The sequence below is a fragment of the Castanea sativa genome, chromosome 11, assembly GCF_040712315.1.
Source record: "Castanea sativa cultivar Marrone di Chiusa Pesio chromosome 11, ASM4071231v1".
NCBI lineage: Eukaryota > Viridiplantae > Streptophyta > Magnoliopsida > Fagales > Fagaceae > Castanea > Castanea sativa.
In genome coordinates, this window is record NC_134023.1 from 14,478,574 (window position 1) to 14,622,752 (window position 144,179).

Here is a 144,179-nt window from a genome sequence, read left to right on the forward strand (position 1 = left end):
TTAAGGTAAACCAAAAGTTTTTGAACCAAAGATCTTGGACTCGAAAATTTGGTTACATGTGGGAAAGTGTTAAGCACTCTACAACGCCTATCTAAAGATAGTACTTTATTTTAATTTATTTCAAACGTTAACTTTTTATGAAAAAAATATAATACTTGGCATTTTGATTTTTTTTTTTTTTTAAAAAGGTTTTTGCAAACACACACACACACACACACACGTGAGTAAATATTTATATATAACTATCATGTGCATAATAACTCCTACGAATTATATACAATCAAGACAGCTGAGATATATACATAAGTAACATGTGACAAAGCACACAAGTATACTTTACAATAGCATGTGAGTATTTATTTATTATATAGCTAGCATGTAAGTACTAAATACTATACACAAACAAGTCTCAACATTTAAAAAAAAAAAAAAATAGAGAGGGTTGGAAGAGTAGCACCTTGTTGTCATTCACCATATTATCATTTTAATCATGCAAAAAGATGACAAAGAAAATTCATTAGTGCAAGAAATGTTAGGGACAATATAAACTTATAGGGTGTCCAAAGACTCAAGAGAATGAACCTTAAAACACAAATCCTTAAACTACTACTATTCTAATGAAAGGCTAGAAAATAATAAGTTACAACCTTAACTTTTATTATTTTAGAAAAGCACACATTTTTTTAGAAGAGACTTTTTTTGAAAAAGTTGTGGGAAAAGCATGCGTCTTTTTTTAAAGAACTTTGAAAACATAGATTTTTATATAGAAAAACACTTTTGAAAACATTTTATTTTTGAAAAAAAACTTTGAAAAAATTTATTTTATGTTTTAGGTTTTGGGTTTCCCCTCTTTGAAAAACAGATTTTTTTTTATATATATTTTGAAAAAGTTTTTATAAGCAGATTTTTTTTTTTTTTTGTTGCTTTGAAAACAGGTTTTTTATTTTGGAAAACAGTTATATATTTTTTGAATTTTGTTTTTTAGAAAACAGATTTCTTATATTGAAAACAGTTTTTTAGAAAAACAGATTTTTATTTTGAGAACAGTTTTTATGAAAACAGTATATTTAGAAAACAGTTTTTGAAGAAGCAGATTTTTTTTTCTCGAAAACAAAAAAGACAGTTTTATATTTTTTGAAAAGAAAAACAGTTTTGTAAAACAGATTTTTTTTATATTTAAGTTTCAGGTTCTCCCCTTTAAAAAGAAAACATTTTTTAAAATTTTTTTTTGAAAGCCCTTTTTTTAAGGAGAGGAAAAAGCATTAAAAAAAGGTTTTTGTTTTGAAAATTTTTAAGAAGAACAAAGGAAAACATTTTAAAAAGACCTTTTTTTTTTTTTTTTGAAAATGACTTCATTTTTAAAGAAAAGAGGTGGGAAAAGATGTTTGGAGAAAAGCATTTTCTTAGAATAGTGTGTAGGGGAAATGTTTACCCAAGCATATTTATTTTATGGCAACTTAGTAATGAGAAATGTTAAAGAACAACAATAATAAAGTGCAAAAAATAATTTTCAAGGAAAATAAAGTGTAAAAATTTTAAATGACATAAAAGTAAAGTGCAGAAAATTAAATGACAAGAAAGTAAAGTGCTGAAATATTGTAAAGGTTGATTAAAAAAATGTTTTTTTTTCTTTCTCTTAAATAGATTTTAATCTCTTTTGAGCCTTATGGATTCTTCATCATAAAGAAATCGGAGTTCTAAGCTATCACATTTTTATGAGACATACCCATCTTGTGCTCTAATGGAAGTTTAAAAACCATTTAAAAAAGAGAGTAGAAAATCTTTTATTATTATTTAGGTGTCTAGATATAGTGTGTATATATAAGTGTGTGTGTGTGTGTGTGTGTGCGTGCGTGTATGCGCACACGCAATAAAATAAAGGGGGAGAGGGGACGTGCAAGAAATTAAATGGGATGACATAAAATAAAAGGGAATGGGGATTGCTTGAAGGTAAATGGGATGACATAAAATAAAAGGAGATGAGGATTGCTTGAAAGTAAATGGGTTGAAAGTAAATGGAACAACATAAAATAAAAGAGGATGATGATTTTTTGAAAGTAAATGGGACAACATAAAATAAAAGAGGATGGGGGTTGCTTGAAAGTAAATGAGATGACATAAAATAAAAGTATTAATAATAAAATCCCTAGATGCCTAGGTGGGATGTGATTTCTTCCCCCTAAGGGTACTTCCCATATATAGCCTAAGAGATGGTCTAATATCCATCTAGGAAAACAGACACAACAATATAAACCAACAACAATAATATGAACATTGAAATAAAAAATAGATATATACACAATATATACCAGAGCATAGAAAATAAAACTAATATGAACAACAAGCAAGATAAAAGAAAGATTTTATACATATGGCGAATGATGATTAGAATGTAATAAAAAGGGTGGGATGGGTATAGCTATTAAGAAACTATCCCATCCCTATAGCTTTACCCACAAAAATTACAACAAAAATGGATGGAGAATTTTTTGTGTGGGTTTCCTAGAGAGAGAGAGAGAGAAACTTTTTTTTTTTAATTTCTAAAGGTATTTTTCCATAATTTTCTTACTATTTTATGATTTTCCTCACTTTTTTCTCTTTATTTCACTATTTTCTCTACCTATTTCTTCCTATTTTTCTCCATCATTTTTCTAAAAAATTGGAGAGGGGGGGGGGGGGGGGGTTATTTATAGGGAATGAGGAAAATGGGAGGCTAACATTAGTGTATCAGGATACACTAATGCTAGCTGCCCATGGCAAGGGACACTGTTCTCTACACATTGCCTGGCCAATGTATTTCTGCGAGTTCACGCACACAACTGTGAGGCATGGAAAATGCTTCTAATAAGGGTCTCAACAAATTCTAGTTGATAAGATAGACATCCAAGAGAGGCCATAGCAATGGTAAGAATAGAGAGAACTTTTGCTTTGAGCAAAAACACACACTATCATTTCTTTTCCATCTCTTGCAATCTTTGATTGAGATTTTGCATTCCCTCATCTCACCCATACACACAAACCTTTTGAGTGAGTGAAGGTTTATGAAAACTTGAGTAGCCACATTCAAATCCAATTCATTTTGGTGGTGTTTCCATTGGTACTTCAATGGAGGTTCTCCAATAAGCTAGAAAGAAAAGGGACTCAGAGCAGTCGATTGCTAGTTGGAGCTTGGAGAGCTTAAGTACTATAAGCTTTTGGGCTTGGAGGGTTTATAGTATCCTTATGTACTGCAATTATCTTGCCTAGTGGAGATTTTCAACGTGTGGTCAGGAGAGAGATTTTTCTGCTGGTATTACAAGTTTTCCTCTTCCTAAACACTTCTTGGCGTTTGGTTTGCTTGCTTGCTTTTCGCTTTATTTCCATTTTATTTCTATTTTGTTATGCATTGCATACTAATGCACAATGTAGCTTTAGTTTTATCGAAATTGGTTAAATCACTTACACTTGGACTAATATCATTTGTTTTGTTTAAAAGTGATTAAGCCATAAAAAACATGGTTTAGGGTTCTAAATACTTGCTAGGGTTGCTATAGCATCTCTTATAAGTTTAATCATTTTATAAAATACTATGGACTATTGTGACTTTACAATATCACACATTATCATGATTTTAGGGATATTCCTTAGGCTTTCCTTTATGTACATATGCCATAAGACCTAACCATTTTAACTTTGTTTCCTATTTTTCTCTCCTCCACTCTCAAATCTCAATCCCAACATCAACACTACCGCACACCCTTAGTGCGGTGGTCACTCCACAAGTATAAGTACTTGTGGGGTGTGGGGTAAGTGTTTTACATACATATATACTTAAATTATGCTAGAGTAAAATTTCTACTTTGTATAAAAAAAAAAAAAAATCCCAACATCAACAAGAATTCTATATGGATAAGGTAATAGAGCAAGACCCTTTTCTAATTCCCCAAAAGTCGCCAACTCACTCACATGCCTCCTATCAATCTCTTTCTATTCTTGTGAAACTTTGCTCTCAATTATCTTCCAGTCAACAATGTAGCTCTCCTATGGTGGTCGGTGTCAACATCTTCAAACCAATATTTGTTGTTAACTTTTGTTACTACTGGCATATATTTGTCTTGTGTATACCTATCCCCTCTAGTCATTATTTCTTTGTCGATGTCCTCCGACTACTGGCGTAGCCATTGTTCAGCCGTAGTAGTCATCCTTTGGCCACTAATGCAATCATCCTCTAGCCATAGTAGGCATTATGGTCTCCATCCATCGCCAATTAACCATTGTCATTCCCTGTCACTAGCAATAGTCTCCTACATTCTAGTTCCTATTGAGCTTGGTCATTACACATCCAAATCAGTCAGCCATGCCATAGTTTCCTTTACAATCTTAAATTCCAAATTCATGGTCTTATCAAATTTCCACCTAGAGTTTTGAAAGCACGGGTGCGGCTCTAGGGCCACCGCACCCACACCCACACCCGAAGCGGTGTGTAGTGCGTGACGCTGCTGACTGTGCATCTGTGCTACATCGTTTTTTTTTTGGATTTGCGCCGATTCACACCAATTTTGATCGAAACGAGCGCTGAAACGGCTAATAGGGCTCGATTCCAACCAAAAAGGGCCGCCACCATGTCGCCAGCCTCCATTCTTTTGCTTCATGTGGCCTCGTGAGAGAAGAAAAAAAAAAGACAGAGAGAAGGAAGAAGAGACAAGGACGACACTGCTTCATGTGCACTTACTGGTGAAGGCAGTAAACTAAGCTCCTGAAACTGTGACAAAGAGAGCAAGGGAGAAAGTTGTGAACTGTGGATAGGTTTTAAATAGGTGTATTGGTATAAGAGATAAGGACTTGAAAAGTCAAAAAGATAGAAAATGTTAGAACTTGTGAAAACAGTAAATATACAGGTTTTGATTCTTTGATTTTATCACCTTTACCCACCAATTTCATTATTTTTTAATACTTTGATTTTGTGAACTCATTACTTTTTTTTAAGGAAAATAATTTAATATTATAAATATGTTATTGGGCTAAAATTGGGGTTGTGTAAACATTATAATAATATGTATATATATATATATATATTTTTTTTAGAATACTAAGTATTTTAAAATAATTTAATATTATAAATATGTTATTGGGCTAAAATTGGGGTTGTGTAAACATTATAATAATATGTATATATATATATATATAAATATATATTTTTAGAATACTAAGTATTTTAACACACACGCACAAGGGGAGAGGGAATAAAGTTTTAAATAAACTAATAGTGGTTTATATCCAAAAGGACCTAATATGTGTGTGTGTGTGTATGCTTTTAAATTTATTAATATATGTTTACCATTACTCTTAAATTGGTATATGTTTAATCACCGCACCCTGCTGCACCCGCACCCTACTTTTTTTAAAAATTGCCAAGTTCCACACCCGCACTTGAATCTGAATCCACACTCGTGCTTCATAGCCTAGAGTTACTCAAAACACACATACACCAAAAAATAAAAGAAAAAGAAAAACCAAACAAACAACCTCCCACCTTGGATTTAAGTGGTTGTATGAACTCAATATAGGCTATATCATGATTTTGTAAAATAACATGAGTTATTATGGTTTTTCAATACTACCAAGTTAGAAGTATTAGGTGTTGACAACATTGTTTTGGAAGGTGACTCTAGTATTGTGATGACTGCACTTCAAGGGGATGGATCACTCACTTTCAGCTTTGGGACTTTTGATTGAGGATGTTAAGTTACTTTCGGGCTCTTTTTCTAAATTACTCTACTCTTGTTAAATTATTAATTGTCCCAAAAGTTTAAATTATTAGGAAATTGTGAATTTAATCACTTAACCATAAGTCAAACACTCCCCCTCACTTGTGGGCCTAAACTTTCCCTTTATAAGTGGGGGCTCAACAAGTGGGAATTTAACATTTTAAATGGGAGGTAGAGTAAAACTAGGGATTGAACTCAAGATCTCCTGCTCTGATGCCATGTTAAATTACCGATTGTCTTAAAAGCTTAAACTATTAGGAAATGGTGAATTTAATCACTTAACCATAAGTCTAACAACTCTCATACTAGGAGGGATGGTAATAAGTTAGCTCATAGTTTAGCTAGGTTTGCAGTTAATACTAATGTTTGCAGTTTTCTTGTGTGGATGGAGTTTGTTCCGCCTCACTTTAATGATATTTTTCAGGCTGATTTAGCTGGCATTTCTTAATAAGATGAATTCCAAGTTTCTTTCTCAAAAAAAAAAAAAAAAAAAAAGTTAGAAATAATAAGAGGTGTTTGAATTACAAAACTCTTGACTTAGTATATCTGTTATCAAAGTATACATATATGCAACTGCGATATAAAGACATTTTGTTATAAACTTAGACTATTAGGCCCAACTATAATAGTTCCATCCTACCGTTCTACTTTATCTTTCTCTGTATTAATCTCTATCAGCATCAATCACATAATAATTTAAACAGGTAATATGTTAAATTTATTTGTTTTTTGAGAAAATAATCTCCAACAAACACGGAAACCAAACAATTCCATAAGAAATCGAGTCAGCGAATCCTGCGGTGAGATCATGGGGATTTAGTCTCTTCTCTCGTTGCTTTTGTCTTTTCATCTTAGTTCTGTGAAGGAAAGTGACAGTGATTTAAAATCTATAAACAAGGTCGAACCCTTTAATTGTTTTCTTCTGTTTGGCACTACGTGACAAGCCAAATGCCTTAAATGTATATTTAATTTTTAACAAAAAAAATTAAAGAATAAAAATCAAAGTAAGAGGAAAATGTTCCAAATGTCACTTCATTCCCATTCCAACATTTTCTTTCTATTATCACACATTGTGTTATATTATAAAAATACACACACTCACACATATATTTATAAAAATATAAACTAAAATATTTACAAAATGTTTGTCATGTGGTTGGGTAGAACCTGCAACTGTGAGCCACTGGTGATGACTAAGTACCGACGCATAAAGACAATAATATTATAGATAAATAAAACCCATTTATGTGCTTATTAAATTCATTTGATAATAAGCCAAAACAATTAGATTGAAGCAAATCAAAGTTTTGTTTCTGGATTTAATTTTATCCTATTGAAGATTATAGGGTAAGGTTGGTAACACCTCTACTAGTTCATACTAATTCCTTGGCTTGGCGACACTATCTTATATGTCATGCATGAAGCCTCCAAGTCATACATGCATCACTTGTCTAACGTATTTTTTACTATAATTCCTTCTAATTTTCACCCATCACCCTTTTGTGTGGATTTATATATTAGGCACTGATCAAATTAATAAACTATACTTTTCATGAATTACCATGTTTGTTTGTGAAGTTTATTATTGCCTCAATGTAATATCAATGTTGCTGAAAAATAACAGAGATAACAAAGATTGAAGGAGAACTAAATTCTTATTGACTGAAAATGAATGTTACAAAATGAACTAACTAATAAAATTAGCTACCAACACTATTTATATACAATCATAGAGCTGAGCTCTGTACAAGGCGGGAAGCAAGCACAATAACTGAATTTCAACTAACAAACTAATGTCCACGTGACAGCTGTAAGCTGATGATGCCGAAAATCGTCAATAACTCACACAATCCTCATGTGCTCTCGATTGAGAACCTACACAATACAAAAGCTGAAAACCTTAAAAGGAGTACCGATGTGGTACCGGCCAAATACTTTCCGACAGTTAAGTTAGAAAAATCTCTTGTTCGCAACTCTAGAATGCCAGAGTTAGGGTGAATAATGCGTACCTTGATTTATGAGGGCTTTGGGGTATTTATAGTAGTATAGGGTTGACATCCGTGCCTTAGTCAAGAAGTTCTTTCCTAGGAAAGAACCTCTTGGATTCTGCGTATCTCCTAGAGTTCTTTTCCTTGTAGGAGTCTTCTTGATTAGGGTTAAGCGTGTAGCGCAAGATGTCTCATTGTACACGTATGCGTGGAGATCAAGTAAGGCCGTGTCAGACCCGACGGAGGTTCATACATTCCCTTCAGCTTATCCTCTTCAGCTTACTGTCTTCAACTTACTATTTTCAGTTTACTATCTTCAACTTGGGTAAGGCTTCTGTCCAGTGGAAATTTCCACTGGACACGTCCGGATTCGGACACGTGTCCAAGAGTAGACATGTGTCCATCATCCAACGTGTCCAGTGGAAACTTCCACTAGACGCAAGCCACACCCCTTCAGCTTACCGTTTTCAACTTGCTGCCTTCAGCTTGTCATTTCGTTGCTCAAAGTACAGTCGTCAGCTACGAGATAAAGCTGTAGACCTTACACTGTCGTCTGTCATGAATAGTGCCAATGGCCTTGTTACGTCCATCGCCCTTTTGTTACGTTACAAAATTACCCTTATCATAATCCATAACAGAATTCGTAGTCTTGTTGCACGTGTGACTCATGTGTCTGTATAAATCAAAACTCCCCGTTTCATTAATCCTTCTTTCCTCTGTTTCTTTCCTTTGCCATTTTGCCTTTTATTCTTTCTGCACTTCTGTCATTTTTAGCTTGGGAGTCATCTTTGTTTCAGTTGTCTTTGATCTGTGAGCTTCAAGCCTTATTGTTTGCCGTGTCATTGACCTGGAAATAATCATATATAATTCATCAAGCAGATGCCGACATAATTTCATTTATACTATCCCTATAGATAGACTTTGGATATTACTAAAAACTTAAAATAATCAAGAATTAATCCTTTTTTTAATGAACCAATTAAACAATTAGGAAATCCTTGATGGGTTAAAGCCGAAATTTCTATCTTTCTAAGGAGGAGAAGTACCACTAAATTATAAGGTTGTTGATTTTGGAAGAATCCTTAATTCAATAGTTACCGCAAGAAATTCATATTTTTATGTAAAAAAATTAGTGCATGAGGAAAAAATTCTTTCTTGATTAGATGGAAGTGAACTACAAATTACTCTTATGATTAAAAATAAACAAATGGACTTCTAGGAAGAGATGGAGGAGATGGAAAGTGTATCCCAAACCTTACAAGATGCAACTCAGGTTGCAAGGATGAAAATAAACTTAGATATAACAAGTTCCATGTTTGTATCAGAACTTTGGTTCTTCCTAGCTACGGTTTGAGTATATAGGAGAAGGTCACCTTCTCCAATCTTCTATATTGCACTATGCATTACAAATCAGCTTCCTCAAACCCTTGGCCCTTATTTATGGCTTAATGAACCATGAAATTTCACAATTTACAGTTAACCCAATTGAGTTAAAATTGATGCCATCAAGAAGTCAATTAATTGACAGAAGGAGATATGTGATGATACATAGTAACCTACACATGTATTTAATCACATGATTCATTAAATCATTTAAACAAATCACATAATTATTTAATAAATCATGTGACTACAAAAGCACACATAGGTGCTTGTTTGAGTTGGCACATGTAGTGGATTAGTGGGTTAGAGAAACACTCCTCCAAACCAGTTTACAAAACCGTTAAAGAGAAAAATACTGTCCATATATATAGTTGCATGATGCTAACAATGGAAAACTTACATATATATTAATACTCACTACAATCTCTCTACAATAATGCTGGAAGCCAAAAATCAGTAATGGCTCCAAATGTTGGGCATGCCCACTTCAGATAAGTAGCTCTCAGAACTTCCTTCTCCTAAGCTTGGTGACCCTTTCATGTTAGGATTGCTATCCATGTTGCTGAGTTGACTCAGAACAGCCTTTAGTACTTTCGCATCACAAGGGAAAGGGTCTAAACAAGTACCAATATTGTTTGGTATTCCCTTAAAAGTGGTTTCAGTGTTAAACTTGGTGGTGGGTAGGTTTGGTTCCATGTTGGTCATGTGTGTGAAAAATGGGCTGGTTTGGTTTTGGTTAAAAATGGAGAAGCAGGGCACCTGCTCATACTCATCTGCATGGGTTTGAGGTCGGTCAAAATTGATATAAGAGTCCATTAATGCTGGGAGAGTTGAAGAGCCCGTGTCATCATAGCAATTTCCCATGCTAGGTTTGGCAGCAACTTCTCTATTTTTGTAGAACACCTTACACAACACCCAATCCTCCTGTGCATACCAATAAAAAATGTCTCACATTAATATGCTGATGCCTTTAGACTGATGAAAGAAGAGACCAAAATTTAGGAATATAGTTTTATCTTCTTCATTTTTAAAAACATATCAATTCAATTTTGTGATTCATTGGTGGATGCAAATACATAGTTGAATTTAATTAAAAAAAACTTATAGATTAAGATACAAGATGTACTTAGATTTTGTCCCAAACCAAAACAAAACAAAACAAAAATTGACCCAATTAAATGAAGTTTAAAGCAAAAGTAGATGATGATGCATGTTATAATTAATAGTATACCACAATACATTGTCTTATATGGAATGAATGAAGCAGAGAAATGAGGAAGAATTGTGTTTGTATATACAATGAGTAGTTGGTTGGCCTATATCCCCCATTTGATTTGTAAAGTCAATTTTATATATTCTTGGACTTGGATTTCATAATCGTCATCTAACTTGTTATATTTATCTCCACTAGCCATTGATTGAAAAATCAAAGTTAAATGCACTAGACCAAGAACAATAAACTAGGGTATAGACTTACATCATATGCTTAAGTATAATACTAAGAAGGATCTTCTTAGGTCAGCCACCCATTATGATTTTAATATTTACATACTAATTAATCGGTGCAAATAAGACAAACAAGGTTTCGGTATGGACACAAATTTTTCTAATAAAGTCAAGGATTTCAATATTTCATACTAAGAAAAAATGTTTGTAAACTACAACTTGCCCCGTGACTTCTGCAAAAACTAGAAAAAAATTATGTACGAAAGAAGGGTAAACATGTCATTCAGAAGTGATAGTTTGTCAAAAAGTTGACCTACAAGTTTTTGCAATTAGACTATATTTTCTTTATGAGAAAATATTTTTCCTTAAAATGATTTTTCGTCCGGAATTGATTTACCGTCGAATCAAACGCAGCCTAAAAACGGAAAGTGTTAAGGGCACTATCAATTTATTTTGTTATAAATTATTTGTAAATAGACATAATAACAGTTTATGTGATTAGTGTCACACATAATATGTAAAAATCGACATCTTAGTTTTTTAAATTTTATGTAATAAAATTTGTAATTTTATAACATCATTTTTGAAAATCATACTATCATATACATAAACTATTATGACAAAGATTCATTTACCCTATTATTTTTCTTCGAGTGTGAGGCTGATATATAGTAAACAAAATATATAATATTAAACACAAATACATTCATAATTAATATGTCTAAAATTAAACTACTCAAGTTTTTTAATAGTGGCCATATATATACATTATTTTTCTTTTTCTTTTTTTATTTTTTGGCAAATAAAATAGAGAAAATCAACAAGAGGGAGAACATATTGAATGGTACCTTGGGAGATGAAATCTTAGGAGGGCCAAGTGGTCCTTCAAGCCTGAATTCATGCATGACCCAGTCAGATTTTCTTCCTTTGGGTGCTCTTCCTTGATAGAACACCAAAGTTTTTCTCATCCCAACAAGGGAACCCCTGCGAAGGACTGTCCTGTCCTTCCCTGTGGCTTTCCAGTAGCCTGAGGCAGTAGCTCTGTTTGTTCTCAACCCAGTTGCATATTTTCTATCACGCTGAGTGTAGAAGTACCAGTCTTTTCCTCCCACACAAGCCGTTTCTACCAAACATCATCCATAAAATTATATGGTGAGACATTATTAATAGACTTGTCATGATACAATCAATTTTCTTTATGACCAAAAACAACAAGATTATAATCAGTCACTTCCAGCAAGAACAGAAAAATCAGTAGATTTCTTTTTCTTTTTTCTTTTTTAAACTCTCTAGTAAACCGTAGCTTTCATGTCTCCACCTATTTACCTTAGTGCTGAAAATTATATATTAATTTCCTTTCAATTCCTAATTTTATATCTCCAGCCCGTTTGAGATAACTTAAATTTATAGGCTTATTAATTTACTTAAATAAAAGACTTTGTTGCTATTATTGTTGTATTTGACTTATACATTAAGTTAGGTAAAAGGGGACTATTCTACTCTCTTTTTTTTTTTTTTAAAGTTGTACATAAGTTATATCCCTTTAAAAAGTTGATTTTGAAGGCATGCAACACTACAACATTATTATTATATATAATCATTGTTTGAAGTTATATTTATTATATTCATGTATTAAATTGGCCTGGACCGAAAATTCAAATTAATCTGGAGGTGTTACTGTCAAATGTTCCATCACATAGAAATTAAAAAGCATTACAAAAATTAGCACGTTGCAAGGCACAATATGGCATCAACAGTATCATCTGTGGCAATTAGCTAACAATTATCCAATTATTATGCTGTTGAGTAGTCATTATCTACCCCATAAATAGAGAATTATGAACGTAATACTGGTAAGAAGCCAGGTCAAAGAAGAGTTGCTTTTCTTACACGCATATGGCATATGTGAGTGATTAAGTTTAATTAATATTACTGTATAGCTGAAAACATTTGTCACACTGTGACTTTGAAAAAGAATTAAATGTTTGAAAACTAAGGAGACTCCAATAGTTGAAAGATGATAGTGACAAGCCTTATTGGATTTGGTAAGAGCAAGAAAGAAAAATCCACTTCCTTCCAATTCCAATTACAAGTATCTACACGCGTATGGTTGCAATGTATTGTAAAAACAATAAGGGATTTGATGACTTTGTGCTTGTATTATTGTTTCAATCAGTGTCACCACTTTTAGTTGAGACAGTTCCAAGAGTGTCAACTTCTTCCAAAAGCTACGAATGGGAATTTTTTTGGTTTATTTTGGGAAAACTAGATAGGGAATTGATAATGATGATGAGTGAGTGAGTTTGCTCTAGAGATATTTGAGATTCTATTGGCCTTCAAAGGACTTGGCTCACATCTACCTAGGAGATGGTGGAAAAAGACTCTGTTTTGAATGACTTTTCTTTGTGCCATGGTAAACTAAACTTAAAGTACTTAGTTAATTCTCTAATTAATCTATTGGCCTTCAAAGGACTTGGCTCACATCTACCTAGGAGATGGTGGAAAAAGACTCTGTTTTGAATGACTTTTCTTTGTGCCATGGTAAACTAAACTTAAAGTACTTAGTTAATTCTCTAATTAAATCTGACCGTGTAGTTGTATAATTGTATACATGGTTAAAATTCATTGTCCTTAAAAAAGATAATATTGTTTTTATTGTATTAGTTAATATAACAATATAATTAAATTCAACACGAGAACCTAAGTTACAACCCTTAAAGGGTTGTACCTAAATCTTAGGTTTTTATTTATATTAAAATTCCCAAGCAAAAATAGACTAATAGATTAATATATAGGAAAAATGCAAAAATGAATTATTAGAGACATATAATAAAAAAATAATCATGTCAAAAAATTAAACATTTTTATAATTGATCAGAAATTTGTAAATTCACTTGTATGTAAAAATGTATTTACAATTCTGTAATTTTGAAACCAAAAAAAATAAAAAAGGAGTGGTATGTTTTAGGAGAGATATTTACAAAGTATTCTTTGTTTTTTATGACAATTTTGTCAACTTGACAAAGATCCTTGAGCAGCAAAATCTCTTATATTACTTCTTAAGTGAATAAGGTGATCAATATGTCAATATACTTAGAAGAAGTAACTAGCCTAATTTGGAAAATAAAACTCTTGAGTTTGAAAAAGGGTACACCAAATAAATGAAGCACAAGCTGTCAGTTTGACCTAGCAAAAACTTAAATGAAAGCTTAAACTATGCAACAGCAAAAAGGAAAAAATAAAACCAACTGAGTAATGTTTAAGGCATAATAAACTGGTTTATCAAATTCTAAACATAAGACAAAAGAGTACATAAGAAATTTATTTGGTACTAACTTTTGAGCACACATTCATGCGCTTGCTTAAAAACTCTTCTATTTTTTTGAGTAAAGGTTAATAATTTATATCTATTCTAATTTGGAAATATATATCTTTTTTATGTTTTAAACAAATAAAAAGAATAAACTTTAGAGCTAAGCTTTAATTGTGATTTCTTTTTTGAACGTGGAGGAAAAAAATCTTAAATTATAGAATTTTCTTTTTTAATTTAAAATGAATTTGTTATTTAATATTTATGACCTTATTTCTAAATGAACTTTTATGTGGTCTAATCAGTCATGTAGCTAGGTACATGACTGATTAGACCAAATATGGGTCCTATGGATCATTTGAAAGCCACGTGCTCTTAAACTATCAAATTACACCAATTTATTCATCTCCCTGATGAAAATATTAGGATTTCTCATTTTCTCCATGATAGCACAATGTTGTGACATTTTCTACAGGTCGCAACATAACTGGTCCTGTGGTCTAATCAGTCATGTAGCTAGTGGTTCTCATGTTGGCTTTGACAATCCATGCAAACGAGATTCCCTAGAAAACACTATTCAGACGGCTGTATGACTTATACATATAAGAGAACATTGTTCATTTACCATCAATCTTTGTTAAAAGAAAATCTCAACGAGTGCTAGCCTGCTAGCTAGCCAATTAGTCGTGGTTTGCTACAATCTTTTTCGACCACGTATATGGAGCAAATAGACCTCCATATAATGGTGCCTATTTGTGGCCAGTCCGGTTGCTATCAAACTCACCCACAACCAAAGGAGGAAAAATTCCCATCACATTTTCAAGCAAACAAAAGAGAGCTGGAATTAACAATACCATTTTTCTTTCCTTCCCCAGCTAAACGACAAAATATAAAAATACGCTCTCTCTCCCATATATATATTAAGCGTATATATGCTTATGGTGTATATTCTTAGTATATACAGGAATATCCTTTTTAAAAAAAATATATGCATGGTATTGGATAAGAACAATAATATATTTTCACATATGACAATGATATGACTTTGCAAAACAAAGTAACAGGCAAATCAGACTAAGAAGATGATGACCATGACCATGGTGATAGATATGACGATGATGATGAATAAAAGTTGAAGATGGTGTTTATAGGACTCACCAGGAATATCCCAAGGTTCACACTTGTTGAGGTCAACTTCAATCATAAGAGAGGGGTCACAGTTAGTCACCTTCTTCATCAAGTAATCACATACGAGTTCTTCATCTCTTGGATGGAACCTAAATCCTGGAGGCAACTTTGCCTCTACCATGCTTATGTTGCTCATTTTGTCAAACAGAGAAAGGTAGACAAAGAGGAGAGAGAGCCAATATGTGATGGAGCTCAAGGTGTAGGAGTTTTTCTGAGTTGTGAGATCCTAATAAACAAGGGGGGCTAGTTGGGGTATATATAAAGTATCAAAATTTGGGGTGAGTCAACTGGTAATTCCGTGTAAATTTGATGGGTCTAAATGGCATCACAAATATGAAATATCAGACATGGCATGAATATATGAGAGAGAGAGAGAAAGAGAGAGTTATGGAACTTGCCTACGTGACACGATGATGTGGATCCAATGTGGATCCAATTAATCACTGCCAGCCTATTAAAATGTACAGTCTAATATATTATTAAAAAATTATCTTATGATACAGTTGATGTTTCGTAATATTTATTATTTTATGTAACGGTTAGACGCAGAACTACGTCTCTCATATCAATATGAACCTCACAAATATATGGCTCCTCTTTATAAAAGATAGGTGCTCCGTGAGAGGGTCTCATGAGATATTTTCTATTAGAGTACGAATTTTGTAAAGACGATGTGTAAAATCTATATTTTACACCATCTAATATGTTTTACACAATTTAATAAAAAATTATAATATTAACATTTTACTTGAAATTTAATATATCTTATCACACTTATCAACATTTCAATAAACTCTCAATTTAGTTAAATTTATATATGAATATTAGAATTGATTAGGTGTGGTTATTAAATATATAATATGTTTATGTAGCATGTTCAAATTAGAGCGGTAAAATATAAGTTTTACTTCATATCCTTACAGAATTTATTTTCTATTTCTCTTAATAACGAGCTAAGTGACTATAAATCTGAAATTACAATATTTTTCATGAATTGTTTCACAATTATTAACGTGATCTGTTATGTATGTGTACGATCAAAATAGGTAAAAATAATATTATTTCAATCGTATCAAATCATATCAGCAATTAATCCTAACATTACACGTGTGGGAGGGGCCTGGAGGAGGGTCATGAGGTCCTTTGCTTCTTTGTCTTTTTCTTCAAACTTCTCTGTGAAATTCAACGAGTTTAGTTTAGATTAGAAAGATTAAGAGTTGGAACCTGAACCAGCCAATCTGAAATCTCAAATTCAAGTGGGTCCCACTGTGTGATGACATTCTCTTTGAATTTGTCCATTTCTACCGGACCTTGAGCTAAAGTTACGGGTCTCACTTCCTGTTTGGTTCAAAAAATCATAATTAATGCGTTTTGGGAATTAGTTGTAGATAAGCTGGTTTCTACTAAGGACTTTTAAAGTTACCATAGGTAAGTAATTGGAAGTCAGGTTGAAAAACGTTATATAATAATGATTAAAGAAAGTGTAGTCATAATTTTTTTTTTTTTTACTCATTTTTAAGAGATAGTAAAGAGGATAAAACAAGTTGTATTACACTATTATAAAATAATAAAATATAAAATGGTGAAAAAGATTGATGTTAGGTTAAATTCAGTTTATCCAACCAGAAAATAAGAATGAAAATATAAAGTTTAGCTTAATTATTTAATTATTTCATGGTTTAAATAATTTGTTTGAGTACTATATGGCTATTGCTTCGAAACTTCATACCCTATATTTATAAGAATATAACAATTGCAAAAGTAGTGACCTTTTCAACCTCGTTCCCAGTTAGTCAAGATTGTCAAATGAGAGCATGTGCTCTTTGGGCCTTTTCAATTTTCACTTGGAAATGTCATGAATTTTACATTCCAATGTAATAATATATTAAGTATGGTAAAATAAATAAATAAAAGTCAGATATTTCTTAATTAATTACATTCTTAAAAATGTGTAAGAGGAAAAAAAAAGGAGAAATATCATTTCATAATTTGGTATGCAGCTTCAATCATACTCGGTCACACTCACCACTCAAAAATAAAATAGATATCCATACAACCAACTACTTGTTGAATATTAAAACCATGTGGCTGTGAAATTGATGTGCCGAAATTTATTAGCATGAGACGAGGTCTTGAGTTTCTTGACCAACGATGAGATGAGAGAGAAATATATATTGTCAATATGGGGCCACAAAGGATATAAATATTACTCTAGAGGCCACCTTAGTAAAGACCTTAAATTATATGCAAATAAACCATAAAAAATATTATGTGAAAATAATAATGTGGTGGTGCATAAACCTTGATGCTAAATAACTCTAGGTTTTGTGAATCAGCTATTGGTTTTCCTCCATCTGATCATTATGGCTTCAGGAATATGCAAATAATTTGTTCTATATACATGATTATGCTAATATTGAAAGGTTAAATTTAATCATTGAATTATTACTTTTATAACAATAACAACCAAATCTTAGTCCCAAAATTGTGAAGTCGATTATAGATTCTCAATAGACTAATCATGGTCAAACACATTTATCCTTTTACTTTATCATATTTTATCCAAAGTCATACTCTTAGTTACTTCATTAATTGACATGTCTTTTTTTTTTTTTTTACTAATATATTAATATTATTTTTCATCTTCCCTTTATTATTTATTTTTCCTTTAACTTGAATCATCTTACTCTTTGCCACTGGTGCATTAAACGCTCTTTTACCAAAACATTTTTTACGACTCTTTCTCATCTTTTCATCAATAGAGGCTACCCTATCTTCAAGCGAATTCCCTTATTTCAAATTCTATTTTTCCTTTAATTCTCATTTAACCTATTCTTCTTTTATGAATTAATATTCCGTACCATGTAGTATTAATGGTCTTTAGCAGTCTTATAAATTTATTTTTATAACTTAAAAGTTATTATAAGATCATAAAATAATCCTAATGCGCTTCTCCACTTCATCCACATGCTCTTTTCCTATGATTCACTTCATTTTTAATCTCTTCATTGAAAGCTCTCACTTTTTGGTATGTCTTGACCAACAAGTCGAATAGCTTCGTCCAGTGGTGAAGCCAGACTATTTTCTTAGGGGGGCACTGTGTAAAAACTAATATATAATTTTATTTTTCATAGAAGTTATAAGGAGGAGGAGGGCCTCTTTCAAAACCCAGGCCCCCCCCCCCCCCTCCCACGCTGTCCCTCCAACAATAGCTCCATCTTTGTTTCTACTTTTATTAAATTTACATTCCATAGATGCTCTGTTTTAGTCCTACTTGACTTAAAGTTTTAGATTTTGAATCATCTCACCAAATTTCTAACTTGATATTAAATTCATGTCTAATTTCATTCACTAAAACTAAATCATCTACAAAAAAACATACACCAAGGACTTCCTCTTGAATTTACTTAATGAGCTCATTATACATGCTTAAAGCTAACCCTTGATGTAAACCTAGTTACAAGAAACCTATGTGTAATGCATCCACTTATTTTTACATTAGTTATAATTCTATCATACGTATCCTTAATCAATATAATATATTTTAGAGGAAACAATTTCTTTTCCAAAACTCACCACATAACTTCTCTACAAATCCTATCATATATTTTTTCTAAGTCAATAAAAACCATATAAAGATCTCGATGGGTCTCCCTATATTTTTCCATTAGGTGTCTAAGTAAGAAAATAGCTTACATGGTAGATTGCTTAAAAATAAAACCAAATTAATTGTTCAATTATTTTGCATCTTAACCTACGTTCAATTACTCTCTCTCATAGTTTCGTAATGTACTCATAAATTTAATTACATAATAATTTGTACAATTTTGAATATCTCATTTTCTTAAAAAAATTTAAAAATAGCAGAGTGCTTCTTCTCCAAACACTAAGCAGGTTTTTGGTAACCCTTAAGATTTTATTGAACACAACATATTTCGGATGATATGCATGATAAGCTATAAACCATGATATAAGTTGGTTTCTAAAAAAATTTAGGAAATTTTAGGAATCAGTAAGATTCTCTAGAATATGAATATTAGGAGCCTTCTGTAGATATTGAATTAAATGACATTTGGCGAGATACTAGTGTGCCGAAAAGTTGCATGAAACAAGGTCCCGACCAACAGTGATAAAAGATAATATAATAACAATATTTTTTTTACTGGCCTATATCATAACAGTTTGGGCCATAGAAGATTTATATATATATATATATAAATGTCATTTTGAGGCCACCTTAAGAAAGACCTTTTGTGGAGATCCAAAAAAAAAAAAAAAGACCTTTTGTTAGTTTGTGTATGCTAAACCTCTTTAGGTTTGTCAATCAGCTAGTCCATCTGTGTTAGGAATGCTATAAGCATATAGATAATAATTGTTGTATTGAGATTTAATTAGTTAGTTAGTTACAATTGCAAGCATGTTAATCACATTTAGCACATGTTGAAATTATTAATACACATGGGGAATAATAGAACCAATGCTAATCACATTTAGAACATGTTGGAATTATTAATGCACATGAGGAATGATAGTTACAATAGGATAAGGCCATGTGGGCCAATGAGATTAGAGCTAGTCTCCTATAAATACATAATTGTAATCCAATATGAGATATCAATTGAAGAATAAACCAACTTCTTAGTGCATTAGTGCATCTCTCTCTCTCTTAATCTCTCTCTTTCTCTATGGAGGGTGACTACCTCTAATTAAGTCAATTTCCCTACAATTCCCATCAATCCCCCTACAATTCATACCCATCCACATTAGGAACCTCTAGGTTCCTAACATTTGGTATCAGAGCCGTCAATCTTGAGACAGATGAATATGACCGGCAAGAAATCTTGAAAGATTTACGACAAATGGTGAATGAAGTTTCAGAGAAGGTAAAGGCCTTGACAGAATCTAGCGAGACTATTTCAAAGAAATTCAAGACCTTGGTTGAATCTAACAAGGCCATGAATGAAGAGCTTTCAAAATTGCAAGAGGTTTTTGAGAATTTGACGGAAGAGGAGCTACAATCTCTTGATTCGACCGACCAAAAATCCACAATACATGAACCTGTTGCTATTGGTGTGGAGCAAGAACACACTGTTGATGTGAATACAAGTGATCCAATGGGGTTTGATGTTGGCCAAACTCATGCTTCAACAAATGGGGCTGCTCATATAATCATGAATGAAGGCGTGGACTTAACAGTCATGCATGTTGGTGGCAATTCCATTGAATTTAGACTTTGCTATGGGGGCCACATTTTTCTCATTAGTGGCTGTCACAAAGCCAAGGAATTAGATGCTTCTTTTCTTGGTGGTAGTTGTGGGATAAATGATGGATTCTATAGCTGAGATGATCACAATTTTTATAAGAAATTGAGTTCTATATTGCTGAAGGTTAAGTTCAATACGACTGCTTTGCGTTATGCTCCTATGTCATGGGCTGTGATTAATTGCTTTGGAGCTATTCGTGTAATCAACGGTCAAGATGCTTTGGCGTATTGGGTTAGTGGCTGGTTTCCCCTAATGAATGTGTCATTTTACAACAACACCTTGTGGGCAAGGTGTTTTCAAGGGGAGGGAAATGTTAGGAATGCTATAAGCATATAGCTAATAATTGTTGTATTGAGATTTAGTTAGTTAGTTAGTTACAATTGCAAGCATATTAATCACATTTAGCACATGTTGAAATTATTAATACACATGGGAATAATAGAACCAATGTTAATCACATTTAGCACATGTTGGAATTATTAATGCACATGGGGAATAATAGTTACAATAGGATAAAGCCATGTGGGCCAATGAGATTAGAGCTAGTGTCCTATAAATACATGATTGTAATCCAATATGAGATATCAATTGAAGAGTAAACCAACTTCTTAATGCATTAGTGCATCTCTCTCTCTTAATCTCTCTCTTTCTCTATGGAGGGTGGCTACTTCGAATTAGGTCAATTTCCCTACAATTCCCATCAATCCCCCTACAATTCATCATCATCCCCATTAAGAACCTCTAGGTTCCTAACAATCTGACCAATGTGATTTCAGTAATAATGTGCATAAACAAATCAATGTGATTTTTTTTTCTTACATTTAGCTATGTTTCTTTCTATTAAAAAAATTAGAAAGAAAGAAAAGAAAAGGAGTAATGTGAAAATAATTCTTAAACTATTTGTAAAAAAAAAAAAATTCTCTCTTTTTAGGACACGATATGATTTAAAACTTATGAAATTCACTATATGTTAATTTCCTTATGATTACATTAAGACACCAATAACATTTTTGTTTTGATATAGACATGAATAGAATCGAAATTCTTTATTTAAATACAAAAGATTTTATCAATTTTTTTTCTTTTTTAGAATCGAAACTTTACCAACTAAATTACCTAGAACCACAAACCATTTCTAAAATTGATACTTTCCTACATATCATATATGTGCATTCTATAATTAATCCAAGAAAATAGTGTATCATAATAAAATAAAAAGAAGGCTCAAAGAAGGATCCCATCTCTCTTTAGTGAGGGCTATCTCTCTTAGTGCTAGTAAGGGAATCAATAATACTTTCTAAGTTTAAGGAGTTTAACTATTCTGCCAAAGAAAGAACAAGCTTTTTAATGAATTTGATGGAGTACTTATGTACCCTTTTTGTGTGTGTCTCGAGCTTGCATGGAAGGACATAGCAAAGGTGTCAAAATAGTGACGAGTGGGACTAAATAGAATAACATAGGCTTTATCACCATTGATATGGTATGTATTTGGTGTTTAAAGTGTTAAGAATAGTTTTTTTTTAGTGGTTTTAGTACCCTTGATGTGAATACTCTAAAATAATGTTCATTACAGAATTTAGAGTGAAACAAATCTTAGATTTGTAAAAACAAGCCAAATGGCCAAAGGACAAAACAATTTGGCGGGGAAATGTTTGTACTATCCTAAATCGATCAAAATTTAGGATAACAAAAGGAAGCCTTGAGCTGGTTGATAACAAAAGTTGTGTCTAGGGGTTATTTGAACAGTTTTTCAATGATAATTCGAGGGGTGAAACAATGGTAATATCCCATCCTCTTTTTTGTTGACGACACAACATCTTTTGTAAGGTAAACACTACACATCTTCACTATTCGGGCAAGGTCAAGAGACCATAGATTGTGGGATTATGGAAGCATTCTAGAAAAGGATGGAACTTCGCATTTTATCAGCTATGATATTGGTGATAACTCTAAAATTTGTTTTTAGCATAATTTGTGGAATTGTGAGACTACTTAAATAGTTAAATGAGACATATCCTAATCTTTTTTTCTAATTGCAAGAGGTAGAGATGCTAGTGGTAGATTATAAGGAGTTCATAAATGGCTGCTTTTAAAGGGATCATATATTCATTCAAGAGGTGCATGATTGGGAAGTAGAATCTATAGCACAATTATTGAAAGATACATACACAATAAAATTTAAATGTGGATAGGTAGATAAATTGGTATGGTCCCCTTGGAAAAAGCAAGGCCTCCAACTAAAAAGCTATTACAAAGCATTGAGAGGAGGAGAAGGTAAAGTCTTTCTCTGACATAGCATTTGAAAAGTAAGTGCATTGTCAAGGATGGCTTTTTGCTCGTGGTGTGTGGCATTAAGAACGACTTTGACAATGGATAATCTAAGGAAGTTAGGGATTATTATTATGGATTTGTGTTTTATGTGTAAAATACATGAAGAGAATGTGTCTCATCTTTTCTAATATTATGTGGTGGCTCCAAAGTCATGGTTAATAATTTTTTGCATATTTGGTGTCTTCTGGTTAAGACCTAATCCGTGATGAAGGTGTTATCTAGTTAGAATGAACGTTTTGACTAGAGGAGTAATGAGAGGATTCAAAAGGTAGCTTCTTTGTATTTGATGTGGTGCCTTTGAAGAGAAGGGAATGTTTGTTACTTTGAGGGTAGAGGGTTAAGCTTGGTGAAGCTGAAGTTCTTATTTTTGAAGGGAGAATTCTTAATTAATCCTTGAGCATAGTGAAATAGTGTTTTCTACTCCCACATTCATGGTAGACCCCATCTTGATTTAATGAGTGAATCCCACCAAGATTGTGAAAGAAATAAGCATCATTCTCTGTATTCCAAAAGTACCTAAAAATTACTCTTTTTAAAAACCGTATATGAATCAACTTTAATGTCTTATACTTTTCTTACCGTAAACTTTTTAGAATCTGCAAAGTTTTTAGAATTCCTAGATATATAAATTCTTTTGTTGCTTCTCTATCGTATTTTAATGTTGTCTTTTTCTTTTATATTCCATCTCTACTTGGATAGCACCCTTTTACATTTTTCAGATATTAATTCTATACTTCAGGCTAATTTGAACGGTCTAACTTAATAATATACAACGAATTTTCTTCTCAAAAGAAGAAGAAGAAAATTTTTATTTTTGAGAAGAAAAATTCAAACATTAAAATTTAGAACCTTAGGTATACATAATAGAGACGTCCAGGATTTAAATTCCTCCTTTATCAACGGTCAAATTATATATAAAAAAAAAAATGAAAAAGAAGGTCACTCTTAAAAAACGAAAGCAGAAGACTATGTTATCTTATTGGGATTAGAAGACTCTTCCACAGGGACGGGCCTACCCAGCCTCTTCTTATCTGTCCATACATCTATTCAAGGAAGCGTACGTACCATTGCTTTCCTTTATTGTTTATTCTTTTTCTTTTTTTTTACAAATATGGAGCTATATGGTTTTGTATAGCAGTAAGAATGAAACCCCTCCTTACAGATAACTACTCGCTAATCCGTAAGATGCACGGAAAATTATTGATTCTGAAAAAAAATTTAACAATGAGTAAATTGACATTCTAAAAAAAATAATAATAATTAATTGACATTAATCCAAACAAATAATTAAGCAACCAAAATATACCTTTTAATAAGAAAACAAAAAATCACATGAACCTAAGTAAAAACATTTAAGGTGAAGAATTAAAATCAACCTACTAAGACACAAATACCAAAAATCTCAAGACTTAAAACTTCAAAATTTATAAAATCCCAAAATTTTATTTCAGAACCAAACCAAATTCAACAAATTTATATATAGCATATTTAATAAAAATTTATCGTTTCCTAGGCTGGAAGACATAGGTTGCATCTTTATTTGCTATGTACAATATAAAAAAATAATTAGTAAAAACTCAAATTCAAACCCACGATTATTAATGTGAGTCTCTTTTTTTTCAACGTTAGTCTCTTTTCTTTTTCTTTTTTTTGAGTCTTATCATAATTTTTGTTTTTATATAGATTATCAACCTTTGAGTTTGAGTTTGAGTTTAAGTTAAACTTGTTAGAGAGATAGACTTTTACTCCTTATTAAGTTTTGATTAAACAAAAATAATTATATTTAAAAAAATGATAATGATAAGTTTGAGTTTAAGTTGGACTTATTAGAGAGATAAAGTTTCACTCCTGGTTAAGTTTGAACTAAAAATAATAATTTTATTTAAATATAGTGTTGACGTGAAAAATTGAGAAAGTTTTAGAGGCTTTGGTTATATATATATATATATATAGGCTAAGATAACATGATCTTACAATGTAAAATTCATAAGATGGTCTTCCTACAAATACCCAACCTCTTCTTATTTCTCAAGTTTGTTCTCCCTTCAAGCTTGACTAGGCTTTAATGTGCCATTTGCTATGCATGAATTCAAATTATGGTAAAAATTCTTTCATTTAGACATTGGGTCCATTTGGTTAGGCATTTTGAGTGTTTAAAATAACGTTTTAAAAGCTTAAAACTCTGTTTTACAACCATAACTCCTCGTAACATTTTTTCAAACTGTCATTGTAAACGTATAACACCATTTTTGAACATATTTCCAAACTGTCATTGTAAACGCAAAACACCGTTTTGGAACGACTTATACAAACGCACGTATTCTCTTCAAATATACAACAAAATTGGAATGATATAGACATCACATTGGTTAGTAGCAGCCGAATACTGGTGATATGAGAGGAGAACAATAAAGTCAGTGATAAAGATCGAGCAGTCGGCAGGTTTTGCAGCTATAAGGAATAAGAGACATGATAATAACATTAAAGAAATTAAAGGGCTGAAGGCTTAATTAGTGGCTTGACATACTGAACTGGCAAAGTAGAAACCGGTGTGAAACTATTCAACACAAATACAAAGGAAGGATGGCCCTGTGGTCCAGAATTTGTTAGCCAACTAGTCAGCAATAATTGGTGTTGAAAAGGAAAGAATTTCAATCCCAAAGGAACGCATCCCTTATCTGCAACTCATACAGAATCCAGGTCCTTAACTGAAAAACCATCCTAGGTCCCAATAATTTTGATAGAGATAAGAACATCATCTAGTGTCATATTGGAAAGGAAATGTACTCATGATGTCCTTTACTGAAACGAAAAGGAAAGCTCAAGAAATACCAAAATACATAGTATTTAACAAAAATAGTTAACATTCCAATACAGCTAATTTCAACATAAATGATCAACCTTTGACCAACCCCACGAGGACAAGTGTCATTTTATTTTCTCAAACTACTTTTTTAAGTGGAGAAGTTTTCTCATTTCTGTTGGACCTTAGTTTGAAACCCCTTTATAGTGATGGAGATATTTTATAATGTCGTATTGCTCAAAACAAAGTAGATGTATCTGAAAATTACATGGGTGTCAGTATTCAGTGGAAGGACCATAAAACTAGCTAGGTGTCCAAGACGACAAGAATTCATTCAAACATGCACACGTGTTATGAGGACTTCTTTAAGGTTTGGCATTTGCTATTACGGCAACCATTCCAGGAACGACAATGCAGGCTTGTTTCATACTTTCATTTGATGTCAAGCCGTGTAAACTTTGTGCTGAGGTCACAATCCACATGGCTTAACCTACACCTCCAAATTGTAGTAAACTTTGCCACCAGAATTTCTCCACCAAAGATTGTTTCTTTCACTAAAAAGCCCCTTAATCATTTCTCACAGCAGTAGGTATAACTTGTAATATTGATGCATAATAAATGTGATGTTAATAATAGGTCCAAGTGAAAGTGATGTTTGCTATCTGTTTGTTTTGAAAAACATTTTCAAACATTAAATATTTTACATATAAAACATTTTCAGTAAAATATTTTCAGGAGTTTGGTATGACAAGTAAAAATTTTCAAGTAAATTACCAAAACCAATGGCTCAACACTAAAGCTGCTGGTGCCAAAGGTTCGGTGACCAGACCGCTGAAACTGGCAATCAGAGCGGTGGCTCTAGTTACTGGATTGCAGATGATCACCGTCGAAGAGGTATCTCCAGTGACTGGACTGCCAACAACGGTTGACAAATCATCGTCTTTGATTACCAAACCTCTGGCAATGGTTGCTGAATGGCATCTCCGGCCATCAAACCTCCAACACCAATTGCCAAAGCAGAGTTTCCAGACATTAGGCAGAGCGAAGGGAGAGGAAGCCACTATATGATTTTGGAAAATGTTTTACCAAATTTTCAAAAGTAAAACATTTTACAACTTATATAAAATATTTTACAATAAACGGAAAATATTTTACAAGTTTGACTATATTTTACTTGCAGAAAAACCCCCTGAAAATGAGAAAACATTTTTCGGAATATATTTTACTTCAAACAAACAGAGCATACCATCATAGGTGCAATATCATTAGTGTTCATAAACTGCCCACAAGCTCCCATCTCTACCATTATTTTTGAAAAATCAAGAAGTATTAATGTGACTCATTTTTTAGGATGAGTGAAGATGGAGTTAATCTAAATGGTTTGAACAAAATGTTTGTGATTATAGCATTATCAACTGTTATCTAAGGTATCAATTGGAATATGCACTTGAAATATTTTAAATCCATTAAATCTTTCAAGAGTAATAATACTTCTGGAAATGATACAATCATACAAGATATGTATAACAACTGAATGCAAACGAATCTGTCTTTTTCATCCCAGCGTGCTAACAGAGACTTCTTAGGAAGACTGCTTTGTGGGTATAACTGTTGCCAAATGGATAAAGTTCACAGATGCTTCAACCTTTGACATTTCCAATTACTAAATTCCTAGAATTAATTATTGCATATACAACACCAAACATTGTAGAGGTTATGATATCTGGTATTCTCCAGTCAACATATTCAACCACATCAAAAGAGAATATACTGTTATACCCGTCCTTCATAGTAGACAATACCACCACTATTCTATGTCTACCACTTCAAAGTTACGTACTGGGAAATTATCTCAACTCATAAAATTCATGATTGCATAGCCATATATCATGACAGCCATTACATTGTTCATTAATCTTGCCTTAGAGTCTTAAAATTGGGGAATTATAATTTTTGTTGCCAACTTGCTATTGTTATAGTTGGTTGACAACTGACAAGTCATTAATGACAAAGACAAAAATTCCTATAGAGTGAATTTTAAGTATGTGATTTCAGTTGGTGTATAGAAAAAATCCTATTGTATTGATTGAGTTTCTGAGCAGAACAAACAAGTAAGAGGAGTCGTATATCAAAAAACAAGTCAGAGGTGTATTGACTCTTTTTTAAACGCACAAGCAACACATATTTGGTTTAAAATGCAATGCCAAGAAAAATATAGCAGCAGCCCTATATAGATCATAGTGAGAATGCACAGATTATACTGAAAATGTAACAAATACAAATTTCACTTCTACACCACATTAGAAATGTGTATATAATGCACACTCACAAGTAGATATACCCATGGCCGCACATACACTGCTATACATGTATGCATTGATATTTTGAAACCAGAAAGAAGCTCTGATATCTAATGCTCTTTCTAGGCTCCTCACAAATAGCATTAACTGTTTGTAATTTTTAGAAATCTTTCTGACAAAAGAATTAAACTGATTCAAATTTTACAAATAATGAAATACTGGGGCTTTACAAATTACATACAAGATGCTATAATCTGCATGCAAGTTAACTGTTCTCTAAAAGGATTAAGAATCCTTTTTTTTTATAAGCAACAAAAAAATTTATTAGAAAAAAACAATGATCAAACAAGTGCAAGAGAGAAAAACAAGGGGGAGAGAAAGAAGCAGCACTCCAATCCAACAAAGTACGGAAGAAAAAGGCATTAATGTCTAGGATATTCCATTCACATCCCTCAAAAATTTTGGAATTCCATTCTTGCCAAAGACACCACATAATGCAATGTCGCACAGCCTTCCAATAAGCAATGTTTCTATGCTTTACAAAAGACCCCTGCCAAGTTGCAAACATATTGATGGCTGCCATTGGCATTACCCAATGGAGGCCAACTAAAAGCCTTAAGAATCCTTCTTAACAACTATTTAGGACTACATTTTCAAGAGCACAGTGAGTTAGTGTTTATATTTACTAGGTAGGAAAAAGCATGTATGGATTTAGTCTGTTTCATAAAAGCACATTCTGAACAACAATAGTTAGATGAGCATTCCACTACCGATCATAATCGCATCAGAATTCTGAAATCAATCCTACAGCAATCACAATTCAGAAGAGGTAAAAACCCCAATAATCCCCATTCTTTGGACCATATGTATTGGCTTTTCAGTACCAGAGTAAAAGGAATTAATTCACGCATTCATGTTAACTGAACCTCACATTTCACGGTTTTTGAGATCCACTTTTCTTTTGCTAATTTACTGTTAGGAAAGCACTAATAAAGATGGGATCATGGATGATCATTTTTCTTTTAGATTGCAGAGGAGTGGGAGCCAAAAAAAAATTTCAATAGCAGAAAATAATACACATGCCCGACCTTAATTAGTCCGTTGAGAATCTATAATCGATCACAAAAATCTGGGAGTAGGACTTGGTTGTTGTTGTAAATGACCAAAAATTAGTAAATGGAGACCAAGTAAATGATTGTTGACAGTGTGTGCATGCGTGCATGTGTGTTCTGATTTATTATTTCCATTTCCATATCCAACCCTTTTTCAATCAGCAATATCAATGTGTATGCACTCCCCATCCTTTTTGTATCTGTGAATAAATCACTGCAAACTGTAATCTTTAAATGCTACTATATGTCCTCACAATGAGCACTGTATAATTGCAGTGTCCACAAGTACGTTGGTATCTATTGTAAATACCCTTTTGTGATGACAATACATATTGTTTAAAATTTAATAGAATAGATTGTAATACGTAAAAGAATGAATATCAATATCACTATTAATATTCAGGATTCTGATGTACACTAGAAAACAACTTGAACTTGGATTCTGAACTAGATCTGGACAATCTATAATTCATTGTACTTCAAATATTATGAACAAGTTGAGAGGAAACTGCTGAAGAATAAAGCATACAAAAGGAGGACAAAAGCATTGATCAGATGATATTAACATGTAATTGATTAAAGCTCATAGAGAACTATTGAGGCCATAACACAAGACTCATGTCTATTTAGAGGACAAATCAAAGAACAAACAAACATACACAGACAAACAGGGGAAAGTGGGGGTGTTGGGCACATTGCATAATCTTTTTTCTTGATCTCCCTTGCCTAAGGAGTCATAATTGTGTCAAAATCTTTTTTGCAATTATGGCCACATTCCTTGGGGATACCTCTGGATCAAAAATAGGCAACATGATCACTTCCAATGAACTGCCTTGCTCCTGGAGGAATAGTAATCTATCAAGCAGAAGAAAAGTTTCCAAAAGAGGCCCCAAAGCAGCTCGAAGAGACCAGTAAGGTCCTATGAGTTCCTGTATGATATTCATAAGGTATACAAATCAGTACTTGTCCAGAGTTGCTTCGACATACATTTTCACCACAGGAAAAGTATTGCAACCTTTTTAAGGGATATCCTAATGACTGTTAGTGCAACCTGTCATTTTATACATGTATCCTACAATTCAAGTAATCAAAGCCCCAATAATTTCAAATTTTCAAATAAAGTCCTATGCAAAGGATTCTGCGTTTTACAAGAGGATATTTGTGATTTGTAACTACAATCAAACATCCTATTATGAGAGTTTACATCAATTTCAGGCAAACATGCAGTTTTCATGAAGATGGTAAATCATTGACAGGAAGCTGAGAGAGCAATTAAAAATTTAGCACCTACATGTAATTAGAGCAAAGCTCAATTTTATGGACCCACAGGTAGTTAATCATATTTCATTATTCTGTTAAGGGATTAAGCAGAAAATCTAACATAAGACGTAGGCTCTTTCAATTATAACAAATTTATTATTTTTTCTGCAGATTCTTTTTCTTTCCTCCCTTTTCTTTCATCCTTTTGCACAAGCACCCAAATGGTTTTGAACTGACAACTTCACTCTCCACTCATTCTTATGTGAGAAGGAAGTGTCATTAGAGCCAGAGTCCTTTTTCTCCATATTAAGTAAATATGTAGTAGAAAAAGTGTAAAAGGGAGCAGAACCACATGGATGGTATACAAGAGCATACAAAAGAAAGATTAATATTTAAGACTTCAAGAAAATTATAGGAAGAAAAACAATTAGCAACAGCTGTCCAATCATAAAGAAATGTAGAGAGGTTGCCTTAGAAGCAGAAGCAGCAGCCAGATATTAAAAGACGAAGGTACAAAGTGGATTTCTCATGGCCCTCCCAATGAATTATTCTTATGCTATGCATACTCAAACATCAATGCAGGTAACTCATGACCACCAATAGTTTGAGCATTCCTCTCTCCACATGCCCCCCATAATGCATAAAGGAACAGCCTTTTACATCTCTTGAGCAGAAGCAGCAGCAAGATATTGAAGGATGAAGGTACAATGTGGATTCTGATGGCCCTCCCAATGAATTATTTTTATGCCATGCATACTCAAACTTTTATGCAGGTAACTCATGACCACCAATAGTTTGAGCATTCCTCTCTTCAAATGCACCCCATAATGCATAAACAGCCTTTTACATCTTTTTTTTTTTTTTTGATAGATAACGAAAGATTTTATTAATAAACAAATAGCCAACCGGAGTACATTGGGGATGTAAGAACCAAAATTACAATGATCAAGCAAAACAGGAAGGGAAAAACAAGAAAAATGTGACAAAGCTATACTCCAATCAAGGAGAGTATGTAAGAAAAAAGACTTAATCTCTAGCAATGACCATTCACATCCCTCAAAGCATCTAGCATTCCTTTCACTTCAAATACACCACATCAAACAATGTGGCACGAGTCTCCAAAAATCTATATTGCGATTTCGCCTGAATTTACCTTGCCAAGACTCAAACAATGATTTCCAAAGTGCTACAACCAATGATTCCCAAGTGCTCCTTCCAACAAGCCAACAGTTCAGACACCATTATAGGCATTGCCCACATCACCCCAACCAAACAAAGCACAAGATGAGTGTGGCATAAAATGACTTAAAGCCTCATTTCTAGTCATGGGCATCCAGTGTGGATACCAATACACATTTGAAAAATAATATGCCAACTTATTTTATTAACGCAGACTACATATATTAGCAAGCATTATGAGCAAGACACAAATGGTATAATTTTCAATTAAAGATGACACTCATTATCTTTATAAGCAATAATCACAGAAACTATTTATTCTAAACACAACACAAACTACCATGGGATTAGAGTAACGTACTGCAAATGGCTCTGCTTCCTTCCATATTTCATGGAACTTTATATCCTCGGAAGGTTTGAGGCCAAGACGACACAATCCAGACTGGCTGAACTTCTCAAAAAGTGCATATTTGTCAACAGATTTAGTCCCTTCACATCTTGTACTCTTAGTGGAAGAATGTCCATGAAATAAGACATCTGTGTCTAATGCCAAGCCTGAGTTTTTATCTGCAGCATATTTCAAATTAGTGAACAGGTCCCCATCTGCACAGCAGTAAGCCTAGCTATAAACTTTCAAGCTGACACCCCAGAAAATGCAGCCAAACTGTTTCAATGTCAATTGCTTATACAACTCTTCTGCTAATATTATTTGTGTTAGGTTAATTAATTGACCATCTTGTCTTATGATCTCATTATTTTTTATTATTTTCTTTGTTATTTCCCCCTTTGATGTTCAGGTGAGACTAAGTGTGAGGAAGACAGTGTGATCTATCTCAACTGGAATTCTGGTAGACCTTCAAAATCTACATGGAACCATTATTTACCTGTTTCCAGTTCTGTAGGTTCTATGTTACAGCAACTTCCTTTCGTGTTTGAATGCAAGGATGGACACACAATTTCTTTATGATTCAATGGATGCTCCACTTTCCTATGCTGTCGGCGACGCAAAGTCTTTCCTTGACGACCAATAGAAGGATTTGTTATCATGACTTCTGGATAATATTTACAAAGAACCTTCAGGAGAAAAGAACAAGAAAATGTTATTTGCAACAGAGAGGATGCCAAAAGGAGGGGGGGGGGGGGAATAAAGAAGGAAAAAAAAAAAAGGCTAACCTACAAATATACCATTCATAAGAAACTCTGTCTTCAGAAACTAGAAAAATAATGGAACAGAGATTCACAAAATAAAGAAGCTGTGAAGCTTTTTTTTTATTCTTTTTCAAGGGATGCTTTTAGTACCATGTTGGAAATATCTTCATATAAAAAGAGTTCAAAGATAGAATGCATCCAGCACAAATTTGGTGTTCGCATAAATGCCAAACACTATTATATGGCTCATCAAAAATCAAGACTGCTATAAGTTTCCTGGTGTAACACAGGTAGAGGTACAGACAGAAACATTAAGTTAAATGGAGAGTACTCCAAATAAACAACAAAAGAAAGACAAAGACAGGCAATTGAGACTAAAAGCAAACATTTTTTAAATCAATTGAAACAAATTTCAAGTGTTTAAATTTCTTCTTTTTTTTTTTGATACTTAATCATTAAAACTACTTTTTTTTTCTCTAGATGAGATCATCCACTTGCAAGAATGTTGGACGCAATTACTTGCTTTACCGCAAGAAATTTCACATTCAAATAACATGAGAAAGTTATCATTATCCCTCCTACAAGACATTTAGCAAGTGTAAGAGTGTGTACAAGAAGAGGAGACATTTAGCAAGTGTAAGAGTGTGTGTTACGCGTGTGTGTGTTAATAAATGTGTATGCATGGGCATGCCCAAATTTGAGGAAAACAATACGTCTTTTTTTTTATAGGTAATCCGAATGCTTTTATAAATGATAGAAAGAAAGTCATACAAGAAGTACATGATGATGAACAATAAGAAAAAAACTACTAGGAAACTAATTTAAGGGAGGACAAAAACTCAGAGAGAGAAGAGCAATTAGTAAACCCCCAACAACGAGACCACTCTAAGAGACTACGCTGGCATAAAAGATTTAACTCAACCAAGGTCTTCTCTTTGTCCTCAAAGGAACAACGATTTCGTTCCAACCACACAATCCACATTAAGCACCCTGGAACCAAGTTCCAAATGTCCGACTTATCCTTTCCATGCCACTGATGCCAGCAAGATATCAAATCCGCCACCGATCCTGGCATAACCCAAAGAATCCCAAAGGCCTAAAGCATACAAGACCATAGGGAATGGGTAACAGGACAATGCAGAAGAAGATGGTTAACCGACTCCCCATCCTTGCAACACAAACAACAAAGGTTGTCCAAGGTGAGGATCCGACCATGAGCAGCAGACCACAAAAAGAACGCCACGTACTTAGGGATCCTAGGTTTCCAAACCCCCTTCTAAGGAAGCCAAGAATTCCAAGCACCCCGGATCACGAGGTAGTAAGACCGAGTGTCAAACATACCATCCCCTTTAAGCCGCCAGTAAAGGGTATCTCTCCTACTACCCTGTGGAATACGAGATTGGATAAGCCGGAGAAGAGAATACGAAGCAGCCAACTCCCAATCTTCAAAAGTTCTATAAAACGTTAAATTCCACACTCTAACAGTACCCCCTTCTGGAATCCACAAAACCTCAGAGATACAGGCATCCTTGACCGCTGAACACACATAAAGCTCAGGATAGAGAACTTTTAGAGTAACGTCACCAATCCACCTGTCATGCCAAAAACGGAAACGAGTGCCTTCCCCCACTACAAAAGAAAGATGCTTAGAAAAGTTCTCCCAACCTTCGTTAATGCTTCTCCAAAGGCCGCACCTATGGGACCTCCTGCAATCCCTAGTCCTCCACCCCCCTTGATCCTCGCCATATTTTGTAGAGATAACACGATGCCACAGGTGGGTATCTTCATGGCCATATCTCCACAGCCACTTCCCTAATAAAGCCTGATTAAACGGCACCACCTTTCTTAACCCCAATCCACCCATCTCAAAGGGTAAACACACCTTATCCCATGCCACCAAAGGATATTTGAAACTCCCCTCAGAAGACCCCCAAAGGAAATTCCTCTGAATACTTTCCAATCTAGTCGTCACTGCTTTAGGAATAGTAAAGAGAGATAGAAAGTATGTCGGGAGACTTGAGAGAGTACTCTTTAGTAACATGAGCCTACCACTCTTAGATAAATAGAGACGCTTCCACCCAGAGAGCCTCTTCTCCATCTTTTCCAAAATAGGATTCCAGATCAAGGGAGACTTAAAAGAAGATCCCAACGGCATCCCTAAATATTTCATAGGCAAACTGCCTACTCTACAATGAAGCACATTAGCCAAAGCATCTAGATTATTCACCTCCCCAACGGAGACAATCTCGCTTTTCCCAACATTGACCTTCAAACCCGTAAACGCCTGAAAACAAGACAACACCAACCTTATTGACAGTAGCTGCTCCCTAGAGGCCTCACAAAATATGATGGTGTCATCTGCAAATAACAGATGGGAAATACTCACCCCAGCAGAGTTCACAGCTCCCACCTGAAATCCCCGAATAAGATTACACTCCTCTGTCTTCTTCAAAAGTCTACTTAAAACCTCCATTATCAATAGAAACAACAACGGAGATAGGGGATCCCCTTGTCTCAACCCACAGGAGCTACCAAAAAAACCTTTAGGGGAACCATTTACTAGGACAGACGAAACGGACAGACGAAACGCAAGCCTTAATCCACCCCCTCCATTTCACCCCAAAACCCATCCGGCCCAACAAATAAAACAGGGCCTCCCAGTTCACATGATCATAAGCTTTCTCAATATCCAGCTTGCAAACCACACCCGGAACTCTGCTCTTCAACCTACTATCCAAGCATCATTTGCAACAAGCGCTGAATCCAGAATCTGCCTTCCGCCAACAAACGAATTTTGAGTCTCAGAGATGAGATTATCCAAAACCCTCCTCATCCTATTAGCCAACACCTTGGACAACAGCTTATAAACACTACACACCAAACTAATGGGGCGAAAGTCTTTAATGTTAACGGCACTACACTTCTTAGGAATTAAAGTGAGGAACGAAGCATTCAAAGACCGTTCAAACGTAGAGTGTCGATGGAAATCTTCAAAAAAGTCCATTACATCCCTTTCCACGACACTCCAACATTTCTGAAAGAAGGCCATGGTGAAGCCGTTAGGACCAGGGGCTTTATCCCCCTCCATCTCCTTTAGTACCTGGAAGACTTCCTCCTTCGTAAACTCCTTCTCTAAGAATACCCGATCATCCTCTTCAATACTAGCAAACTCTAACCCATCCATAGAAGGACGCCCCACCTCAGTTTCCTTACACAACTCTTGGTAAAAGAGGACTATTTGAGAGCGTACATCAAGCTCATCCTCATAAAGAATACCATTCACCTCCATCCTTTTAATTTGATTAGCATTTCTATGGGAGTTTGCTAATCTATGAAAAAACCGAGTATTATTATCTCCCTCTTTCACAAATAAGGCTCTAGACTTTTGCCTCCAGGAAGTCTCCTCAAGAGAAGCCAATTGCTCTATGTCTCCTTTGAGTTGAAGGCGCCGAATCTAATCCTCATTTGAGAGACCCACTAGCTCCTCTCTCACATCTAACCCCATCAGCTCAGTCAGCTTGTTCTTCTTTCTAAAAGCCAAATCACCAAACTCCTCCCTGTTCCACTTTTTTAAGTCTGCTTTTAGAGCCTTCAATTTTTGAGCCAAGATGAAACTTGGAGAGCCCTCAAAACTGTAGCCATCCCACCACTGCTTAACTCTATCCACGAAGCCCTCATCCTTTAACCACATGTTCTCAAATTTAAAGGCACTTCGACCACGCCGAACAACACCAACTTCCAGCAAAAGAGGGCAGTGGTCTGAAAGAACACGAGGAAGCACCCATTGGGATACATTCTCAAAGTGCTCCTCCCAATCAAGAGAAACCAAGGCCCTGTCAATTCTTGACATAGAGGGAAGACCGGAATCTCTAAACCAAGTGAAAGAAGCCCCCTCTAAAGGTAAATCAACTAAAGAATTATTCTCTATGAAATCTGAGAATGCGAGCATAGCAGGGCTGAAAGTCTCACAGCCAAGTCTCTCACTTGGGTATCTGATAATATTAAAATCACCTACTAGACACCATGCCACGGGCCACCTAGCGCGCACCTGAGACAACTCCCCCCACAAATTAGGCCGTTGACCATTGTCATTAGGGCCATACACACCTGTACAAGCCCAAACAAAATCATCCACCACTCCTCTCAATAATACACTGACAGAAAACTAACCCGCAATAACATCAAACTTCTCAAAAACCCTCTTATCCCAAATCAGCAAGACCCCACCTGAAGACTGCACAGCATCCAAAACAGCCCAATCAGTGAACGGACTACCCCATAAACTCCGAACAAATGCCCTATCAATAGACGAAACTTTCGTTTCTTGAATACACACAAAATCGCACTTCCACTCTTTTAGAAGGTTCTTACACACCTCTCTCTTTCGAGGATTATTAAGCCCCCTTACATTCCAAGAAAGTAGTCATAGTGTCATTTAAAACTACTAGCAACCCCCAAGTCAGTCAAAGAAGCTCTGCTCTTACTCCTAGCAGTGGCACCCTCATAATTGACATAAGAAATCAGCCCCTTAAGCTCCCTAAGGCCTCGTGTCCCTGAATTAGCAGGTCTCTTAGACACCTCTTCGTCATTCACCTTGAGACACTCTTGTTCCAGGATGCGAAAAAGGGCCAAACATTGAGCTTCATGTCTCACAATAGGGAAACCCACCATTTTACAGAATTTTTTCATCAACTTGGATACCCAATCCGAGGGTGGACTAGACTCAGTCATCTGTGCACCCTCTACAGAATCCTGAGTCAACGAACCCACGTTGAGATCATTAGGAACCCAATGAGACAAAGGTTCACATTCCAACACACAATTATCGTTCTCTCCATTGCCACAACCACTGTCCACCACCCCACTGGACTCCCGAGGAAGAATAATGAGCCCAGATTCTGACTGAATAGCCCCAACTAAATCCACCTCTTCTACATGTGTTTCCCCTTCCCCAAACTCAACCTCCAACACTTTACCCAAGTCTACACTAGGAACCAGTCCATTTCTCATCACCGGCCCATTCCTTACCAAATCCGAGCCAACCATCAAGTCCCCGGTGACACCCAAATCCCAAATCCCAAGCCGATGAGGCATCTTGGTATCGGGGCTCCAAAACCCAGCTGGATCCTTGCCGGCGTCGATAATAGCTTTATCGGCGCTGCAAGAAGCCTCTCCATCTTTTCCGGTCACTGGGTCATCACCGCGAGCAATCACCGACCTCACCTCTTCATCCCTTGAACTCGAGCCCACTTGTCCCACTCTCGGAACCTGGACCTCCATCGGCATCTGAAGTTTGGATCCCAGAGCGTGGGCTACGAGAATAGGATTAGAGCTCTGGCAGTGGGCTGTGTTTAACGTTATTGGAGTTTGGCGTGGCCTCCACACTCTTCTGGGCTTGGCTCAGACCACACAATAGCCCAATTCCCATCTAGCCCACGTTCCAAGCACATAAATAGGTCCAAGGATACCTCTGATTTCATCCCATCACTTTCAATTACCTTTACCGTTGACAAAACCTTCGCCCTGAGAAGCTCCCTCTGACCGAGAGTACTTGCCTTGCAGGAATCACGGTAAGCACAACTTGGATCTGACACAAGCTTCTCTCCAACCTGCTCCCTCTGTCCTAGGACACTTTTCTTGCTGAAATTGCGACTGCTTTCTGACAAAATCTTCACCCCTCCCAAAGCAGATTTCTTCTTCCCTTCAACCCCTCTGCCGGTGGTATTTTTCCGATACCCCACCACCACCGACGCATAGGAAGATGAGACATCTCTAATGGGAAATCCTGTGTTTGGTTTCCCTATGTTTTTTGCACCGCCTTGGAGATGAGGGCTGTCACCCACCACCGCCGCATCCACCTCTGTAGCACCCTGAGTTCTTTGAGAAGATCCCTAGCTGAAGAGAGAGGCTGGTTTCAATATTTTCCTCAGGTTTATGCCAAAATAGTGCCAGCCACATCCCAACCTTCCTTCAGGTATCACGATAGTACCCTTCCATCGACCATGAAGAAGTTCAGATACCATTAAAAACTTACCATGTGCGTTTGACCCTAGTTGAAGGATGAACACCATGTTACCTTCTCTAAACGTTCTTGCATATTGACCAAGTGATTTCTTTGAATGTAAATCCTCCAAGTGGAGCAAGAATCAGTTTGCACTCTCCTTCCCCAGAAAAACAGAGCGCATTGAAGAATGTCCTCTCTCAAAGATCCGTAAAGAGAAAAAAGAACCCCCCTCCACTGAGAGATTCTAAAATTATAATGCTTTTACCCAACAAAGTAAAATCAAGTACAAGACTTCAGCGAAATGCTATTAGGAGAATAGTGAATCAATGAATCAAAGTTATGCATTAAGCATTTGGAGTGTATAGGGTAAATTAATTTACCCTAGCACACACCCATATTATTTTTAGGAGAGTAATTACAATGATATTACAATTTTTCCTCTCACTCACACATATAAGATTATGCAACAAGCAGAACTCATGATATAGGACCAAGTTAGAAAAGCTTTAAAATAGATTTCAACAAAGTGGCAATAGTGCGTAGATATGAGTTGACTTCAAATATGTTTATTTTAGTAATGGAGAAAAAAAATATGTTGGAAGAGGTTCTTCTTGTATATGAGTTCAACTTCTAATGGTTAAAAATCTGTGGTTTGAGCTTGAGAAGTCCAGCAATCAAACAAAATTTTCCAATGTCCACATTCTCATAAAATAAGCCTATATAACTTCCCAAAAAGAGATGTCAAGTTATCAAATTCTGCACATGAAAAGCTGCCTTTTCATTCAAATGAGAGACATGTTATTTGAAGTTCAAAGATCTACTAAAAGTGATCCGGTTCTATTTACCAACAGTTTAATCCTTCTGCATAGTTTTTTATTAAATTAAAAATTTTAAAAAAAAAATCTGACTCTAATTTTAAGGATCAACTTTGAGACTTGAGTTGTTAAGTTACACTCCTAGATTTTCTTTTTTCCATTATTGATAATTACACACACACACACACACCGGGGTGGGTCTTGAACCCACATCTAACCCTCCACATTGCTCTTATAAGGAGAGAAGAGAGGTGCGATTTGTAATAGAGCTCATTGGCAAGTTTCACTCCTAGACTAACCATTGATTGATCATTTATGTTCATTAAGGTTGCTCAATTACATGAAATAATGTTTTGTGTATGATACTCACTGCTCATCAATGGTCCCAAAATTATAGATAAATCATGCAAATTGGATTAAAAGTCTCTCTCATAATATTGACTTTCCCTGGCCGACTGAAGTCAACACCAACTAAGTCTAATAATAATAACTAAACAAAACCTAGGGCCTGAGCCATTCTAATTAGGGTTGGTATATGAACCTTTCATTTCTGTTTTACATGCAAGATTGTAAAACAAGGAAACCAAGGACCTCACCCACACCTAAGCTCTGATACTATGCGAACAAACCATCATGGCATCAGTCCACAAACTTTTTCTTTTTGATTGGTAAAGTTACACATACACCCAATGGGTCTTCAACCCATGATCTCACCCTCCACCGAGAACTTATAAGGGGAGGAAATGCTAGTTAAGCTGGAGCTCATTGGCGCATCAGTCCTCAAACTCTGACCTGTTAAGAAGTGGACCATGAAATGTATAACAAGCTCATAAACATACCAAGTCCAACAATTCATAAAGATCCACACAAGAATTTGCACTAAGAGGCTCCTTTACTTAAGATACAACATATAGATAAGGCCCTGAACACAACATACACCATAGAAAGACAATACCAAACAAAAAAACATGATACAATGGTAAGATATCATCTAAAATGTCATAGTGAAGGCCTTGGCTGTCTTACCAGTTATATTTTACTAAACTTTGGTCCAAAATGTTTCTAATCTTTTAACAAAAACCATAATGACAAATATTCTAAATGCCATTTTAATATACCAATATTAGATTCAGGTTTTAAGAAGTTAGATTAATGAAAAAATTTGTAATCACCACATAAAAAGAGGCATAAAATTGCAAGAAATACAAAAGCCAAAATGCACTAAAATCTCATGTCTGATTAGAATACACCATGAGTAGATAAACCATGACCAAATATCTGGTTGTAATCAATTTTGAAGATCTTGCTCAGGTTCTTTGACGCAAGGAGCACCAAAATCATTTAAGATTTATTTTTGAATTTGAAATTATTTTTTCTTTTGAATTTGGTTTTTAATGTTGAGGGTTTTATGGGATTTAATTAGATATTTTCCCTATTGGTGTAATCCCTAAAACCTTATTATACTAGTGCTCTTTGATTGGTGGTGATGCCTAGGGTTTCAGGCAGATTCTAGGGGGTGAAGCCTAGGGTCTATTTTGTTTATCTTTTTGATCCTATTTTAACTTATTCTCCAACACTATACTGCATCATTGTTCCATTCAATTATTCTTGGTATGTTTTCACAAGAAATATTTCAAACAACTTATCCAGTAAACTGGAAAGAAACAACAAAAATATTCTGGATTTGATAAGAGACATCATTATACATTACAAACACATAAAAATGCTGCAAGCACAAGCAGAATTTAAAATACATCCTACATGTTCTCGAAAACACAAAGATTTTGACACAATCAGATGAAAAAACATGTCACAATCCACTAAGATTTTCACATGTAAACACACACATAGAGAAAGATGCCAGGAAGTAAAGCAATTGCACAGGCTAATAATAACAATAATAATCTGACAACCAAACAAAATTGTAAATATTGAATACCATCTGGAAAGCAGCACGAAAAGAATGCAACTCAAAATTGTGAAGGCCGGCATCTTTTTCCATACCTCTCCATCTCTCTGCACTCTAATAAGATAAAGTGAGGTCATGATTTTATCTTTACAAGGCCAAAACAAAATATTTACAGGAGCATCTGTGAATGTAATTTTACAGTGAAAAGAAAAATATATGAGTTCTGCCAATACAAACCTTAACAGACAGAAAAAAATACAACCGGGTCTATGACATAATAAATGTAAGTACACCCTGTAGGGGCAAACATACTGCAAGAAAATTGGAAGTGTTTAGGAGAATATCATGAGGAAGGCATCGTATCATTTTAAATTGATTCAAGGGCTAACATAGAGGAAGAGGCACCATGCAATTCTCAAACCACATTCCTTGAAAAGCACACTAATGCAAACAAGGGCTGCAGGTTAAATATAATTCAAGGGCTAATAAGGCAATTCACAAAGTTCTCAGCCAGTATTGTTTTTAAACAGACTCGAGGGCTAACACAGAGGAAGATGACTCCATATCTATTGTATTTATTCAAACCTCAAAGGGGCATGTAACTTTTACATGTGTTTAGGGGGAGTGTCATTTAGATAAACCTCAATGGAGGTGGGTGTAATTTACCCTCTTTTTTTCTTCAGAAAGTTGCTGGTTCAGTAGTTATAAAGTTTAACAACACTAGGGGTAGTTTAGTCATTTTTCTATTTGATTTGGAAATTCTTGAGTATTCCTAGTCTTTCTAGGAGAAGGTTATTTCGGAGTCCTAGTCCTAGGATTAGTATTGGCAATAGCCTATAAAAGAGTCTTCATGTATTCAATTTAACTAAACTAGAGGTAGTTTGGAATTTTCTATATTTTCTGGAATGGGCTGTAATTGGCAACCCATGATTCTTATTTTATATTCTGAGTCATTTTTCTATTTGATTTAGAAGTTCTTACGTACTTTCTTTGTTATTAGGAATATTATTCTTTCTAGGAAAAGGTTATTAGGAGTCCTAGTCCTAGGATTAGTAATGGCAATAGCCTATTCAAGAGTCTTTGTGTATTCAATATAGGAGAGATAATGAGACAGTTTTAATAAAATTCCAACTTTTTTTTTTTTTGGATAAGTAATAGAGAACAAAGAGAAATAGAATTTATCCAGATCTGCAAGTATATGAAAAGAGAGTAGAAAGAGTCTCTTTTTACTGTGTAGATTTATGCAGATATGGACCAACTATTGGCATCAGCTCATACTCAATGCCCACTGATATGAGCGCAGGTAATCAGTATAACGACGCCGCACTTTTGTTTCGGAATTACTTAGTTGAAACTTAAAAGCCCTAGAGGCTGAGGCAGAGAAGCAGGAAAAGACATTTGAGAGAGCTTTAAGAATGATTTCCGACATCTTGTTTTAAGCTTTGAGGTGTGATTGCCTCCTCCTACATTAGTGTTATAACTTAGAAAATCCTAGGTGTGATTGCCTAATGTTTATCTTTCTTTATATCTCATTCTATTCACTGTTTTAACACCAAATCACCATCAAACATATTCAAAATCCAAACTTTTTATGATCTAAACCTACCAAAACCTTTACACATCAAACCTTATTCAAGTACCCTTTGAAATTTCATCAAGAAATCTAATTTAGTTCTTAATTCCTGAAGATCCTACATCAAAATAGATATTCAAGTCCATTAAGGCATCTATCCTGACTCACTACCACTATAGCTTACATGTTGCAGAAGCCAAACAACCAGATATTTGAGGTCACTGAGCTTCCACAGCATAGGGTTAAGATGGTATTTTCCCTATCAGTCTTCAGTTGGATGTCCGCGCCAAGCAGCTATTATTTTTTCAATTTAACAAATTATTTAGATTTTAGAAGCTAGCTAATGCTTTCAATTTAACATCCGTACATAGATTTTGCTCCTTTGCACTTAAAACTCATATATATATCAAACACAACTCATGGTAAAGCCTTCCTATACGCCACCCATAACTTTGCAAACTTGATCTAAGCCACAATATCATAAATATAGCTGATTGTCTCTTTTGAGATAAACTTGTACCTCTTGTAATCTAATTAGGACTGGATCAATAACCCAAATCATGACAAGAGGAGCTCAAACTTCTGGTACTAGGCTTGGGTCAACTCATTTAGATCCATCTCATTTATGTCATCTCTTCACAGGAGCATCCCACATTCACAATACTTAATACATGTGAAATGAAAAGATTTGAGCCTAGCAAACTGACATAGAGCATTTGGAAGTTTAACAGGTTCACATAATCCCTTTGAAATTTTAACACGTTCACACAAATGATTATGATGTCAGAAATACTGGTCTGTAATCCAACATGTATTATTTTTCAGATTTTCTTAGAAGTCTGGTTTTAGAAATCTAAAAAAGCAGCAGTCATCAATTGGTGATGAAATTCAGGTACAATGGATAATTTTTTTTCTTTTGATAAGTAATGAAAAATTTTATTAAAATATCAAAAAAAGAGTCACCCAAGTATACAAGAAGTATACACTAGGGACAAGAACAATAAAAATAAATAAAAAACAAATTACAAGCATCCATCAAAGAAAAACCGAAATAAAATAGAATGGCTGCCTACTACAGACAACCAATCTGATAAAGTTTTGAAGAAGAGAAGTTTAATGTCAGGAATTGTCCTTTTAGAATCCTCAAAGCTCCAGTTATTTTTTCCCCACCAAATGCACCACATCAAGCAATGAGGAACAGCTCCAATGTCGCCCAAAGGTGCAACAGAATAATATGAAAACAGTTACCAAGGCACAATAACAAACTGACTCTACATCATCTTATAGCCTCTCTCTAGAATGCTGAAAACATGTGACTGGACAGGTCTAATCAAGTTACAATGTCCCAGGGACAACCTGATTTCATACTGCTTTTTGCTTATTTTCTTCCAATGTAAAAGCCCTCAATAAAATTGTTACATCTCTGCTTCATTTTATTTTAATCTTCCTCAATTTGGTGAGAGGCTTTGTTGCTGTTGTTGCGATTTAAGGTAGTTTATCTTTTTTTTTTCTTTTTTTACCACAAAAAACAAACCCACATATACAACAATGCATATGATATTGCTCTAGTCAATGAAAGAAAATAAGAGAAGCAAGATATGCATATACCTGGCAAGCAAGATCACGCGAATTTTTTCCAAGTGAAAAGCCAGCAGACTTAACACCAGCACTCATTGGAAATCCACATTGAGTTTCAGTTTTGTCGATACCCTCTTCCGACAATAAGTTGTAACAACAGCCAATGCTAACAATAGCTTTAACTTCTTTGCAGGCCAAAAAGGTCCTGATCCAAAAAAGAAAAACATTCTTTCTTTCATAGACACTAAGAAGTAACAAGATACACTCAAATATGACCATGAAAATAGGGGATCAAGGGAAAATTTTTATACAGCATAGAGCTCTGTGAATGAAGTAGAGAAGTGGGTCTGAGGTATAATGTGGTAGTAAAAGGAAATTTTGTTGGGCTGCTCTAAGGGTAGCTATGATTTATGGCACAAAATGTTGTAATTACAAATCAACATGTCCATAAAATGAGAACAATTGAGATGAAGATGATAAGATGAATGAAAGATATAGAATAAGGAATCAAGACACCCCTTATGATGTTTATTCAGGTGCAACAAAGACCTATAAGAGAACCAGTGCAAAAGAATTAATTGCAACAAGTTAAAGGCTAGGAAGCACGGACGCGGCGCCGGAGGTGCCGCACCCGCGTCCGACGCGGCGCGACGCGGCAACGCGCGAGGGACACCGCTGCTCGCGCGTCGGTGCCGCGTCGGGCCGCGTCGGCCACGTGTTTTCGTTTTTTTTCCAGCCGACTCGCGCCGACGCGGCTTGAATCGCGCTGACGCGGCGCCGATTCGAGCAGATTCGGGCTGATTCGGCCAGAATCGGTCTGTTTCGGCTGTTTCGGCCGTATCGGCCGGCGACCGAAACGGCCGAAACATGCCCGAAACAGGCCGAAATTCATGCTTCAACAGCCGAAATCGGCTCTAAATGAGACCCAAAAACCCAAAATCTATCCTTCCTTAATCTTATTTTGAATATTTGTTGCTTCTTTTGTGTTTTCTTTTTGGTTTTGTGTTATGTTTTGTGTTTCTTGCTTTTTTTCTTTCTTTGTTTTGTAAATCAAGGCATAATAAATTAGTAATATGTTTTTTAAGAATATTTTAATAGTAAAAATATATAGAAAATATAAATAAAAATATTTTTAATAATTTTTTAATTGCCGAGTCCCGCCGCACCCGCACCCACCTTTTTCAAAAATTGCCGAGTCCCGCACCCGTACCCGCTCCCGCACCCGCACCCGCACCCGCACCCGCACCCGTACCCGCACCCACACCCGCACCCGTGCTTCATAGGTTAAAGGAATCAAAATAGTTGAGGGGAGGCTAAGAAAAGAAAACAAAATATAATTAGACACACCGAAAGACTACAAAGGATTTATTTATCCACCCATACAGTAGATATTAATCTAAGAAGCACAGGTGCATTTCGGGACTCGTGTGCACCGCGGTTGCGGGACTCGGCAATTTTTGAAAAAATAGAGTGCGGGTGCAATGGAGTGCGGCAATTAAAAAATTATTAAAAATATTTTTATTTATATTTATTTATATATTTTTACTATTAAAATATTCTTAAAAAACACATTACTATGGCCTTGGTTCACAAAACAAAGAAAGAAGAAGGCAAGAAACACAAAACCAAACACAAAACAAAAAAGAAAACACAAAAGAAGCAACAAATATTTAAAATAAAATTGAGGAATGACAGATTTAAGATGTTTGGGCCTCATTCAGAGCCGATTTCGGCTGTTCCGGCATGATTCAAGGTCGATTTTGGCCTTTTCGGCCATTGGCCAAAACGATCCGATTCGGCCGATACGACCCGATTCTGGCCGAACACCAGAAAAATGAAAAGGATGATGACTTGATCTGGGTTCTCAGAATCATACAAATATGGTCAGTTATCTGTCCTCTCCATGGATAGATTTTACCACAGGACCCATACTTTTTTTTTGATAAGTTACCACAGGACCCATACTATTAAGTCGAACAGTAGCACTGGCAGGGGCATCAACTTATGAAGTGACCTTGAGTAAAATCAAAATAAAATACTAGGCCGTGATATTGCCCCCATCAATTGAGAAATATGAAAGTTCCTTGCGACCCCACCTCCCTCTCTCCTCCCAAGACCTTTATCTAATCAAAACTGTAAGTTTGGACAAGCATGGAAAATTATCAAAGCAGTTCTCCCATAATTTCCTCTCCAAAATCTGGTTTTCATCACTAAAGTGCTCGCAAAAGAGTGCCAATGAGCTCTAGCTCAACTAGCACCTCCTCCCCTTATAAGTTCTAGGGGGAGGGTTAGGTCATGGGTTCAAGATGCGTGTAACTTACCTATAAATAAAAAATGTGCTCCCAAAGAGTTTGCTTTGAATATAGCATACCAGAATTCCCCTTATTTTCAAACTAAGATTTAGAGTTATAGCACATTTAACAGTCATTAAATCTTATATTTGAATCCCCAAATTCATTTAGGGCAGCTTTGTCCACCTCTAGGAATATGGTGCAAATCAGATATGCATTGAACTTAGAATGTGAAAGGATAGGTTTTAAAACATGTTTTGGCACTCACTTTAGCATCGTCACTGAAAGATCTCCACAAGCATGAAGTCCAGCAAGGACCAAAGAAGTATCATTGTTTGCATTGCATAAAGATCTATATTTTTCTCCTCCAAGTTTTGCATTATCTTCTTCTAACGGTCTAAGTTGCTCAGCATCATCTTTATGAAGAGACATGCCAGTCAAGGCTTTCAACATGTCAATAGACATTACCTGGCATGTGATTGTCTTAGGCACATTCAAACTCCAGTTTCCAGTTCTGACAACCCATTAAAAAAATGCTGGTCATCAAGAAGTACAAGGCATGCAAATAACATTGCAATTATGATATCTATGGCAGGAACTAGGTTATCTTCAAATAAGAACTATCTAGAGCTCAATAGACTATTTGCCAACATAAACCAGGTAGCAGCACCAAGGTAGCCATCATAATCACTTCCACAAATGATAGACAATTTCTAGAGTATAAACTACTTTTATGGTCAAAGAGATAGTAAGAACACTTGAATTCGTCTAGGCTACAGAAAATATATTCATGCTTGCTTGATTTTTAACAAGATCTGATGATGCACAAATCATATCATACTGTTAATGATAGAAACTCTTCCTTATTTTGCGTTGAGAAAAAGCCACAATTATATATAGAGTTATACATTTTTAAGTATTAGTCATTAAACCAAATTTCTAGTTCATCAAGGTACAAATTTCCAGCAGTGCATGTTAACTGAAGGTTCAAATTCCTAGCATGTAACATGCACACCCCTTTACCACCTGGAAGGAGCCATAGACTTCCCAATGTCAAGGGGGGGGGGAAGCAAATAAGAAAACAGAAGTGTATAACAAATAGCATAAACAAAAAGCAAAAAATAAAGGGAATTAAAAGAAGAAAAAGTTTATTCCCATACTCAGATTTACGCATCTGAGCTGCATAATGCTTCTTAATTCGTTCTGCACGTGCATCTGTGATGCTTCCATGATGAGAACATGCATCAATTGCGACTACAGAGTGTTGGTACTGAAAGGAAAGAACTTGTGCAAGATAACCCTAAAAGAACAATATAATCAGAGATGCCGAAACACGGGAAGTAATGAAAAAAATTCAAGTTTTAATCAAATGCAACATAAATAGGATCAATTTTGATCTTTATAGTATAAGAAGGTACTTCCATAACAATATGATGATGCCTTTTTTAAAATTAGCAACTTTAATATTAAGAAAGTAACTCAACAGCCCCAGGTTCTCAATGCTGAAAGTAATGTGATCATTGATTGGTATTATATGTGCAAGAATAGTGGGGAGTCAATTGATCATCTTTTACTTCAATGTTCAGTGGCATATGGGACATAAGTTCATTTGTGTTTGCCTTATTTGGGGTATCTTGGGGTATGCTGAAGCCTGTGCAGCAGATGCTAAATTGTTGGGAAGGAAAATTTCATCGTCTTAGCAGAGCCAAGATTTGGAAAGCGGTTCTGTTGTGTGTATTATGGACAATTTGGTAAATGACAGTAGAACTTTTGATAGTTGTCGTAGTATAGATTTTTAGGAAATCTTTCTACATGTGCTAGTGTTGAGTTTAGGGTTAGGAGAATTTGTGGATCTAGAGTTTAAAATTGTAGAAGATAGAGTTGGAGATTTAAAGGATATTTTGATGAGTTATTTGATGGCTGTTTGGTAGAGAAATTACGTGGGGTTTTATGGTTTTGATAGGTAATACGAACAATACCCGTTAACAGTACCACAAGAAAGAGAAGAAAGGAGAAAAGAAGGAAAAATATCACAGTAGGGAACACATGCCTTTCACAACCAAAATAATCACTTTTATAATTCAACCTAATCTATTCTTTGAGTATAGATTATAAATCTTAATAAACAAAACCCAAGGCCAGAACTATGACCCACCAACAAATGACAATTACAGAATTACGAGAATACATTTAAGTCCAGAACCAATCAAATAAAACATAAAATGGAACACCACTAAACCTAATGAAGTACCCCATAAACTTATTCTTGGACTTCGCATTAATCTTAGGCTTCCAAAAAGGATTATTTCTCTCTAACCAAGCAATGATTGCACCATTAATAGTGTCACATGCCCTAATTGTATTATAAAAAAATCTTTTTTAAGATCCTTGTACAATTGGATAACTACCTATGGTAGCATTCCTTCATCTACTTTTTTAGAGTTCTTACTTCTTAGATCTCTTGAAACTCGTACTATAATAATTTAGAAGTGGTTCAGTGCACACATCGTGTATTTGAACTATCTCCTTTTTTGAGTAAAAATACTTCTACCTATCAAAAAAATAATACTATCTTCAACATAGTTTCATGACCAAAATGTCACCCACATTGATTAGCTTTTCAATGAACACGGTTTGATTAAGTTTCTTTTTGTTGCAATGAGCTTGAGGATTAGTTTCGTTTTTTGTAGTTTTCTGCTTCGCCCAACCACCCACAGGGCGAGGGCAGGGAATGGGATTCCCATAAAAAAACCTGTCCCATTTCCATCCCTAAAAAATTTATTCAGTGCATCTAAAATGTTCAAGGTTGGGATTGTCAGAGTAAAACAAGAACGACTTGATCTTATTGTTAGCAACGCAATATATGTATGCATTAGCATTCTTTTCTTTTCTTTGAATAAGTTATGCATTACCATTCTATGTAAAACAAACAATGACTATAAATATACATATTTACACACACTTATTGACAAGCAGTTGCCCATACTTTTCACATGTTTTATCTGTTAATACTTTCTTATATAAAGTAACAATTCATTGAAAAGTGAAAAAGGCATGAAACACCAGTTCATGGGACATATATAAGAGAGACATCAAAATAAAAACGTGCTTATGATGCTCACAATATCTACAAATTCAATCGAAGATATAATATTAAATCCACTCATTGCTGCCATCATCAAACAAAGATGTTAAGAACAAAAGTTCAATATCATCCCTAAAGATTCGCAATCCTCAAAAGTACATGCATTCCTCTCTCTCCATACACACCACAATAGCAGTGTCAATTAGTCATCTATTTCTTCATGAAATGATTATAACCATCATTGTCTTTTCTTTTTCATTTTTTCATTTCATCTACTGAGGTAAAACCACTATCATCAATGCATTTACCATAATATTTGCCTACTCCCAAGGTCTCGATTAGTCAGACGGAAATACAGTCATTGCATCTGCAGTCCATAACTTAGATTTGTAAGCGTAATATTTTAGTATGCTTCCAATCCTGAGTAGTGTAAAAACCCATACTTATCTAAAAATATGCAAAATCAATTAAGCGGCAAAGAAGTCCTTTGTAAACAGAAGAGATGATGTACCAATGGCAATTAACCAGACAAAACATTAAATAGTCAAATCTTCTCAAAAATATCCACAGAGGTACACAACATACTTATATGCATACATTTTTTTTTTTATAAGTAAATTTTTTTTTTTTAATTCAACATTTACAATGGGGGAGGGGGGATTTGAACCTTGGATGCCATGAACACACTAGGAGTTGCCAACCAATGCATACATATACATGATTTTATCAGAAGAAACTACTTTCAACATTCAGGATCAACATATAAAAGGCAAACGAATAATGACCAACCACTTGCAAGGAAATTTGTCTTTATGTCTATGTTAACTAAGATGCAAGGGAACATTCAAAATACAAGTGAGGGCACACCTGGCCAGCACCAACATCAACAATGGTATGACCTCTTGCACTGTCAGCAATCGAATTAACAACAGCAGAAAGAACTTCAACCTATTCAAATAAAATAACAAAGTTATATATCAATAATGTAACGAGGACTCGGCTTCATGGCCCACAAATGAGAACAACTGTGAAGGCATAAAAAATGCAATTAAGAAACTGAAAAACTCAGTAACCTACTTCATGTTTTTTCTTCATATTCATGCCTTGAGCAAGAACGCTATTAAGTGAAAATACATGCAGACCAGGTAATACCTGCAAGAAATCATAAGCTTATTAATGTTGACTGTCTTATTGTCCACCACCATCCCCCCTCCCCTCACCCCCTCTCAAAAGAAAATACAAGAAAAGCAATAAAATCGCTTTAAAACATAATGCGAAAATGGCAAAAGGAATAACCAAATAAGCAAACTTTTATATATAAGTAAAATAATGTATTGAAAATACGCAAAATAAAAGGGCGCAACTGTAGTACACACCAAGTATACAAGAGAAACACTAAATGAATCTAACCTCTAAAATATAGGAGGACAATAAACTCCAACAAATGAGGAAATGAGAACTACGAAGTAGCAGCCATCCAATCATACAAAGACCCTTGAAAACAAAAGCTTCAATTCCACAGTAGAAGCTACACATCCATCAAAGTTCCAAACATTTCACTCTATCCAAATACACCACATTTTTTAGCAAAGGAAGTGGACTTCATATGACACTACTACAATCCTTTCCATAACATATTTTCCAACATGCCAACAATCAACCATTGTTCTAGACGTAAGCCACAAAACTCCAAATAAGGGAAAAGTAAAGTCCACAACTCTTAGGCAACATCGAAACGAAGTAGAAAATGATTTGTTGTTTCCCTACTCAACTTACACTTGTAACACCAATCATGTGGTTCTCACCATCTATTACTAAAGAATTTGTCAATCTTGAAAATAAGAAACAATGGATTGCTAGAGCGATTAGCAACTCTTAAATTTTTTTTTTGTTAAGTGATTAGCAACTCTTAAATTGTCTTATGCAATGAGTTTCCAAAGGGGACCATATTTTGGGACATCACAAAATGGAATAGAGATCAACATTAAGAGGCAAAGCGATTAGCAGCTCTTACATGGTCTTATGCAATGACAAAAATAGAAAGAATTGGTTTTCATGTCCATCAAATCCTTTGCGTACCATTTTATCATTGGTGTCACTTAGATTAGATTTTGCACATAAGACTCTTTGCACTCTATCGATTATAAGTATGTCAATAACACAATAAAATTATAGCAGAAACCATTTATATAGGTAAATAAGATTCATACAGTTTTGAGCCCATGACCTTATCCTCCACTTTCTTTTTACCAGGGAAGAGTACAAAGAAAATTGGCAATCAACAACCATTTGAAAAGTCCAAATTAATAAAATCACTCGTGAATGTTATACTGTTCTCTCAAAGAACATCTAGAACCAACACTCCCTGTTCAATGCAAATTGTAGTGATCATTGCCCAATTGTGATATTTGCATCAAGCTGCACATATCTTAAGATAAATTCTTGATCCTTTGTAACACAACACTGCACCCTAATAATCTGCATAAAAAGTGCAACGGACAGAAAGCTAAAGCCACCATACCGTATGTAAGTCCACCTGCTCTCTTGGAAACACAAGAGACCTCAAAGTCACTATAAAATCCTTCAGAGAAGCAGGCCAGTGATCCTACCATAAAAAACAAACACAATCATTCAACCATCAGACCAAAATAGAGTTATTAATCGGACCCATAAAGACAAACAATGACCACCACCATGGCAATGCACTATTCCCCACCCCACCATCAAAGACAAACAAAATAATCCACGCAAAACACATGAGGCTCATACAAAATTATTAATTCCAACCAACACCATAGACAATGAAGTAAATTTCCAAACTAAATTACACTTTTGATCCTTTAAAGTTTGCAGCATTCATTTAGGTCCCTTAAGTTTGGGATTTTTCAATGTGATCCCCAAGTTTGAATTCTGTTTCCCAAATGATCAACAAGACAACATTGTTTCTCTCTCTCAACGACAAGATTAGCTACAACCATGGACATAAATACTATTTTTGAAAACAATTCTTCTAGGACCACACCATTAGCCACAACTTCCTAAATAGTCAACTGTAAGTGGTAACCACTTTTTTCTACGCCACTCATTAAAGTTGTGTACTAGACTTGCTCTCTAGAAAATGAAAATCAAAATTCTCAAAACTTTAGGGACCCACATGAAAAAAACCCAAACTTTAAGGGTAAAAGTGTAAATTAAACTAATTTCCTTTAGAAAAGAATGGAAAACCTGGACTACTCCAGAGGGAATGAGGAGAAGATTTTCAATAGGTTCATCGCGCAGACAATCCATCCATTCTTTATCAACAGATTCCCATAGTCTATCCTGTCACAACAACAGCAACATTAGCATTAATAAAAATACATATACTGAAATGGGTTTTGTTTGTTTGTATGTTTGGTTGGCGAGAAAGTAAGAAGGAAAATATTTTGTGGGGTGGTGGGAAAAAGTAAAACCTTGAAGAAATTGACGACGTGGGCGTGCATGAAGAAAGTGAAGGGTTTAAGGAAGCGGATGATGGCGTTGATCCAGTGGAGAGTATGTGTAGCTGAGTCGCATGAATACTTGCAATTGCTTGTTGTCCTGAATTCCATTGTCAGGGAGGATAAGGTCTACTCGACAGTCGATACAGCTATCTCTCTCTCTCTCTCTCTCTCTCTCTCTCTCTCTCTCTCTCACTTTTTTAGCTTTGAATTCTGACTGGCAGTGTTAAATTAAATTACGAAGAGAATTAGTACATGGTTGTCCTGAATTCCACTGCACCGATCGACCCACCCACGGCACCCAACCACACCGAAAATCACCACACAGGCCTGGGCGAAGGGGAGAGAGAGGGCTGGGCTGGGGCGGAGAGAGGCTGGAGGGAGAGAGGGCAGCGGGAGCTGTTGTGGGTTGTCTGCGTGTGAGAGTGAGATAGCGCACGCGTGTGTGGGAATAAAAAATTGTTTTTTGCTTTAACATCAAACTACTTTGATGTAGATGTGTTTTTAGGGCGTTCATATATGTCTCCTCTATGCCATATGGTGATACATTTTAACATTAAGGTACAAAAATGGCCCATTATACGGTCATGTAAAATTTTGGAATTGCAAAAAGAATTGCTTGATGTAGTGTCATCCTAAATGTAGGATCGCCCTATAGCTTAATTGTAAAACCAAAAAATTATATTTTATTCTTTTTCATTTTTTGTTTTCTCTCACTCTCAGTTATGCTTCTCATTCACTCTCTCTCTCACAGAGCTCCTCCATCCTCAATCCTCATTCTTTCTCTCATCTCACATCTCTCTTTCTTGTTCAAAGCTTGCACCGGAGTTCGGTTGGGTTCATGGTCACAGCATGGCGATCGGCGTGGATTTTGGATTTTGGATCGGCGGAGATCGGGTGGGTTGTGTTTGGCTTGGTAAGCTGTATGGGTCGTGGGTCAGGTGGTGGGTTTGGAGTCGTGGGTTAGGTGATGGGTTTGGATAGGTGGATCGGTGTATCATGGGTCAGGTGGTGGCATGGGTTTAGATCGGTGGAGATTGGTGGGTTTTTCAGTGGTGTGGGTTCTTCTAAGTTTGGGTGCTGGGTGTGGGTTCTTATGGGTTTGAACTGATGGCTTGATGGCTTTTTTATTTTTTAATGTGGTTTTGGTTTTGGTTTGATGGCCCGGTAGGTGGTGCTAGGATATGTGGGGTGGTAGTGTATTGGTGGGTGGCATGGTGGCTACATTTTTTTTTTTTTTGATGTGGCCAGTGCTAGGGGTAGAGGGAGAAAGAGAGGAAAAGGAAGAGAGAGTGAAATAGTAAAAAAATAAAAATAAACTGGGAAAAAAAATAGAGTTTGGGCAATGGGATTTTGGTGGGTAGTGGGCAATGGTGGTGTGGTGGGCATGGTGGTGATTGGGTTGTTTGGTTGTTGAGAAAGGGACAGAGAAGCAGGGACAGAAATGAGAGAAAGGGGAGTAATAGATAATTTGTTTATTATTTTATTGTATAATTTATTATATTTTAATGTGTAGTATTGTAAAATAAAAGTTAGGATGTTGGTAGTATTGTAAAATGGTTTGGTATAATAGATAAAATAGATTTTGAGATTGTAGAATAGAATAGTTTGAAAATATGGAATGTGAATGCTTTAATTAGTGTCTTGCTGCCAATGCTCTAAGAAATTAAACCCTATATACTTTAAATTTTAAAAATACGTGTGGTGGGCTTTTGTGTTGTTGGGCTTTGATCTTTTCTACTGTACTGCGGCCCGTGATTCTAAGGTAGGAGAGTTGGGACTGGCTTAAGTAAAACACACCTTAAACCAGTTTATGCACAAGTTAGGCCACCCCAGTATAGACGCGCCTTAGCAGGAGTTCAAGTGTACGGCGTACCCATAATAGGAGTAACTGTTATAGACATTACAACAGGAAATACAATATGAAAGAATGACTATAACGTTTTAAAAATAATACTAACACCTAAATAAAAGGACAAAAAAAATCTAACAAGGTTACGGTAAAATAATACAACCACAAATAAACAAAGTTACAACAAGCAGTTCAGTAATAATGTAACAAGCTAATCATTCATTAATCAAAAAAAGTAAAACTCGTCGGTCAAAGAGATAAGCTTAGCTTCTCATCAAACACAAGTTCAAAAAGGGAGCTGATTCCCAATGAGAGTAACCTCAGAGAAGGTTTCTGCCATAGAGATTACGCACTTTGGAAAAAGTACCTAATTGGATTAAACTCTAACTCTTAACTTCTCAGAGAGTGGGCCTGTCAAGAGGGAGAGAAATTGGTAGCCTATTAATGCATGCCTCAATTCCTATCACTCATGCTTTTTTCTTTGATTTCTGTGTTTTTCTTTTCTTTCTTTCTCCTTGCCTTCCTTGTTCTACCTCTATTTATTTCTATGGTTGTAGATTCTCTTCACTGTTCATAGTTATTACCTTTTATACTATCTGCCATGATAGGATTTACCATTTTTACCCCCCAACCGCTTTTGGCTCGTTGCGAGTGTTCTTCCAAGACTGCCCACTGGCCTTCCAGCTACTCAACCACTACCATTACATTGTGTTGACCGCAACACGCCTCATTCCTAGACAAAAATGACTTGTCTTGTCTCTTACCTCTCTTTGTTTTCACTACTTTCATCTGGATAAGGGTTAAACCTCTCCCTCACCTACCTCTATGGCATGCATCTAGTGGTTCAAACTCATACTTACTTACTTCTTTGGGGAGAAATTCTTTTAGGTGTGATGCCATCCCAATAGGACATTTCTCCCTAAAGAAGTTTAAGAGAGAACCCTAAAATAGACTTCCTCTTTCTCTTCACCGCCAAACCACACCCTCTGATACCCTTAACCCATGACCCACCTCTCATGTGTTGGCTGGGTATAAGTAGGCGGTGTCTGGGCCCTGTGCGTATGCTTCACTTTCGTCTGAATCCATTACTTTTCTAGCCTTCACATCTTTGTTGTATTCTCCATGTTTGTCTAATTCTGCTGTAAGTTTTGGTGGGTATTTAACTCTTGCGGCGTGAAAGACATATGGGCATTTAGGCTTATGTTCTCTCCCTTCATTTCTTCTTTAGACTGGGCATTGCTTTGGTGAAAGCCCTCTTCTTTTTGCCTTACCCATGTTTTCTTCTTTCCTGTGTCCATGGGCCTCTTGGCTAGGGATCCTACCATGCCACTTCATTGTTCATGCTTACGGTCTGATGCTCATGCCGTGCCAATCCACTTTCCACATCTTTACCTTTTTTGGGTTTTATTGGCCAACATTCCTGCTCTATCGACTCATTTTCCACATCTTTTCCCCTTTTAGGCTTCATTGGCCAACGTTCCTGTTGTGCCAACCCATTTCATTCCTCGGCTCATTTACTTCTTCTTTACCTCTTTTACTCCTATGGGCTTTTTTCTAAATCCTATGGGCTTTTTGCTAAATCCTTTAGGCTTCCTCGGCCCAATTACCACATCTTTACCTCTTTTGGGCTTCATTGGCCAACATTCCTGCTGTGCCAACCCATTTTATTCCTCGGGTTTCCTTAGCCCATTTATTTCTTCTTTACTTCTTTTACTCACATGGGTTTACTACTTCATTCCTTAGGTTTACTCGGTCAATTTACTTCATCTTTACCTCTTATTATTCTTGTGGACTTGCTAACCATTATTCTTGCCATTCCGGTTTGCTGGGCTTGCTTTACTATTTTCTCTTCTCATTTTCTTCATATTGTTGGGGGCTTCTTTTGCTATCGGGCCTTTTGTCAAAAAGGGCATCAACAAAAGAAAACAACGAATCAAAATTCAAAAAAAACATAAATTTAGAGTTAGGTTCATCTTCAACAAGAACACAAACCCAGATTTAAAATATAAGAACACACCTAAATTTTCTAGCATTTTCTTGCCATTTCTTGTCAACCAAACACAAAAACACACAAAACCCAACAATTGATCTTTCTTGTCAACCAAACATAAAAAAACAAACACAAACCCAAACTCCAACAAGAATAAAAACACAAACCCTAAAAAACCCAAATGTAAACACAGCAACCAAACACAAACCCAAATCCAACCAAGTCAAGTCCCTCCCCCTTCAAATCTCTTCTCTTTGTAACATAAATCTGATCCCACCTACCACCTGAGCCAGTCAACCCCCGCGACTACCAAATACAAACCCAAAAAGTAATATTTTTCTCTTACCCACAATTTTCTTCACTAGCTCCATCCAAACTCACCCATGGAATCTCAAAGACCAAAACTCAAAGCCCCAACACAAAGACCAAAACTCAAGAATCTCAGCTACACAAATTCACCCAAATACTCAAACAAATTCGTCCAAGCCCTTTTTTTTCCACCCTCAAACAAACCCCCTTGGAACTCAACAGAGAGAAATGTCAGCTTCAACCATAGTTACCCTCAAGAATCTTAGCTACACAAATTCACCCAAATACTCAAATAGATTCGTCCAAGCCCTTTTTTTCCACCCTCAAACAAACCCCCTTGGAACTCAAAGAGAGAAATTCCAGCTTCAACCACAGTTGTCTACGCTGCACCTAAATCCACATAACCTGCACCTCAAGAAATCAGTGAGAGAGAGAGAGAGAGATCTTGGCAGCATGATACGGCTTCGATAGCGAGCTACACCTTGAGTGGCGACGCTCCTTGTAGTGGTGCTCGATTAATATAGGGAGAGAACCTAAATGGGTAAGAGGAAATAAAGAGAGTGAGAGTGATCTTTCTCTTGAAGGAAATAGAAAATGGGTGGAAGAGCTATGTGTGTTCATGGGTAGGGGTTGGTTTTAAAGGAATTTATGTGTGTTTCAGTGGGTTTGTGTTCTTGTGATTTATTTTTCTGGGTTTGTGCTGATATTAAGATCTAAATTCATGTGTATTTTGGGTTCTAATTATGTTTTTTTTAATTTATTTTTCTTCAAAATTGATAAATAAAATTTTTAGAATTAAAGGTTTTTATGGATGCTGATTTGTCTTTTTTAATTATTATTTTATGCTAAAGTGGCATTTATTAAATAACAACTAAAATTTTTATTATTATTTTAATCGCCACGTTAGAACAACCACATCAACTCGTGAAAAAGATTCTGTATATTTTACACAAAAAACCTACTTTTTCTATTTTACACCATCACTTTTACAAAACACCCGCATCAATTTATCTATTTTACAAGACTTTTCAATAAAATATTCATTCTTCATCAATTTTTTATTATTTTCCCTAATGGTCGTGCTTTTTTAATTCAAACTTATATTTTAAGTAAACTACCAACACTAGTGGCTCGGCCAATAGAGCCGCTTGTGGTGAAGGTCCGATAGCCGAACCGCCAAAATAGTGGCTCCGGCGAACGCCAACGGATTGGTCTCGCCACCCACTGTACCGTCGAATAGTGACCCACTGGTGGGTGGATTGTTAAAATAGGGACTTCGACAAATGCCGTTGATGCCCAAACTACCAAAATAGTGGCTTTGGTGACCGCCCATCAGATTGGTGTCTCCGACCATTGTACTGCCATCACCGGTAGGCCAATTGTTGTAATAGTGGCTCCGACGACCATTGCTGAATCGATGTCTCCGACCGCTGTATTGCTAGAATCGGTGACCGAACCGATGCTGCCAAATCGATGTCTCCGACCAACGGTCATTTTTTTTTTACCCAATGGTCATAATTTTTATTGTTATATCCACTAAATTCAAACGGTAAATTCAAACCTAACTTTAAACCTAATGGTAAATACAAACCTAAAGGTCATATTTTTTTAACTTTAAACCCAATGGCAAATTCAAACCTAAAGGTCATATCTTTTTTAACTTTAAACCCAATGGTAAATTCAAACCTAAAGGTCATATTTTTTAAATTCAAACTCAAGTCACATTTTTGCTCTATAAATATGACCATTTTCTCTCTAATTTCCATCCACTACTACAAAATTATCTCTTCCATTTGGTTTTTGTTCTCTCTTAATGGATTTCCATTATGACATTGATTTTATTTTTCCAAATGATGAGCCTCTATTTGACTCATCTTTTGATGATGATGAGTTGGAACTTACTCTAGCTATTGCCATAGAAGAATTAAACAATGAAGGAGTATCAACATCACGTCGTCATTCGGTTCAACCTCGCAGGTTTATCTAGCGTAATCCTTTGCAAGGTCATGACAGGCTTTTCCATGATTATTTTGCGGAAACACCAGTGTATCCTCCTAATGTATTTCGAAGGAGGTTTTGAATGAGTCATTCTCTTTTTCTATGTATCCATTCAAGAGTTGAAGCTACTGAACCATACTTTGTTCAAAAAAGAAATGCAGCTTACACACTCGGGTTGTCTTCCCTTCAAAAGATGACCGCCGCAATCAGAATGCTTGCTTATGGAGTGTCGGCTAATTTCATGGATGAATACTTGAGGATTGGAGAAACCACTGCAATAAAAAGCTTAAAAAATTTTGTTAAAGCGGTAGTTTCAATCTATTCTGAAGAGTACTTGAGGTCACCAAACAACAATGACATTGCAAGGTTGTTAGCGGTTGGCCAACACCGTGGATTTCCAGGAATGCTAGGGAGCATCAACTGCATACATTGGAAATGGAAGAATTGTCCAAGTAAGTGGAAAGGTCAATATATTGGTCATACACGTGATCCAATGATAATTTTGGAAATTGTGGCGTCATATGACCTTTGGATATGGAATGCATTTTTTGGGTTACCAGGAGCGGTCTTCTGTATTTTCTAAGCTTGCTGAAGGGCGTGCTCCTCCGGTTAATTACTCGATAAATGGTAATGACTATTCAACGGGGTACTATCTTGCAGATGGTATATATCCATCATGGGCAACATTTGTCAAAACAATTCCAGCACCACAAGACCCTAAAAGACAACATTTTGCTTCCGCACAAGAGGCGGCTAGGAAGGATGTCAAACATGCATTTGGAGTACTTCAAGTGCGATTTGTAATTGTGCGTTGGCCTGCATGTTTTTTCCACCTTGAAACGCTTAAGGACATTATGATGGCATGTATAATATTGCATAATATGATTGTTGAAGATGAGCGACATACTTACCTTGGAGCAATGACTACGATTATGATCAAATCGACGATAATGGATCCGAACCGGTATCACATAATCCCACTTGTAACCTTATGCAGTTCATTGAACGTCATAATTCCATTAGAGATAAAGGAATTCATTCTCAACTTCAATCGGATCTTGTCGAGCATCTATGGCAACTCCAAGGCCAGTTGTAGGAATTTGAAATTTACTAAATTTAATGTGAACCTTCATTGGAATTTGAAATTTACTAAGTTTAATATTACTAAGTTTCCAAAAAGGACATTGTAAATTTTGTTCTAATATTAAACTTCATTGTCATGAATTTGAAATTTACTAAGTTTTTTTTTTTTGAGATAAAAGATTGAAATTTTATTTGATAAAATTTGCAAAGAGTACATAAGAACCATGCAATTACAAAAAAGTGCCGAACCACAATTACAACCATTATAACAAATTATTTTGCAGAAAAATAACACTATACAGATACACAAAACAGTTTCTGCAGAAAAATAACACTATGCAGAAACACAAAACAATTTCTGCAGAAACAAATAATTATGCAGAAAAATAACACTATGCAGAAACACATCAGATATGCAGAAACTATCAACAAATACAACCACCTTCATACATCAGATATGTAGAAACTATCAGCAAGTACATCAGATATGCAGAAACTATCAACTGTTGAGAAAGTGCTTTTTACATTCAAATAGCATATACAAACAATAAAATCAGCGAGTACAACCACCTTCAAGAGAGACATTGCTTCACCCAAAACAGAATGACAAGAATAGGATCACAAATTAAATTGAATAATCAAGTGTTATTGTCCGTGCCCAATACAAAATTTACAACATTGCATCTGTTTCCTTACACAAGTGAAGACTACAAAAATGTATCTAACATGATTAGAGATTGAATAATCATGTTCCCTGTACAAGTAAATACTACAAAAGAGATGTCTAACATCAAATCATCTATGTCAACCATGTGCTAGTATCTTTGCACTATACAAAAAATTACTTAATTCGATATTGTCAATAATAATATCCAAATTATGATGGAAATTTAGACCTTAACCTCTCCAAGATTTCCAAACGACGTAGATGAATATATTCTTTTTGCTTAGGATCCATGATTCTTGCATCTTTCATCATAATTTCATCTTCCATTTTTTTCTTTTCTACTTCATTCTTCTCTTCCTTGATACAAATCAACTCTTCATTCTTCTCTTCATTGATACAAATCAACTCTCTTCGTTCTTCAGATGCAATGCGCATTAACTCTCTTCGTTCTTCTAATGCAATGTGCATACTTTCCTTCTCCTCCTCATGCATTCTTCTCTTTTCTTCCTTGATTTCGTCCAATTGGGAGGAAAGTATTGGGACCACGTCATCACAATTCTTTCTTTTCTTTAATTTCTCCTTTTCGGCCTTCTTGCCTATGGGTCTCTCCAAGGTTTCACCAGAGTTCATCTCATCATTATCTTCATCTAGATTTATTGAGCTTGCAAAAGTATGACAAGATTGTGTGGCTGGCTTTCTTGTGCGGACCTTCAAATTATCTCTTAGAATCAACCACTTAGCTTCATTCCTCAATATTCTCCAACAATGTTCCAATTGAAATGCATTTTTGTTATTATTTAGATAAATAGCTTTTGCATCTTCAATCTACAAAAGTAAAAAATTGAAAATAATGAGAATCATAAAACTAAAAGTGTATTGATGTACAATACATATTAGAGGTTGAGTCGAAATACCTTGTCATGCTCAGTTTTACCACTTTGATTCCAGTTCTCAATTTGGGCCAAGCATCCACAAAACTTGTTGGTCTCCTTTTGAATAACAGACCACCGACTATTTAAAGAATCCTTGCTGCGGTTAAATTTCTTGTCATTGTGGAAGGTGGGCCAAATTCTATCCCAAAATGTTGTGTATTTTTGGTTCATCAATGTCACAGCATCTAAGCTAATATTGAGCCACATCAACACTAGCTTAATGTCTTCATCTACGGTGAAGTTGATTCCCCATTGACCTCTCTTAGTAGTTGATTTTTTTGCAATGGAGGGTACAGATTGTCCCATTTCAACTTGGGGTGGAGATTGATGGACATTCACGTCTGAATGTGGAGTGGACATCAAAATACTATTGTCAAAAGACTCAAAACCTTGTTCATTGTCTTGTAAAATGTCAAGGAAGAAGGGATTTTGTGAGTCCATCACCTAACAAACACCAAAGTAATTCAGCACAGGGAAAACAGTCCTTTAGCTTTAAGATAAAACACAAAAAAGAAAACACAATCCTTCAGCTTTAAGATAAAACTCACATGGAATAAGACTCCACCAAATCAGCACAGGGAAACAGTCCAAAAACTAAGTATATAAACAAGGGTGTTGATTTAATAGCTTAGTTCCAAGTTTGCACAAGGAGGAAAAAATTATGCATGCATTTCATTTTCATTACTTGGCGTAAATGTTATTCAACAAAGTATCATTTCTTGTTAAAAACATGCAGTGCAAAAACCATTAAAAATTCAAAAAGGTACTTCAGTTCAAGAATCAAACAAGAAGTTGTAACATCCAACTTTCTAAAAATGTACATCACACGGATAATTAAGCCGTAAAATCTTTAATAATAGTGTTATAATCAAAGCCAATTACACCTTAATGAAAAATTTACAATTTAAGAGACAATCTCATATTTGCTATTATATCTACTGCATTTATTAATCAAAGCCATTAAATACGCTCAGCCAAACTTGCACAAGTATTCCGCATCCATTTAATCCTGTAAATTTGATGATTCCCACAACTTGCAACACAAACTCCTAAATTTCATATGTACTTAAAACAATAACAAAGCACCATTCAATAATTTTTACAAAAAAAATTATCTATTCACATAGCTCACAGATCAAACGGAATTATGGAAAATCTAAAACATCAACCAATTAAAAAAATTTATTCTTTTCATCCGTAGCAAAAGCTCAAGTAATTCCACAACCAAGCTCATTCAATCAGATCACGCTTTCATTTTATGTATAAGTAGTTTATAACTAAGTATATACCTATTCAATCAGTCCAAAAACAGGAGAGAAACAGGGTGTGCTCCGAAGAATCCCTAAAAAAACCCCCAAACCAGAAAAAATTTGAAACAAGAAACCCTTAAAAAAATTAGTTTAGAGAAACTCCCAAGAATCTTGCTTGAAACCAAAAGGCAAAAAAACCCTAAAATCTCAATGAGAAAAACCCATACCTTTTTAGAGAAATTTCCCCCAAAGTCTGTCAATAGAGAAAATGGGTCTGTGAATTGATCCACCCTCCTCACGGGGTTGCAAAACCCCCAAACTGATCACATTATTTCCCATGGTGATGAGAATGAGCAAAAGTAAGAAGCAGACGAAGAGAGAAGATGAAAGGAAGAGCTTAGGAATGAAACAGGGAGAGAGAGAAGCTGAGACCTGAGAGAGGCGTTGGTGTTGCTCAGTGAGAGGAGAGAGAAAAAAAAAAGCCAAAAAGGAGTTTTATACTGTACACAGAAAATATTAAAATACTGAATAAATGAGCTACAGTAACCGTGTAAATATACACGGTTACTGTAACTCATGGATAGGTTTGCACAATTTTACACATTTTTACACCCACTGATATGAGTGTTTTTTTGCTCAAAATGTGTAAAATTTGTACTTTCTTCTATTTTAGAAAACTTTAAAGGAACTGGTGTAGATGCTCTTAGCATTTAGTGTGTCAGCACTATACTCTGTTTGCCACGTAAGATATTTCCTTTAAGTGAGGAACAATAAAGACTAAAATGGAACCCTTTTTTCATTTAGGGACTAAAAGCGGTAAAATAAAAAAGGTTGGGATCAAAATAGAAACAGGGTCAAAGTGTAGGGACCAAAAGTGCATTTATGCCTTTTAAAAATTGACATCTCATTTTGTTTGTTTTGACACTATTTTCTAAAAAACGAGTCATTTTTCAAAAAGTATTTTCAATAAAACTATCTCATTTTCTTATGTTTAGTAGTAACCTTAAATGAGTTGGAAAAACAATTTCTTAACTTTCCTTATTTAGTTTGCTGTGAGAGAGAGATTGTTTTCCAAAAAAATTATTTGGAAAACAACTTATAGTAAATATGCCTTATTTTTATTAGAGTTTTCCGTTGACTAAAAATTGTTTTCCATTGACTAGTTTTTTTGTGCTACCAAATATTAGAAAATGTGGAAAACTATCTTTACAGAAGGTTTTCCAACGAAACAAACAGAGTGTAAGATAAGAAAAACGTAAGCTTAATATAGCATGACTGGATGGATGAGTGCCAATTTTTTTTTTTTTTTTGGGAAAAAACATTTTCCTCCTTCCTTTTATGTTTTGTGTACTTTGGAGTAGTTTATAAAATTATAATTCTCATTTTATATTTGAAACCAGCCAATTTTTTTTAATATTTGAAAAATGAACAAATATCCTCCATTCGTTACTTTTTTTTTTTTTTTTTTAAAATCTAATGGAATCATAAGTGATTAAAAATGAAATCTAAGAAAATGACAATGCAATTCTCAACTTTTTGTCTTCCTTGTGGTGAATGACTAATAACTTTTTGAAAAGATTTCGTTAGATTTAATTGAAAATGTAATGAATTGGGAGTATTTATTCATTTTTCTGAATATAGAAGAAGAAATTTGTTGGTTTCCTAGATAAATGAGAGAATTAAAAATTATCCCAAACATAAAGGAGAGAAAGAACATTTTACCCAAGGTTTTCTACTTTTTAAAACCATGGGTTTAATTTGTTATTTTTAAAATTATCTTTTTAGTCTTATTTTCAATTTAGCTCTCAAGTTTCTTCATTTTCGAACTTATATTTTTTATCTTTTTACTATCATTTTGGTTCTATTGTCACTCACTAAAACACCCATGTAGTTTTTTTTGCTAAACAAAACACTCATGTAGTTAATAGACTGCATTGTAGTTTAAAAATAGTTTTTTATGTATGTGAGATAATGACATAACCAAAATCAAATTAAATTGACTACACCTCACTTTCGGTTTAATGGCAGGCAGGAAAGGCAAGCAAAATTTTATTTTAATTTCTTTTTGTTCATCAATTCTATTTTTCCTTTATAAGTACAAGTATTTAATCCGGTGTATTAGTATTTTTTATTTTAAAATCTATGGTATTTTTGTCATCCAATAAGTAGGTTTTTTGGTGCCAAATAGAATTAGGGTTTTGTATTCTTATATAAACAACTCCTAGCAGTGTTTCCTCGCTTAATGCTGGATCCTAAGTTCCTATCCTTAATTTTTCTTGTTGCAAAATTTCTTGATTTGGGCTTGGAGCATACTCAGTTCCCTCAAAGGAAGTAAATTCTAAACCTATATCACTGGAAGTCTCAAGATGCTTATGAAAAAGTCTTATGAAGATTACACATGACTTGTTGAGGATTGGGGCAGCAACAACCGCAGGATCATTACTTTGGTTTCGCAGCACATTAGAGCAATCGTTTGGCATGGAATCCAAGAGTCATGAGACAGGCAAGAAACTCTAGAATGTACTCACCTTTTGATACCCTTAAGTTTTTTGAGAAATACACACACACATATATATATATATATATATAGGGGAAGGGAGATAAGATAAGGGAATTCACCTTTTGATACCCTAAGTTAGGAGAAGATATTTGGTATCAAATGATACCATGTTAGTCGTATTAAAATCTAATAAATGAAAGATACGTGCCTAAAATAACCAGTCTCAAGCAATAACCCAGACAACTCATTAATGAGTTTTATGCTAGTATGAAGTTTCTCTAGGATCAACTAGCATTCTCTAACCCCTCATGGGTTTATCCATCTGAGACCTAGAAATTATATGCTCAACAAAATTAACATTGCCTTTACCAATTCGTAATGGATCTATATGAAGATTTTACGTTCGTTCACAGTCAACTTCCTCACCGTATCACTCTTCTTCCCTCCCTCATTCACGGATTGGGGGTTGTTAATAGGGATGATGTAGTTGAGCTCTGTTCTTGCCAAATTGGTGACACCTTAGCTTGGTTGGTCCTAGTGTTGATCGTAGGGTCAAGCATGATGCCTGGTTTGATGTGAGGTACCAATGCCTAAGCCAAAATTCTTTGGGTTTAATGCCTATGTTCATGTCTAGATTTATTAGAAAAATTGCATTGAACTCACATGTGATTTTTCGTTATTGCACTCACCTTCCTTCTAGTTTGAAATAAGGCATCCGTCTTACTTAAAATGCAAACTATTTAAATTGACCTTCCATCATTGAAAAAATGCTTTAAAAAATATTGAATTTCCTATTTTACACTTCACACATTTATGCCCCTTTTAATAGGAAATTTGGGATTTTTTTGAAAAAAAAATCTTCAGGATTTTTTATAAAATATTTTTTTCAACCATTCAAGGGAGGTCAGTGCAAATAATTTATATTTTAGAGAAGGTGAATGTAATAATAGAAAATCTTAGGGAACATTAGTGCAGTTTTTCTCGAATCTATATTGGGTTCATGAACATCGGATTCCTTTTACAGTTAGGGTTTGATATAAAATATTTTTTGGGTTTGATTTATATGTTTATCCCTTTGAAGTTAAACATTTTATTATTGAATTTTGGGTGGGTTTGATTTGGATTTGTAGTAGATAGTGGGTTTTGACCAAGGGTGATATGGTTTTTTTTTTTTTTTTTTTGTGGGATGTTGTTAAGTTTGTGATATGGGGTTTTGTTTTTAATCTTGATTTTTATTTTTGATTTAAAAGATAATTTAATAATTTATTTTTTATTTTTAATGGTTGATGGAAATTCAAAGATGAAAGGACTAAATTGACAACAAATGTGAATTTTAAGGGTGAAGTTGAGCCCAAAAAGTAAACTTTAAATACAAAAATGACAATGGATTCAAACTTAAATGATGTAAGTCAGATTTTAGCCTAAATAACAAGAAATAAATCCAACACCGCATATTCATCTTAGTCTTAGTTTTAGGTTCAACATCAACAAACCACATGCCTCCTTTTTTAGGCTTTGGAGTTTGGAGCCATGTTATACAGAACACAAAGCACTATTTCTTCCCAAAGCTCTGTCCGCCCTTGAACATAAATACATAATAATGCAACAAATGACATATAAATCCGCAAAATATTTTACCATAAAGAAGGAGAAGAAAAGGATAGCCAACAGAAATAAATTATTTTTTCCTAAATACACCAAGAAATCAATTCCTCATAACAATGAACCTGTAATTCAATTTTCCAAAATTCTGAATAAAAAGCCAAGCTAAGAACATACACAAAATTTGTGCAACATGCATGTAACTTTCTAACACCAAATTTTCAGCACTAAAAACTTATTTAGCTTTCTTTACAGGTTACAGCCTTGGAATACATATCATTAAGGATGATCTAATCAGGGACTCCGGTAATGCAATCCAGGCTCTACTTGTCAAACTCCCATATGACACCTCCATCCTCTGCAATAGAAGAGCAAAGGTACATTGCCATTAAGCACCATCCCGGAGCACAAAACTATGATAAGATAATCATAAAGACTTTCAACAATATATATATTGGTCACATCAGCACAACAGTGATTAGATATCTGTAATATTTCCAAAAATGTCCTATGTTATGTTTAAGAAACAAAAAACTGTAACAGTTTCACAACCACGACCACGAGAGGGAATAGTTTCCACTGTTTTTTGAAGAAAGCTACTGTCCAAATTGTATGTCAGCTACACATGCCCGTCAATTTAGTATTAGGCATTATGAATGTTGCAGATCATCATCATCATCATTCTAATAGTTGGAATCTGTGTCTCATTATTTGTTACAATTCAAAAGAATAGACCGTATTCTTTTATCAAAACAATGTGACAGGATCACACTTTCTGGCATTTTCTTCTTTTTTTCCCTACTTCCTTTACTTCTCAATATTTTAAGCTGAGAGTTATGAGCTACCAAGTGCAGCAATACCATTTTACAAGTCTTCAGTAGATGAGTGTCTACTGCTAGAAATGCAGAAAATAAGTTGTTATGACCTGAAAGTAAATGCGAACAGAACTGGAAGACAAGATGGGTTCAATCAAACATTAAAATGCAGGAAATAAGAATATAAAGTCGAGACCATACCTTTAACTTTCTTTTTTATCCAGATCTCCAGCAGCATCCCAGCACCAATTCCACCAGCAATACATGACCCATAGAAGGCAATGGCAGATGGTAGGGATCTTCGAGGAAGGAAGTAGAACTCTGGAATCTGTCTAATCCTTTTTGGGAGCCGCTTCTTTATAACAGGCTTAGCACCAGGGTCCTTCTGCATGTCACCACCAACAGCTTTCCAGTCAACCCCCTTGAATGGGTCTTTTGTCTCCTCGGTTCCCATAACTAGTTTCCTTTACCACTAGTCTGCAAAACCAAAGCCATAAAGTGTATATTAAGTCAAGAAACTGGGACGAGTCAGAAACTCAATAGAAAGAACCAGATATTATGACGGTGACAAAGTAACACACAAATGGCTAGGTGCTAGGTAGCACAAATGGCTAGATTGTATATGTTGAGTAATTTATAATCAAATTTACTTTTTTTTTTAAAAATTGAAGAATGAAAATATAATTTGATTTTCTTTTTTCCTTTTTACCATAAGAAGCTACCCCATAAAATTAATCTCCCAAAAACTTGAATCACAATAAAAACATAACATGCCAACCCTCAAAATCAGTCAAGCCAAATTAATACAGAATAAACACTTGCTCATGGAATGCAAAAGATAGACTGCCGATTTGAAATGTACAAAGGCTCGTGCTTGAAAACAGAGAGACACCCCTCAAGAATAGAGGATAAGAAGGAGAAAAGGAGAGGAAAAAAGAGAAGGGGTTGAGGGGGAGGAATAAACATCTGATAAAAAACATTGTTCAGATAAAACTGCCATTAATTTTGCTGACTTAAGATGTGGAAGACAAAACCAATTTTGCTAATAGACATAACATTTCATCACTAATTACCCTAAACTGATTTAGATAAGCAGACAAACAAAAATATCAAAAACCACATAGCAATTGATTGGAGGCTTTGTAATTAGATATCCCAGTTAGGACACCTCCAGTCCAATACATACCACCGTGGCCCCGTTTAGGGGCTGTTTTAAAGATTTGTCTTCCATATGTGTACAAAAATAATTTTCTATAAACTTTAAAGTTATTTAATGGGATGGGACTAGGGAGTGACTGTTTGTCGATATACTATACTGCCACTACACTGAAAAAGGCAAGCTTGGCGTGAGGTCTTTGTGCAATTATATTTGGCTTTTGAAAGATTGTAGGCTAATGGCCCCAAGATACCAAAAGGAAACTTAACATGAAGAAACAGTTTGACAGAATTGATGCAGGGAGTACAACCCAAATTATTTCATATACTTTTCCACATTTCATTATTGGAATTTGAAAAATGAAATTTGAACAAGATTTCTATTTTCAATTTGGAATTTTGGCTTTAATGTTGTTCAAGACTTGATGAGATGATTTTAAGGGATGTAATTGTGGCTTAATGAAATCATTGAAGCCTTTTAAAAAGAGGCTCTAGGAATGGTTTGAGGCAGTACAATTTGAATAAAGTTTTATAAGAGATGTTTCTATAAGCTTGGTGGCGATTTCAAGCACTCTTAGGTGGTGATGCCTAGGGTTTTAGACAAATTCTAGGTGGTTAAACCTAAGGTTATGTTTGGTAACAGTTTTTGTTTTCTATTTTCAAAAACTTGTTTTTGGGAAAATAAAGAAAAATAATTTTCTTGTATTTTTGAAATTAAAAACATGTTTGGTTAGTTGAAATTTAAAAATAGTTTTTTGAAGAAAAAAAAAAGAAAATACTAAAATATATTGTTACTAGGATTTGAACTCTAATGCTAACTCATTAAATGAGACAGATTTATTAAATCAAATGCATATTTTCATTGACCTTTAAAAGCTAGAAACTAAAAACAGTTTTTTGCATGTTTTCAGTTTCTTTTACAAATTGAGTTTTGAGAATAGTTTTTATTTTCTGTCCATTTTGGGTTGCCAAACAAGTTTTTTTAGTCTCAAAAATAGAAAATTGTTTTTGAAAACAGAAAATAAGGGGAAAAAAACAGTTACAAAATAGACCCTAAAATTTTTCTTCTTGTTCTTTCTTCCCATATTTTTTCTATTCTCTACCTATTCGGTCCTGCGACAACTTTGAATCAGAGCATACTCCAATCCCTTATTGCTGCTGCTGCTGCCTCCGACCAAACACTAAAAGCCACTACCAAGCTTATAACCACTCCTCAAGCAAGACTCTAAGCCACAAAGCTCCTTCACAAAACCCATCCCAGGCAAGGCTTTGAACCCACATCAACCCTAACCAAGCTGAAATCAATCACAATGCCACCATGCAAGGCATAGCAATACCCAATCACCATCACAATCCAACAAACAACAGTCCATGCCGTACCCAATTGGGCTCCCCCCAACTGAGCCTATGACTCTGCCCACACCCAAGCCACCACCGCCATTATAAGTTCTTGCAAATGCAAAACCAAACCATGCACGAACTCCACTAAATTTAGAAATTGTTTAAATAGCCTGATGTTTTCAACTCATAAAGCTAAAAAGTAAGGCTTGATTGGATATGCTCTAAAAAAAAAATGTTTTTCAGAATGAGGAAAAAAGAAACTTTATTTATTTATTAATAAATGCATTTGGAAAGCTGTAATTAAAAATTAAATAAAGTTTCAGGAAACAAAGAACAAAAAATGTGTTTGGATTGATAGCTAAAAACAATGTTGAAAACAAGAAAGCTGTTAGATTAGATGTTAATTCTTGCTTTTTATTATCTTCCAATACAGAACTTGTGCTCAATTGAAAAAACTAATACCATCTCCAAACCTTGGGTCCATTGAGATATTACTAAGAACATTATAACCAATTAAAATATAGAACGAATATTACCCAAGGCATAACCTTTTTTAGCAAATATGTTCAACTCTTTTTTCTTTTTCTTTTTGGGATAAGTAGCATATATCGGGTCCATTGAGATATTACTAAGAAGTAAGAACATTATAACCAATTAAACTATAGTACGAATATTACCCTAAGGCAATATACCTTTTTTCTGCAAATATGTTCAACTCTTTTTTTTTTGGGGGATAAGTAGCATATATGTTCAACCATTAAAATGACAAAATTCATACAATTAAAAGTTCCTTCGTGGTACAGATCCTTATAGGCTGATTTGATTCAATAACGTTTAAGAATTAATAATACTTAACTGTTTAACAATACCAATTTATTTTAGAAGATCCAAGTACTTTTATTTTAGTCAAAATGTTCTATAATCAAGTATGCTGCAAGAATTTTGTATGTAACTTCTTTCCTACGACTTAACATTGTGCATTCATAAATTGAAAAATAGTTTGATAGTTCATTTTGATGGGTAATTTTATACATGCACCCAATGGGTTTTGAATTTACGACCTTACTACCCTTTATTGTGGGAAAGGGGGGGGGGGGTGCCTTTTGAACTAAAGCACATCAAAAAAATAGTTAGATAATTATAGCCAAAGAGAGCGAGATACAGAATAGTTCATTCAATATTGTCTAACCCAGCACACAACTTCATCCAACATCAATCTTAGTTATGACTCAAATTCCAAAAACTGTATAAAATTGATGCCTACATAAAAAGTGGACTATCAATAATTGATATTTAAAGCTAAAAATAGCAATGTCACCCTAGCTCTAGTAACTCCCAGAAAAACTACTAACTAAAAAGCCAAACTATTGCTTTTCAAGTCCATGTACTAGCATAGACACAAAAGACATTGCATTAATCTATTAGACCTAAACTAAAAGCAGATTACATTCTTTTTTATATACCCTAGAGCTCCAAAAGATCATGAGATAGCTCATTGTTTCACCTAAGATTGTTTAAGAACTCAAAGACAGAACATTTATGTGAATCCCAGTAAAGTCTAGACCTGGCACAAGTGGGAGCTTTGTACACCGATTACGACCTTTTTAAAAGTCTAATCTCATCCCCTTGCTTCAAGTCCCTCAATGACAATATCTGGTGACACATCCCAAGGAAAATATAACTCTTATACCGGTGCCTGGACTTCATATCTTCATGCTCTCTAGCAGAATCAGCTCGCAAGAATGGCTAAACATGGTCCTCAACTAAATTCATTACCAAAAGCCGGCTCAAATTGCACCCAATTCAAGCAAATAGAAAATTAGAAATTGTAAAAGAACCATATTTTATTTTCCCAAATTTTCTAAGTTAAAAGACAAGATTTTTAATCATTTGAAACCTAAGAAAATGTGTAATTTCCTACATATCTGGAAACTCAAAACATAAACCCAAGTCCCATCCATTTACTTTTCATCTAGTACTTTCTAGGAAACCCAACACTAAAAAGAGCTAACTTCATTTACCTACCTCAAAATATAAATTTTCTAAAGAAAACCAAAGGGAATTCCAGTAGAGCATTTCATCAAACACTTTACGTGCATTCACACAATACATGTGAATCACATAAAGACGGAACCATATCTGAATTCAAAATAAACCCAGTTGGCTCCTTCACGGCTCTTCCAAAAAACAAACAGCACAATCACATACATATTCACGCAAACTATAAATGTATAGTGTGGAGAAAGAGCATCAGAGAAATATCATATCAGTATTAGATTTTGAAAGAGAGAATAAATACTTGAAATTGGGGTAGATTGGGATGATGGAGTTTGGAGAGGCCGGCGCCGGCGGCGTGGTCGGTGGGTCAGTGGCCGGTGGTGGTTGATGCTTGCTTGATTCTCTCTCTATCTCTGTCTCTTTTTTTTTCTTTTTTTCAATTTGGAATTAGGTTAAACGGCTTATTTTTCCTTGTTGGGCTGGGCCTAGGCTGATATGGGGGCCCAAAGGGCCCAAGTATGAATTTAATACCCAATTGACCTACTTTTTTGGGTCGGGCCGGGCCGGGCAATTTCGGTCCGTCCCTGCACGTGAGAGAAGTTTGGGTTTTGGGGTTTTCTCGCGATAGTTCAAAGTCTGAAATAGAGGAAAATTAAAAGAAGAAAAAGAAATATAAAAGAGTGTTAACGCCAAATTAACAATCCAAACCTCAAGATTGTGGCACACAATCCCAAATCTTAAACTTTGTCTGTTTTTTTATTTCAACAATTGTTGACATTTGAACAATTAGTATCGATTGTCATCGTACACTATAAGGTTGGAGTACTTTGAGTTAGCTTTGCAGCCTAACTTGAATCATCATAATCCAATATATGAGCTAAAAGCTATGCCTAATATGCTATATGATGTGGACAAAAAAAAATTAATTCCGAATTTTGACATTTTTTAAAAATCTTTTTCCTCCAATTGACTTATTTCCTTAATTGATTAGGCTTCTCCACATCTTGTAAGTCTTTGAGTTTGAGTTGGGTTCAACCTACTTCAATTAGAGTCCATCCTTATCCCTTAGATAAAACCCATTGGCATGTAAAGTCTTTACCTATAAAACAAAGAAAATACATAATTAGTTGCGAAATAATATAAAAGTAAGGCTAAATATATAAATATAGGAGTACTTTATTTTATATATTTCATGCACATCAATTATTGAACATGGGAAAATGTCAAAATGGAGAAGTGGAAAGTGAAAATCAACTTGAAAGAAGGAGAATAAGAAGAAGCACAGGGAAGTCATCAAATTTGCTCAAAGTACTTTCTTTATCTTCTCTTTTCCTCTCTTTAGGTAGATATGCTTTCCCCCCTCCTCATTTTTTAAATTTGATAGTGTTATTTTTGTATTTTTTTTTTTTAATAAGTTTTGGGGTTATGATTGACTAAGTCTAGTGTTAATTGGATTGTTGTGAGATCGGATTTTGGTATTGTGGATTTTGTGTTCCTTTATAGCCTCTCTTAAATAGTATCTCTTGTATCTTGAGTTTTAGCGTTTACTCTCATATAGTGTCATTTATAGTCTCTCTTAAACAATCTCTTTTATCTATATAAACATGAAAAATTAACCACTACACCCAATGAGCATGATGTTCACAATGTTTAAAACATTATAAAAATCAACAACATTCATGTTTTATTTTTTTTTTAAGGAAACCAACAATGCTATTGCTGATTTAAAAATGAGGGAAAAGACAATGCATGATATTATCGATGCAAAACAGCTATATCAACCGAAAGTACATGGGAAACTTGTGGCGTAAAATCATCCATCCATACAATATAATCTGAAAAATTGACTGCCAATTTAGCTAGACTATGAGCAACTTTATTGATGTCTCTCTTAGTGTGAGAGTAAAGCAATTTAGAATAACAATTAGAAAAAATCTTTGCATCTTGGATCAGTACATCAAAGGAGGCTAGACTCCTTGTCTTCGTAGCCAAAGCTTTCATAGTAACATTAGAATCTCCTTCCATAATAACTCGGTCTAAACCAATCTCCAAACCAAGTTTAAGTGTTTGGGCTACTGCTAGAGCTTCAATATCCATAGCTTTGTATGATTAAGGGACCTGTTGTGCTAGAGATGCAATAAGCAAACCATTAGAGTTGCGTACAACCACTCCAATACCAAACCTGTTCACATTGGCAAAGGTGGCACCATCAAAATTAACTTTTGGCGAGTTAGGTGGGGGAGGGCACCAGTGGACAAGGGACTAGGGAGGCTGAGGTAATGGGTGGGCAACACTACTCTATGTTCTTTATATCAATCCCTAGCCACATGTGCAATTCAATCAATACTGTAGCTTGGAAGGTGTAAACGAGACTGATTTCTCTGATTTTAGATCAACCACACTATAATGGCAAATAATTCTGGGTTTTTATTATACTGCATACCCAAGAGATAAGGGCTCTAAAATCCAAAAATTGGGTTCAGTGTCAAAAGTCCCAAAATTCAGAGGCATCCCACATGGTGTCAAGCTCTTGACAAGTTCGTAGAGCATGCAAAGGAGACTTCAGTGCAGCTAAGCAGCAATTGCAGTGGAGATTTTTTTTAACTGTTTGACAAACCAATTTCTGTTTCGTGGGTAAAAAGTTTCTACAGGCTCACCAAATTAAATTTTTGACTTTATCTGGAGAGTTTAAAGACCAGATACCATTCCAAACTTCTCCATCTTAATTGAGAGCTTCATCCATTTGATCCCAATATGTCACTTCTTTCAAGAACCTACATCTCAATTTACAAGAGTAGTTTCCATCTTGCGAGTAGGACCAAAATAGATAATCAACTGAAGTTATGGTTGCAAGAGAGATTTTCTTTATGATCTCCACTTCCTAAGGTAAAAAAATTCCATCAATCATATCCACATCCCATTGTCGAGTAGAAGCATCGATGAGGCAGTCCATTATTGCTTCCTCCATAGTCTCCAAGACTAGTGAGATTACTTGAGTAAGATGTATAATAGGTAAACAATGGTCTCACCATATTTTTACTTATTTCCCATCCCTTGTACGCCAGCACGAACCCCTATGTATAACATTTCTGCCTTTTAAGATGCTCTTCCATACGTATAAACCTGAAGCTGATTCTTTTGTCTCTATAATAGAGCAAGGGGAAAGAAACTAGCTTTGAATGCACAATAGAAGAGGTAGTCAATGTTATATAATAGCCTCTAAGTTTATTTTGCTAAGAGTGAGTCATTGAAGAGGGTCAAATCTCTAAAGCTCATGTCACCTACCATCTTGGACTTTGTCAACTAATCCCAACAAAACTAGTGAATTTTCCTCTTGTCACTACGTTGTCTCCACCAAAACTTTTTTATTAGAACCTCAATTTCCTAGCATAGTCCTAGGGGTTTGACACACCCCATAGCATATGTTAGGATTGCTTGGATGATTGATTTGATTAGAACCTTTCACCTTGCTTAAGATAACAGTTTACTTTCTCAACCTTGCAATTTCCTCCAAACTCTTTTCTTGATATTGTTGAAGCTTGCTTTTTTATGATTTTTAAAAATTTTATGATTTTTTTACCCTTAAAAAAATTTGTGACCACCCTAAAATTTTTTAGGCCCAATGTAATTAAACTTTGGACAAACTTTGGTAACAAACTTAGTTGTAAATTAAGGCTACAACTCCACTCAACCACTATTAAATTAATTTTTTTTTCTTACATTCTTCTTGCTTAAAAAATTTCAAAAAAATCAAAGATCAATAGATATATCATCAATGAAATGTTTAAATTTTAAGTTTTGTAATAAAAAATTATACATCAAAAAAATAAGTTTATGGATCAAATAGTAAATAATATCTAATTAATATGAAATTTGACATATATTTTAAAAACATACAGTTCAAAAGTTAAATTTTAAAAATATGTAATCATGCTAATTTGTTTAGTGAAAGTTGTAGCCTAAGGATAAAACTAAGTTTGTAGCCAAACTTTGTTCTTAAAGGAATTTTGGTTCCCTTAACAATATATTTGGCCCTTTCAAACAAAAAGAAAAACCCAAGAAAAATTTTATTTAACAAAATTTTTGAAAGAGATGTAGCTTGTAGTATTGATAATGTGATTATTATACAAAAAATTCAAAATTAAAAAACTTATAAAAGGAAATTGTAAAACTTTATGTATTTGTGTGTGTTTTTATTTTTATTTTTTTTGGTCATCAATATATGAAGTTCTATTCTTATTAGATTCGTACAATGACCACCTTGGAAACAATTTCTAGAGTCGCAAAATGTGCATAGTTATCAAATTTCATATTCAAACATAAAATAAGAAATTAAAAAAATTATATTATGTTAAACTTTTTTATGCAATGCACAGTTTATCGACTAGTTATTTAATATAACCCATTCACAATAACACTTATTTAATTAATGTGTAATCCATTACATAATTCATTTTGTTAAGGACATATTTTATGTAGTTGGCTAATCTTTTGACAAAACGTACTTTACTTGTATTTGGGTAGATTTAGGATGTGTTTAATACTTCAAAGAACATGTTGTTCAAGTCTAGTATTAAAGCCATGAAGATTGGACCAAGAAACAAGTCAAGAACAGGTGTTTACTAAAGTTGGACAGATAGCTCGACACCTGCAGACAGCTGCTTGACAGATAGCTATCTATCGAGGTTTAATGAGGCTTGATACCTGCTATCTATCGAGGTTACGGATCATAATTTTCAAATCTAATTTTTGGGCCATGTTTTTGTATTTGTGTAGGGTTTCTTTTCTCACGACCCTAAACATATATAAGACTTATTTTAGAGGCCGTCACATAAGAGAATACAAGGAGAACACATGCAAAAGGTGACTGAAGTCTTATTCTCTCTAAAAGAAGCTACTGCGTCTTTTGCGCCTTAAGGTTTTGTAACCAAGTGCTTCTTGATCTTCATTGTTGATGAAATGAAGAACTTTGCAACCAACATTATTCTGGACAGATAGCTCGACACCTGCAGACAGCTGCTTGACAGATAGCTGTCTATCGAGGTTTAATGAGGCTTGATACCTGCTATCTATCGAGGTTACGGATCATAATTTTCAAATCTAATTTTTGGGCCATGTTTTTGTATTTGTGTAGGGTTTCTTTTCTCACGACCCTAAACATATATAAGACTTATTTTAGAGGCCGTCACATAAGAGAATACAAGGAGAACACATGCAAAAGGTGACTGAAGTCTTATTCTCTCTAAAAGAAGCTACTGCGTCTTTTGCGCCTTAAGGTTTTGTAACCAAGTGCTTCTTGATCTTCATTGTTGATGAAGTGAAGAACTTTGCAACCAACATTATTCTTTCTCAAGTTGGTGAGTGAGTCACGTATTGGGATCCGTGCATTAAAGGGTGGCGTTCATATATTGAAGAGTTCAGAGGTTCTGAAGCGGTAGAAGGTTTCTGCTGTAAGTTCATCTACGGGGATCGTAGAATCTAGGGACAAAGGTTTTGTACCAGATCTGAAACTTCTCTTTACTATAGTGAATTGTTTTTCGGGAAGGTTTCCCCCCATGTTTTTAACTGTGAAACTAGTTGGTTTTATTGATTTTCCTGGGTCATCATATTTTGTCTTATTTACTTTTCCGCTGCACTTATATTTGACATGATTTTGATATTTGTTTGTTTTAACAAGTTTATTCATAATAAATCTAATTAACAACTTGGGTTAAAAACTTGTTAATTCTATCAATCGGGGTCTAAATTTCCCAACACATTTATGGAACATAATTAATTCCAAAATTTGACAAAAAATATGTTAAGATATTCCCTATCTTATCCAAAGTGCATTCATTGAACATGTATACAATCACATTTAGATTGAATACATTTTTAATGAAGTGATATAAAACTTTTTGTTTTTTAATAAAAAACTTCAAGTATTTGATTAGACAACATATCAAAGTTTATTTTGATTTGAGAATTGAAAGTAATGTACTATTTTGCTTTTTCTAGACGTAACTTTTTTGCTTTTTCTAGACGTAACTTCAAGTACTAAATTCCACAATCTATAATTTGTGGACAAAATTAAACGGGGATATACAATTAAGAGATCAAAATTGAAAATTTTTTTTTTTTAAATCTATACATATTCAAAAGATGATATTTTCTATATAGGTTAATTTACAATTTACTCATATGTAGTTTCATCGAAATTTAAGTTGTTTATATGTTGTTTGAAATTCGACACTTTACCTACTTTGATTGAAATTTAAGTGGCTTACTTGTGGTCTGAAATCCCATGATACAAGTATTCTGGTGGATTAAAAAAAAAAATTATTTGATCTTGTATTTTTATGTGTTTTTGGAGAAGAAAGACATAAAAGTGAAGCAAAATTACATTTTAACCATGTTTTTAACAGGAGGAGGTTATAGAACTTTAATTGAGCTAACTTTAGGTGGGTAAAGTGTCAAATTTCAAACCACATGTAAATAACTTAAATTTTGATCAAACCACGTGTGAGTAAGTTGTAATTTGTCATTATATGTGTGTGTGTAGTTTTGTTACTTTGACCGAAATTTAAGTGGTCTACCTGTGGTTTGAAATCACATGATGCAAGTTTCCTACTAGATTCTTTTTTATCTTATCTGATCTTATATTTTTATATATTTTTTTGTGTTTTTGGAGGAGATAGATGTAAAAGTAAATCAAAATTACATATTTAGCTATGTTTTTAACAAAAGTAGATTACGAAACTCTAACTGAGTTAAACTCAAGTAGGTAAAATGTCAAATTTCAAACCACCTCAGGTGGATAAAGTGTCAAATTTCAAATCGCATGTACACAACTTAAATTTCTGCCAAACCTTGTAATTTGTCATTACATATATATATATATGAAAGCTCGGATTTGTGCTAAAACACAAGAGCTTGTTTAGACCCAAATTTTAAAATTACGGCTAGATTGCTTTTACTCTAATTTATCTAAGTGCGAAACAAGAGTAAATGAAGTACAATCACTGGATCTATTCTAGTGCATACATATGAACAATAAAATTAATAAAAGTAAAGTACAAGAGAAAGGGAAGAGAGATGCAAATACAAGATAACACCAAAACGTGTTATTAAAGAGGAAACTAAACAACTTCGCGAAAAACCTCTTCGTGACCCTTCAAGTTGAAATCGATCCACTAGAGAATAAAGTGGAAGTACATGAATAATAAAAGACCCTCCAAGCCTAGTCTACTTAATGTACTTGAGCCCTCCAAGCTCCTGCTACCAACAGACTTCTCGGAATCATATCTTCTCTAACTTTCCGGATCCCGCAATACGCTTGATTGCATCCGCTAAGCCTCACCGACTTCTTTTGGCAAATTTTAAAAGCTTCCTAAGCTCCAAAACACTCTCTACACTCTAAAAAATGTGTAAGTTATGTTTGGGTACAAATCTTCTCTCAAGATATGGCAATAAGAGAGGGAATGAAAAGAGGCTAGAATGATTTTTCACTAAGGATGAATAGCTTTCTCTCTCTCTAAAAGATGGGTGTGTTGTGTTGTAGAAAACTTATCTAGGGTAAATTTCTCTCTAAATGACCTCTCATACATTTGTAGGTAATGATAATATATATAGTATGGGTGAAGGGTAAGATAGTCACACTTAAAATCCTTCAGGTAGAGAGCTTCGAGGGTGTCTCAAGGGTTGGCCATTCTCACAAGACATTAGCGAAACTGACAGCCTAGCACGACTCTTCAGCTTCTAACATGTGCTTCTTACGTGGCTCTTTCGCAAGTAGGCTTCTCGTGAGACACTCACAAAATCCACTTATTCATCCAATACATGCTCGATTCTTCACCAACTAAATACTAAACCCAATACAATAAAATCTCACAAAATACAAGGAACAAAATTAATGCAATTACAACATTTTTTGTCATAGAATAAAACCAACATAAAACATAGTTGTAAATCAGAACTTTACAAAATATATATATATATATATATATATATATATATATAAAATTGCCTGCATCCACCACCCCATAATCCAAACCTTGAGATTGTGACACATAATCCCAAATTTTAAACTTTGTCTATTTCTTTATTTCAACAATTGTTGACATTCGAACAATTACTATCGATCATCATCCTACACTACAAAGTTGTAGTACTTTGAGTTAGCTTTGCAGCCTAACTTAAATCACCGCAATCCAAATATGAGCTAAGATTTATGCCCAATATACTATGGTGTATGCAAAAAAAAAAAAAACTTTGAATTTTGACTTTTTTTTAATCTTTTTCCTCCATTTGACTTATTTCCTGAATTGATTAGGTTTCTCCACATCTTGTAAGTCTTTGAGTTTAAGTAGGGTTCAATCGACTTGAGTTAGAGTGCATCCTTAGAGCATCCACATTAGTGGATGCAAATTTTTCATCTATTTTGTACCCAAAAAAAAACTACTTTTTCTATTTTACAAACCCAATTTTACAAAACACCCACATCGGTCCATCTATTATACACTATATTTTATATAAATAATATTTTTATATTCTTTTTTTAATAATATTTTCCACTTTTCCTATTCTTCCTCTTCTTTCTTCTTCTTTCTTTTTCCATTTATTTCTATGCCGTTTCCTCTCTCTTTATTTTCTTCCTCTTCTTTCTTTTTCTTTCTCTCACAGTCAAAACTCAAAAGCACCATCACAAGCACTCCATCAACACCACAACCATCAACCCCCAGAAGCACCATCACAAGCACTTCGATCCACATGCAGCGACAACGATGTTGACAAGCACTCCAATCATAAGCACTCTGATCAAAACCCAGAAGCACCATCACAATTGTTGACATTCGAACAATTAGTATCGATCATCATCCTACACTACAAAGTTGTAGTACTTTGAGTTAGCTTTGTAGTCTAACTTAAATCACCCCAATCCAATATATGAGCTAAGATTTATGCCCAATATACTATGACGTGCGCAAAAAAAAAATGAATTTTGACTTTTTTAAAAAAATCTTTTTCCTCCATTTGACTTATTTCCTTAATTGATTAGGCTTCTTAACATCTTATAAGTCTTTGAGTTTGAGTAGGGTTCAATCGACTTGTGTTAGAGTCCATCCTTAGAGCATCCACATCAATGGATGCAAATTTTCCATCTATTTTGTGCCAAAAAAACTACTTTTTCTATTTTACACACACATTTTTACAAAACGCCCAGATCATTCTATCTATTATACACTATATTTTATATAAATAATATATTTATATTCTTTATTTAATATTATTTTCCACTTTTCTTATTCTTCCTCTTCTTTCTTTTTCCTTTTATCTCTCTGTTGTTTCCTCTCTCTTTCTTTTCTTCCTCTTCTTTCTTTTTCTTTCTCTCACGGTCAAAGCTTAGAAGCACCATCACAAGCACTCCATCAACACCCAGAAGCACCATCACAAGCACTTCAATCCACATGTAACGGCGGCAATGACGACAAGCACTCAATCACAAGCACTTCGATCAAAACATCAAACCCACATCGCCGAACAAAACCCACATCACCAGTCCCCGATCCAACGATTACAGATCACCGATCCATATTACCGATCCAAATCGCCTCTCCAATCCACGATCACCGATCCAACAATTTTGTTGTTGATTTTGTGGTTGATTTTTGATTTTTGTGGTTGAGTTTTGATTTTTGTAGTTGATTTCTGATTTTGTGTCTGTGGGAGTGTGTATGTATCAGAGGAAGAAAGAACATGATGAAGGAGAGAAAGCAGTTTTACAGATGGAGAAGAGAGAAAAAAAGGAGTGAATTAGAAATGATTAAAATATTAAATGCAAGAGCTACAGTAACCGTGCAAATATGCACAATTACTGTAGCTCTTGTGCATTTATGCACAATTTTACACCCCTGATGTGAGTGTTTTTTTGCTCAAAATGTGTAAAATTAGTTACTTTTTCTATTATGCAAGACTTTGCATAATAGAAAGATATGCATTGGCATGTAAAGTCTTTATTACCTATAAAACAAAGATATGTATAATCGGACACAAAATAATATAAAAGAAAGACTAAATATGTAAGTATGAGAGTATCTATTTTATATAATTCATGCACATCAATTATTGAACATGGGAAAATGTCAAAACGGAGAAGTGGAAAGCAAAAATCAATTTGAAAGAAGGAGAATAAGAAGCACAAGGAAATCATAAAAATTTGTTCTTAGTGCTTTTTTTTTTAATTTATGATTTTCTCCCTTTAGGTAGATGTGCTTTCCCCCTCCTCATTTTTCAAATTTGATTTTTACAAGTGTTACTTTTGTTTTTGTTTTTTTAAATGAGATTTGGGAATATGATTGATTGAGTCTAGTGTTAATTGGATTGTTGAGAGATCGGATTTTGGTATTGTGGATTTTGTGTTCCTTTATAGCCTCTCTTAAATAGTCTCTCGTCTCTTGAGATTTTAGCGTTTACTCTCATACAGTATCATTTATTAAATAATCTCTTTTATCAATATATATACACGAAAAATTAATCATTGCACCCAGGGAGCATGACGTTCACAATGTTTAAAACATTATAAAAATCAATAACATCTTTTTTTGGAAGGAAACCAACAATGCTATTGCTAATTTAATTTAGGTCAAAATGCAAAAACACCCCATGAGATTCAATGTTTTTTTTTAGGTAAAAGATAGCGCAGAATATTATCGATGCAAAATGGCTATATCAACCTAGAGTACGTGGGAAATTTCTGGTGAAAAATCCTTCATCCACACAATAGAGTCTAGAAAATTGACTGTCATTCTAAGAAGATTGTGACCAACTTTATTGTTGTCTCTCTTAGTGTGAGAGTATAGCAATTTAGAATAACAACTAGAAAAAATCTTTGCATCTTGGATCAATACATCAAAGGATACTAAATTCCTTGTCTTGGTAGCCAAGGCTTTCATAGTAACATTAGAATATTCTTCCATAATAACTCGGTCTAAACCAATCTTCAAATCGAGTTCAAGTGCTCGAGTTGCTACCAAAGATTCAATCTCCATAGCTTTCTATGCTTGAGGGAGCTATTATGCTAGAGATGCAATAACCAACCATGAGAGTTGCGTACAACCATTCCAATACCAAACTTTTTCACATTGGCAAAGGCGGCACCATCAAATTAACTTTTAGTGGGTCAGGTGGGAGAGGGTGCCAGTGAACATGGGACTGGGGAGGTTGAGGTAATGGAGGGTGCAACATTGCTCTTTGTTCTTTGTATTGGTCCCTAGCCACTTGTGCAATTCAATCAACACTGCAGCTTGGAAAGTGTAAGCGAGAATAATTTCTCTAATTCTAGGTCAACCACATTATCATGGCAAATAATTCCAAGTTCTTATTGTGTGGATAACCCAAGAGATAAGGGCTCTAAAATCTAGAAATTGACTTCAATGTCGAAAGTCCCAAAATTCAGAGGTATCCATAGAGCATGCAAAGGAGACTCTAATGCAGCTAAGCAACAATCGTAATGGGCATCTTTTTAACTATTCGACAAACCAAGTTTTGTTTCGTGGGCAAAAAGTTTTTGAAAGGTCGTCAAATTAAAATTTTGACTTTATTTGGAGAGTTTAAAGACCAAATACCCTTCTAAGCTTCTCCATCTTGGTTTGACGCTTCATTCATTTGATCCCAATCTGCCACTTATTTCAAGAACCTATATCTCGATTTACAATAGTAGTTTCCATCTTGCGAGTGAGGCCAAAATAGACAGCCAGTTGAAGTTACGGCTGCCAGAGGGATTTTCTTTATAATCTCCACTTCTTGAGGTAAAAAAATTCCATCAATCATATCCACATCCCATTATCGAGTAGAAGCATTGATAAGGTAGTCCACAGTTGCTTCCTCCATAGTCTCCAAGACTGGTGAGATTACCTTAGTAGGATGTTTAAAAGGTAACCAATGGTGTTGCCATATTTTTATTAATTTCCCATTTCTTGTACGCCAAAACGAGCCTCTATGTATAACATCTCTGCCTTTTAAGATGCTATTCCCTGCATATGAACCCGAAGCTGATTCTTTTGCCTCTATAATAGAGCAAGGGGAAAGATGAACTTTGAATACACAATAGAAGAGGCAGTCAGTATTATGTAATAGCCTCCAAATTTGTTTTGCTTAGAGTGAGTCGTAGAAGATGGTCAAATCTCTGAAGCTCATGGCACCTACCATCTTGGACTTTGTCAACTCATTCCAATGAAGCCAGTGAAATTCCTTTTGTCACCATATTGTCTTCACCAAAACTTTTTGATTAGAACCTCAATTTCCTAGCATAGTCCTAGGAGTAGTTTGAAGCACCCCATAGCATATGTTAGGATTGCCTAGATGATTAATTTGATTAGAACTTCTCACCTTGCCCAGATTTTTTTCATAATGCTTGATCTCTTGAATCCCCATAACTCTTTTAATATGTAGCTTGGTAGCTTCCAGAGTAGATTTATTGAAGAAGAGGGTTGTTTTATTTTTATTAATTTTCTGGACATAAGAGGACTCATAAATTAATGGAGTTTCAAAATATTTCCACACTCTTTCTAAATTTGCCTTGCAAAAAAAAAGGAGCCTATCATCTGCAAAAAAACAAATGTGTTAGTCTACGCCCCAGTTTGCACAAATAAAATTCCCAAATCTCATCAACTCTAGCCGCTTGCTTGATGATGCCATGCATCCCTTCAGAACACAGGAGAAAAAGGAAAGGAGAAAGAGGGTCTCCTTGCCTCATCCCTCTTGTTGGATAGATTTAGCCTTAGGTTTCTCTATTGACCAAAATAGAATAGGAGATTGTTCTCACACATACCATAGTAATTCCAATCCATATCTCACTGAAACTTATAGTTCTCATAAGATTCTCAAGAAAACTCTATTCAACACGATCATAAGCTTTGCTCATGTCTATCTTAAGCGACATGAAATTATAGCTTCTCAAATTATGCTTTGTCAGGCAATGTGGAGTCTTAAAGGCAACAAGAATATTGTCAATAATTAGGCGGTCTTTGGCAAAAGCAGACTGATGTTCCATGATTATGGAGGGAAAAAAATTTCAATATGTTTGCAAGCACTTTTGAAAAAATCTTGTACAACACATTACATAGACTAATGGTGTGATAATCATAGACATGTAAAGGACACTTTATTTAGGGAGAAGGTTTAAAAAAGTGTGGTTTATAGGATAAGGTAGAGAACCTGTATTCAGCTAATTCAGTATAAATTGAGTGACATCCTAGACAACAACTTGCCAAAAGTGCTGAAAAAACAATGGTGGCATGCAATTAAGCTTGGGGCCTTGAGTGTGGGGCCATTTTTTTTAGAGCAGCAACAACTTCCCACTCCTACAACTCTTTTTTTTTAAGAAGAAATTGAAAAAATTACACTTAATAAAATGAGTAAGAGTAAAATAGTAAAAACCACAACCTATGCAACAATAGGCCACATCCTAATAAATGAACCTTCTAGAATCCTTGTGTATAATTCCTAAAATATAAGTAGTACATCAATTATCTTAATCAATGACCTTGGTGCCAACCTTTTAGTAGCAACAAAATTCTTCCTTTTGCATTCATTTTTAGCAATACCAAACCTAATTCTTTTGCGTGTTTAGTTTGGTATGCAATCCTTTTTAAGGATATATCTAACCTTTAGGGTTAGGTGATTTTGTTGAACATTGAAAAAGGAGACAGCCATATTGAAATCAAAAAAGAAAAGAAAAAAAAATATGTTGCACGATGGAAAGTGGTGGAATAGATGGAGGCTACTAACTTAGGGTTTATACTTACATTGATAGTGGCTACTGACTTTAAAGTTTGTACTTTTTTTTTTTTTTTAGGACAAGTAGGGTTTATGGGTTTATGGGTTTGTACAACTTCTCACTCCACAAACTCTCCCATTGATTGAATATTCAAATCTTTAGTAATAACTCGCGTTATTTGTGAAAGAATACCAGTAGATAGACTCGAGTTTGAGGAGGAGAACATCTCTTTGTAGTAATCGGTTAGGATTGCTGCAATGCCCGTGTTGATCATGTCACTAGTCCCAGGCATCTTTGACTCCTAAAATAATTTATTTTTATGTCTATGTTGCATGGCCTTGGAAGTACTTTGTGTTTCTATCTCCCTTGCTCCTCCAAAGAACTCTAGATCTTTGGTTCCACATTCTTGCTTCCCATGAGATTCAATCCTTCCTTATAATTCCTCGAGATTTTCATATTTGCCATACTAACGTTTGAAATTAACTTTCATTGGCTCTTATGATTGAAAATATCATGTGACCATTAGGCATCATAATCTTGTGACCATCAATTGTTTACACACACACACACTTTTGGTTAATCTCATAATATTGTACCACATAAAATTTTGAAGCCTTAAAATTTTACACATTATTAAACTAATATATAGTGTAATTTAATATTTTCACATTATTGCATTCCAAATCCTAGTCCCATCAAAGGGTCTTCTAACATGTTATTCTAGACTCGCACACACTCTAACATGTATTTAGCATTCAACATGGCATATCATCCCATTGCAACACATGGCATAAGGTCCTATCATTCATCTAATCAATTCATGCATTATATCCAATTGTTTATACACACACACACACACACTTTTGGTTGATCTCATAATATTGTACCATATAAATTTTAAAGTCTTGCAATTTTACACATCATTAAACTAATATATAGTTTAATTTAATATTTACACATCATTGTGTTCCAAATCTTAGTTCCATCAAAGGGTTCTCTAACATGTTATTCTAGACTAGCACACACTCTAACATGCATCTAGCATTCAACATGGCATATCATCTTATTGCAACACATGGCAAAGGGTCCTACCATTCATCTAATCAGTTCATGCATTATATCCAAAGGCAATAACATCAAGAACAAACACATGCATATTCAATCATTGAAGTATCAAGACATTTAGACAAACATGTTCAATCACTCAAGCATGCATTAGAACATTCAATCATACTCATCATTCAAACAAATGCATGTTCATATTTATATGCATAACTTACCTCACTACTTCACAACACCTATGCATTAATGCATGTTTATGTTCGTATGCATGTTCATGTGATTCTCTAATGAATTTGGCCTGTTTGGATAAAAGAGCCTTTGAGGCCTTTTATAATGATCATAGATAGGTGTAGGGCGGCTCCCAACCGATGTGAGATTCATTTTACACAATTTTATGTCCAAAAACTTTCCTTACATATATTCTGAAGCCCTAATTGCATGCCATACATGGGGTATTCATGCACATGCTCAATGTATGCATGCGCATACTTAAAGCGTGCGTGCGAATGCTTACGTATGTGTACACATACTTAAGGGTTTTCCTATTTATTTTCTTACCAAAACATCCTTTAAGCTAAAGATTCACAAGAATGAGCCCTAAATCAACCTTGGGCCTTTGAGTCATGTCATCTTTGGGGGACGGGTGCTTGAGTTGTAAGGGGTACAAAATGAGGTGTTTGCACACGACTATGGAAGTATTTTGTGTTTCTATCTCCCTTGCTCCTCCAAAAAACTCTAGATCTTTGGTTCCATATTCTCACTTTCATGAGATTCAATTCTTCCTTATAATTCCTCGAGATTTTCATATTCGCCAAATTGACATTTGAAATTGAAAATATAATGTAACAACACACACACACGCACACACACTTTTGGTTGATCTCATAATATTATACCCCATAAATTTTTGAAGCCTCGCAATTTTATACATCATTAAACTAATATATAGTTTAATTTAATGTTTATTTTATTTTATATTTAATCTCACTATAAGAATGTTGGTAAATCATATTTTCTTTAAGTCATAATAAAGTTCTTTAAAAAATCATAATAATGTCTAATGCTAAAATGTATAGTTTCATATAGAGCAACAATAATAATAAATGCACATGGGCAGCTCCACATTGAAGCTAGGCTGGTTAGCGGTCCACCTTGGCCTGAAAAAAAATTATATATAAATTTTAAAATATTTATGATTTTTTTACCCTAAAAAAAATGTGACCGCCCTAATTTTTTTTAGGCCCAAAATAATTAAACTTTAAATAAAGTTTGCCAACAAACTTAGTTATAGATTAAGGCTACAACTCCACTCAATTTTTTTTATTGGATGTGAATATTGACAAATTCACCATTAGATTAAAATTTTTTTCCTTGTATCATCCGTGCTTGAAAAATTTAAGAAAATAAAAAATCAATAGCTATGTCATCAATCAAATGTTTAAATTTCAAGTTTTTGTAGTCTATAATTATACATAAAAAAATGAGTTTTTGTATTCTATAATTATACATAAAAAAATGAGTTTATGGATCAAATAGTAAATAATATCAGATTGACATGAAATTTGACATATATTTTAAGAATATAAAAAACATACAATTCAATGGTTAGATTTTTAAAATATGTAGCCATGCTAATTTGTTTAGTGAGAGTTGTAACCTTAAACTACAAATAAGTTTGTAGCCAAACTTTGTTCTTAAATAAATTTTGGTTCCCCTAACAATATATTTGATCTTTACAAACAAAAAGAAAAAGCCAAGAAAAAAATTATCTAACTAAATTTTTTTGATACAAGATAAAAATTATACTATAACTTAATTTAAGTGTATATGTATGTGAAACTCTTTTCTGAAGATTTGAACCCCGACCATTGCCCTTCAACACCCTACAAGTACTTGTGGAGTGACCATCGCACCAAATGTGTGCGGTGGTATGCATCTAAAATTTTGAAAGAGACATGACTTGTAATATTGATAATGAGAATATTATGCAACGATTTTAATATAAGAAAACTCATAAAAGAAAATTGTAAGACTTTATGTATTTGCGAGTATTTTTATTTTTATTTTTTTTGTTGTCAATATATGAAGTTCTATTTTTATTAGATTTTGTATAGTGTCTGTAAGTGCACAATTGCACCTGGACCCAAAGACAACTACGGGCTTAGACCCAAAGACAACTACGGGCTTAGACCCAATGAGCCTTAAACAATGAAATTTGTAGAGTGTGGGCTTGAAATCTAGATTAGAAGTACTAAGAACTTGAGAACAGGCTAAAAGTTACAAACACTTGTAAATAATAAACGATAATTGCAAATAGACCTCCTCGGACGTGAGCCGAGGACTACTTCTGTATTATTTCTCTTTCTTTCTTAAAGGTTACAATTCTTTTTTTCTTTTGTTTCCTGCACTCCCCTTCTCTCTGGCCTCTACCCCCCTTAAATACTTCCTCCCCTGATACCTTTTGGACAGTGACTAGAAGTTTCAGCCCTACTGTTCAGGGGTCACTTCCCCATCAATGCGGCCAGGGAGGTAGGTGTAGAGCCTTTAATGCGGAGGTGGCAGCCTTTGCCCTTGATATTTTCTTTAACACTGGTGCATCTAGAAGGTTCATGGTGTCCCCCTTTAACCATTAGTCTTTCCAGAGTTGTGCCTTGACTTTCATAACGAAGTCTTGAGTTTTCTTGGATCTGTCCGAGGAGAAACTCGCTCTCGGCTGTACCCTCGGATCCTCGGCGTATGTGCCAATTCGTAGAGTTTAATTCTGGAGCAGGTCGGCCCTCCATGCTACAGTCCAAAGGCCCGTATGCCCATTTGGGTCCTTTTACTCCCCACAGTGTCCATCCTTAAAAAAATTCCTGAAACTGCAAAACATGCACAATTATCAAATTTTGTATTCAAACAAAAAAAAAATTTCAAAAATTATATTATATTAAAATTTTTCATGCAATACATATGTTACTGGCTAGTTATTTAATACAACCCATTCACGCTAAATACTTAATTAATGTGTAATCCATTACATAATTCATTTATGGAATATAACTAATTCCAAAATTTGACAAAAAAATATGATAAGATATTCCCAATCTTATCCGAAGTGCATTCATTGAACATTTATTATACAATCACATTTAGATTGAATACATTTTTTTATGAAGTGATATTAGACATGTTTTTTAAAACTTCAAGTATTTGATTAAACAGCATATCATAAGTCTATTTTGATTTGAAAATTGAAGGCGATGTATCATTTTGCTTTTTCCAGACGTAACTTCATCAAGTACTAAAGTGCACAATCTATAATTTGTGGACAAAATAATTCGAGTATATACAATTAAGAGATCAAAATTGAATTTATTTTTAAAAAATCTGGACATAATCAAATGATGATATTTTATATATAGTTCAAATTACAATTTATTCCTATGTGATTTGGTCGAAATTTAAGTTGTTTATATGTGGTTTGAAATTTGACACTTTACATACTTTGACCGAAATTTAAGTGACCTATTTGTAATTTGAAATTGTATAATGTAGGTATTTTTTAAGATTTTTTTTTTTTATCTTATTTGATCTTGTATTTTTATGTGTTTTTGGAGAAAAAAGACATAAAATAAAAAAGTCAAGCAAAATTATGTATTTAACCATACTTTTAATAGAAGTGAGTTACAAAATTCTATCTGAGCTTATGTCATATGGATAAAGTATTAAATTTTAAATTATAAATAAACAGCTTAAATTTTGACCAAATCATACATCAGTGAATTGTAAATTGTAATTATATATATTTTAATTTTAATTTTTGGTTTTTGTCGCAAAGACATAATATAATATATGAGATAGGAATGAGAAATAGAGGGGCCAAAAAGGAGCGTAAAAACAAGAGTGAAAGAGAGCGCCAACAAGCCAACTGGGCCTACTACTAGTCTAGCTTTGAATCAGTGTTATATATGTATGTACCCTTATCGTTTTGACACCATTTCACAAACTCTCTCTCTCTCTCTCACTCTTCATTCACATTAACAAGAAGCCTCTTCCTTCCAAACCCTAGCACATAGCTATTACACAAAAATCCTTATCTCTCTCTTTCTCGATCTTGCTGCATTTTCCGGCGATGTGATTCCGGCGAAGAAACTCAGAGCATTTCCGTTTTTTTTTTTTTTTTTTTGAAAAGCTACAGCTTCAACAACATTGTTTACAGAAAATGGCCTCAGCATGTGTAAACAACATCGGAATGTCGCCGGAGAGCTTCATCGACTTAGCTCCGGCGACATACGGCTGGCTCAGCCCTCGCATCTCCTTCAGCCGCGACGACGACTCTTCAAAGCTCGCCGCTCCCAAGCAGCCGTCGCCGGCGAAATCGCCGCCTTCCTCCGAGCTACCAGATCTGGAAGCACCGGCCGGAGATTTCGAGTTCAGGCTGGAAGATCCGGTGGCCATGCTCCCCGCCGACGAGCTCTTCTCCGACGGAAAGCTCGTGCCACTCCAGCTCTCGTCGGTCAAACCTCAAGTCAACGACCCCACCGTTTCAAAGATCAGGTCGCCGGAATGTCCAAAAACCCGCCGGAGACCCGAGATCTCCAGCACCGACCCGTACCTCTTCTCTCCCAAAGCTCCGAGATGTTCTAGCCGTTGGAAAGACCTTCTCGGCCTCAAAAAACTCTACCACAACTCAAACCCCAAACCCGACCCCAAAACGACACCGTCGTCCACCACCACCACCACCACAAACCCCAAATCCCTCAAACACTTCCTCCAACGAAGCTCAAAGTCGGCCACATCATCATCATTATCATCTCTATCTTCCTCATACGACGCGTCGTTGAGCCTCCCTCTGTTAAAAGACACAGACTCTTCCTCATCCGAGTCGTTATTATCTTCTTCTCGATTCTCGCTTTCCTCCTCTTCCTCCTCAGGCCACGAGCTCGAAGATCTCCCCAGACTCTCCCTCGACTCCGAGAAACAAAACCCAAACCCGATTTCAATCCACCGCAACCCGCCGAAGATGAGACCGGTAAAACCGAAGCAGACAAGGCAAATGGACAGCAATGGCAACAGCAGCAAAAACGTGAGAACAGGGAGGAGTTTTACGAAAGAAGCTCAATCGACGAGTAGAGGAGTATCGGTTGATAGTCCGAGAATGAACTCGTCTGGGAAGATAGTGTTTCAGAGCTTGGAACGAAGCTCGAGCAGTCCGAGTAGTTTCAATGGCGGGCCCAGGTTTAAGCACAGAGGAATGGAGAGGTCCTATTCGGCAAACGTGAGAGTAACCCCGGTTCTCAATGTGCCGGTTTGCTCGCTCCGTGGTCCGTATTCCTCTAAATCGTTTGGGTTCGGACAGCTTTTCTCGTCGCCGCAGAAACGAGAAACCGGAGGTAACAGCAGAGGCCATTCGTATTATCATAGTAGTAATAGCAAGAACCGCACCGATCGAATCTGACCAGAACAGTAAAATTTTCTGTTCTGTTTATGTTAATGTCCTCTCTTTTGTTTTTTTGGAAGCAAATACCGCATGACATTGGTAGTTAATTTCGTTGCTCTAGTTATAAAAAAAAAAAAAAAAAAACTGATTTTAGATCGTGTAAATATGCGGGGATTTTCTTCTTGTTATGTTGTTGTTGTTAAGGTTTTGCTAACTTTAATGTTAAGGAAAACAAAAAAATAGGAACCCAAATCTATGATATGAAGTAGTAGCTGAGTTTCAGGTTCTTGTAGGATGGTTCTTCTTCTTCTTGTTGTTCTTGATCTGAAAGGTTTGGAATCTCTGTTTTTTGCTGTTCATGTCTGAATGTGTTTGTGTTTGTGTTTGGGTTTGCACGCACGCACGCACGCGCTTCGAGAGCGCGTAGGAGATATTATTATGGGTTAGATTTAGATTTAGAGTTTGGAGGAGATATATGATTTGTCTTAATGATGTCTTACATGGTGAATGAGAGCTTAAGCTATGATTAATAAATTAAAATGTGTTATTAGTCACTTTCCATGAATTTTACTTTGTAGTTTAGCGTGGGAGTTTTTGGGAAATGATGCCCCAAAGTTTTTTAAACAGTTTTCTGATCAGAAGCGCCAGAGAGAGCTCTGCTGAATTTGTTTATATTTGCACGTCAGTCTGATCCAAAGCTACCCCTCTCTCTCTCTATATATATTCCAATCTTAATTAGCATAATTAATACTATTAATACTAGTAGATTAATGCTGTTACTGTTTATCTTGTTTTTTTGCTTTGGGTCGGTGTGGACCACGTGTGATTCTAGCGTATAGGATTTAAATATGTAGGACAGGGTTTCACACAGTAGTGTACTTGTTTGTATTGTGCGGATAGTTACGCCACCTTGACTTTTGAGGGGATATGATAAATGAATTGTCATTATTAATGCCGCTGTTACGTGAAAAAAAATTATTGTGATATAAAGAGAAACAGTGGTAGTACACCATTATATATAATTTTATTTATATATATTCATTTCTTTTAATCCCCACAATTCTTGGATCATATATATCCATGTAATTTCTTATATAAATGTAATGCAATGGATTAAATGAAATGGGTATTTAAGCTTAGATTATGGGCAAGGCTAGGCTGGAATGGATGGAAATTTCAACATTCCAGGTGGCCTACAAGGATTGCGAAACCAAAGGCAGAGGCAGAGGCAGAGAACCCATGTGATACGTGCAAGGGGGTGAGTGAGGGCTAATTGGCTAAACAAAACTAAAATAAGGAAAAATGCATTTGAACTTGTCGTTGTCCGCTGGTCTATAATGTACAAAAAAATGTGAGCACCGTGTCCCATCTAATCTCTCAACCTGCATTAGCCTGCGCATGCTGAAAGAACACGACTGTGATTTGACGTTGGGATGGTGAGAACTGAGAAATTGAGATATACACATAAATTTGATCATTACATAATAGACATAGATAGACCTAAAGCTTAGAATCTATCTTTATTATGGGTTTTGGGCTCGTTTACCCATGATCCTATTCTACTAATGCTTAATAAAAGAATCAAGAAGGCACTTACTTTACTTATTGCTTTATACGTTGGATCTAATTAAAATCACTTCATTTTTGTTTTTCTTTCTTTTAAAGTGTGTTTGTCCGGATTTTGAGATTTTGAATGATGTGGGTGTTTGACCAGGTCTCATGGGGGCCAATCTGTTTTGTCCCCATTAGAAGATATGTTTTGGGGTTGTGACTACGTGATAGGGGTTGCACACCCACTTGTTGTATATTTGATTATTGTTCTGTCACAGCAGAGGGCAATACTGTCCTTTTGGACCCTATATATATATATATATATATATATATATATATATATATATATTTATTCATATTCTAATAACTCATACTATTATTGCTTCTTTTTTTTATGCACTTTCTAAGAGCACTTGCAGCAGTGGAGCTAAATAGTTATATAGCTATTTTAGCTCCATCAAAACAAAAAGAAGCGACGATGGAGTTAAATACATATTTTTTAGGTTCATTCTTTACAGTGCACATCTATAGATAGATGTGCACGGTTCATGAGAGCTAAAAAAAAAAAAAAATTATTTTGTGTTCACATTACCTTTTTATTGTGGTGTTTTTATTGTAGTGAAATGTATTATTTTATTGTGGTAGATATATTATTTTATTGTGATGTTTATATTATTTTATTGTGTTGAAAGTTAAAATAGATCCACTGCTGCAGCATGTGTATAGGTAAAATAGATAAAGGAACTTTTGGTGGAGCTAAATTGCTAAATTTTTAGCTCCACTGCTGTGGATGCTCTGGCTATTTTGGTTTCATTCATTTAGCAATACTTCAATGCATAGTAATAATCTTCAATAAACACTGAATTCTCAGTCACTTATTTTGTTTACATTAATGTTGCCAATAATTTCAGCTAAAAAAAAATGTTATCAATAATTAAGATGAAGAATTAAGGTTTGTCAGGGGTGGTTGGGTAAGGACTGATGTTTAAGTTTGTAAGAAAGAGTTTTATATATATATACACTTAAAATTAAGAAAATTAAGATTAAGTAGGTAAGAGTAGAATTTTTATTTGATATAAAAAAAAAAAAAAAAGAATTAAGGCAAGGCTCCAACTAGTATGTTGGAGTAGAGAATAAGGACACGTTCCTGTCGCTATATTTAGGCATGTACTTTTGATCATGTGATTTTTGTAATACTCTGGAATACTGAATAAGGACATGTTCCTGCTAAACACGTCGCTATTTTTAGATGTACTTTTGAACATATGATTTTTGTAACAATGGATTAGCGCGGCAAATGAAAGTCGCCAAATGATGTGGTCAGAATTTTTGAAGGAAAAAAAAGGGATTCAGCTAAGGGGAGTGAGGTGTATATATAGGATAAAACCAAAGAGCCTTGTAGACTTGTAGTAACGATTAATGTTATTTGTTCTTATATTGGAAAATAAATCTAAAAGTCATAGATTTTCTATCTAAATAGTAAGAAAGTGTGCCATATTACTAGCACTAAGCTCTAATTTATGGATGTATCTATGTCACTTTTTTTCGGGTTTACTATTTTTGGTTAGCATCATTTATGTGAAAATTGTTATAAGGATGAAAATAGAAGTACCAACTGTAGGTTTTAATAAACCTTTAAAAGGTTTTCATAAAAACAAATAAATAAATTAAAAGGAAATAAATATATAATTTAACTATTAAACCCTTCATCTTTTATTTGTATTTTCTTAGAATATGGATAAATCAAAATCAATATATCATCTTCATTTTGCATTCTTCCATTTTTAAGATAAATCAATAAGAAGAAGTTGAATGAAATGAATATTCATTCCCAAGTCCTAAGAATTGCATTCCTTTCCGCTTACTGCCATATAAGAGAATGTTTAAAAATATCTTTCATTCTATATTATTTGAATCATCTTCCTCTCCAAAACAAGTGACAAGATGAGAGAGGGTTACTGCTCCACCAAGATTTTGAATTAGTTTATGATAACTCAGATTCGAAGTACTAAAAACTTTGTGTTGATTGACATTCCGTGATATTTTTAGCAGAAATTTCTTGTGTTAAGTCCTTTCTCACCAAAGTATCAAATTTTAAATATGTATTAAAAAAATGGTCATGTTAATGGATATTCTTAAGATAATTATTAACAAACTATTTTAAAAAAGTTTTAACATAACTTTTATAAGAAAATAAAAAAATTATTAAAATATTAATTATTTTTTTTCCTATAAAATCTTTCTTAAAATGATTCATTAACAAATGGCCTTAAGATATTTATTAATATTTCTCTTGAAAAAAAAAAAAACTTATTATTTGCCTCAGATCAGCTTTACTACATATATTTATTGAACCTAACTAATTTCCCCTATTATGATTGGTAAATATATTTATTGAACGTAACTTATTTCCCCTATTATGATTGGTGTGTTGTCGGCTCTGTGTACTCAAATCAAATCTGTTACCTTGATACGCTGAAAAAGGAATGGAGAGTTAATGTGTTGAATGATGCTGTTTCTATTAAAGGTTTCGCTGTCTTTAGAGTTTAGAGAGATAATGGAAAAGCACAGATTGTGATTTCTGTACAGAGATCTATATCCAAAAACCCATATATAAAGAGCTTGTATAACGGTCATATTGTTATTTAAACTGTAGCATATGATATCTAATTTTTGGTGCATAAAAAAATAAATGAATAAACAAGTAGAGGCCTGCAAAGGCTGGAAACTGAGGGCATCAATCAATTAAAGAACGTGCCTATGGGCAGTCTTCTTCTTCTTCTTCTTTTATTTTTTGTGTGCAGCCTTATGAATAGATTCCCCAAACCCCCCACCAAAAGTTCTTATCCTATAGAGAAAGTACACAAAATTTGATAAAAAAATTTACACCCGATTATTGTGAAAAATCGATAATGGTAAGTAAAAAAAAAATATAAATTACACTCTTAAAGTTTATAGGTTATTAAATTTTAGAATTTAAATTTTATCCCCTGAAATTTGGAGTGCTTTGATTTTATATCTTAACGTTTTAGAACTTGGATTTTACCCCTATAGTTTAGAAGTTTTTGGATTTTACACCTCCAAATTCTAAAACTTTAGAGTGTAAAATACAAATTTTTCAAAACTTTAGGGAGTAAAATTCAAACACTCCTAAACTATAGGGGTAAAATCCAAATTCTGAAACGTTAAGATGTAAAATTCAAATATCACCAAATTTCAGGAGATAAAATTCAAATTCTGAAACTTCAGGACGTAAAATCTAATCACTCCTAAACTTTAGTGGTGTAATTTGCAATTTACCCTAAAAAAAAGATATTATTGATGAGTTCAAATAACAATCAATAAAAACATATCGATATAATTATTGTGAAATTTATCGTGTCTCTATCATTACACTTATCCTATTTTCAAATGCATAGTTGCCCTTGTGTGTTTGTATGTGGGGATGAGTGTGATATTGGGGTGGTAGAGTGGGGCTTATGTGTTAAGCTGACTTGGAAGATATTCCAGTCTTTGTATTTGTCCACAATGGCCTCCCCTTTAAGATTCACAGCCACTCAGCCAGGTCATATATTTTTATATAAACTACTTCGTACACAGTGTGGGGGCATGTGAACTATACTTTGGGTCACATCATCGTATCTCGTCCCAACCAAATGAGCTGGACCTAGTTGGTTGGCTAAAGTTGTTATCACTTATCAGATCATATTTGCAACTAGCAATTACATAAAGACGTGGTAAGTTAACTCCGGAATATAAATTTTTTTTTTATGAGCAATAATACTGGTGTCACGTAAAATAATACAATTTGTACTACAATTTGTTTATATGATGAACTATGAATAGTAAAAGTGTGTTCTAATATAGACTCATCATCACATCTCTACTAACACAAGTTGCATCATTTTATATGACACCGACGTTACTCTATTTTTACTTATCATTAAATCATCTACCATATCAGCAAATGTCAAATTTGTTGATAAATTTTTTATGTTTGTGAATTTTCTCATTTGCAAGGGTACGTTTGTTTATCAAAAAGTTTAGAAACACATTTTAAAAAAAAAATTATGATTGATCCAAGTTAAAAATTATATTAACAGTGGGTTGATATAAACTGTTTCAATTATAATTTATTAGTCAAGAGTTTTGTAATTCAGTTTATTTACATTTTTTATTGTGTTTATGACATCTAGAATTCAAATATTGCTTCTAAATTGTAATTATCAAATTATAAAAAATTAAAAATAAAAATTATCACGTCAATAATTATGAAAAATATTATTAGTTTTTTTTTTTTGCCTCACGAAAAGTTTATATGAGTTTGATAATTGACTATTCGTTAGAACTTAAAAGTGCTGAAAAAATAAGTACATTTATTAATTAATTATTGCAACTTTAATATAAAGTTCCAAAAGCCCAAAAGGCTACCTTTTTTTATATTAAGAGTACCAAACCCACTCATGTAAACCATACTTTTAAGCTCCTCAAATCATCTATATCTAACATTGTCACATGCTATATCATAATAGAATGCATACCTAAAAAAAAGGAAAGGTGTAGAAATAAGTGGATAACATTATCCCATCGCTTTTCCATCTTTTCACTTCCTTTTATATGCTAATTGCTATACGCCTAACTGTGATGTTTACGGATATCTATCCCTATTCTATTGAAACCTGCGAAAAAGGGTTAAGAGAAAGTGAATAAAGATGAGAAGATCAAATCGAATATAATTACCCAAAAGATAACCAAACTGTTCAAGAATCAAGAGAGAGAGAGAGAGAGAGAGAGCCAACATTTATTGACATATATGGGTAATGGTGGGAATCATATTTCCGTGAATGGAAGAGACCCTTCATATTGTATGGTAGGTACTTTGCTGAAGTAGTTTTCGGTTTTTTTTTATTATTAATGGGAATGATTGTGTTTGGCCTTTAGCTTGGTCAAAGAAGTTGGTTGAGATTCCAAGCCATGCAAATTACCATAATTTTCTTTAGCAACAGCTAAAGAACCCTGTTACTTGGCTGGCCCTAGGAGTAGGTATTAGTTCATTGGTTGATGTTTATATATATATATATAAATGGGTTTAGTTAATGTATACCCTTAGGCATATATTAATCATCTATTTCAATTTTTTATTTTTTTTTAAAAATATTTTATTAATATATATCCTAAAGGCACACGTAAGTAAATTTCACATACACACGCATATATATATATATATATATATATATATATATATATATATATATATATATATATAGCCCAATATGCACGTAACTTTAAGTCATGAGTTCAGTGCATTTTGGATAGTGTGCGGATCAACAAATGTGTATATCAAGTTTTTCCCTAGTTGATTTAATTTAGTTCACCACACACACACACATATCTTTTGGGGCAGACATCTTGGACATCATAATTGAGAATGTTTGGAAGTGTTAACTGAACTAATGAATCATTGGTAACATTACACATATGCTTCAAATGCTTTGAGGGTGGCTATATCTTGGTCACTTAATTAATTAATTATTTACTTATTTTTTGATAATTTAATACTTGGAGTGAGGAGATTTGAATCTTAGACGTTATATGTTGGAAATACTAAGACTTGCTAATTGTGCTACACTGCTACAAGGCTCTTAGCCTACACCATCTGCATGCATATCTTATCATTTTGGTGGCTAGGTACACTCTAAAAATGAAGGCTATTGAATTGGATATAAAATAAAATTAAAGGTTGTAATGCTTTCTCTACAAGTTTGGATTAGAGGGGTAATTGTTGTATATACAAGCATATACAAAGAAGGTTGTAATATAATTAAGGTTGTAGAGGAGAGATTTCAAAATGCCATTGAAAGTTCTATTGGGACTTCGACTCCTGCTCGATTGATCAAATTTGTTATGATTGGTAGAAGTCTGTATAATCTAAGAACATTGCTCTTTGTTTATTTGATTCTTGGCTCAGTTGCAAGATCGATCGATTGAGACTATGAATTCAATCAGTTGAAGGAATTCTCAATTGGTCGAGATATGTAAAATAACTATTTCTACAGTTTTTGAGATGATAAATTTATTGATTTGTCAAACGGCTAATGCTCTTTGTGAACATTATGCTCGACCAAAGTGACTCTCCAATAGTGTTTTTGAAAGGGCACAATCCCTTGGCCATAAATAGTGATCTATATTCATTTTTGTAGCTATCTATTTTTACCATTTTCATATAAATTAAAAAGAATTCTCTTAAGAATACTACTTGAAGAATTTCAGGTTTAGTTTTATCTTTGTAACAAGTTTGCTGTAAGCTTTTAGTATCTTTTGTGGGGGCAAATATTGTTTGAGGATAATTGATTTTTCGTGCCTCTAAGCCTTGTTGCCCATTTTCTCATCAATAACTAGTTTGGTTGTGAATTTAATAAAAATAAAACGAGGAAGTTACTGCATCTTTGATTTTTTTTCCTTTCTTTTTTTAAATAAAGATAGAAATTTTATTAATGATAAAAAAATATAGGATACAGGCCAAATATAGCATCTTTGCTCTTGATTAAAACTAATAGGAGACTTGGATTTTAATATTTTAAGTATTCACTTCACAAGTCCACTGGCATTTTGAGCACTTAAGTACATGGGATTAGACTGTGTGAAGCCTAATTTGTACTTCATCTGGATTATAATTTGATCCGATATAAAAGTGTTACGTTTTTTTTTAATGAGAGATTTTTTGAGGCTTAGTCTATAGAATTGATGTTTTGAAAACTTTTTGGCTCATTGTTAATTCTCTGTGCGATATATATATATATATATATATATATATATATATATATGTATATATATATATATATATATATTGTTGTTTCAAATGAGAGTTTGTCGTGTTGTTTTGACTTTTGATTTTTGAGAGAAAAATATACTATACTGCCGCATCTTATATTTTTCATTGAAAATAATGAAATCATTGCAATTCTGTAAACATAGGTAGATTGTCAAACCACATAATTTTTTTGTGTCATGTGATTGCCTTGTATGTATCATTTTTCTATCTATTTTTATGTTTGCCTCCAGGGCCGGCCCTAGGCTTAGGCCACTTAGGCGATCGCCTAGGGCCCCTACTAGAGGACGGCAAAATTTGAAATATATATTTTTTAGATTTTTTTTTCGAAATATAGGAAAAAAACTTAGTTTTACATTTTTCTTCTACTTTTAAGAAGTACAAAGAATTGAGTAATGCTAGAGATAATATAACTTTAAATATATAGGCTTTACAAATATGTGTCACTAATTACAAGAAATAATTTAGATAAGAAAATACTATAAATTTTACTTTAAAACCTTTATACAAATTGATGTGACAATTAATATAATTAATTTATAGACGTTAACAACTGTAAGGACCAAAAATCACGCACAACACTAAAAGCCCAAGACTGAGTCCAATAATTCAAGGCCCAAACCAATGAATTTATAGAGAAGGAACAAACGACAAAGGGTGGCGATATCCTGAAGAATTCACCGTAGATAAAAGAAATATACAACACTTGTCCCTCTATTTTTCCCGAGGAAGAACTTAGTACATTCAGCTACCAATATTCTCTCTTTCTCTTTCTCTTTTTTAGCCCCCCTTTATTCCTAGCCATCTTCCTCCCTATTTATACTCATTGCCTTTGTTATCTTAACCCTTCATCTCTCACCTAACTTTATTCTTTTGTTGACACTTGTACATTTGCTTGTAGAAGGTAGTGGAAACAAGCTCCTTAGCTGTGACTTGCACTATTCATGTCACATCCACATCAATGCAACTGATAAAACTGGTGTTCTTTATTTAATGCGGCCAGAAAGTTTTGTGCAGAGTATTCAATGCGGCGTTCACGGCTACTTATCCTCAAACCCGATATTTTCACTTCCTCTGCCAGGTATCACCAATTTACCCCTTGTACTTTTCCAGAAAATTACACCTCTACATCCTCGGGTCCTCGAGTCCTTGACTTTCATCCTAATTACTGTAAGTGCACAATCGTACCTGGACCTAAAAGCGAATGTTGGGCTTAGGCCCAATGAGCCTTATACAATGCAATTTGTAGAGTATGAGTTTGAAATTTAGGTTCGGGATGTTGGAGGTTTGATTAGCAAGCTAGAATGTTACAATCTGTGCAAGTGATAAATGAATATGACAAATAGATCTCCTCGGATGTAAGCCGAGGACGATTTGTATAAATATTCTCTTTCTAGACCATAGTTTACAATTCTTAGTTCTTCTTTCAGTTTTTTGAGCCGATCCCCTCTCTTTCCTTTCTCGTCTCCTTATATACTTCTTCCTCTTCACTGTTCACCCACGTGTCATATAAATCTTTCTCTTAGATACTTGTCCCATCCACCACCTTCTTGAAATCCTTAAATAATAGCAGCTAGGTTCCATTTTATTGTTCAGAGGTCATTTCCCCATTAATGCGGCCAGGGAGGTAGATGCAGGGTCTTTAATGTGGAGGTAGCAGCTTTTTCCCTAGATATTTCTATCACATCCTTGCGTCTAGAGGGTGTTTGTATCATCCTCTTACCCACCAGTTTTTCCAGAATTCTGCCTTTAACCTTCTTGGCAAGTCCCAGGGTCATTGTCGGGCCAATTCGAGGAGACATTCCACCTCGGACAACTCCTCGGATATTTATAGTGCATACTGATTTGTGGGCCTGGAGGCCTTAACCAAAAACAAACTGATACCTGTCAATAAAGCCCAAAACCTAAATGTTTATTCGGGAATTTTTACCCCCCCCCACAATTACCATCTCCTTTGTTCTTTAAGCTTCATCTTTGGTCCTCGAGTCTTCATCCTTGGTCCTTGGGTCCCTACAACAACCTATTAAATGCATTTTTTAAATTACTTAGTGATACATCTTTATAAGTATCGTGTTGTAAAATTTATAATATCCTTAACATCATTCATTTAAAATACTTGTTTATTATCTTCTTTAAGTGTCAGTAATCACATTCATTGCTACAATTTTTGTAAGTATTTTAGTAAAATTTGTTATAGTTTTAGCATATCCTCAAAAAAAATATTATAAGTTAAAAAGAATGACAAAATTTAACTATAAAATTAGTTATAACTTTAGGCTACAACTTACTTAATATTTTTTTATTAAACATGAATTTTCACAAATCCACCATTGGATTATATCTTCTTCTTATTTCCTCCATACTTGCAAAATTTCAAGAAAATTAAAGACCAATAGCTATGTCATCAATAAGTTTTTTAAATTGCAAGTTTTTGTAATTTAAAATTATGTACAAAATATATGCTTATAGATCATATAGTAAATAATATCTAATTGACACAAAATTTGAGATGTATATTAAGAGCGTAAAGAACATGCAATTCAATGGTTAGATTTTGTTGCTAGTTTGATGTTATTTTCCTTTTTATCAAAAAAAAAAGAAAAAAAAAAGAACATGCAATTCGACGGTTAAATTTTCAAAATATGTTGTAATATTTATTTTATTGAGTGAATTTATAACTTTAAGCTACAACTAATTTTATAGCTAAATTTTGTCCTATAAATACATTTTTGTTATATAAAAATTATGATATTGAAAACTAATTAAATATTATTTAATTAATAACAAAATGCCCCATTATATACCACCTTATCCTTCTCAAAAAAAAAAAAAAATACCGACTTAGACCTCAAAGTTTGTTAAGCGGCCCTATTTGCCTCTCACATATCTAAGAATTCGTGTATATTTCCAAAAATTGGTATCTCATTAAACTGGTGGGCACACATTTTAAATGTTACGACTTATGAACCTTAGAATAATGAGCAATAGTTTTTGTTGAAATTGATTATGGTGGACGTAATGTGTCGAACCAAGGACTAATGGCAGTTAAGGCTAGCTGTCCCCATGGCCTGTCAGTGCAACGAGTGTCCTACGGTAGTACGGTAAAGGAAATTCAGAGGGGCTTGGCCTAGGACAACTAAAGAGGCCTAGAAATATTCTTGAAAAATATAATGTACGGGTGGAAAAAGTTGGGAGAGGACCATTTTCCAGTTAAATACTTAAATCCATGTGGCATTTAAAAATTCAACGGTCTTAAAAAACCCATGTAAAGTGTAATACAACATTAAATAAATGCCACGTAACACATATTGGAGCAAAAAATTTATAAGATTGGAAATGGAAGCGGATCTTATCCCAAACAAATTAAACCTTATAGTTACAAAACTAACAAATTGATCTTGAAGTTTGTTACTTTTTAAAATCTTATGGTTTAATGTGCAACTTTTAAGACTATTAGTTTAAGTTGCACGAGCAAGACACGTGTTAATCAGTATGTTTATTGGTGATATAAGATCAAGTGTAGACCTACCAATAGTTTGCACCCATAATATAAATCCTAATTATTTAGATCAATCTCATATAGTAACAAAACTAACAAATTGATTTTGAAGTTTGTTATTTTTTAAAATCTTAGGGTTTAATGTGTTGCTTTTAAGATTATATGATTAGATTTAGGGTAAAATAAAATTTTGGTACATAAACTTTATCAAAAGTTTATTTTCGCAACTAAAATTTAAAATTTTCCTTTTTTATCTTTAATCTTTGTAAAGAGTTATTTATTTAGTTATAGTTTAGAGATAAAAAAAAAGGAATGAATTTAAAAAAAAAAAAGGTTTAAGGATGAAAAATGAACTTTATAAAGTTTAGGAATGAAAAACAAATATTTGGTAAAGTTTAATATTTTACCCTTTAATTAATTATTTTTTGAAACTATAAAATTTAGTTTGTTATATCTCTAAACTTAAAATTATAGGGTTTAAAAAATATATTTTTTTTTATGAAAAAGGTCCTTTAAATAGAGTATCAACTATCAACTATCAACTCAATACATTTGAATGGAGAATATATTCTCGTGAAAGGCCTGCATGCTAGAAACAAGAAAAGTATGCTAGATGAGCTGCAACTGTGATAAAGTCGATGGGATTCATGATCTCAACTCTAAACAACCCATGTGCCTATTAAGCAATAAAACAAAACACTGAAAACAGTTATTGAGTTTGATAAGACCCAATGCAAAAATAGATGTCTCGCCTTTTCCTCTCCAGACCAAAAGCAAAGCAATACAACAAACTGCCGGAAACGAAGTCATACTATTTGTTGATGAACATCACTTCTTCTTTTTGTCTTTGTTTTTGTTTTGTTCTTGTTCTTGTTTTATTTTGTTTTTTTGCTTTTAAATTTTGCAGAATAACAATGCCTCCTGAATTTTGTGATAACCATATAAAATATACAATGAAAGGGTGAATAGGGAGTTTACCAATAAACCAAAGACAAATTAAGAAGTTATTCCTTAATAATGAGCATATTAGTCTACTAAAACACAATAACTTAAGGGGTTAAATAAAGATTTCATCATGCTAATTAGGCTTATCACAAAACTCAGAGAATAATATTGTCAGCTTTGCAAAATTTTAGGTCGTTGAAGTTTCCTCATTCCTATAGAAAGGGTGATTTTTTTGTTTTGAGTAGGTTTGGGATAAATAATAAGCAGCATTCACTCATGGGCTAAATTTGACCGTACTACAAGTTCGATTATGTTTCAATGAAATTCTCAGCATTGGACCTTATAGGAATTCGGGTAAAGTGGGATAATGACCCCAAAACAATGAAACGATATTTAGTGTTTTGAATGCATGCATCATCGCATTCAAAACATTTGAGTCCTTCACAATATGGAATCCAGATGTTGTGAGTAGATTATATATATATATATATATATGTATATATAAAATCTCTTTCCACTAATATCTCTTGCATGGAAAGGGATTATATTTCTATTTTCAATTTGCGTGTTGTATTCTCATGAGTTCAATCAAATGTACCCTAGCTAATTTCATTTTCAAAAGTGTGAACCAAAATACAATATTGCTCTAAAAATGACATGTTATTTCTTGTTTATAAACATATATTTTTTTCCCTTTCTTTGATAGGTAGATAGTTGGCTAGGGGGAAGTGGGGCTCATAACATAAAAATAGGGTATCATAAAGAATGTCAATATCGTTGGCCCATTTCCCTTATTTTTAATTTTCAAAATTTTTCCATGATAAACAGAAGTTTGGTAAACAAAATCTAGAAATTTATTGGACCAACAAGATATATGGTTTATGCTACTCGTTGATGTGTAGAAAATGTTTCACCACGATGCATGCATTAGTAGCGTTGAAAACTAAAATTGGATGGCAGATACATCTCAAGTATAGTGAAGAGGAGATGGTAACCACAAAAACTAGTAGATTAAGTTAAACTTTAAATGGTGCATTATGAAACCTCTTTGAAATTCTGTACTTAAAATTGAAAATAACTGTATATACTTCAATTGGAAAAACAAAAAACTTAGCTGGGAGTGTTAATCTGGTTGATTTGATACTCAGCGTGTCCAATACATATTAAAATTAAATAGAATAATAAAAAAACTTCTCGTGTTTGATAAACTTTGTATTATTATTCTAAAATTTTCAATTATGCTTTCTCTAATCATTGTTAAGCTTTGGTAAAGAAGATTTTATAGAAAAGCATGAAAACCTCCCTACTCAACCTAATTTGATCATGTCGAGTGGTCATAGACCCAACTTTGATGGTTGACCATGTTTGACCAAATATTGACCAATTTTGACTAGTTTTGCAAACTTTGAGTACTAATTTCTCACATTTTGATTGTTGCTATGCATAATTCACAACCACCAATATCTCACCACATTTTTCCAATTTGTTAAGGATATAGTTTATGTAGTTGGCCAATCATTTGATAAACACACTTTACTTGTAATTGAGTAGATCTAGGATGTGTTTTATACTTCAAAGAACATGTTGTTCAAGTCTAGTATTAAAGCCATGAAGATTGGACTAAGAAACAAGTGAAGAAAATGTGTTCATTAAAGCTGGATAGATAGCTCGACACCTGCGCGACAGATAGCTATCTATTGAGATTTAATGAGGCTTGACAGATACTATCAATCAAGGTATCTATCGAGGTTACGAAAATCTGAATTTTCAGATCTAATTTTCGACCCATGCTTATGTATTTGTGTAGGGTTTCTTTTCTCACAACCCTAGACATATAAAAGGCTTATTTTAGAGGCCGTCACATAAGAGAATACAAGGAGAACATATGCAAAAGGTGACCGAAGCCTTATTCTCTCTGAAAGAAGTTATTGCATCTTTTGTGCCTTAGAGTTTTGTAATCAAGTGCTTCTTAATCTTCATTGTTGATGAAGTGAAAAATTTTGCAGCCAACATTTTTCTTTCTCAAGTTGGTGAGTGAGTCACGTATTGAGATTCGTGCAAAGGAGTTAGTCATGTACTGGGATCCGTGCATCAAAGGGTGGAGTTCATATATTGAAGAGTTCAGAGGTTTTGAAGCTGTAGAAGGTTTCTGCTGTGAGTTCATCTACAGGAATTGTAGAGTCTAGGGACAAAAGTTTTGTACTAGATCTGAAACTTTTCTTTACTACAGTGGATTGCTTTTCGGGAAGGTTTCCCCTCAAGTTTTTTACTGTGAAACTGGTTGGTTTCATTGATTTTCCTGGGTCATCATATCTTGTCTTATTTACTTTTCCGCTAAATATGATTTTGACATGATATTGATGTTTGTTTGTTTTAACAAGCTTTATTCATAACAAATATAATTAACAATTTGGGTTTAAAACTTGTTAATTCTATCAACCGGGGTGTAAATTTCTCAACAAGTGGTATCAAAGCGAGTACACTCTAATTGGATTAATTTCCTGAGTGTGATCCTTGACTTCCGTTGTCATGGAAACTTTTGGTGAGTTATTAAAAGTCTTGAGCTTTTTAACTTAATTTCAGGAGAATCTTAATTCTTCTATGTCCTTTAGTAAACATATTAGGACACATGCATTTTCATCTTCACGGCCAAAGACTCGTGTTGTGTGGGTGAGAAAGGAGCCTAAGACTTAATTGTCTTTCTGTTTGTCCTCTGCTTTAATTCTTTCTATCTAAAGTAGGACTCTCTTTGCTTGATTTCTTATCTGCTTTTGGAATCATGCTTTCATGCATCTGCACCTTTTTATCATATCTTCATGCATTTGCATCTTTCTTTCATGCTTTCATGTTGTTCTTTGTTTTTGTTTGATTGTTTAGTTTTTATTTTGCTTGTTTTCAAAATTAAAAATTGAAAAATCAAAAAAATACAAAAACAGTGTGTGTTTGTGTACATTGGTTTTTGTGAACCTTAAAATGGTCATTGAAACAGAGTTTTCTAAAACTTTGTATCATTTATAGCTTAGATGAGCATCTCTATGCACAACTAAGCAAGTGAGCTTTGTGGCTCTTTGTGTGTGATGAGTAAGGGTAAGTGATCTCTTGTACTTAATACTCGTATCACTCTTTTTGAAGGGAAGGACTAGAAAATCCTAAGAGAAAGGCATTAATAACCATCTCACCATTGTTACCCGCCAATCATGACAATGACATTTGTATGCTTCGGTATAGCAAAAGTGCAATGTCAATGACATCTATATGCTTCGGCATAATAAAAGTGCAATGTCAAAAAGTTTAACATAATTGGGTATTTCTTTTCTCTCTTTTATATACCCATGCATGGTTTGCTTAATAAAAGAAAATATGCAAAGAAATAAAAGCAAAAAGAATAAAATGCTTTAAAATATGATTGCAAGTGTGTTTTTTAGGAAATGTGGGAGTTATAGGATGTACCTCAAATGTGATAGTCCCCATCAAACAGTTATGATTTGTGTGTGAGTTAAAGTGATCTTCTCATATCTCAAATCATCATAACTTTGAAGAAATTTATGCAATCGTGCAATGTTTTTCACACACAACACGCAATATTCTTTGCTACTCTTGATTCATGTGTAGGTACAACGTGATTTGGCCATCACAAGGTTTACGTGTGTTGATATATGCTTACTAAACTGTCTTGACTCATTTTTGAAATATAAAATTGGTTAGACTTGTTTAGTGTGTGTGTGTGTGTGTGTTTTTTTGAGATCTAAATGGTTAACATTTTTATTGTTGAGAGGTTAAAATGTTGGTTGGATCTTTGGTTGAGTTGCATGTTTGATTGCATTCATATCTGTGTTTTTCCCTTATTGAAAAACTGGTTTTAAGTCATCTCGACACCTCTCTATTTGTCGAGCTCTTAAGCTTGTTCTTATCGCAATTTCGACACCTCTCGATAGCTAGGTGGATCGATCGAGAAAGTTTCTGCCCCTTCAATAGCTTCTCGATAGCTATTCAATCCATCGATGTATGCTCGATAGTTTCTCGACACCTCTTAATCCATTGAGATCCTCTGCATGCATTGTTTTTCACATGTTTTGTATGTTTCTTTTATCTTGTCATCCATAGCATCTTGTTTTATTACATTCATGCATTTTTATAGATTCTTTGTGCTCCTGTGATCATTTTTGATCATCTTTATGTTTCTCGGGTAAAGCTTTATAGCTTCTTGTACCCTTTGTCAATCATGACAAAAAGGGGGAGAAATTGTGAAGCATTATTGGTTTCTTTTAAGATTCTACAAATTAGGGGGAGAAATACATGCCCTTGTAAGGGGGAGTTATGTTTCATCTTGTTAGGGGAGTGTTTACTTCCTTGTTCTTATACCTTAGGTCTTGTAATCATGTTTACATACATTGTGCTTATCTTTGATATATATACATGATGATGTATGTTTTCTTCACCTATCTCTACATGTGTTGTTTCTTTACTTTCTTTATACACATGTTTCTTTATTTGTATGCAATCTATTATTTCTGCTTCACACAAAGATGCCTTGATGCATTTCGTTTAAAGTGTTTCAGAAATACAGGTTGTCAAAGTTTACTTGCCATAAACTTTTTTCTTGCAAAGTTTTTCAAGAGTTTGTGTTAGGATAGATTTTATTGTACTTAACAAGTGAGTATGAGTTGAATAATTTATGATTTCTCTCATATGTTCATTTATTTGTTGTGGTTTTGTCACGGATTGCCAAATGGGGAGATTGTTAAGGATATGGTTTATATAGTTGGCTAATCTTTTGACAAAACGCACTTTACTTGTAATTTGGTAGATCTAGGATGTGTTTTATACTTCAAAGAACATGTTGTTCAAGTCTAGTATTAAAGCCATGAAGATTGGACTGAGAAACAAGTGAAGAAAATGTGTTCACTAAAGCTGGACAGATAGCTCGACACCTACGGACAGATAGCTCGACAGCTACTCCACAGATAGCTATCTATCGAGGTTTAATGAGGCTCCATAGATACTATCTATCGAGGTATCTATCGAGGTTACAGAAATCAAAATTTTCATATCTGATTTTCGGCCCATGCTTATGTATTTGTGTAGGGTTTCTTTTCTCACAACCCTAGGCATATATAAGGCTTATTTTAGAGGCCATCACATAAGAGAATACAAGAAGAACATATGTAACAAGTGACCGAAACCTTAGTCAATCTGAAAGAAGCTACTACATCTTTTGCGCCTTAGGGTTTTATAACTAAGTGCTTCTTGATCTTCATTATTGATGAAGTGAAGAACTTTGCAGCCAACATTCTTCTTTCTCAAGTTGGTGAGTGAGTCACGTACTGGGATTCGTGCAAAGGAGTTAATCACGTATTGAGATCCGTGCATCAAAGGGTGACATTCATATATTGAAGAGTTCAGAGGTTTTGAAGAGGTAGAAGGTTTTTGCTGTGAGTTCATTTACAGGGATTGTAGAGTCTAGGGACAAAGGTTTTGTACTAGATTTGAAACTTCTCTTTACTATAGGGGATTGCTTTTCGGGAAGGTTTTCCCTCAGGTTTTTTACTGTGAAACTGGTTGGTTTCATTGATTTTCCTGGGTCATCATATCTTGTCTTATTTACTTTTCCGCTAAATATGATTTTGACATGATATTGATGTTTGTTTGTTTTAACAAGCTTTATTCATAACAAATCTAATTAACAACTTAAGTTTAAAACTTATTAATTCTATCAACCGGGGTCTAAATTTCCCAACACAATCCAGCGATCATATTCTGGATTTGAGCCTGGAGCATTACGGACATGTGTCGTTGTACCAACACACTAGAAAATTGCGATTGGTCACATTCTCCCAATCCAACAATTTGATTGAGTTCAAAATTCATCAAAACCAATGTTTTATCCCACTCTTTCAATCCAGTGATCAAATTTTAATTTAGATTCTGGTAAAAGATGGACGAGTGTCGTTGTATCCACTTATCATGAAATTTTAATCACTAAAAATATTCAGTAGTCTTCCAAGAGAGTTATACACTACATAAAAATTATAAAGAATCGAGAAAATGTTCTACAAAATACAACCCAAAACCTACAAAATGAACCCCAATGGATTTGCATGTAACTTTTGACTACCTTGTTTTGACATTTTAAACCTTGAAACTGATATAAGTATGAAAACTGAAAAAAAAAAATCTTAAAATGCCTCCTTGATCAACCTAATATGATCAAATCTAGTGCACTTGGAACCAACTTTGAAGTTTGGCCAAAATTTGACTTTGACGAAGTTTTGCAAGATTTGACTACTTCGTTTTCACAATTTGACCATTTGTACGTTACAAACAAAAGTATTTCAGCACATTCTACCAATCTAATGGTTAGATTTTGGATCTCAGTTTGTTGCATGATGATAGACACGTGTTGTTGTACCTGCTCATTGGAAACTTTGATTAACACCATTCACACAATCCTAAGCTTAAAATCCACTCTTTCAATATAGTGGTTAAACTTTGAATTTGAATTTGGTGCATGATGGACACATGTCATTGTACCGATTCTCATATATGAATAAAAACTAACAAATATAACCAATAATAACTACTTAAGCCTCTAAAATGACTAAAATAACCCATCAAAGCTAGGAAATGACCGAAATATCCATAAACTTCTAAAGTAACCAAAATACAACATAAAACCTACAAAATGAACAATACCTTTTACCTCTAAAATGACAAAAATAGCCATTAAGTACTTGAAGGATCTTGAAAGATGCTTTTGTGCAGTTTTAAAAATTAAGGAAAATTTATAGTTTTAAGACAAAATTGAGAAAAATCCTTCAAAGAAAATGGCCATGTCCATTGGAAATACCTTTATTGTGACGAATTTACCTTCCCGTCACTAATACATTTTTTCTTCATTTTTTTTAAACTATGAACGATGATTATTATTATTATTATTATTATTTTTACCATTTTCGATGGCTTAGGTCCATCGTAAATATTATTTATTGGGAGCGATCCAATTTCATCAATAATACATTCTTTCCTTTTAAAAAAATTAACTATTTACGATGGTCAAAATGTTTGTTGCAAATACAAACTCTATTAGAAAAATAAAAAAATTAATTGCAATAGATAAATGTTGTCACAAATGTGAAAAGTAAGAGGGGAATTCTCCCCCCAAAATATTTTAACATTTTCGTTGGCTCCATGTTTGTCGCTAATACCCTCTTTCATATTTACAATGGAAGAATATTTGTCACAAATATTGCCGCCTTAAAAAAAAAATTATTTTTTGTATTTTTGACACACAAAAGCCGTCACACATTTTAATAGTTCAGTTGGTTTTTCTTCAACTGTTGTAAATAACAATTTATTAGCGACGAACATTTTTATTCCATCACAAAAGGTAAGGTGTGAACACTTCCCTCCATAACAAATTATATTTTCAACAAAAATAATAGGCATTTTTGGCAAACTCTTTTTGTCATAAAAAATTTTATAATATTTGACAAGTAGTTATCGACAAAAGTGATTTGCCGTAAAAAAAAGCTAGTTTTTCCGACGACTTTTTGTAGCCGTCGGAAAAGTTTCCTCGCTAATAACAATTTTTTTGTAGCGCGCAACTCATGACACATCAAACATGCAATCTTTTGCTTGTGAATTTCAAAACTATGCGTGCAAATGAAATATTGTCCAATTTCCAAATAACTTACTGTTTTTCATATGTATGATGATATATATAGCAATATATAATTGTTTTTTCTATGCTTGCAACTGTAATAATTATCTTATATATGTTTAATGTATGCCCCATTTTTCTCACAGTATATACATCCCAAAATTGTATAGGATCCACACCACGGGAAAAAAGTCATACATATATCAGATGCATATGGTTCTTTCTTGACTCTCGTGCAGTTGGCTACACTCAATTTGTTGTTGCGCATTAGATGAGTGGTGCTTCATCCTAGAGGACACAACAAATAAGTTTCTCAAGTTGGGTTGCACTTTGTGAGATTTTGTTTAGGGTAATAATTTTATCTAAATATAATCAGACTTAATCACACAATAGATTGTGGATTAGTCATCAAGATATTTTGTGTCATGTCATTTCTATTTCTATTTCTATCTATTAACTATATAAAAAGAGCCAATGGGCTCATGAACAGTGGTTGTGGTTTATTCAATTGGTCAGTTGCCCTTTTTTTTTTCCTCTTTCAAGTAAGCAAGCTGTGTTTGAGCTTTTTTTATTTTTGTTTTTTTATTTTATTTTGAAGGATCTTTATATGTTTACTTTACACATGTGACATAAGCTTATATTATAGACACACAAAAAGTGGCAAATATTATACACATTTGCAAAAAGAAGTAAATACTGTACAAATTTTGCAAATGTGTACAAAATTTGACAATTTTTACGTGTTTACAATATAATTTTACATTGTAATTTGTAAGTACATTGTAAAAATATTGTGACGTATGTGTCAATTTCTTATGGGTCAAAATAAAATATAATAAAATATCATACCGAGATTTAGCATAACAAAAAATAAAGATATTGTATTGTGAAAATGTCGTGACATTTTGTTGTTATCACAATATTTTCATAGCTACTGAGGTGTAAATTCCTTATAGTTCAAAATAAGATAATAAAATATTAGACTAAGATCTAACACGGTTGAAAATAGAGGTATTGTGAAAATGTTGTGATATTTTGTTGTATTCCTATCAAAGTTCACTTTTTCACGCACAATTTTCTTAGGTAAGTTTTTTTGTTTGTTTTTATTTTCTTACACACTATTTAAAATTAAGTTAAAAAAAAAAACAGTTTTACACCAAAAGTAAAAATATAAAATTTAGGCCCTTTAAGTTTGGGGAAGTTTCATTCCTTCTTGAACTTTAAAACTAAGCAACTTCCCTAACTGATACTCTCTTAGTTAAACCATTTTGAAATCTTATGATTCCTAAAATGTTTCTTTCTACAATGTCTAAAATACTCCCACTAAATTTTAATATCACAAAAATTTTATCCATGTATTTTGAATTCGGGAAAAATTTAGGTATAGTACTTAGGTATTGTTCCTTAGGTTTTCCTTTTAAAATTCAGCCCTGTGGCTACTTAACTAAAAATACACTTTTATCCCATAAGAAAAATGCTACATGACTGAATTTTAAGAGAAGTACCTAAGAAATAGCACCTAAAATACTATACCTAAGGTTTGTCCTTTGAGTTTTATGTGGTAGTTGTGGGGGGTAAAAGTGCTTGAATAAATGTTTGGGCTTTGGGCCTGATTGGTTGGTACAAGTCTGTTTGATTAGGGTCTCTAGGCCCACAAGTCAGTCCGCACTATAGTGGTCCGAGGAGTTGTCCGAGGAGGAGTATATCCTCGGACAAGCCCAGCAATGGCCCTAGGACTTGCTAAACGGGTTAGAGGCAGAATTCTGGAAGAACTGGTAGGTAAAAGTGTGATCCAAGCACCCTTTAAAAGAAGGAACTTGTGAGAAATATCTGAGGAAAAAGCTGCTACCACCCCATTAAAGGCCCTGCATCTACCTCCCTGGCTGCATTAATGGGGAAATGACCTCTGACCAGTAGAATTCAGCCTTCCTGCTTTTATTTGAAGACTTCAAGAAGGTGGTGGACGGGACAAGTATCTAAAAGGAAGATTTGTGTGACACATGGACGAAACAAGGAAGAAGAAGAAGCATATAAGAAGACGAGAGAGGAAAGAAAGGGGGACCTGCTTCTTAGCTAAAAAAGAACTAAGAATTGTAAACTTTGGCAGAGAAAGAGAAGTACTATATAAATCGTCCTTGGCTTACGTCTGAGGAGGTTTTTTTTGTCATATTTGTTTATCACTTGCATAGATTTTGGCACTCTAGCCTGTTAATCAACTTCCAACATCCCAAACCTAGGTTTCAAACTCATACTCTACAAATTTCATTGTATAAGGCTCATTAGGCCTGAGCCCATCACTCGTTTTTGGGTCCGGGTACAATTGTGCACTTACAATTGGTGTCGTTTGTGGGAATCTAGAGTTGAAGGAATTGGAACATCATGGCAGGCTTAGGTTCGCATCATGCAGAATCTCAGGGATCCCAGCCCGAAGATCTTTTTGAGCGTCTTGAGCGTCGGAAGGATCGAGAGGGAAGTGTGCATACCGTATACCCTGGCGCGAGTCATACGCGTGGTGGAAGTAATGCCACCCATGAGGATGATGCCAAGGCCATGCAGAGGGAGATTGACCACCTCAAGAAAAAGCTACACCGTGTCAGACGAAGGCGGGCTTCACCCCCATCCGATCCTTCCTTAGGGGGGTCCCGGGGAAGCAGTTACAGTTCAAGGTCCAGGACTCCCCATAGCGAAACCTTTTCTTACGAAGGGGATGACCTACCAGGTCATAAGCATAGAAAGCTTCCCTCCAGGGGCTTGGGGAATGATGCTATGAGCCGAGCGTTACACCAACTCTTTAAATTGCCCTTCTCACGCAGGATTGAGAAGGGAAGGCTCCCTAGACGGTTCACCCAGCCCACCTTCACCATTTATAATTGCAGGACAGACCCGGTGGAACATGTGAGCCACTTTAATCAGAGGATGGCGGTGCATTCTCAGAACGAAACCTTGATGTGCAAAGTCTTTCCTTCTAGTTTGGGACCTGTTGCTATGAGATGGTTTAATGGAATAAAGTCGGGGTTTGTCGATTCGTTCATGGAACTTACTAGGGCATTCGCGTCTCGATTCATTACATGCAGCGGAGTTCCTTGACCGTTGGACTCGCTATTATCTATGGCCATGAGGGAGGGTGAGACATTGAAAGCATACTCCGACAGGTATTGGGAGATGTTCAATGAGATCGATAGAGATTTTGACAAAGTGGCAATTAATACTTTTAAAGTGGGCTTTCCCACTAATCATGATTTAGGGAAATCTCTGACCAAAAAGCCCGTACGGAGTGTATGTCACCTTATGGACCGTATCGATGAGTACAAAAGGGTTGAGGAAGATCAACAATAAGGTAAGAGTAAGGCGAAGGTTATCCCGTAGGAGAGAAGGGATTTTAGGTCGGACAGGTACCATAACAATAAACCAAGGAGAGATTACTCTGGGCAATCTGGCTCAGCCATGCCTCAAGCAGTTAATACTGTATTCCGAGAACCAGTGCACCAACTGCTGGAGAAAGTCCATAAGGAGCCCTACTTCAAGTGGCCCAGAGCAAGGTGGTCAATCAGGTTCAAATAATCAGAAAAACAACTCATCTCGGCCGCCTTTGGGGATGATTAACGTCATCTTCGCTGCACCTGGCAGGGCCAGTTCCTGTCATACCAAGGTGATGGCAATGTCACACTCCCAGGCCGAGGAGTCAGGCTTGAAGCCGAAGAGGATCAGAGGGAGTGTGCCTATTTTAGGATTCTCTGATGAGAATAAGGTTGGAACGATTCAACCCCATGATGACGCCCTGGTGGTCACGTTGAGGATAGGGAATTACGATGTCAAAAGGGTGATGATCGATCAAGGCAGCGGTGTGGATATTATGTACCCTGACTTATTCAAGGGGCTTAAGTTAAAACTGGAGGATCTCACTCTCTATGACTCGCCATTAATAAGTTTTAAAGGGAAGGCTATTATACCAAAGGGACAGATTCGATTGCTTGTACAGTCTGGCTCGAAAACGGTCGATGTGGATTTCATTATGGTTGGCGCATATTCTCCATACACGGCCATCCTTGCCAGGCCTTAGCTGCATGCTTTGGGTGCCATCTCCTCGACTTTGCATGTTAAAATAAAATCCTTTCGGGGGGATTCATCGAAGAAATTCTTGGCAACCAATTAGTGGCAAGGCAATGCATATCGGCTGCAGTACTGCATCAAGCCAAATCAGAGTCCTCGGCCTTGGCTATGAAGGACTTATAGCAATTAACAACTCTGGATGCGCCCGATTCGGTGACAGCAAAGGAAGCCATGTGTGAAGATTTGGAGAAGTTTCTCATAGCTGATGACCCCGAAAGGTTTTTTCAAGTTGGAATACGATTACCACACCAAGAGAAGATGGAATTGGTGGGGTTTTTGAAAAACAATATCGATGTCTTTGCCTAGGATCCCTATGAGGCTCCGGGGGTTAACCTAAACTTCATTTGCCATCATTTGAACGTCAACCCTGCCATTGTTCTCAGGAGGCAACCACCTTGGCACTCTTCGAAGGAGCATTCCGAGGCTGTCAAAGAAGAGGTGCTCAAGCTCAAAAGGGCTGGTGCTATTAGAGAAGTTTTCTACCCGGAGTGTTTGGCGCACACAGTTGTAGTGAAAAAGAAGAGCGGGAAGTGGAGAGTATGTGTGGACTTCACAGACCTGAACAAAGCCTGCCCAAAGGACTCGTTCCTGATGCCACGCATCGATCAGCTTGTGGATGCTACGGTCGGGCATCCTCGGATGAGTTTTTTAGATACTTTCCAGGGTTATCACCAAATACCATTGGCGTTGGGTGATCAGGAGAAGACTGCCTTCATTACTCCTACGGGAAATTATCACTATAAAGTAATGCCGTTCGGTTTGAAAAATGCAGGGGCTACTTACCAACGGATGATGACCAGGATGTTCGAATCGTAACTTGGAAAGACCATTGAGATATATGTGGATGATATGGTAGTGAAGAGTAAAACAATACCTATGCATGTGAAAGATCTGGATGACACCTTTCAAATACTTAGGAAGTACAAGCTGCACCTTAATGCCTCAAAGTGTTCTTTTGGGGTAGGTTCTAGAAAGTTCCTAGGTTACATGGTGACTTATAGAGGAATAGAGGTGAATACGGCACAAGTCAGAGCCTTTCAGGGCTTGCAACCACCTTGGAATCCAAAGGAAGTTTAGAAATTGACCGGGATGACCGCTGCTCTCAGCAGATTTATCTCTCGGTCAGCTGATAGGTGTAGACCTTTTTCCCAACTGTTAAATAAATGGAAAGGGTTCCAATGGTCCAAGGAGTGTGCTTTAGCTTTCCAGCAGCTTAAGGAATATCTTTCCCGACCACCCATTATGTCTTGGCCAGAGGTCGATGAAATCCTGTTTGCATACCTAGCCGTAGCTATCCATGTAGTTAGCCTGGTTCTTATAAGAGACGACGGTGGGGTACAAAGACCGGTTTATTATGTGTGCAAATCTTTGAATGAAGCTGAGGTGCGTTATTTGCCTTTAGAGAAGGCAATTTTGGCTGTAGTCCATGCCATGCGGAAGCTTCCTCATTATTTCCAGTCCCACACCATTGTGGCTTTGACCCAACTGCCTCTCAAGTCAGTGTTACGAAGTGCTGATTACTCGGGAAGGTTAGCCAAGTGGGGAACTATTTTGGGAGCTTTTGATATCAAATACATGCCACGCACCTCGATGAAGGGCCAGGTTCTCGTGGATTTGGTGGCAGAATTCGCCGAACCATTGTTAGAAGAAACTGCGAAGGAATCACACATGGATGAAAAATCAGTTGGCATGATCACGGGCAAAGGACTTCTGATTTGGAAAGTGTATGTTGATGGGGCAGCCAACCAGAGGAGGTCTGGCGTTGGACTTGTTTTGGTATCCCCTGAGGGAATTGTCTTTGAGAAATCATTGAGATTAGCGTTCTTGGCCACTAATAACGAGGCCGAGTACGAAGCAGTCTTAGTTGGTATGAATATGGTACGTAGAATGGGGGGAAAGACAATTCATATGTTCTCGGATTCTCAATTAGTCGTGGGCCAAGTGACAGGGACCATGGAGGCTAGGGATCCAAGAATGCAAGAGTACTTGACCCAGGTCAAGTGTTTACAATCTGAGTTTGATTCTTTCATCCTTTCGCACATTTCTAGGAGTGGAAACACACATGCAGATTCGTTGGCCACTTTGGCAACATCCTCGGCTCAATGTTTACCTAGGACTATCCTCATCGAAGACTTGCTGAAACCAACTCTAACCATTGCAGGTGCTGTCTATATCAATCTGATAAGGCCCGGACCTAGCTGGATTGACCTTGTGGTTTCTTTTCTGAAAAATGATATTCTTCCTAAGGACAAGTCTGAAGCAGATAAGATTCGTCAAAAGGCGCCTCGTTTCTGGTTGTCCAAGGATCAGAAATTGTATAAACGCTCCTTTTCTGAACTATACTTGCTATGTGTACATCCCGAAACAACGGAGACACTTTTGGAAGAATTACATGAGGGAATTTGTGGAAGCCATACTGGGGTAAGATCCTTAGCCTATAGGGCTCTGACTCAGGGATATTGGTGGCCCAATATGCAGAGGGAAGCTCAAAAATATGCAAGAAAGTGTGACTAGTGCCAAAGGTTTGCTCCCAATATTCATCAGCCTGGAGGAGTCCTTAATCCTTTGTCCAGTCCTTGACCATTCGCTCAATGGGGACTGGATATAGTTGGACCCTTTCCGAGGGCTGTGGGAAACAAAAGGTGGCTGCTCGTGGGAACTGATTACTTTACTAAGTGGGTCGAAGCTGAGCCGTTATCAAATATTAGGAATATCAAATCCAAGAAGTTTATTTGGAAGAATATTATCACTAGATTTGGGGTACCTCACACACAAATTTCAGATAATGGCGTCCAATTTGATAGTAAGGCTTTCAGGAAATATTGTAGTGAAATGGGCATCACAAATAGATACTCCACCCCAGCTTATCCTCAGGAAAATGGGCAGGCCGAGGCTGTTAACAAAGTCATAGTCAGTGAACTTAAGAAGAGACTGGATGATGCTAAGGGTAGATGGGTAGAGGAGTTACCACACGTTCTGTGGACGTATCAGACTACGCCACAGAAATCCATTGGAGAAACACCCTTCTCCATGACCTATGGGGCAGAGGCGGTGATACCTTTAGAATCTGGTTTCCCCACGTTAAGGACGAGTTCTTTTAGCCTGGTAAGTAACGATGACCTCCTTGAAAAAAGCCTGGATCTGGTTGAGGAGCAGCGAGAGGTCGCCATGGTCCAAATGACTTATTATCAGCAGAAGCTTAAACGAGGTTATGATGCTCATGTGAAGCTAAGGCCATTAGCGACTGGGGATTTGGTGTTGAGGAAAGTCGTGGGTACTGCCAAAAACCCAGCATGGGGAAAGCTAACACCAAATTGGGAAGGACCATATCGGATCATCTCTGTAGCGGGCATAAGGTCATATCGATTAGCTGATCTAGATGAAAAAATTATACAACGCCCTTGGAATGTAAACAACCTACGAAGGTATTATTATTAATGAAAAGTATGTTTAGCGTTCGTTGTTCAAATTATCAGTATGTACTTGGGTTTATCTCTCATTATTTCTAAGTATCAAACAGAAATTTGGCCATGTATGGTCCTCGGACCACATGCCTTGTGGAAATTGATATCCTATTATTTGTTAAACAGAACCTTAGTTATGTCAGGTCCTCAGACCTTCTACTTTGGGGAAATTAACATTTCAAGTTACTATTTCTAAGTATCAAACAGAAACTTGGCCATGCATGGTCCTCGGACCACATGCGTTGTGGAAATTGATATCCTATTGTTTGTTAAACAGAACCTTAGTTATGTCGGGTCCTCAGACCTTCTATTTTAGGGAAATTAACATTTCAAGTTACTATTTTTAAGTATCAAACAGAAACTTGGCCATGCATGGTCCTCGGACCACATACCTTGTGGAAATTGATATCCTATTGTTTGTTAAACAGAACCTTAGTTATGTTGGGTCCTCAGACCTTCTACTTTGAGGAAATTAACATTTCAAGTTACTATTTCTAAGTATCAAACAGAAACTTGGACATGCATGGTCCTCAGACCACATGCCTTGTGGAAATTGATATCCTATTGTTTGTTTTACAGAACCTTAGTTATGTCGGGTCCTCAAACCTTCTACTTTGGAGAAATTTCAAGTTACTATTTCTAAGTATCAAACAGAATTTTGGCCATGCATGGTCCTCGGACCACATGCCTTGTGGAAATTGATATCCTATCATTTGTTAAACAGAACCTTAGTTATGTCGGGTCCTCAGACCTTCTACTTTAGGGAAATTAACATTTCAAGCTACTATTTCCAAGTATCAAATAGAAACTTGGACATGCATGGCCCTCAAACCACATGCCTTGTGGAAATTGATATCCTACTTTTTGTTAAAAGGAAGTTTAGTTATGTCGGGTCCTCGGACCCTCTACTTGAATAGCTTCATGTCCCAAATTGAATTCTAAGTTAAGTTTTTGATCGTGTATTGCTGTGTCACATATGTTATGCTCTGGAGGCATGATTTACAAGTATAAGCTAAGTATGTGTACTTTTGTTTAAAGTTACGGCAAATTGAAATATTAGAAGTGGAGTTAGTTGTTCCATTCGTTCATTCTTGTGCTGATGAGTATTTTTATACTAAAGATTGGAAGTAAAATGAAAATCAAACTGGACAGTTTCTCATTAATTTCTGTTAATGTACATTCAAAGCAAAAAAAAAACTTAAAAGTTTGTTACATAACAAAAAGAGAAGTCCTAACTAGCCTAAGCCCTAAGCCTTAGAAGGGGGTTCTGCTCGGAAGTGCTGGCAGCCTCTGTTTGTTTCAGCTCAATCTAAAATGAGGTCTGAGCTTGTTTTCCCTTATCTGTTGCCACCGGTGGAGGGACATTGGGCTCGGCACTTTGGCTCGTAGTCTTCTCGGCGCCATCGCCCTGTTCCTTCTCTTTGTTGGACCCCTCAGGTTCTGTAGCAGTTGGAATGGGCTCTGGAATCATGGGAAGGAGCGTGGAAGATGTTGTCTCAGGGGCAGGTGCGACAGGAGGAACTTCTTCTATCACTTGGATGTCTTAAGGGAGCTAGATGTTTTTGGGCTTCCTCAACTTGGAGGTTGAGGGAATCCCTGCCATATTTAAGGCTTCCTCCCACACTTGTTGACAATATTCCCGGCACAACTCGGTGAACTCCTCAGTTAGTTGGTTTTTTGTTGCCTCCACCCCTTCCTTGTAAGCGACCTTCTTCGCAGCCTCCATGGAGTCCTTGAAGGTACAAGCCTCATCCTTCATCCTAGCAAGCTCTTTCTTCAGGTCGAAGTTTTCTTGTTGAGTTTTGGTTAAGTCTTCGTCCTTTTGATGAAGAAACTTGCGTTGCCCCTCTACCTGGGTCCTCATTGTCTTCAGGTTGGCTTCGGCATCGTCCCTTTCCCTTTTTAGCTCTGCCAACTGTGTGGTTAGCTTCTCATTCTGCGCAAGAGCTTGGCCTAGGGACTTCTCAGTCTCCTGCCTAAGCTCCAGTTCAAGTGCAACTTTCTTCCGAGAATCTTCCACCCACTTCTCGGTAGCGAAGACTTCCTGAATGGCCTGTGGTGAAATATCAAAATAAATGCATTATTAGTGGCACGAGTCTAAAGTACATAAGAATATTTCTTTCGTTAAGGTGTAATGAAAGTAATAAAGTGAGGATAAGACTTAGATACTCACCAAAGCCAAGTCCCTTTTTAGCGAAAGGAACAGATGCGGCTGGCTCATCTTTTCCAGGGCGTCCATGTCCTTAGGCAGAACAAGAAGACGTTCCAAGGCATCGGATAGATGGTGAGCGTGACCTTGTTGAAACGCCCTAATACTAGATTGGCAAGAGATTGGTGACCCATCCAGTTTCAGCTCGGGAGACCAGTTAGCCGGTGCACGGCGTACCTCAGCAAGGTCCCTATTCTCCCTGCTTTCCACTGAAGAGGCACGTCCCTTGCCTTTGCTAGGTTTTTGTTGTTTTTGTTTCAGTTTCTTCTGCCTCTCCGCATCTGCCTCCTCAGCCTCACTCTTCCTCTTCATCTTAGGCTCCGGAACGGGAGGCTTAGGATCGGAGGGAGGAGGGGATGGTGGCAATGACGGAGGGACTTACGACCCACCCGTTCCCTTTTGAGAGACTTTCGCGCCCCTCTTATTCATCAGCTTCCGTAGAGCGTCCATGTCTTCTTCTTCGGAGCTGGAATCAGGCCGTGCAATTACCAGACCTTATATGCCCGAAGTTTCGGCGGGCGCGTGTTCTTCGTCCGAGAGGATGACAAGTGGATCTTCTCGAGGTCTCTCAACTTCCTCGAGTCAAAACTGGTCGATCTCCTTGTCTAACGATTGTTGCGAGGACCTTGGCTCTTCTCAGACGGCAGTTGTCTGGGAATGTGCCGTAAGAGGAATCACTGTAATCGGGTGAGAGTATAGGATGATGGAGGGATCGTCTGGGAGTTCACGGTTAGAAAGGAAGTTGGGTCATGCCATGTCTATTCTTCTGCATCGTTTGTCTCCCGTAGTGATCATGTTGTCAATTTCTTGGAAGTCTACTGATATAGGATCGTATCCTAGTATCAGGTGGGCAGCTCTCACTTGCAGGTCTTCACTGACAAAGACTTCGGAACGAAGGATGCGATTTAAGTCTGCGACATTGCAAAAGCTTAGACGCGGACGTATGTGCTGTTTATCTGTGAAAAGAAACGCCCGAGAAGACGAGCATGGTCGGATTAGTGATAAATATCAAGGAAAAAACAATAATGCGCAATATAATTCAAAAATGGCAAAAGTAACGGGATTGAGTCATGGGTTAGGAAATCTAACTCCTATGGAGTCACACCTGGCTCTCCCCATTCGACTAGGCAATGAGGACTGTCAAACCAATTTCCCGAGGCGATGAGATAGTCGTCTTTCATGCCTTTGTTGGATTTGGGAAGACAGGATATCAGCCTAACGACGCTAGACCTAGATTTAATGTAGTATCCTACACTTTTGAGTTTATGGCACTCGTACATATAGGCAACATCGTGCCATGTGAGGTTCAATCCCATTTGCTCGTTTAGAGCATCGACACAGCCTAACACCCTAAATACGTTTGGTGTGCATTGATTTGGGCATAACCTGTGGTTACGTAGGTATTCGCTGGTTACATTTTTCATGGGGAGGGTCATCCCACCTTCTATAAAGGCAATCATGGGAATGATAACCTCTCCCTCTTTCCTAGCATCACCTATGGCTTCTACTGGGCAATATTTCAAGCCTACGTCGTGAGGAATATGATATTTGGCCCTAAAACCCTCCATACCGGCATCGGTATCAACTAGACACTTAAATCTACCCATTTGGTGGGAATGTAACGAAAGTTTGAAGAAGGAAAGGGATCTAGATGGTGGCCGAGGATAGAAGCCGAGAAGGAATGAGTAAGGAAAAGTGAGAACTTACGGGGGTTGATTAGGCGAGTCTTCACGAGCTTCTTGAGAGAAAAGATATTAATTGGTACTTAGATTTGATTGATTTCTGAAAGAATGGATGGAGATACAGGTTCGCAGGTGTTTTGACGTGTTGGAGGCGGCCTCGAAATTAAAACTCTCCTGCTCAAATTTTTAGAACAAACCGGGCCGTTGGATGCATATCCCATCGTTGAACGTGGGGAACAGGATGTAACTTGCAGTCATAAATGCGCACGTTTCGGGTTTCGAAGCGTCAAAGGCGTTTTCAGGGAACGAAATGACCCTTACACGTATGGCGAATTGCAAAGTGTGTGGAGGGTATGCTGTTTGGTTCAAAACTCTATTTCTCTACTCGGATGGGAGGGAAAAATAAAGTTTTGAGGGGCTATTGTGGGGGGGTAAAAGTGCTTGAATAAACGTTTGGGCTTTGGGCCTGATTGGTTGGTGCAAGTCTGTTTGATTAAGGTCTCTAGGCCCACAAGTCAGTCCGCATTATAGTGGTCTGAGGAGTTGTCCGAGAAGGAGTATATCCTCGGACAGGCCTAGCAATGGCCCTGGGACTTGCTAAACGGGTTAGAGACAGAATTCTAGAAGAACTGGTGGGTAAAAGTGTGATCCAAGAACCCTTTAGAAGCAGGAACATGTGAGAAATATCTGAGAAAAAAGCTGCTACCACCCCATTAAAGGCCTTGCATCTACCTCCTTGGCCGCATTAATGGGGAAATGACATCTGAACAGTAGAATTCAGCCTTCCTGCTATTATTTGAAGACTTCAAGAAGGTGGTGGACGGGACAAGTATCTAAAAGGAAGATTTGTGTGACACGTGGATGAAACAGGGAAGAAGAAGAAGCATATAAGAAGACGAGAGAGGAAAGAAAGGGGGATCTGCTTCTTAGCTAAAAAAGAACTAAGAATTGTAAACTTTGGCAGAGAAAAAGAAGTACTATATAAATCGTCATCGGCTTACGTCCGAGGAGGTTTTTTTGTCATATTTGTTTATCACTTGCATAGATTATGGCACTCTAGCCTGTTAATCAACTTCCAACATTCCAAACCTAGGTTTCAAACCCATACTCTACAAATTTCATTGTATAAGGCTCATTGGGCCTGAGTCCATCACTCGTTTTTTTGGTCCTGGTACAATTGTGCACTTACAGTAGTCATTCTTGAAAAGTTGGAATGGTGATATAAATGTTATATTTGTTACCTAGAGGATGTTGATTTTCCTAGGTTTAAATATTCTAGACTTGAAATTTCATCTAATGGAAACTTTAATGATACATGCCTTTTGTTATCCTCTTCTTTCTTTATTTATTTTCTTACTTAAAATGGTGTTCATTAAAAACTAAGTAAGCTAAATGTTGTGGCTAGACTCATAAAATGTAAGATAATATAAAATGTAAGACCTTCAATTGTAATATATGACATTATTCATTACGAAAATTTAAGTATTGTAACAATGTCTTAGCAAAACTCAATTGTTTATTGTTGAAAGAAGATGATATTCGTTATCTTTCTTTAATTTTTTCAGTAAATGGATACTGCCTTTAGCAAATAGATTCTAAAGAGCTATCATGACAAATAAATACTTATATATATTAAATAGTTACTCTAAATTTAAGTACATGGTTTCATTCTTTTTCAAATAGAAGTTCTATCTTAATTTTCTTGCTCAAGGAGGCAGCACGTGCCTCGCATGTGCCACCTAAACTATATATTTCTTTTTTTGAGGGTGATATATATATATATATATATATATATATATATATATATATATACATTTTTGGAAATTCTCTTTTGCTGATTTTAGCAGTGATATGATTGATGCACCCATTCAATCCTGTTTGTTATTGCATACTTTTAGTCTCTTAGTTTTTGTTGGAACTTTTTTTTAGAGTTCTTTTTAATTATTAATATTTGCTTGTACAATTTTCATTTTCCATGTTTTATTTCATTCTGCAATTTCAATTAATTTTGATGCCTATAAAATGTAAAAGATACAAAAACATGTAATGCTAGAGATACAAACTATTTTACAAAAAATTTTACAATTTGTTGATATGGTGAGTGATTATTGGTAAATGAAAAAGTGATATTAATGATGAGATTAAATAAAGACCAATAAGAAGTTAGTGACATCAACATTTTGTAAAAGTGTTATAAAATAGTTTATGACTGTAGCATTACTCTTCTTTTTATAGTGATGACTTATTTCCTTTTGTCTAGAATAGGATAGTTGAAGTTGAAGAAAATTATAAAATCTCGATTCAGAAAATATTAAGCTTTCAAAACCTTAATAAGAGGTTATTTCCCTAAACAATCATAGTTAAATGAAATTGGAATTTAAATGGCTAAGTTGGGGAATTTTTTTAATTAGTAAATTGAAGGCAAAATCTTCCTTAAATAATAAGGTAAATGACAAATTACACTCCTAAAAATTGGAGTGTTTGAATTTTACATTCTGCAGTTTCATAATTTGGATTTTACCTCCTGAAATTTGAGAGCGTTAGGATTTTACATCCTAACGTTTCAGAATTTAGATTTTACCCCCTAAAGGTTGGGGGCATTTGGATTTTACACCCCCAAACTCTAAAACTTCATGGTGTAAAATCTAAACACCCCAAAAATTATGTATTAAAATCCAAACACTGCAAATATTTAAGAAGTAAACTCCAAATTATGAAACGTTAGGGTATAAAATCCAAACACTCCAAAACTTCAGGAGGTAAAATCCAAATTCTGAGACTTGAGGGTTTAAAATCCAAACACCTTCAAACTTTAGGGGTGTAACAATTTATCCTAAATAATAATGATTAAATTTTAATGGTTTATGTTAACTATAAGTAAAAGTCAAGAGTGCATTTGAATTTGAATATTGAAGCTAATTTGGTAAGAATTTACGACACAATTAAATTATTTCCCAAATAGGGGTTAAGTTTGAATGATAGCTTAAATCAATTTTTGATTGTGCAATTAATTCATGCTTGGTTTACTTTCACATGTGCTCACATGCTTGTATGACTTTTACTTTCCTTTCTTGATTTATTTTATTTCCTTGCACAAATTATGATTTTTATTATTGGTAAATGTTAACAGGCACCGTAAGGTGTCTGTTAATGATGATTATTGTGGGATCTATCTAATAAAAAATTGGTATAAATTGATGAAATGATTGAAAATAGTACTGAAGTAACAAGTAAAACTCAAAAAGTTGGTTTTATTGGCTCTACATACTATAAAATTAGTAAAAAATCTGACAAAAAATTGACATTATTGATATAAAGTTGTTTCTTAATAGGTACCTTGCGGTGCCTGTTAACACTACCCTTTATTATTTTGTGTTCCGTTTGTTTGTTTACCCCCTTTAATAGTTAGAATTTTATGGTTTTTAGGGTTATGATTGTGTGAAGAATTAAGGCTTTCTTAGTAGAACCATTTAAGTATAATACACTTAATTCAAGTTAAGGCCGGCTATGGTTGATGGTCTTGGGTGTCTAGCACTTTCCAAGAAACACTCTAGCTTTTTTTTGCTCAAATGAAAGATTAAGAACATATCCTAGCCTCAAACCTACTATAGGTTAGTATCTTTGTGCATGGAGTTCAATGTTAGTTCTTAGACCTAACCTAGGAGGCGACTCATTTCTTTGTCTTAATCCATGAGGTTTATGGCATACTCTTAGGCTCATGTTTAGGATAGGCCCATACTAGGCTACCTAACCTTGCTTCACAATGATCCATAAACTTGGAGCCCTTATTAGAAATTATGGAGACCCACGTAGCGCTCACAATGGAGACTCCACTTGTGTTAGAGAGCTAGACACAAGATATTACAAGATAATGGTTAAATGGACTCTTACTTTGAAAGCCTAAATGCACACACATGCAATTTTTAACCCTAATTACGCAATAGTGTCAAATCTCCCGTTCTTTATGCACAATGTTCTATAGTCTACACAAGCATTAAAGATCTTCATCCCAAACATTAAATAAATATGTCCATTTAAAGTAATGCTACAGTCTCAAACTATTTTATAACTTTTTTACAAATTATTGATATGACAAATTCTTATTAGTTCTAATTTGGCCCACCACTAACATCACATTTTTACTTACAATAATTTTTGGAAACTGTTAAAGCCATATTAGCAGTTTTTAAAAATATTGTAAAATGGTTTGTATCTATATCATTAGTCGTCAATTTATTATAATAAATACTTAATTAAAAAAATATTGGCTACTGCTATTAGACTCTTGCAGGTAACATTAAACTATGAAATTGTCAACTTGAATTTAATTATTTATAAATTTAAACGAATAACAAATTTTTTAACATAAACATATACTTAAACATAAAATATATTAATGAAATTAAATGATTTTTTTAATATATGTTCATCCCATATGTGGATATTTTTCTCATTTTTGAAAAATTTCAACCAAAGTTTAACCTACAAAGTGTGTGTGTATAGTGAAATGTTTGACTTTTTATTTGTACCTCTCCTTATTTGTGCTATGTGGTTATATAAATTTATGTCACATTGATATTTAAAAACACAAAAAATATGTCAATTAAGTGAACCGTTTTAGTACTATTTTTGCAACTGTTTGTTTGGCCTTTTTGCTAAACATTTTTGTTACTTAAAACAAATTGACTTACATATAAGGAGACAAAAAGGGAGGGAGCTGGGGGACTTTACCAACATCAAACCTGTCTTTTTTCGAACACATTACCAGAAAAAAGTTTTGTTTTGTTTTTAAAATTTTTGGTTAAATATGGTTTAGGTTTTGGTATTTCAATTGACTTGATTTTGAGTTAGGATAGTGTTTGGGTGTGTTTTTCTTTTGAATGACGGGTAGTGTTTGATGGGATGGGAGTTGTAGTTGAAAATTTGAATGGCAATTAAAAGCATCAGCATTGGTTTATTCCAATTCTATCCTATTTTACCATCCAAAAAGCTACTTTATTATTTATACCATACAATTTTTCAACATACCCAACATCCCAACTTTTATTCTCCTATCCTACTCTTTAAAATAATATATCTACCCAAATATATCCTATTCTCTCCCATCTCTCTCCTCTCTCTAATTTTTAACTCTCTTCCTCTGTCTCTCTTCCATTGAAACCACCACCACCACCTCCACCGTCCAAAAGGCTACAAAACTCAAACAAACCACCCCTGCTTCACTGCCCATCACCCACCACCGCCAAAACAAAATCCACAAATGACCAACAAAAACCAAGTAAAATCAGACCCATAATAAATAACTCACACCATAAATGAACAAAACCCATAAACTGATCTCTGCGCCGATCTCCACACCCAATGCCCAACGCTGATCTCCACATCTCACGATCTCCATGCCCAACGACGATCTCCACATCCCACGCCCAGTGCTGATCTCTACGCCCAACACCGATCACCACACCCAAACAACGATCTCTGCGTCAAACCCTAAACGCCGATCTCCACACTACCACACTGATCTGCAACGAGAGAGAGAAGAGAAATAATGAGTGGGTGGTGGCTTGCCATGGCTGGTGATAGTGGGTTAGGCCATGGTGTGGTGGCTATGGGGTTGAGTTTGAAGAGAGGAGAGCAGAATGAGAGAGAGAAGGAAGATAGAGAAAAGAAAAGAAATAATGAGGGAGAGAGGAGAGAGACCATTAAAAAATAATTTTTAGAAATACAATTGAGCTACAGTAGCATCTTATTAATTAGATGCTACTGTAGCACAATTGTAAAAAAATTTACAATTCTAAATGTTTACAAGTTCTAATGCTGGGTGATTTTTGGTTCTAAGGCTAAATAATCCTTACATTTCCCATTTGCCATTTCCACTGGGGATGCTCTAACTATTGACTATTGTCAATTGGCTTTTAGTTTGAGTATTATTGGTTTCTAAAGTAACTTTAGATTTTAAGAGTACAATTTGCACCCCTATAAATTGTAAATTTGATTGCCTTTTTTGTTTCTATGACTCATAGTTGATAAAACACTTCCTCCCCATTGTTTCTTTTCTATAATTTAGATACATCTCTTTACATTGTTAAATTAATTCTCATGTTCTCTAAAAATCCAAACTTTTTGTTTGATTCCTGTGAATGTTTTTAATTTTTTTATATATATCTTTTTGCCTGAATATTCCTTGGTCTTGGATTTAGGTTGAGTTTTGTATCTTCTTCTTCTTCTTCTTCTTCTTCTTTTTTTTTTTTTTTTTTTTTTGCGGTTGTAGAATGGCGAGTTAATTTACAAAGCTTTGATTAGATCCATTGCAAAGGGGACAATATGCCATTTCAAAGCCTTTGCTACTGGAATTAAACAAGTTTATGTTTAATTCAAGAAATTAAACATAAACTTGTTTTTTAAACATATGAAGAAAAAAAAAACATATATTACCTTATTTTATTTGTGCATATTTATCTACTTTGCTGACAAATAAAAGAGAAAATAATAATACTCTTTATGCTGGAATTATTAAAACTTGAAACAGAACTAAACTTTAAAGATATTTTAAGAATAATTGTATTTTTTTGGATAAAAACATAAAATTGTATATTGTTTGTTAAAGCTAACATGCAAAGAAAAAAGTTAAAAAAGAGGAATAATAAAATGAATTGGGATAAGAGTTTAAATTTTTTCCTAAATCCAACATTTAAATTAATAAATAAAGATACATGGTTATGGCATTATTGTTTAATAATTCATAAACTGTTTAACTCATTAGAATATCATTTGTTGTATATGTAGCTACACTCAAGGTTTATTTGTGTATGCTTTATATGTATCTTTGATTATATTCTATTTAAAATATATAATTAATCATTTTTTAGAAGAAAAATATAAAAGTAAACATAGTTCAATATAATTAATTATTAATTGGATTTAGGTTCACTGGAACTTGGAAGCTTGATATGAATTTTCCTTGATATGCCTCTAGCTCCTTAGGGTACATGTATATTTTCTGGAGTAATCTAATTACAAAAGGGTACTATAAGTATATAAATCAGCAAATATGGTAACTAGAGATTATTGTGGTAATCACAAATGTGTTAGTTACTTTGTTGTAGTCGTCAACGCATGTCTAAATAACCAGTTTAGAAGAAGAAAAAGGAAGCAAATTTATTTTTACACAATGATCTATAAATGCATTGAAGCTCACCCTTAATGCTTATTGTCCCTTTATTAGAAAATTACAAAAATTGACACAAATGTTACAACAAATGATGTTCAAATAATATACTAAAGAATAAAATATTTTACGTGTAACATCGAACTATAAAAATACCAACTTGCATTTAGCTATTTGTTAATCTCAATAATTTTAACAAACATTTGTTTAACATAAACATGTATTTTAAATATATTTAAATTCATCCTATATGTCACTATTTACATTTTTATGAGTGTGTGACTGTTTTGTCCTATAGTTTTAATTTTTATCAACTTAGAACTTGGCTGTTAATTTTTTTTTTTTCTCTTTTTGCATTTTTTTTATAAAGAAATTAGGTAGATTTCTAATGTATGTGGTTGTTCATGATAGTTGTAGTATCTCAATAAGTCTAGTGGGAAACTGATAAAACCGTAATTTATTCGCACGTGATTAAGATAAATTTTTCTTTTTTGAAAGCTAAGGGAATCACAATAATTAGATTGGTTTTCCCTAATCAAATGGTGGATCAGCCAAATTCATGAATCAAGAGTCAAAATCCCAAGAAAACTCTCATTAAGTAGCTCTGTTTCTTTTAATAATGATGTTATCTAGAAAATTAGTGATTTTCCAAGAATCATTTTTTATAAAATTATCTCATTTTTCAATGTTTGGTAGCAACTTTAAATGAGTTGAAAAGTAATCTCCTTCCTTTGTTTAGCTTGCTGATGGATACAGTAGTTTTCCAAAAATATTTTATGGAAAACAATTTTTAAAAATAAGCCAAACTTTTTATGTTGATCAAAGATAGTTTTCCTTTATCTTTTTATTTTTTTTATTTTTTTAATGTTACCAAACAGTGAGAAACATGAAAGTATATCTTTACACAAGGTTTTTCATCGAAACAAATGGAGTAAAACTTTGTCTGAAGTTTGGTTAGGTTTGACCAATGATCAATGAGAGCTAAAGGGGATCAAAATGCCAATCTCTACCAAAATGATCAACATCATATGTCAAGCCTAACATTTCATTCCTCAAGGCCCAAAACCATTTCAAAGCACATAAGCAATTCTTTGACCAAAGTGTATACAGATCTTTTGGTCCAGTATGTTTGGAACTTTCTACCTAAAGTAGTATACGCCTAATATGAATTAGCATACTTCGTTTGGTTTTGGTGTACATTGGGTATATTCAATCTTATCTTTTGTCTTTGAGTTTATATTCAAACCTTTGTGTCTATGCCACTTTAGACATAGACTTTGGGTTCTTTTTAATAACCCATATTTGCTTGTACAATGTCATTTTCCTCATTTTAATTCCTTTTGGAATTTCAATTAATTTTGTGAATAAAATGCTTTCGTTGTGTTTTTGGGTATGATCACACATAGTTGATCGAGATTCAATGTGGGTAATATGAGAATCCTAATGTTGAATGAAATATGTTCATGCAAATGTATTGATTTAAATTTTGCCTATGCAAGTTTGGTTTATGCATGTTGATCTATGATTAAATGTTGCTTGATCTACATGCTAGTATGTGTATATATATACATAGACTCATATGTTGATTGATAAATGTGGGTTCCTGCTTTACATTGTGCCCAAGAACATTGTTGATTGACTCACAGCAGCTTTGTTGGACCATTTTACGAGGCAATATGTGCACAAGATATGAACTCCACAACACAAATACACACACACGCATATATATTGGTTGAGTGAATAACTAGGGAATAAAAAATTAATTAAAAGAGTGCAAGTAAAAAATGTTAAGGATCCTCAAAATAGAGTGGGATTATGCTTCATTATATCAAGTATTTGAGTACATTAAGTCCTACTTTTCTAGGATGTACCACAAGGATAAATAAGGTTAAAAAATTACAAACTTAAATAGCTCTCTTTGGGCTTCCAAGACTTGTGAAGTTTGAATCTCTTTGAATCTAAGTGTATCCTAACTATTTTTCCAATACCTCACTCTTCACTCTATTTTAAGCTCACCGCTCTCTTTCTAGTATCTTTTCTAGCATGTAAAGTGCTTCTTGCTAAATATAAGCTCAAAGACAAAAGATAAGATTGAATATACCCCTTTTGTGTAAAGTGCTCCTTAACATCAACCATCATTCTCTTTTGTGTGTTGAGTACCAGAACCAATGTTATATTTGAAAGCTTTGATAGCTACTCCTTTACCCCTTTTGTTCTTATTTTATTTTTCTGGGTTTTAACAATCTAAAGCTCCATAGCTGACTTCCTCTTATGGGAGATCCCTTCTAAGTAAGTCCAAATACTTCTCCAAGGCCAAGATTTCTTATTATTTCCCTAAGGCCTTAAAAAGGACATTTCAAAGTTCTGAGGCTTTAATGTTGACCTTTTATGACTTGTTTCTTTTCTCAAGATGAGGTGGGTCCCTTCTTGATGATAGTGTAGCCAGAAAGGCTCCTGGCCACCTTCCTTCTTGGTTCTCCTTCTCTTCTTTGCCAGAAGAACTAGGTTTCTTCATTAGGTGTTGGTCCCAAAATCACCGGCTGTCCCCATCATCCTTTCTTTGGTTGTGTACATCTGATTTCAACAGACAGCCTTTGTCTTTCGTGCCCAACTTTTATCATGAGCATGTCATTTTGATTTGTCCATGTCTAGGATCCCCTATACCAGCCTTTCCTTGGGGATCCCTCCCTGGGGTTGGCAGATCTTGTGCCATCCTAGCCTAGCTCTTGCTTGCCTCCCCTTTGGGCTTCCTTGGATGTCGCCTCTTGCTTAAGTCTCTGGCCCATGCTTCCCTTCGCACCTCATTTCCTCCTAAAGTCCAAAACTTATTCTTTTCTCTCCATGGGCTGGGCTTCTCCATTCTTTATTTCTGAGGACCAAATCTTTCTTCCTTTTTTTCTTACCTTTGTTGAGGGCCAAAATTTCACAAAGAAAGCCCATTCCATGAAAAGTAAGAAAAGACCATGGGTCTTAACAAAGAAGGTCCAATTCATGAAGCTAAGAAGGACCATGAAGGCCCGAAATTCCAAAAAGAAGAAAAAAGAAAGAAATAATAATAATAATAATAAAGAAAAAAAAGAAGAGGATCTCGGGTAAGGATCTCGGGAAGACCAGAGGACATGCAGCAAGGATCTCAGTCAGACCAGAGGATATGCAGCAATAAGAATCAACATCAAGACCTTATGTATGTTTAGATTTCCAGCAAATAACAAGCCATTAAAAATCTAGCAAAAAAATCAGGTATTATCTTTGTAACCCATGGTCCAAGCCTGTGGGATCCCGAGTGGATAGTAAGGGAGGAATGGTTTGGTCAGTAGGGGAGTGATTTCTGGTGAAAGGAGGTTCCCGAAACTCTTGGTTCATATATTTGCTTGGAATTCATGAACCAATGGAAAACTCAGTTCCCCCCATGTGCATGACACCTCCCCACAATTTCCTCTCAATTGTCATTTTCAACAAAGCTATCACAGTACACCGAGCAACCCACCTATTCCATTTAACTTTCCAAGAAGGAATCTGTCATTTATAGCTAAAGCCAAATGCCCCTTTTGAGTTATAATTGCCTAAATAAGCAAAATCTCTACCCAATGCACATTTTCAGGTGACAAAGGACATAGTTTTACCCAGCAGACCTCCTGGAGTACCAAACCATGTCTGCTATGTCATTTTCAACAGAACTGTGACAGTACACTGAGCAGCCCACCCATTCATTTGACTTTCCCAGAAGGAAGCTTTCATTTATAGTTAAAGTCAAATGCCCTTTTTGAGTTATAATTGCCTAAATAAGCTAAACCTTTGCCTAATGCACATTTTCAGGTCACAAAGGACGTAGTTTTACCCAACAAACTTGAAACGTCCTCGCTCCGGGCCCCAGAACAAGTCTACTATAAAAGGAACACAAAGCATAGCAGAAAGAGGGGATTCAGATGGGAGAAAAATGGGTATTTAGGAGAAAAGTTTAGAGGTTTAAAACACATATTCTTAGAATTTTAAAAGCCTAGCAAGGGAGAGAAAGAAATAAACAAAAGAGAGAGCCAAGGGGTAGGAATTTGTCTCATATCCTTGAGATTATTCGAAACATCACTTAGCCTCCAAAGAAATATAAGCCAAAACATGCACACATTAGATATCACTCTTTCCCACAAAAATCCTCCTCACCTAACTATCTTGGAAGGCAATGCCCAAGCAAAGTCACTTGGACTTGAGTTCCAAATCCCACAAGTCTTGTGCAAAAGCACTAAGTCTGTGAGAATTGGGGCCAAGATCCTCGTGGTTGAATCAATCTCATGAAATTCATTTATATATATGTTTATGTATTAAAAATGTATATCCTAATCTAAGAAACTAACAATTACTTAAAGATATATGTATTGTGTAATGTGTTCTTATGCAGGATTTATAGAGGTAAAGGGAGATGACAAAACTCTATTGCATAATAAGCATGGAGAAGATAGTATAGTTCAGAGAATCAGTATTCTGGGTTTTCATAGGCCTAGTACCCCTGGGAACCACGACTTCACTACCGGGGTACCATGACAGTACGCCCGGGGTACCAAGTGAATGAACTCTTTTTAAACGTTCACACAGTAAAAGATAAGCCTCAAATACTCTATTTCAAGCTCCTTCTCATTGTGAATATTATGAATACTTATTTTACTTACATTGTAAGAGTAAATGGTCATTTTATGACATCAAAACACTTATAATGATATTTTATTGCTTAGGAGGAATTGTACTTTTGCCTTGAGGAGTTTATGTGACTTGCGCACAACTTGGTTCGTAATCAACCCTCATTTAGCTGCGATGAACCAAGCCTAGTCCACCAAACAATAAGTAAAGGGCCCGGGATCCTTGTTTCACTTGGGCCTGGGTACAGTCCAAAAAAGGACCTTCACAACCTTCATGGGCTGGGCCTTTCCCATTTTAAAGGGCTTGGCTCCTTATTACATTTTGAACCTCAACAACAAATGTACTAATTTTCATGAGTAGATTCACATATATACTAGTTCATATATGCTTGAATCTACATGATGATTAGCATATATATTGATTTACATGTTACATGCTATTTGTGGGGATAAAAGGCCTAAAATGCATTTTGGGCCATGGGCTTTGTCTGAGTTTGTTCATTTATCCGAGGATAGATTAATAGTAATGAAGATGTTAGACCTAGAGGTCCATAAGCAAATTATGACCGAATAAACTAAGGGAGGTAATCCGAGGAGGGGTGTCCCTTTGGCTAAGCGAAGCAAAGACCAGATGGTATGTCCTGTTGTCCAAAATGATCTTCTAAGAGGTCTTATTGATGAAGATATGCTTCATGGGGCACAGAGCATAGGAACGGCTATGAAATATCTAAGAGAAAGTTGTTACCACCGCATTGAATGCTCTGTATCCAAATCTCTGGCCACATTAATGAAGAAGTGATATCTAAAAGTGATTTTTATTAAGAGAGGAAGAAAAACACTATGGATTGAGAAACAATATTTGTAATTTATCATTAAGGGAGGGAGACATATAAAGAAGAACTAGCATTCTTGGATTGAGTCTGAGGACAATTTACTTCATACAAACTTGTTTCTATTGTGATTTTGGCCCACTATAATTAACTTACAAGCTCATTAGGACCGAGATTTCGAATCCACTCTCTACAAATTCATTGTAGTGGGCTCGTTGAGCCTATTGTTTTTCCTATTTTGGGCTTAGGTACAGTTTGTGTCCTTACACTATTATATATGTATTTGTGTATACATATATATGTTTGGATTAACATGTTGGTTGATAGATTTGGATTTATATGTTTAGATCTACATGCTAATGCAAAATCCTATTTAGATGTACATTTTAATATATAGTAAGATGCGTGTTTAGATCTACATATTTGGCGTATATACATTAGATTTATAGAATGTTTACTTGATTTGTGTATACCAATGGTTATATTCACATGCTTTGATTTATCACCATGAACACTTAATATTTATGCTTACATAATGCTTTGTCTTAGTACATTATTGATTATGTCTTTGTTAAATGATTTTCTTTCCCATTGGACATACATGAGCTTGTATGCTAGCTTCTCAGTTAGCATTGCAAGTTCATAGTCCCACAATAAATTGGCTTAATCCAAGCATTTTTTTTTCAAAAGATTTTCAAAAAAAAAAAAAAAAGATTTCAAAAAGTACTTTAAAAAATTTCCTTAAACATGTGTTCTTTGTTTCAAAAAATAAAAACTCATGAGACATTTTCTTTAAATCCCTTTTAGGGAATTTTTATTTTTTAAATGAAAAAGTTTAGCTACAAAATTGGTTGTAATCTAAGAAAATTTATTATTAATTCTAGCCTAAGGATATCCCTTCTAGAGTCATGAGATTTTTTTTTAAATTCTTTATAGGGAATTTTGAAGCAACACTCATGATATTTTTCATTAAATCCTTTCTTGGGAATTTTTCCAAAATCCACCAGATTTTCACTAAAATTACTTGAGGGAATTTACCACCAAAAACCGATGAGATTTTTACTAATGCCCCTTAAGGAAATTTTAAGCTAAAAACTCATGAGATTTTCACTAAAAAAAAAACCCCATCTCGGGAATTTTCCCCCGAAATTTTTTGAGATTTTCATCAAAAACCCTTTGAGGGAATTTTTCCTTAACAAGTCATGGGATTAACATTAGAGGCCCTTCAGAAAATATTTTTCAAAATGAAAACCCTTTTTCAAAAATTTAATTATTTTCCAAAATATAAATCCCTTTCCGAAATAGAAACACTTTTCAAAACACAAATCCTTTTCCAAGACAAACTCCATTTTTCAAATTAAAAACCCTTTTCCCAAGTGGTTTTTAAAAAAGTGATGCTTGGCCCATGATTTAAATTAATTAACCCAATAGACCACAAAAGCAAGCAACATATCTCCCCTATCCTTTGGACTGACCTTTTATCCTTGATGACAATTTTTCCCGAGTAATTACGTGGAGAATAAATTAATCAAATTTTCTTTGCTTTTAAAGGAGTGGGTACTACCATGCACCCTTGACGTAATGGTCACTCTACGAGTATCAATGATTATAAAGTATGGGAGGATAAAAGTCGGAATTCAAATTTCTAAAAAGAAGTTTCACTGTAATATACCTTTAGATTAAGTGTGCGTTTGGGAAGCACAAAACGCACGTTTTGTGTTTCAGAATTTTTTTTTTTGAGCTGAAAAGTTTGACTTTTCTTGTGAACAGTGCACATCGTGCACTGTTTATGGATCCACAAATTTCATTTTTAACAACTTTTTTATTAAAAATAGGTCCTACGGTACTATTCACATATTAAAAAATTATTTTACTACAATATTTTTCAATTTTCAATTTTTAATTTTTAGTTTCAGCTACATCCAAATTTACCCTAAGTTTAAAAAAGTGTAAGGTAACCCCAATTTAATTTATCGTGAAATTTATCTTTCTAGCGTATGACAAGGCACTAAGAATTGTGGCAGAGATGAGAAAGCAAACCAATCATTTATGAGTGTCAGTAGGAAGCAGTCTCTTACGCGCATATGAAAGTGAGATGACCCATATTTTGTCCATCTGAGCTTATCCTTCAGGAAGATAAGATTCTGCAAACTATTGAAATCCTGAGTGAAGGATCTCAAATCTCAAAAGAGGTATCACAGAGAGTCTCATGTTTATTAAAGAAGGAAGAAAACACTAACCCGGTTTTGAAAACTTTGTGGAGATGATTATAGGTTTGAGATCAAGCATAGATTTTTAAGGAGGCTAACAAGACTGCCAATGCATTGGCTAGGATGAGTCATAGACAAGTTGAAGATTTTGTCTTGTACTTGACCCCTCATCAAGCGTTTCATAGTTTTGTTGATTTTAGTTTATCTAGTAGTTAGTTTTTGTTTCAGACCTGTTTCAGTTAACTCTAACTCATAATTTGTGATTTACCAAGAAGAAGAAAAACCCACAATTTATGCTCTATCTTAATTGTTGGAGAGCTTAACGTTCCATAGATTAGGTTCCATGAACATTTCAAGACAATTGTCAAAATATGACATGCATGGATGAGGACCATGATGTTGAGATCACATATTAACAAGTGAAACTTCACATCTTTTTAGGTAAAAAGTTATATTTTTATCCAATTTATTTTTCTAAGTCTAATAAATGAATGAAAATAAACTCTCACGAACAAGTACAAAGATGTGTATTCAGCAAAAAAAAAAAAAAAGTACAAAGATGTCAAGCTTAGGCATTGTCCCTAACACTATCACAGATCAGCCTAAACAACTACAGTACACAGATGATCGGCCCTTTAACTTGAAATTTTGGCTTCGTCCCTACGTCAAATGCATTGCACAGATAGTACATAGGCAACGGGAATCCCAAACCCTACCTATAGCTAGGATTTGTACAACTTTGTGCCCGTGATCAAGGCCTCTTAACACCAAGCCAATTAATTCACGTGGGTACGTAAGTTACAAATGTCAACAGATTCACATAACTACGAGGGCGTTTGGATCCAAGTCTGGCGTCCACGTCCGCGTTTTTGATTTTTTTTTTTTTTAACCCAGCCGCATAGATGGACTTTTCAGTAATGAACAGTGCATAAATGCACTGTTTACAGGTCCTACAAATTTTACTTTTCAGCGATTTTTTCATTAAAAATGAGTCCTATAGCACTATTTACACATTTAAAAATTATTTTACTATAGTGTTTTTAATTTGTAATTTTAGCAAAATAAATTCTATCGAAACAGACCCTATGTGTGTTTGGAGTGTAGTAAAGTTTCTTCTTCTCTCTTTATGCCTATATATCTGGGACGTTTCCAAGCCCACTTTTAAAGTGTAGTATAGTTGTATCTTCTGATATTTGTTCACAGGTCTGCTATTTTATAGGGCATGTGTTTACGTGTGTAGAGTGAATAGGGCTATAAGAGAAGAGAAGGAGAGGCTGGGGAACTTCCTAGAAGTCAAGGTGGTCCTTTTCAGGGAAATGAGTATTGTACTATGTAACTAGTACATGTCCTCCCCATGGTTATACAAATTGGATGGGACAAACAACTTGAAAGGGGATGACTCGTGCATGATTCAAGATTTTTAGATCCAATGGTTTAATTGGTTGAATAAAACTCATTTGTAGGGTTTCACTTTCATTCCACGAGTCAAATTATTGATGGTTTTCTAAATACTTTATTATTATTTTTCTTTTGGTAGAAAACAGATTGCATTAAATTAACTTAAACCGGCGGAGCTGCGGCATAGCCTCTCATAGTACAACCCTATCAAATCAAAATACATAGGCATATTAATGTCTGAAAGTGGATCCACATAAATCACAATATCGAGTCCAAATTTTCTATCCAACCTTTCTGGTTCTACCATATACTCTACAAATAAAAATATGTTACATATCTATTTATTTTATTAAATACTAAATTGATGCCTTCTACTGTTTCAATTACCTAAATATGATGAGTTATTTATTTATTTATTTTAAAAAATTGAAATAATAGAAGGTATAAATTTAGCATTTAATAAAAACATGTAACATGTTTTTCTTTATGAAATATATAGTAGAACAGAAAAAATGAGACAGAAGATTTGCACTCCACAAAATCCTGATTTTGGAAAGCTCCATTTTTTTGCTAGTTTGTTCATGCACTGGTTTGCCTTACGGAAGAAGTGCCTAACCTTCACTTCTGGTATCTTCCCTTTGAGCTGCCTGCAATCTCAGATTAGAGAGTAGTGAGCATTGTTACTACACAAGTTGCAAGCCAACCAATCCATCACCACTTTTGCATCGAGCTCTATTTCGACTGCATGAAGCCTTAAAGTATTGCAAATTTCCAGTCCATCCTGCAGCCCATAACTCAGCATTGACACTAGAAGCTATGCCGATTACCTTGCTAAACCCTGTGATCTAGCCTCCATTGTGGTTACTGATAATTCCCCCTCCACCTGCCTTCCCTGGGTTTCCAAGTGCTGGCCCATCTGTATTTAGTTTGTACCATTTGGTCTCGGGTTTGCTCCACTTGACATTGACAGGAGTTTTATTCATTGGATGCTTCACACGGCTAGCGCAAAAGAAGTAGTTTTGGGCCATGTTGCTCACATCTTCCGAGTCTGCTACTTTGCTCCAGATGTTTAAAAGTTCTCCTATTTATTTGCAACCATAGGCCCCATATTCCAAATGAGAAAAATACTTCCATGGTGTGGATGTGTTGTCACGGTGACCTGAGGAGTTGACATTTCTCCTAAGCCAAAGGCACAAATCCAAGTTAAAGAACTGACTATTACACCTTGTGCTTCTTGTGTCCATCAGAATTTCTTTGCATATTCATAGTCTTTAAGGACATGGAAGATGGTTTTCACTCCATTGAAGCACCATTCACATTTATTGTCTTCAGTGATGCCCCTCATGACAAGGAGTTCTTTCACAAGCATGCTTTGGAGGTAACACTTCTACATAAAACATTGGATTTTTGGGAGGGTATCTACCTTCCAAATCCAACTCTTTGAGAATTACCCATCCGTATCACACTTGCCTCTGGATATCTTATAGGCATTTCTCCCTTCAAACTCTCCTAAAGCCGAAAACCTCCAGCTCAAAGTATCGAGGTAGTGTTCAGCATATGGAATAGGGGTTGCTCTAATTCTTTGTTGCAAGTTCTATGAAAGGTCAAAGAAGCAGCTGTATATATCCCATTTCCTTTCTTTTATAACTTCCCCCACTCTAACCTGCTCTTCCTTTTGTTTCAGTGGTCCAATAACCAAACTCCTTAGAGATCCTTCATTTAGTCACTCCCACCACCCACTTGGTGCCTTGCCTAAAAATCTCATTTCCTTTCTTTATAGCCGACAATGTTCTAGAGCTAGTTCTCTTGGGATCGGTATACTTCCTGCTAAGCACTTTTGCCCATAGCTGGTCTTTCTCCTTCTGCATCCTCCAATTAAGTTTGGCTAGTAGTAGTGCCAAATTTTTTGGCTTTGCTGCTATTAAACCCAGTCCCCCTTCTTTTTTAGGTCTGGTGACTTTGCTCCAACTAACTGTATGCAATTTCCTTTCTCCTTCTTTGGATCCCCATACAAAATTCCTACACACTTTGTCTATGGCTTCAAGGGTTCCTCCAGGTAACATAACACCCTGCATGACATATGTTGGGATCACAGCCAGAACTGATTGGGTTAGAAGTACCCTCCCAACGAAAGATAAGAGGTTGGCCTTCCACTCATTCAGTCTTCGCTGGACCTTTTCAACCACAAAATCAAAGTCCTGGTTAGTTGAGCATGGGAGTTTTAGAGTAAATCCAAGATACTTCCCAAGATTTAGGGTGGAGTGCAGATTTAGGATGGGGCACAAATCTTCCATTTGCTTTGCATGGACATTGGAGGAAAAATAGACCATTGATTTGCTATTTCTTACCTTTTGTCCTGACAGCTCACAGAATCATGGGCGGAGCTGTTATTGGACTAGGGGGCAATGGCCCCCTAATTTTTTTTTATAAAAATATTATTATATTAATAGGTACTAAGTTTAACAATTTTGTTCAATAAAATTACACTTTTTCCCCCTTAATAATGCCATTAATTCTTTTGAGAGTAATCTTATAGCCAAAAACGTTTTTACAATGTTTATACAAACTATTAAGGTAGCAAATTTTTATTAGTTCGTACACTTGCATAACTTTTTATATATCAATAACCACTTATCACATTAGCAATTTATAAAAATTTTGTAGTTTTAGCATTTTTCACCTTTTGAAGGACATAAAAAATTAATAGATTAAATCTAAAACAAAATATAAAAACTCAAAAAAATTAGCTCAACAACAAAAATTACCAATATAATAAAACTAAAAAAATTAAGTCCAATCAATATATTTTACCCAGAACAAACTACTTGGTCATTTAAAAAAATTTTAACAAAAATCCTTAGTAGTAAAAAAATAGACTCAAGGGTCAGATCCACCGCACACAGCTAGCAGCAAAGTCGCCCCCTAACTCCAAGTCCTAGCTCCGTCCCTGCACAGAATCTATCAAGGGTTTTTTGATATTCTGGCAGTTTTTTCTATCTGCTTTGTCAAATAAAATTGGATCTTCTGCAGAGAAAAAGCGGGAGAAAGCAGGACCATGTCTCGAAGCTCT

The 144,179-nt window shown here is 34.9% G+C and overlaps 4 protein-coding genes and 1 non-coding gene across 7 annotated transcripts; 2 read left to right on the forward strand and 3 right to left on the reverse strand.

Annotated features, from left to right (window-relative positions):
• Positions 1 to 9,319: 9,319 nt before the first annotated feature.
• On the reverse strand, positions 9,320 to 15,341 carry LOC142617786 (NAC domain-containing protein 21/22-like). The gene is made up of 3 exons (XM_075790751.1): positions 15,033 to 15,341; positions 11,413 to 11,687; positions 9,320 to 10,042 (listed from the first exon to the last, which is right to left on the reverse strand). The coding sequence occupies exons 1-3, from the start codon at positions 15,196 to 15,198 to the stop codon at positions 9,572 to 9,574; spliced, it is 912 nt and encodes a 303-aa protein (XP_075646866.1). The 5' UTR covers positions 15,199 to 15,341; the 3' UTR covers positions 9,320 to 9,571.
• Positions 15,342 to 29,228: 13,887 nt separating this feature from the next.
• On the reverse strand, positions 29,229 to 53,721 carry LOC142615754 (uncharacterized). Of its 3 annotated transcripts, XM_075788578.1 has the most exons (13): positions 53,377 to 53,697; positions 53,168 to 53,346; positions 52,941 to 53,036; positions 52,237 to 52,320; positions 50,793 to 50,867; positions 50,583 to 50,663; positions 47,791 to 47,930; positions 46,899 to 47,144; positions 44,370 to 44,544; positions 41,219 to 41,302; positions 32,196 to 32,385; positions 31,673 to 31,878; positions 29,229 to 29,801 (listed from the first exon to the last, which is right to left on the reverse strand). In XM_075788578.1, exons 2-13 carry the CDS (start codon positions 53,303 to 53,305, stop codon positions 29,607 to 29,609), a joined length of 1,710 nt encoding a protein of 569 aa, XP_075644693.1. In that variant the 5' UTR covers positions 53,306 to 53,346; positions 53,377 to 53,697; the 3' UTR covers positions 29,229 to 29,606. The 3 variants fall into 3 exon arrangements, 2 of the variants coding, with proteins under 2 accessions (XP_075644693.1, XP_075644694.1); XM_075788579.1 differs by lacking the exon at positions 46,899 to 47,144 and having other exon boundaries at positions 53,168 to 53,698; XR_012840839.1 differs by lacking the exons at positions 29,229 to 29,801; positions 31,673 to 31,878 and adding an exon at positions 39,964 to 40,071 and having other exon boundaries at positions 32,268 to 32,385; positions 53,168 to 53,721.
• Positions 53,722 to 67,436: 13,715 nt separating this feature from the next.
• On the reverse strand, positions 67,437 to 73,183 carry LOC142614737 (uncharacterized). The gene is made up of 3 exons (XM_075787290.1): positions 72,988 to 73,183; positions 68,394 to 68,669; positions 67,437 to 67,735 (listed from the first exon to the last, which is right to left on the reverse strand). The coding sequence occupies exons 2-3, from the start codon at positions 68,644 to 68,646 to the stop codon at positions 67,701 to 67,703; spliced, it is 288 nt and encodes a 95-aa protein (XP_075643405.1). The 5' UTR covers positions 68,647 to 68,669; positions 72,988 to 73,183; the 3' UTR covers positions 67,437 to 67,700.
• An 18,278-nt stretch (positions 73,184 to 91,461) lies between these two features.
• LOC142617373 (uncharacterized) lies at positions 91,462 to 93,218 on the forward strand. Its single transcript, XM_075790201.1, has one exon. The coding sequence runs from the start codon at positions 91,709 to 91,711 to the stop codon at positions 92,942 to 92,944; it is 1,236 nt and encodes a 411-aa protein (XP_075646316.1). The 5' UTR covers positions 91,462 to 91,708; the 3' UTR covers positions 92,945 to 93,218.
• Positions 93,219 to 93,519: 301 nt separating this feature from the next.
• Positions 93,520 to 93,624, forward strand: LOC142618148 (small nucleolar RNA Z122). Its single transcript, XR_012841197.1, has one exon. It is a non-coding gene; the product is annotated as a small nucleolar RNA Z122 (small nucleolar RNA).
• The last annotated feature ends 50,555 nt before the right edge of the window (positions 93,625 to 144,179 follow it).

What these genes read in the sequence shown, in the direction of transcription:
- LOC142617373 (XM_075790201.1), top strand. Translation starts at nt 91,709, where the DNA reads ATGGCCTCAGCATGTGTAAACAACATCGGAATGTCGCCGGAGAGCTTC.
- LOC142615754 (XM_075788578.1), bottom strand. Translation starts at nt 53,305, where the DNA reads ATGGAATTCAGGACAACAAGCAATTGCAAGTATTCATGCGACTCAGCT. An exon ending in ACGTCGTCAATTTCTTCAAG is followed by an intron (nt 53,037 to 53,167) that starts GTTTTACTTTTT and finishes TTGTTGTGACAG; the next exon opens with GATAGACTATGGGAATCTGT. An exon ending in CTTTCAGTGACGATGCTAAA is followed by an intron (nt 44,545 to 46,898) that starts GTGAGTGCCAAA and finishes TTTTTGGATCAG; the next exon opens with GACCTTTTTGGCCTGCAAAG.
- LOC142617786 (XM_075790751.1), bottom strand. Translation starts at nt 15,198, where the DNA reads ATGAGCAACATAAGCATGGTAGAGGCAAAGTTGCCTCCAGGATTTAGG. An exon ending in TGAACCTTGGGATATTCCTG is followed by an intron (nt 11,688 to 15,032) that starts GTGAGTCCTATA and finishes GATGTTTGGTAG; the next exon opens with AAACGGCTTGTGTGGGAGGA. An exon ending in CTAAGATTTCATCTCCCAAG is followed by an intron (nt 10,043 to 11,412) that starts GTACCATTCAAT and finishes TGGTATGCACAG; the next exon opens with GAGGATTGGGTGTTGTGTAA.
- LOC142614737 (XM_075787290.1), bottom strand. Translation starts at nt 68,646, where the DNA reads ATGGGAACCGAGGAGACAAAAGACCCATTCAAGGGGGTTGACTGGAAA. An exon ending in GATAAAAAAGAAAGTTAAAG is followed by an intron (nt 67,736 to 68,393) that starts GTATGGTCTCGA and finishes CTTCTATTGCAG; the next exon opens with AGGATGGAGGTGTCATATGG.